The sequence below is a fragment of the Monodelphis domestica genome, chromosome 1 (assembly GCF_027887165.1).
Source record: "Monodelphis domestica isolate mMonDom1 chromosome 1, mMonDom1.pri, whole genome shotgun sequence".
Lineage (NCBI taxonomy): Eukaryota > Metazoa > Chordata > Mammalia > Didelphimorphia > Didelphidae > Monodelphis > Monodelphis domestica.
Genome location: NC_077227.1, coordinates 41,703,529 through 41,827,913, shown reverse-complemented (window position 1 = coordinate 41,827,913; position 124,385 = coordinate 41,703,529). Strand labels below are relative to the sequence as shown.

The following is a 124,385-nucleotide window of genomic DNA, read 5'->3' as shown; positions in this document are numbered from 1 at the left end:
AAGGCCTCATTTCTCAAATATATAGAGAATGGAATAAAATGTATAAGGATACAAAACATTCTCCAATCAATAAATGGTCAAAGGATATGAACAGGCAGTTCTCAGATGAATAAATTAAAACTATCCATAGTCGTGTGAAAAATTCTCCAAATCACTATTGATTGAAGAAATGCAAATTTAAAACAATTCTGAGATACCACCTTACATTTATCAGATTGACTAATAAGACCAAAATGAAAAATGATAAATGTTGGAGGGGAAGTGGGAAAATTGGAACACTAAAACACTGCTAGAAGAATGAGAACTGATACAACTAGTCTAGAGAGCAATCTGGAAGCATGTCCAAAGGGCCATAAAGCCATGCATACTCTTTTACCCAGCAATGCCCCTGTTGGTTTTATACCCCCAGAGAGAACTGAGATAGGGGTATAAAAATGGTACAAAAATATTTTAGCAGCTCTTTATATGGTGGCAAAAATTAGAAACTGAGGAGCTATCCATCAACTAGGGAATGGATGAACAAGTTGTGGTATGGTTGTAATGGAATACTGTCATAAGAAATGATGAACAGTATGAAAAACCTGGAAAGACTTCTATGGACTGATGCAAAGTGAAATAAGAAGAATCAAAAGAACAGTTTATGCAGCAAAAGAAACAGTGTATGATGATCAACTGTGAAGGACTAAACTATTATCAGCAAAACAAGTTCCCAAGATAACCATAAGGGACTCATGATGAAAAATGCCATCAACAGCCAAAGAAGGAGCCTGATTGCAGATCAAAGCATATCATCTTTCATTTTTTCTTTACGAGTTTTTTATTATATGTGTGATGTGTGGTTTCTGTCATGGCTTGGGGAATATGGACATTTGTATTGCATAAGATTAATGATGTAACCTATATCAGACCATTTACCACCTTGGGGAAAAGAAGCAGGAAGGGAGGGAGAAAATCTGAATCACAAAATGTCAGAGAACAATTGTAAAATTTTGTTCCTATGTATAATTGAAAAAAAAATAAAAGAAAGTTTTGTTTAAATTCATGTCCCAAAATGAACTCATCACTCTCCCTTCTAAACCTACCCTCTACCTTAACTGATTCCTTTCTGTTACAGGTACTTTATCTTTTGGCCACTGAAATATACAGAAGTTTACCCTTTCCCTCATTTTTCAGATCCAGTCAGTTGTCAAGTCTTGATAATTCTTCCACCAAAAAATCTCTTGCATCTGACTTTCCTCTGCTCACAAATCACATTATCACCGCCCTAGTCCAGACCCTCATCAGTTCTCCCCTGCACTACTATATCTGCTTCCTAAATGGCATCCATGCCTCCAATTTCTCCACTCTAATCCATTCTTCACCCAGCTGATAGAATAATCTTCTTAGGTACAGGTTTCACTATGTCCAATTCATGCTCATAAATCATCCAGTGGTTCTTTATTGCTGATAGCACAAAATGCACACACTTTCCCAGACATTTAAAGATTCCAATCTGGCTCCAATTTTCCTTTTCAGTCTACCATATTATTACCAACTGTTATATTAATTATTATTCTAACTCAATATGACAATCGCCCTGCATGCCTACATGCAGCCTGTTCTCACTTCCTGAAATGCATTTCTGCCTTTCAAAATCCTTCTTTTCCATCAGGCTCATATCTGGGGCCACTTTCTCCATGAAGCTTTTACTGATCCTTCTAAATTAAAGTATTCTCTTCCTACTCAAATTTTCCTAACATACTTTGTCTAGATATTTCCTTATTCTGCATCTCCTTAAGTTATCCTCATAATAATTTCGTCCTTCAGAAGATGATAACAATAACCAGAAGAGCTGTAATTCAGGACCTAAATAGGAACTATGGAAGGAAGTGACCGCTTCATCTTGAACTTTGTAACAAAGAAGAGAAATACCATACACTCCAGATTTCGAGAGAATAAATTTCTTTTTTGGTAACAGCAAAGTACTTAAACTTAAAAAAACTTTTATTGATATCTTTTTTTATATTGCCTTCATTTCTAAATATATCTTTCCCCCTCCCTTACCTAGGAAGCCAACCATTAGAATAAATAATTAAGAAGAGGGAGGGGAAAGCAGGATAGAGGAATTATCAATATATCAACCAAGTCTGACTATATATGAAATGTTCCATACCCATAGTACCTCACCTACACAATGAAGGAAAAGAAATGCATTTTTTTTTGTGTGTCTTCTTCAGAAACAAGTTTGGTTATTTTGACTAAATATATTTGTTTCATTTCTTTTTTTTTTTTAACTTACAGTGTTGTAGTCATATATATTGTTTCTCAAGTTTTACTTACATCCTTTTCATCAATTCAGATAAGTCTTTTCAGGCTTCTAAGAATGTCTCATATTCCTAATTTCTAACATTTCTTAATTTGTTTAGACATTCTTCAACTGATGGATATCTACTTCATTTCCAATTTTTTGCTACCACAAAAAGTGTTGCTATAAGTATTTTATGTATATGGAACTTTTTTTTGTCTTTCATATTGTAGGTATATATGTCTAGAGTGGGATATCTAAGTCAAAAGGTATGGATGTTTTTAGTTACTTTCTTAAAATAATTCCAAAGTGTTCTCTAGATAGCTGGATCAAATCACAACTCCACCAATGACATATTAGTGTGCTTTTTATGGTCTTTTCATCACAGTTGCCATCTTTTGTCATCTTTTCCAGTTTTCTGGGTATGAAGAGAAATCTCAGAGTTGTTTTGATTTTTACTTTTGTTAATATTGGTAATTTCAAACATTCTTTCATGCAATTGTTAATAATTTGTCATTCTTTTGAGAGCTGTTTGCTCACAACCTTTGATTATCTACTGGGGAATGACTCTTAATCATATTTTTGTGTTGATTCCCAATATTTCTTTGATTCAAGATCCTTTTCAGAGGTATCTGATGCAAATATTTTTTCCCAACACAGGCACATCACATATACACCTTCCCAAATTGCCTTACCTCCCTACTTAAAGGCCATGATCCCATCCCTGGTGGAGTTATCCATTCAGTTTTGTATCTCCACCCTGTGACTGTATGGTCTTGAGCAAGTGAGCAAACGTTAAGTCCAATAACCCACTGTATCTAACAAGCCCATGCTGTATAGAGCCCATCCAGTCGTTTGGTCTGACAAAATGCACATGGCCCTTGGCCTCCAGGTTTCTACCTTTTTCTGGGATAGTAAACAATAATTACTACTTCTGTTTCCAGAAGAGGAAGGACAATTGATTATTCTATGGACCACCACTCATGTGACTGCCCACACCAAAATCTCTTCCCTGGCCACTACTCCATTGTGTAAGATGTCTTCCCCTATTAAAAGACCAGCTATTTAAAGGTGGAGACTGTTTCACTTTGAAAAGAATCCTGCCCTTGGAATAAAAACTTGGAGGAGGAGCTGACCACTGAATGGATTGGCCTTGGCACCCAAGGTTATCCCCTCTCGCTTTTGGGGGGAAAGTTATAGATAGGAAACAGAAGAATCAGGAATGTGAGAGCCAAGCAATAAGAAAGAAGTGATCCAAGAGCTTTCAATGGAAGTAGGCAGCTGCAGAGAGACAAATTAGAGGAGGTTATCATAAGAAGTGAACTGATATTGTACTGCTGGGAGTAAGAGCTAGCCAAAGAAATTCCTCGGGGAAGACTCTTCCATTGATCCTTTCTCCAATGTATATACTTGTTTGTTTTTCATTTGTTGCCTTAAATTTATATTTTGTTTACCTATTATGAGGCTATATTAGCCAGATGAGTATATATGTGTGTGTATGTATATTTATGTGTGAGTGTATATGTATATATACATACATATGGCTAATATATCACTACAAATCAAGAAAAGAAAAGAAAGGGAGATAGAGTCTCACTTCTGGAGATGAAAGAAATTTTAAATAATTGAATTTGGCTGAGAGCTTGGAGCTGTTGGGATAAAGCAAGGGAATAATATTGAACTGTTCAAGACTGGTATATAAATTCAACATTAAGATTCAGAGAGTCCTAAAAGTAATCTTAAGCTGATAAAAGCAGTGGATTTTGAGAGAGCAAAGTATGGGCATTGTCCCTTTTCTCTCCATTCTCCTGTATTTGACTTTGAAAATAGCCACACCACTGACAGGATTGTCATAAGTCAGAAGGGAAACAAGTTTTCTGAGCATGCTATCTAATGGCTTAGTGAATGACTGAGAGCTCAACTGGTTTAGTGCAGCAGTGCCACCTGCTGTTTACATGTACTTCTGTCCTTGGCACTCGGGACAATAACTGGCATAATATTATTCATTTGTTCAGTCATGTCTGATTCTTCATGACTCTATGGACCATAATGTCCATGGATTTTCTTGGCAAAGACACTACAGTAGTTTGAAGTTTCCTCTTCTAGTGGATTAAGGCGAACAAAAGTTAAGTGACTTGCTCAGAATTCTACAGCTTGTTAAGTGTCTGAGGCTGGATTTGAACTAAGGTTTTCATGACTGCAAGCTCCTAAATCATCTAGCTGCCCCAAATGACATATAGTCAGTGTCTAAAACATGCTTTCTCCCATCCATTCATTCTCAATCAATAGCTATTTTTCTTATTCTAATTGCATTGATTTTGTTTATGCAAAAACTCTTCATTTTCACATAAAGGAAATTATTGCTCATTTATGCCCACTTTTGTCCCCCCCTTTTTTTTGGTTAAGAATTCTGGAATATCAAACTTTCAAAGATTTAGAAAAAAGTTAAGGAGAAACATATGGTCTACATTTTTTCACAGTAAGTAGTGCTAGAACAGGGGTTCTTAACCTTGGACTCAGCAGTTTTTAAAAGTCTTTTGATAGCTCTATTTCAATATAATTGACTTCTTTTGTATTTCTATGCATTTTATTTAGTGCATTTTAAAACACTATTCTGATAAGGAACCTATAAGCATCATAAAACTTCCAGTTCATGATACAAATAAATTAACAACCCTTTCTATAGAGAATAAAATTCTAATGGCACAAGGGGAGAAAAAAGCCAGTTATATTCAGAGATAGAACCATACATGCTCATTCTCTCTCATCTTAGGTTGTTTTAAAAGAGGAATGGTTCCCAGGACAAACATAGTGTCATTGCATCTTATCATCTGGAGAAACAGGTGGTATAAAAGGAATTGAAAGTCAATGCCAAGCTAAGCTATCCAGGTATAGTGAAGTAGAAGAAGAAAGGGAAAGGGATATTGGGCATGAGGTATGACAAATCTCTGAACTCTGAGAATCAAACTAGCTTAGAAACTGGGAAGGTTTGGCAGGTTAAGAGCTTCAGGTTGTTGTTTACAAATCAAGAAATTTTAGCATATAATTAAAGGTGAAAGTTCAGGCATCAAAGGCAAAGTTAACCTGGACCATTTCTGAGAATTAGAGCTTTTACTGGGAAGATGACTGAGTTACTTAAGGCCTAAGGTCCTGTGTTGAATTATTTTATTAGAAGCTCTTGTTTCTGGTCTGTAGCAGATCTGATTCCATCCGAATACACCACTGGCCATTAATTCCACTATGGTTTAATAATAATGACCCATAGGAAAGAGGTAATCATTCTGACTATTCCAGAAAAGGAAGAAAAGTGAGTGATAACATCCCCACTGAACAAAAAAGAAGCCTCCAGGGAGAAGGCTGAGGCAGCATTTCATTGGAAAGAGCTGTTCTTGGAGTCAGAGTATCTGAGATCAAATTCTACTTGTCAAGCACAATCAGTATGACTTCGGACAAGTCACATAACTGTCAGTTTTCACATCTATAAAATGAAGGGATTATACTAGGAGGCCTTATAGGTATCTTCCAAATCTAACTCTATGAGCCTTTAAACTATAATCTTCTGTACCTCCTAACACATTTCTGTGAATAGAAAGCTAAGAGGCTATAAGAGCAGATATGCAAATTCATCTAAACAATATGGAGGCTTGGTCTCACCAGATCAGCTCTGGGTAGGAAAGAAAGAAATGTTGCAAGAACTGACAAGACTCCAAAATGCAAAAAAGGAGTTTAAAAAATAATTGTGATGGTCATTTGTGCTAACTTAACCAGTTCTTTAAGAGAAGAATAGGAAAGTAGTCTAATGGGCAGAGAGCAAAGAAACAGTATAGGCTTTTTAGTTCTTTGGTGGAATAGACACCACTAAGAAAGATGACAAACCAATAGAAAATCATAATACCATGGGTTTAAGAAGTGGAAGAGAAGTTGTAGTTCAATTACTGCAACCCTCTTACTTTACAGTTGAAGAAACTGAGACTCAGTGAAGTGACATGAGAGTTCGTAAGGCATTGCCACCATATCACAAATCAATGGATCAATAGCAGCATGCTCATGCCCTTGCTAGTGTTTGCCAGTTTCCCCAGTAGACACGCAAGGGAATCATATCACACACACACACACACACACACACACACACAATGCCTAACAGAGGGAAAGGGAAAAGAAGGTATTTTTTGAAGAAAGTTATTATTAACAAGATAATTAGAGAGTCTCACCCCCCACTCCAAAATTCATTGCCTCCACAGTTGGACAAGCTCATAATCTACATCCTTCTACACCAGCATCAGTCCCTCAAGGCTCTCAGAGCAATTTTGCAACCACTGCTGGAAAAATCCCCCATCCTCAACCTGGTGTGTAATGGTAGAAATTTTAGGCTTCTGGGAGAGGTTATGAGCACTGTAATGGTTAAAAATGTGGCTACAGGATTTATGTAATATTGAACAATGGTCGCCAAGGAATTTACTTATGAAATTCCTAAAATGAAGCACTCAAGTCAGAATGAAGTTTATGGAGGTTTAATCACACTGGGAGTAGGGAAAAGAGAGGGAGAGAAGGAGAGAAGAGAAAAAGGGAAAGGGGCTACTCAACCTCTGACCAAGGCAGAGGGAGCTTTAGGCCCAAAGGGCCCAGGTGGAAAGAATCAGTCCTTAACTCATGTGAGTGATCTGAAGGAAAGCTGTCTGCGGGCGTCCTCCCTGTCCAAGCTCCTAACACCAACTCCCGTCTAGCTCTCTCCACAGGAAGTGAGCGAATTCCAGAGGCTGCTCCCTACCTCACTTCCTGTGTCTCACAAATGCCAATGGTTGGCTCTAGCTTGGCTTAGGACAGCCCAGGTGGGCAGTTAGTTATTTCTGATTTGTCATTGACTAGCACATGCCCGTATAGTGTGGGTGTGCACAATTTTTGGGTGCTAGACCAAGATGGAGACTTTTAAAATTCACAGGTGTGCCAAGATCACCCCATGGAGGGGGTAGGGAACAAGACTGTTTAGCTAGAGTCTCCTTTTCTCTATATGAAAAAGTTCAAAAAATGTTCAAAAATCAGTTCCAAATGCCAAATAATTCACATTCAGAGAATTCAGTGCCCATATTCAGTCACATTGATCTGACTAAAATATGATTGTTTTGGTGACAGCAAAAATTGTTTTGTAATTTTTTACCATTAATAAATTATTTTCAAAATATTATTTTATCCTTTATTTCGATTTTTGAATTTTATAATGTACACAAATATTTATATGACAGTACATGCATATAATTTACAAATAAGTGTGAAGATTGGATTTAGCTATCTCCTGATTACAACAATGAAGATACTTAGCTCTTCCTTTATTGTTGTAACATTTAAAAGAGTGGGAGACATAAACTGTAAGAGTTAAAATAGTGGAAGACTTAAATTGTTGTAGATAAAAGAGTGGGTGAGTAAATTGTGACCACAGAAAATATGTTTTCACTACAGTGTCTTGTTTTTAAATCAATATAAGGTGGTCGCCAGGGAAATATTCCCAATTATGAATATACCCAAGTCAACTGGGTTTTATAGAGAATTTAATTAATAATACAATGAGGAATTAAAGAAAGAGAGAAAGAGTAAGAAAGGAATAAGTATGAAGGGCCTTAAGCCAACATGGCTTAGACCTGAGTCTTAAGAGAAAGATCAGTCAGTTCTTAATCACTCACCATAAGATCTGTTTAAGCAAGGATTCAGATACCAGTTCAGCCAGCCATCCTTCTCCAGAGAGAGATTCTTCTGACTGTCCTCAAGAGACTGTCCCAAGAGCCTGCTTCCAGAGCTCTCCCCAACAGCCTCCTTAGAGCCTGTTTTTTCAGAGCCTCCTTAGACCACTCTCCTTCTAACAGCCTCCTTAGAGACTGTTTTTTCTTCAACAGATTTCTCATCTCCTTATATAGGGAATTTTCTCCTATGTCACCTCCCCTAAGTTCTTACATCTACCAATCACAGTAGACGTTTTTCAAAGGACAGACCATTCTTAGTCCACACCTAAGAAGGTGTGGATTTTTGAGTAATTCACACCAGGAAAGCTCTGAGTAAGTTTCTCAGCTCTTTGTTCCTTGTAAATTCACAAGTTGTCTGACCTTTATAGGTACTTAGCTTAAGGGCTTTTGTCTCATGATAAGTATGAGTTAAGTACTTTTTCATTGTTCAGTAAGGAGTTTACAACTTTATCTTCCCCTACAGTATGCTTAAGTATGTGTGGAATAAGGTCAGAGTTCTCACATTCCTGATCAAATACCTTCATTGTTTAAAATGGGGAATGGTCTTAACCAAATGTTCTAAGGTTGAGTCTGAGAATCTTTTAACATTCACAAGTCTGAGAAATTTTAAGGTTTACAATCCCCCCTGAATGATCATTGGGAGACTAGTCTCCCCATTGATCATTTAACATAATCATCTTGTAATCCTAAATGCACTTCTAACTATGGATATTTACAATATTCAATTTTCTAAGAGTAAATTAGAGTAGTAAGGGAGGAAATAGAAAAGAAAGAAAGCAAAACCAATGTTTTGCTAGGTGCATTGATAGAAAGCCAAATTAGGGGCAGTCCCTTTTGGCATAAATGTGTACAATTACAATAAATGTTCAATCAAAAGTTCAGTTCAATCAACCATATCCAAAGTTCATTCTTGATCTTCTTGATGTAGTATAGGTTTTCCAGCATCTTTTTTGCAACAATTCATTCTCTGGATTTAGGAGTTTCAAGCTTCTTTCTTAAAGATCTTTTATCGAACCAAATCAAAATCTTGGATTTTTATAAAAATACAATCTCAAACAAAAAATCAAAAATTCTTGGATTTTAAATTAAAATACAATCCCCCCTGAAGTAAGTGTTAAAAAACATCCAGTTCAGCTCAGGATGCAATGTTTAGTTATGGGGGTGTATGAGTCAATTATCAAAAGGAAAGAAAAATAACCAAAAAACATAAGGGAAAAAATTCAAAATAGGCCCTTTTATAGGTCCAATTTAAAGTAATTTCTATCCCACAAGTCTGTAGTACAGAATGCAGTAATATTTCACTTAGCCATTTGTAGCCAAGACTACAGGAAGTTGCCATAATATAAGAAGAAAAAAATTAGAATTCTATTTTGATAGGGAAGCGTCATTCCCTCGTCTGACTTTTTTGTCATTCTAAGGGATATAGGGAGCCAGCATAATAGTCAAACTTTGTACTTGTATGAGTACTTCACAAAGAGTGTAGATACAAGGAAGTCCTATGACTTAACATATGTCAATCTTCGCAACCTTGAGTCTCACATTATTATTTCCTGTGTGCTCTTTTTGGCACTTTTCAGGTTAAGTCTGTGCTACTTGTTTTTATCCCATTTTCTGGAATCATACATAAACATTAATCACAGTCCTATAATATTTTATCAATAAATGGCAGGTTCCCATAGTTTAAAGCTTTTGGGTATGCATTGATATTATAGCAAGAATATATATATTAACTTGTATTACTGCAGAAAAAATATTAATAATGTGTACCTTTAGTACAAGAAATGAGAAAAATCAAATATTCTGATCAAAAATAAAAGAAAAGTAATAATGCAAATTCAGGAAAAAAATCAGTAATTCAATGTGTCTCTGAAAAACAGTATCCACTTGTCAATGGATTATTATCTTCAATGCATGTGATAGGGTACAGTCAATCAGTCTCAACAGAAGATGCTCTCTTCACATGCGAGCAATGAATCCAAGAGTCCCTTACTCCAACCTTTATAGATGTTGGAGTAGTTAACAATATTTGGAATGGTCCTTCCCACGAAGGTTGAGTTGCTCCTGTACGCTTGAAATTCTTAATATACACTTTATCTCCTGGGTTCAGGTCAGGAAGAGAAAAGTCTAGTGGTCCAGCTTGTACTGCAGCTCCGGATTCATGAAGTTCATGTAGTTTGTGCTGTAACTCCTGTATATAGGAAGCAATAGCAGTATCTCCCCCTAATAGTGAGGTATGTGCAGGGGGAAAAGGTTTAGCTTATATAGGTGGATGTCCAAAAAGCATCTCAAATGGTGAGATGTGTAGGTCTCCTCTAGGCCTGCTTCTAAGATAAAATAGGGCCAGAGGGAGAATTTCAGGCCATTTTAAAATGTGTCTCAGTGCATAATTTTTCAATCATAGTCTTAAGTTCTTTGTTCATTCTTTCCTACTATTTGGAGTGGAGATAAAAAACTGAAAAAGGTTAATTAACATCAACAAAATCAATAGAGTCTAAGGAGAATCACCTTCATTATATTTGGGAAGTTCCTTGGGCACCCTCCTGAAGGGCACCTCTCTGAGGGTCATTAGCACCTCGAGTATTTTTTTGACGAGCACCATTTCTCATATATTGTTGTTGAGTATTATCACTTTCTTCATTTGGAGCATTGTCATTATTTTCCAAATTCCTATTTCTATAATTCTGGTTTCTAAAGTTCTTATTTCTATATTCATTATAGTTATTTCCATAATCATTATTATAATTTCTAAAATTTCTAAAATTCTGGTTTCTATGACCATTATCATCATTTCTATAGTTGTTATTTCTAAAATTGTTATTAAACTGCATATTTCTTCCAATCATCTTAAGAAAGGTTCTACATTCCATCATTTTGTGGCCCTTCTTCTCACAGAAGTGGCAAGTTACTGATTTATTTGTGAATTCCTGCAAAGGGGCTATAGTCTCTCCCTTATTTTTCAATTGTCTCTTTAAGATTTCAATTTCTTTCTTTAAATCTTCCACTGATGTATTGTCTTCCTCAGGTCTTTTTACACGTCCCTTATAAACATAGGTTGCTACTCTCCTCAATTCTTCAAGGTCCATAGAGTCCCAATTAGGACAGCTAGTTTTAAAGTAGTCTTTTACCACTGAACAACAATTCTCAATGAATTGCCTACGTATTTGCCTAATGTCTCTTTCTCTGGATAAATCAAGGTCCATATATGTATTTCCTACGTCAATAAGTCTGTCCATAAACTGGGAGGGTGTTTCATCAATATCTTGTCGGGTTCTTTCAAATTTTGACCATTTTTCAGGTCTATCAGAACAAGCTCTCATGGCTGTCAATAATGCTTCTCTAGCCTGGTTTAGTTTTGTGTGATCTAATTCAACATTGGGGTTCCAATGTGGATCTTCAGTTGGCCAATAACTTCCTTTTCTTCCTCATTTTTGATTAGCCAGAGAGACAAGATTATTTTTCTCTCTCTTTGTCAATAATGCTTCTAATAAATCCTCAACATCCAACCAAGTGGGGTCAAAAGTTCTGAATATGTTCTCTAATTTTTTTTATAATTAATATTGGTTCATCCTCAAATGATGGAAGATCTTCCTTCAATTTTTTTAAATCCTCAGGGCTAAAAGGTGTATAATGTTTTACAGATACCAAGTTTACATCCTTATTAAAAGTGGGAAATTAGCTATCTGAATCATTTGGTACTCCTGTTTCTAGGCTTCTCGTTGCATTTTTCAGTGGGGTAAGTATGAGAAATAGAAGAGTTGGGCACATTAAGGGAGAGGGTTTGTTGTTGTCCCATAGTGCCAGAAAAATCAGAGGTAGGGTATGAATTTAGGTTGGAATGTGAACTTAAAGTGGATTGTGTAAGGTGAGAAGGAGGAGCCAAGGAAGAAGTATGAAAAGATACAGAGGTGTTAGGATTAGAGGAATCAGTAAGGTGTGAAGTGGAGGTATTAGGATCAGAAGTATGGGTGGGGTGTGTACTTAGAGTTGAGGGTGTGGGGTCGGAAGCATGAGTAGTGGGAGGAGTGGGTGGGTTTTCTGAGGCTGGTGGGGCAGGGGGAGCTGTGTCCAGAGTTTCTGATAATGTTCTTAACTCTCTTTTAATGCTTCTCATAAAAGTTACGATCTCCCCATGATGTCCCTCCATAAGCTCCTCTATAAGCTCCTGCCGAGTATTTAGTTCTACAATTTGTTGGATATTAGAGGGAGCAATTTGTTGGTTTGACTGAGAAATGAGTTCTTCAAGGAAATACAATATTACAATTACAGCAATCAAAAATTCAAGGGAAAGTAGTATGCCGATTAAATTTTGCCATAAGTTCCATGGGATAAGCCCTTTCAGAGAGACAAGGAATTCTGTATTTATAAGATTGGTCATGGGGCTGATAAGCCAGCTGTTAAGTAAGTTGTAGACCAATGCTTATACTAAGAAAAGAACAAAGTATTTACTGAAATGCCAGTTGTTAACTAAGTTCTGAACTGTCTGTAACTCCATATTTCTAAAGTAAACACGTGGGAAGCAGGACAAAGTCAAAAGCTTTCCCATGTTTTTCTAGTCCTAATTTAGGCAGTTGCTAGCCAGGACCTTAGGGCCCTGTTGCTAAGATCTAAAACAGCTTAATTTAAGGAGAATCAAAAAGGTTTTTTACTCACCTGTTCTTGCAGCTGTATTTCTTCAAGCCAAGTTAAAAAAGAAAACAAAACTGACTGATAGAGCAAGTAATAAAGAGAGAAAGGAAAGAGATTTCACAGAAGCTTTTTGAGGGTTTTCTCACCACTTTCGTGGTTATATTGTGAAGATTAAATTATAATCCCCTGATTGTAACAATTAAGGTACTTATCTCTTCCTTTATTGGGAAGATTGAATTGTAATCCACAATCTATTTTTAGATTTTAATCCCCAAAAGGTGGTAACTCAGTATTTGAAGTAGATCAACCCATTTTAACCACAAAAAGGTGCAAACTAACTACTAAAGGTGTGAACAAACTATAAAAGTTGTGATCTAACCAAAAAAGGTATAATCTAACCAAAGGTGTGAACTAAAGAGTGGGCAGTCCTGGAGAGGAGTGTCTGCTGTGATTGGTAAATGTGAAATTTAGGGGAGGTGACACAAGAGAAAAAGAGGCCAGGAGCATGTATTGGAGAGTTGAAATAGACTGAACATCCTCTGACTCTGAGTTGGACTGGAGGATAAATCTCTTGAGCTTAGAGTGAAGAAGAGTCACTTGGAGGAGATACTAGAAGACAGACACTCAGATTTGGCTGTGGAGCTCGTGCAGGAGACTTCAGACTGCTTTTCTTTTAGACGGTCACCTTGGTGAGTGAAAGGCTGACTTAGTTTCCCTGCCTTTCTGGAGGTGTAAACCTCTAAGAAAGGCCCATTGTCTTGAGACTCTTTTCCCTGATTAGGGCCTTAGAATTTCTATCTGGCTCAGAGGAAGCTGGAGTTTTCTCCCTTTCTCCCTTGCTTAATATCTTCTCTCTATTGTAAATAAACTACCATAAATTACATTTTACTTTAATAATTCATTTTGGGATTTAGAAATTAAATCCCTGGAGACCACAAATTCAATATATTCAAGTCCAACCAGAAATTAAATTTAACAAAAGTTAATGTGCATATATTAAGGATACATACTCAAACATTTCTTACTGATGGGGTGTACAACCAGAGAAGTCTGGAGAATATTAGTCTGGACCATGGTTATCATGTGATCATAACATACAAGAGAAACAGCTAGTGATTAGAAAATTGTTTCCAAGTTTTATAAGGGTACAGATATGAGTTTTGAAAGGTGCTATGTTTATTTTGCTATTGTTCATCCTTTGTTTTTGAGGTGGACCAATGATATCATGAGGGTAAATATCTTGAGAGTAAATTGGATTAAAATGAGACAGAGTTTCACAATGTCATCAGTCTTTCTCTTTTAGAGTCATCCAAGTTCAGTGGCAGGACAAAAGTCTGAATGACTGGGATGGTCTGGGATGCAGTGGATGACCTTGATGACTTCGATGTCTGACCAAAAAAAAAAGTTTCAGTCATTGGAAAAATTGTTCTCATTTGCTCATTACACCAGGAAAGTCTTTATGTGCTTAAGTAGACATCCTCCAAACTCACAGGTTTGAGGTCTGTCAGTTATCCTTAACCTGCTTTACCCTGTCTGCCAAAACACTGTGCTGAGATGAGTCCACTACGTATGCTACAGCTTCTTGGAACTACAAATGAGAACTGGATGAAAGGTGGACACCAAAAGTGGTTGAGGAGCCCTGAAAAGGGCTCAGCAAAATCTCACACCAGAGGTGCTAGTTTTCTTAAACATACCAAACAGTAGTATTTAGATTTCTTTCAGCAACCCAGAATGGAGAAAATAGATACCTAGAAATGACCAAATATATTCTGCCCTGGGAGACATCATTACATTATGGGTCCTGGTGTTACCTTCTGGAAAATGAGATCCAGTTAATTTCTTCCAATGAGCAAGTCTTGGGACCAGGAATTTTGAAAACACAGACTTCATCCATAAATACATAATTCTTTAAACCCTTACCTTCCATCTTGGAGTCATTACTGTGTATTGGTTCAGATTTGAACCTAGGACCTCCCATCTCTAGGCCACCCAACTGCCCCCATAAATACACAATTCTGCATCAAAAAACCAGAATATCAAAACCTCAAAGTTGGAAGGGGCCTCAGAGGCCATCCAAGTTAATCCCTATTTGAACAAGAATAAAAATAGTGGCATCTCAATGAAATCAAGAGGAGTCTAGATGATCACTTTTGAGGGAATGTTGAAGAGTGGACTTCTCAGGTACAGAATCAATCAAACATAAGAATGTTCCTTTGTTGGTTCTCAAAATCCATTGCTTCTTTTTCTAGATATTTACTAACCTGGCTTTTTTGTACTTTAGGAGTGTAAAGATTAAAATTTAGGGGAGACGGGGAGACTGAGGCAGGTAGAAATTAGTTTCTCTCTGCAAGAAGTATTATATTTTTTAGAGGTTTATTGAAGATTAAGGATTAAAGAAAATACAGGATAAGAAACACGTGTCCAGGCCATAGAGTGGCCTAGACACAACCTCACCTACATTATGAAAAAAAGAACCACGCCTGCCCCAAAACGGAAGTCCAAGTGCCAAGAGCCAAGAGAGAGACCCTCAAAAGCCTTTGAATCAGCTTAAATACCTTCTCGATCTCTGCCCAGGTGAGATTACAAGGCATTCTGGGGAAGTGGAGCAAAGGCTCGTGGGGATTGTAGTCCTGTATTCGAGTCTATTTTTTACAGGAGATTGAGGTTTCTGGCTGATTTCTTCCTAACCAGGCTTAATTCTTCTTCCTGTAATCCCTAGTCTGAATCCAATAGGACTACTGAGCCATTTGGTCATGAGCATCACATCAGAAGTATAGGATATAACAAACCCACAATTCCTTATAGGACTCTCCCTATAGGGCTCCTTATAGGACATTCCTTATAGGACTTCAGTCTCTAACTGACCTCCTATACCTATATGGACCTCAGGGCCTTTCTGCTCCCTCATTGGCTCAATATTTTTTTCTGGAACAAGGATATTCTTTCTTTCTGGTTTCCATACACTCTTTTAACTTCATGGTATTATCAACCAAGGCTGCCAAATTTCTAGGTATGGGATGCCCTGTTTTAAAACAAACAAATAAAAGAAAACCTTTCTATGAACCATCCAAACAAGTCAAAAATAAAAAATGCGGGCTGTCTGAAGTAGCTCTTCTCACCACTAATAATAGACATCCTTCTTCCTCAAATGCCCCCTGGAAAGCTTCTGTTTGCAAATCAAAAAAGGGAAACAAATGCAGAAGCCACCAGCTTGGTGCTGTCCACCACCTCAGTACTGAATTAGTCAATTACTCTCATTTGTGTGACAAACTGTGACAATGATCCTGACAATCTAAAAAACAATCTAAGTACTGGATGAGGTGTTCAGGGAGGACTAGCAACTCTGGTGTGAGGACCTGCTGAATTCCTTATCTTCACCTCTACTCTCTTATTTTTACTTTTTTACTTTATCTGTAATGCTGTGTTAGTTATATACTCCTTTTTATTTTCATTCCTTTTCCCCTAGGTAAAAATATATTATTCAGTGATTAAGTGAAATGATACTGTGGTTATTTTTATCACCCTAGGAGGATTACTTTGAGATAATAGTTTAATCACAATTTTAAAAAATCTATTATTCTAAGAATTAAACTCTTTAAGATACTTTTCAAAGTTTGCAAGTTATTGAATGTGCTGAAAGGAATAAAGAAATGAAGGAATTCCATATGAACTGGAATGACCTCCAGGAATTGATGCAGAGCTAAAGGAACAGAACTAGAACATTGTACACAGAGATTGATACATTATGGCACAATCGATTGTGATGGACTTCTCTATTGGCAGCAATGCAATGACCTGGGACAATCCAGGAAACTTGTAAGAAAGAACATTATCCACATGCAGAGTATGAACTGTGGGAGCAGAAATGCATTAGAAAAATATATGTTCAATCATGTAGTGTGTAAAGGGTTAAATTATGGTTGAGACTGAAAAAAATCTAAATTTAAGTGGTCACCAAGGGAAATCCCAAGTAATAAAATACCCAAGTCAGCTGCCAAATTTTATGGTGATTTAATTACAACAGGAGGAAGAAAGTATTAGAGGGAGAGTATAAACCTTAAAATTTCTTAGACTTATAAATGTTGGAAATTTCCCCATTGGGAAATTTCATACTTGAAAAAATTTCCTACTAATAGTAAGAACTCTATTGGAATGTGAAACTCCTTGGCATAGGAGGATCATTCTCCTCCCTACTTAAGACTACTTTAGGACAGAAACCTTTTGCTAAACAATGGAAAGGGCTTTGACCTATGCTTAAGCATAGAACAGGAAGTTCTTTGAGTCATGATTGATTTTAGAATTGATACAATAGAGATACTTGGAATGACAGAACCAGATCTTGGAACTTACAATCTCCACCCTACTCAGAGTAACAGGATTTAGGAAGGGCTGCAGCAAAGATCAAGATTTAATTATTTGAGAATATGACCTTCAACAGACATGTGCAAAGGCCATAGACCTCTGGGCGGTCCTGGGTTAAGCTAGAGCCACCATTGGCACAGGGGAGACATCGACAGTGATTGGTAGATGTGAGAACTGAGGGGAGGGGACTTAGATGGTTTCCTTGAAGATAGCGGGGTCTGAGGAGAGAAGGAGGAGGTTTTGCTCTGAGAGGTTTTGCTCTGAAGGAGTCTGAGAGGAGAGAGGTCCTGGAGGGAGAGCTCCTGGAGAGATCTGAGAGGAGGGCTTGCTCTGAAGGAGGCTGGAGGTGGAGGCCCCTGAGACTGTTTCTCCATTTTAGTCACGTGAGTGATAGGGACTGATCTCTTTTCTTTGTCTCAGCCATCTAAGGGCTTGGGCCTTTGGCCCAGCCTAAGCAGAGGGGTCATTTAAGCCCTATTCCCTTCTCTTTCTCTCTCTCTCTCTCTCTCTCTCTCTCTAATACCTTTCTTCCTCCTGTTTGTAATTAAAAACTCCATAAAAGGTTGACTGCTGACTTGAGTTTTCATTTAGTAATTACATAGCTGAATTCCTTGGCGACCTTAAATTAATATATATCAGTCTTTTAAAGTGATTTCCATATCACAAGAGGGAGAGAGAGGGAGAGAAGGAAAGGAGAGCCAAAGCGGGAGTTTAAGGCCCTGGGAAGCCAAAGCAGAGAAAGGGGTCAGTCCTTATCACTCATGTGACTGGTCTGAAGGAAAGCTGTCTGCAGGGCTCTTCCAAGCTCAAGCGCCAGGATAGAACTGAACTCTAGTCATCTCCACAGGAAGTCCCGAGAACTCTAGAGGCTGTTCTCTATCTCATTTCCTGCATCTCACATGTGCCAATGGTGGCTCAAGTTTGACTTAGGATAGCCTAGAAGTCTGTCCTTTTTTTGCATATGTCTGTTGAAGGCCATTTTCTCAGATAATTAAATCTTTATGCAGACCTTCCTAATCTTGTTAAACTAAAAAGGGAGAAGAAATGTAGTTTCCAAGACCTGATTCTGTTATTCCAAGTATCTCTATTGTTATTGATCAGGAAATAGCTAAATCAGATCTTCTAAAGAATGGTCTGATTAGGGTGGAATAGTTTTGAAATTCATAAGTGCAATAGGAATGTGATTAGGACTTTGATGTAAAGAATCACTCTTCTACAAATACAAATAGCATAGAATTGTGTTTTGAACAATGATACATGTATAACCCAGTGGGACTGCTTGTTGGCTTTGGGAGGGGGGGAGGAGAGAGTAGGGGAGGGAAGATTATGAATCATGTAACCATGGAAGAATATTCTTTTTTTTCATGTACTTGCTATTTTATTTTATTTTATTTTTTTTGGTTACAATACTCACTTTATTTCCCTCCCTCCCCTCCACCCACCCTTCCCACAGCCGACATGCAATTTCATTGGGTATTACTTGTGTCTTTGATCAGAACCCATTTCAATGATGTTGTTTGCACTAGGATGTTCATTTAGAATCTACATCCCCAACCATATCCCTTCTACCTATGTAATCAAGCAATTGTTTTTCTTCTGTGTTTCTACTCCCACAGTTTTTCCTCTGAATGTGGATAGTGTTCTTTCTCATAGATCCCTCCAAGTTGTTCAGAATCACTGCATTACCACTAAAGGAGAAGTCCATTACATTCGATTGTACCACAATGTGTCAGTCTCTGTGTATAATGTTCTCCAGGTTCTGCTCCTCTCACTCTGCATCAATTCCTGGAGGTCATTCCAGTTCCCATGGAATTTCTCCACTTTATTATTCCTTTGAGTGCAAGAGTATTCCATCACCAACAGGTACCACAATTTGTGCAGTCATTCCCCCATTGAAGGGCATCCCCTCATTTTCCAATTTTTGGCCACCACAGAGAGTGCAGCTATGAATATTCTTGTACAAGTCTTTTTCCTTATTATCTCTTTGGGGTACAAGCCCAGCAGTGCTATGGCTGAATCAAAGGGCAGGCAGTCTTTTATTGCCCTTTGGGCATAGTTCCAAATTGCCCTCCAGAATGTTTGGATCAATTCACCACTCCTTCAGCAATGCATTAATATCCCAACTTTGCCACATCCCCTCCAGCATTCATTACTTTCCTTTGCTGTCATGTTAGCCAATCTGCTAGGTGTGAGGTGATACCTCAGAGTTGTTTTCATTTGCATCTCTCTGATTAGAAGAGATTTAGAACACTTTTTCATGTGCTTATTAATATTTTTTATTTCTTTAACTGAAAATTGCCTGTTCGTGTCCCTTGCCCATTTATCAATTGGAGAATGGCTTGATTTTTTGTACAATTGGTTTAGCTCTTTATAAATTTGAGTAATTAGACCTTTGTCAGAGGTTTTTGTAATGAAGATTGTTTCCCAATTTATTGCTTCCCTTCTAATTTTGGTTGCATTAGTTTTGTTTGTACAAAACCTTTTTAATTTGATGTAATCAAAATTATTGATTTTACATTTTGTAATTTTTTTCTAACTCTTGCTTGGTTTTAAAATCTTTCCTTTCCCAAAGATCTTACATGTATACTATTCTGTGTTCACCTAATTTACTTATAGTTTCCTTCTTTATATTCATCCCATTAGATTTTGAACTCATTTAGAGCAGGCACTGTCTTTTATCTTTCTTTATATCCCCAGGATTTAGCACACTGCCTAATGCTTTAAAAAGTTTATTGACTGATTGACTAGATTAAATTGAGAATTCTACTCTAAAATTATCCACCTAATACTTACACATTCTCACTTTAAACCAAAAAGTTAAACATCAGCAATGACAATAATTCAGCTACCTCACAAAATATTTACTTCTTTTAATAAAAAGTACTTTTTTGTTTTTTATTTCAAAAGGAAAAACAGTAGGAAATTTGTGATGGTGATTCAAACAAGAAAATTATTGTTTGAACTAAAAACTAACATAAATTTAGGCATGTACTGCCACCTCGTGGCAACATGCTATAGATATAATATGACCAATACTTCCAGGATTGGTTGAAGAAAAATACTAAGAAGGGAGAAGCTGAAAAACAAAAATAATCACAACAAAGACAAAGAGATTTCATTTTATCTCCAAGTAAGTACATTTTTAAGTTTCATTATCTCAAAAGGGTGCAACAAGGTGCAGAAACATTTCAATAAATTTGTGGACAACTTGAAAGGCACCTGAAAGAAATTACTTCCAGAATTTTATTCATTGTGACTGAATTTCAAAAACTTTATTTTGTCATTTGAGCAAGGAGGTCATTGTCTAATCTCTTTGAATTCCAGCAATTTAGAGGGCCTTCTAAAGTCATTGATAAGGCAGGAAGGATGTATAATAATCTATTATGTTGCTATTTGGGTTGAAAATTATTTTAAGTGGGGATAGCTAAGTAGCTCAGTGGATAGAGAACCAGACTGGGAATCAGGAAGACTTGGGCTCAAATTTGGACTCACACTTCCTAGCTATGTGATCCTGGGTAAGTCATAACTCCATTTGCCTAGCCCTTGACCTTCTATATTAGAATTGTTACCAGGACAGAAAGTAAGGGTTTAAAAAGAAAAGAAGAGAATTGAAAGGAGATCTGTCAGCCTTTGTGGTGAAAGGGCAGCAGCCCTGGGAACCAGATCTGAGAGAAACAGAGGCATTATTAAGTGCCAACTGTGCCAGATACTGAGATCAGTATTTTACATATATTATCTCATTGGTTTCTCACCAGGATCCTGTGAGGTGGTACCATTACAATTAGCATTGTATAGCTGAGGACACTAAGACAGCAGAGGTGAAATGACTGCCTCAGGGTCATATAGTAAGTATATGAAGCTGGATTTAAATGAAAATTTCCCTGATCCCAGGCCCGGTGCTCTATCTACTGTGCTATCTAGGGAAGAAAGAAATGAGAAGGGAGAAAAGAAGGAGGGAGAGTAAAAGATAGTAGAGGACAGCAATATTTCATAATGGTTATATTGATTCATGTTTGACATCTATATATTTAAATTCCTAAAATACAAGGAAACAGGGTTGATTAGTGGAGAGAATACAGCTCCTAGAGTTGGGAGAGAAGTATGGTAAAGTCTGTCTCCATCTGACCATAGGCAAATAGCCTAACCTTTATGAACCTCAGTTTCCCAAACTATAAAATGTAAATAATGATACCTATAGAACCTATTTCACAGGGTTGTTATAAGGCTCAAATAAGAAACTTATTATCTCATTGGCTTCTCACCACTGTAATACTTTATAAATTCAGTTATCATAATCAATGCCTTAATGTGATGTATGAGGCAGGCTGTGGCAAAGTGGACAGAATACTAGGCCCAGAGTCAGGAAGATGTGAGTTCAAAATTTCCCTCAGTCACTTATTATTTTTGTGAACCAACCAGGCAAGCCACTAATTCCCTCTTAGCCTCAGCTTTTTTATTTGAAAAATGGGAACAATGATAACATCTACCTTCCATCATTGTAGGGTGATTTAAATGAGAAAATATATGTAAAATGCTTTGCAACTCTAAAAACAATATATGAACATCAGCATTTATCATTTGGATTCCTGTTTGGGGGGTTCCTGAGACTGGAATAAGTTCCTTTGATCTTGTCTTGTCTTTAATAACTGGTCTGATCTGGGCAGATCAAATGTTTTTCTTTTAAACCTGGGAAGATTCAGAAAGAAGTTGGTGGCAACCTTTGCTCTGAAATTCCCTGAACCATAGACAGATTGAGCCTCAAAGGTCAAACCAATAAAAGATTGCTCAGTGAGTAGGCAGATGTAAGAAGCCTGAGATACAAGCTTCAGGCTTCAGAATGACATGTGATCATATCAGGTCAGGGAAATAACCCTGCAGCTTACATACCTGCTGCTCCAATCCTGTGACCCTGATATTATTACTCATTGTTTCTTCTATGAAATCATCTATGCCTCACATGACAATCTTTGGGATTTAAAAAAATAATCGTATTTATTATTTAATAGCACCAAATTCTCAAGGTTTTTTCCAATGAGATCGTTTTTACAAGGTGTTTTGCAGACCTTAAAATTATGCATAGGGGGCAGCTGGGTGGCTCAGTGGATTGAGAGCCAGGTCTAGAGACGGGAGGTCCTAGGTTCAAATCTGACCTCAGCCAAATCCTAGCTGTGTGACCTTGGGCAAGTCATTTGACCCCCATTGCCTAGCCCTTACCACTCTTCTGCCTTGGAACCAATACACAGTATTGACTCCAAGACGGAAGGTAAGGGTTTAAAAAAAATGCATAAATATTATCATTTATTTTGATTCCTATTTTATAGATTCCTAAAACTAGGATAAGTTTTTCTGATTTTATCCTATCTCCAGTGATTGATCTGAACTGTTCCAGAGCCAGGCATCTCCCTCTCCCTTTCAAACATTTTTGACCAGTCCTAATTACTAAACTGACCTACTTCCCTGAGTCAGTTCCTCTGGATCTCTGAGGTTCAGAACTCTGGAGTTTTAGAGTCCTTTATGGTATATCATGACAGAGTGATAGGGGTCTTGAAGTCCTGGGATATAACAGTCTTCATGGAGTCATACTGTACTCCTAGTGGCTTCTAAAGTGGTTACCATAGGTTTCCAACATCTCTGAAGCTTTCTCATGAAGTCCCTCTGTCTCTCTTTCTCCAGATAGAGACCCTTACTATCAATACCTGTCTCTGCCCTTTCTCTGATCATGCTGGTAGTCTGCTGGCTTGTCTGAAGTGTGACTAGGCTATTGCCTGAAATAGAAGTCTCAGAAAGGTAGTCAGCAAGTAGGAGATCAGGGTCCATGGGCACTGGTTGGGAAGATATCTGATGAGCTCATGAAGGAGATCATCAGAGACTTCAATATCAGTTCATAGTCTTCACTTCTTTCTTGAACCCCAGTCTTTCATCACCAGTTCCATGATAGATATATCTAACTGAATATCCATCCAGTATTTCAAACTCAATGTGTCCAAAACAAGATTCATTTTATACCCCATAAATCAGTATACCCACAATAGAATTCATTCTATTCTCCATAAATAGGAATACCTCTTTTGAATTTCCTTGGATTTATGTTGAAGGAAAAAATATTTGTTCAGTCACCCAAGTTCATGAACTTAGAATCATCCTTGACTCTTCCATCTTGTACACCTCTCCTTCCAGTCAGTTGCCAAGTGCCATATCAGGTCAAGGAAATAATCTCATAGTTTACATGCCTCCTGCTCCAATCCCGTGACATTGCTACTATTCATTGTTTCTGCTATGAAATGTCTAAGTCAGGAGTCAAAGATATTATCTGTGCCTCACCATGACAACCCTTGTTTTAAAAAAATAATTGTATTTATTAGTTCTACACTATCATTTGCATCTAAACACTTCCCACAGAAATATTCCTCAGTTAAATCTTTATCCTTCAACTAGCCTATTGTATTTGCCTTTGATTGTTATCCCTTCTTCAATTCTTTGTGTTTTCCAATTCATCCCTCCCATAGCCACCAGATTAATTTTCCTTACACACAAGTCTAGCTATATTATCCTCTGATGAAAAATCTTCAGTCATTCTACACCACCCTTAGGATAAAATACAAACTTCAGGTTGGCATTTAAAGCTGTCCACAATATAGTTTAATTTATCTTTCAAAATAGTTTATATAATATCCCTTCTTGCACTTTGTTAGCCAAATTAACCCACCAACTGTTCTTCTGAGTGGATGTTTGAACTCCAGCCTCTGTATCTTTTCCCAAAGCACCCCTTAGTCCTACAATGCTTTCTGTCTTGCCTTTGGTTCTTAGAATACTCAGCTTCCTTCAAGGTTCAGTTTAGGGGCCACCTCCCACACAAAGACTTTCATATTTTCATCAGATGTAAATATTCTTTCTCTTCATAATTTATCTTGTATTTATGGGGGGGAGAGAGAGACAGAGAGAGATAGAGAGACAGAGAGACAGAGAAATCCCTCAATAGAAGGGAAAGTAGGGACTGCTCCATTTTGTCTTTGTATTTTCAGTAGCATCTAGTGGCCGTTGGGGAGTTGGTGCTTAATAAAAGCTTGTTGAATTGATCTTGTTCCCTTTCAGTCTGTGTTCACATTTGAAGTATGAAAGCATGATGCATGTAGGATCAGTTTCCACTAACTAAAGGTACTTCAGAACCTATCTGGAGTCATTCACATGTAGGTTTCACCTTTCTATTCCAAGTGGTGGCCTTAGTTCTTGGCATTCAAGACTTTCCTGTGTCTTTTCTTTGCTCATGCTTTACAAAACAAGAAAGCATTCTATGGGGCATGGTGGGATAAGGTGGCTACATTGTGTAGCCCCAGTAGGATGATACCAAGTTTAGATCATCTTCATGTGGGAGTATTTCCTTGTATCTCTTAATCTCTATAATTCTGCAACATTCATTTTTTATTTATGTGTGACTATTCTATTTACATTGTTGTAACTACATTGTAGCTGCAAGGTTGTGACTACAATGTTGTTGTATATATTGTTTTCTTGTTTCAATCATTTCAAGTAGATAATTTCTTATAGCACAGTATTATTCTGTTACATTCATATACCACAATTTGATTGGTAATTTCCTAGTCAATGGGCATCTATCTTGTTTCCAATTCTTTGCTATCACAAAAAGCACTGCTATAAGTATTTCAGTGTATATAACATCACTCTTATCCATTACTTCTTTAGAGTGTAAGTCCAGTAATAGTCTCCAGTTCAAAGGATATATAAAATTTCATTGCTTTTTTGCATAATTCCAAATTGCTTTCCAAAATGATTGTACAGATTCATAGTTCCACCAACAATGAATTTGTGTTTCTATCCTATCTCAGCTTCTCATTGACTTTTGCCATCTTTTGTCATCTTTGCTAATTTACAGTGTAGAGTAAAACCTTCAGAGTTATTTTGATTTGCATTTCTCTTGTGATTTGAACCATTCTTCCATATGGTTAGTTCTTTTGAGAACTATTCATATCTTTTCATATTCATATTCATATATTTTGATTACTTTTTATGTGATTCTTTTCATATCTTTTTTATTGTATTAGTTGTGTAAAATCAGTTGCTAATGCAGTCATTTGGAAGTGACCCCATGTTTTAAGCCTGCTTTACTTTGGCTACATGTAGCTAGCCTACAGAGAAGGATGGTCCTGCAGGAAAAGACATTCCCCAAGTGCTTTAATCAGATCCCCTTAGCACTGACCCCATCTCCTCAGAATGAGTATCATTGTTGTCCAGGCATGTCCAATGCCTCCTGATCCCATGGACCATAATTATTTATGGTATTTTCTTGGCAAGAATACTGGAGTAAGTTTTTGTCATTTCCTTTTCTAGTGGATCCTGTGGGTCCTTTTTTCAGGCTATAAGAGGGTAAGTGACTTGCTTTGGAAGTGTCTGAGGTCATATTTGACCTCAGATCTCCCTGACTCTAGGCCTAGTACTCTATCCACTGAGCCACCTAGCTATACTCATAATTAGTACATGACAGCTTAGGATGTATAGGTGTTGAGGGAGGACTAGCACCAGAGGTGTTGAGTTTTTTCAGGGCTGCTCATCCACTTTTGGTGTCTACCTGTTACTCAACTCTCACCTATGACTCCAAGAAGCTGTAGCATGTGCAGCAGCCATACCCTGGTAAACTATCTCAGCAGATGGGCTAAACAAGGTTGAGGGCACAAACCTGTCAGTAAATTGGGGTTGGGGGGTGGTGTCTAACCCAAGCATGTGAAGACTTCCTCCCATGGAAAAAGCAAATGAGAACAATTTGTTTCAATGGCCATGAAGTGACTGAATCAAGAGCTATAGAACTCTTAGAGCTTGGTCAAGGTATCTCATGACATCAATAGTCATCCTGACTTTTGTCTTGCATTGAACTTCAAAAACTCTGGAAGAAAAGATGAGATTGATGACTTAGCAACTTTTTCTCACTTAAATCCAATTCATGCACAAGTCAAGACACTGGTCCTCTTCAAAAAAATGAAGGACAAACAATAGTAGCAACAACAACATGGCAGCAACTGCCATGAATGCTCAACTAATCTCATCTCATTTTGAAATGTGGGCCAATCAAAATAAAGAGAAAGAAGTTGAAACAGCACTAATCCCACTTTGTGATTGATACTGTTCAGCTGTTTAGGTTGTGTCTGACTCTGTGACCCCATTTGGGGTTTTCTTGAAGAGAATCCAGAGTGTTTTCCATTTCCTTCTCCAGTTCATTTTACAGATGAGCAAACTGAGGCAAACAGGGGTTAGTGACTTGTCCAGAGTCACACAGCTAGAAAGTGTCTGAGACTAGATTTGAACTCATGTCTTCCAGATCCAGGCACAGGGTGCTATCCACTGCCACCTAGCTGTCTAACCTTATGATTACATGTGCCAATCAAAATATTTTGCCCTTATAAGGAAATTACTCCTATCTATTTAAAAAAAAAAAAAGCAGTGCTTGATTTGAATCAGTCATGCTGCTTTCTTATGTTAATAAATTCCTTTTACCTTTCTCTTCTTCACTTTTGTCTCTTTAATCAGGACAAAGGTCAAAACATAGAATTTTCCCATTAGCATGATGCTTTTTATTTTAGCACAAGACATTTCCCTATCTCTAAAGTTTGATCTTAAGGGTCATTCAAAATACTGAAATGACAGCCTCCTGATCAGGGATGGACTAACAGTGATGACTGGTAGAAATAAATATGTTTAGAGTCTCAAAAAACTAATCAAAAACACTTTAAATTGAAAAGGAAAGGCAAAAGAGAAAATGGTTTATGTATATTCACCAAGCCAGGGAACAGAGAAAGCATCTACAATATAGAAGAATAGGAATGGCAAACCCAAGAAAGCAGTCAGTAATAAAATCCATGGCCTTTTGAGAGCCAGGCCTAGAGATGGGAGGTCCTGGGTTCAAATATGACCTCAGATACTTCCCTGCTGTGTGACCCTGAGCAAGTCACTTCATGCCCATTGCCTTGCCCTTAGCACTCTTCTGTCTTAGAACCAATATGCAGTATTGATTCCAAAACAGAAGGTAATGATTAAAAAAAAAATCTATGGCCTTGCCAGTTCTCAAAGTGTGGTCCAAGGACCCTTGGGTACCTGAGATGTAAAAACAATTTTCATAACAATGCTAGAATGTTATTTATCTATTAAAATACTCCTTTTTCCAACTTATATAAATATGTGTGAGGCCAGATTTTCTTCAATTAATTTTCTTCTTTCATCAACAAACTAAATACAAAAGCACTAGGAGAATCCAGTTGTCTTGTATTAAGCCAAACATTAAAGAGATTTGCAAAACTATGTAAAAACAATGACATTCTCACTAATTTAGCTTGGAAAATAGTTACTTTACATAAAAATACATTATTTATATTGACAGGCATTGTGTTTATTGTTTTTTAAAGAATAATTGTTTTAATATATTTGTTTTATTTGCCATCCTGAAACTCCTGAAAAAGAGGAATCATCTCTAATGCATGGCAAAAATAGGACTTTTTGGCAGCCAGGTAGTTCAGTGGATGAGAATTCTGAGCCTGGATTCAGGACACCTAGTCCTCACCTTAATAGATGTAATACACATTGACACAGCTCTTTGGAGGCCTCAACAATTTTTAAGAGTAGGAAATAGCTCAGTGGTTCAGTGGATTGAGAGCCAGGCCTAGAGACAGGAGGTCCTGGGTTCAATTGTGACCTCAGACACTGCCTAGCTGTGTGACCCTGGGTAAGTCACTTAACCCACATTGCCTAGCCCTTACCACTCTTATGCCTTGTGCACAGCATTGATTCTAAGGGAGACGGTGAAGGTTAAAAAAAAAAAGTATAAGGGGTCTTGAGACCAAAAGGTTTGAGAATCATTGTGTATCTACTGTGTTTAACAAGCAATATGAACCAGAGACCTCTATACCAAGAAAGGAACTTTTTTAACCTCAAGTATCATTGAAATGTTATTGGAGGAGAGCCAAAACTAGATTAGGGCTCTGAAAAGGTATAATTTCTTCAAAAGAAATAAGATAAATAAAAGAAGATGGTGGGAGAGGAGACAAAGTTCATTGTGTGGGGTGTTTAGAGTCACATATACAAAATAAAGGCAAGAATTTGTTATAAAAGTTTGAGGTGAAAGGAAATGCCTCCACAATTCCTACTGGGGTTCTGTCCCTTGCAATGTCCCTCTTATGATACTGGCATCCTGCCATGCTCTAATTCTTCCTCAGTTATCTAAGTATTGTTACAGCACAGAGCACTGTGTCCCAGCCAAATCAAGGTTTTTGGCCATGCCGGAGGGCAAGGTGACTGATTAGGGATAGAACAATGAGTGAACACATTAGGGATTAGGCTCCTTTGCCATTAGTCCACCAGTTTCTTTCCTTGTTAGGTTTCTTGGAGGCAGACCAGAGAGAAAGTTGCAATTACTTTATCTTTTATCCCTTTATCCCTTATTTTTGGAAAGACTTGAGTGGGAGGAAGGGAGTTTAGAGAAAGTGTTTTGCCCTCCATCTTTGTTGATCACCAGGACACATGCATATGTTGAAAGGAAATGTTTCCTTTGGGGCTTTTACCCTAATTAATAAAGCAAAACTAAGGACCACAAAAATTAGAGTTTATTAAGAATATGTCAGGATAGCACCACATTGTTTGGGCTGAAAACTAGAGATCAGCCTGGATTTCAGGGTGGGCCAGTTTTTTTTTTTAATAACATTTTCATAACGACATAGAAAAAAGTTTTATGGCTTCCCATCAGCAAAAGAGGTGGGCCAATGCAGCTCAGTTCCTACTCAAGGATGTGACGCTTTGCTCACAGGTGAGACGGGTGACTTGCCAAATGATAGCACTTCCCCCCAACACTGACCATCAGGACTGGAAACTCCATTTTAATACCTGGAAAGACAAAACACACCTCTGAGAGTTTGGGGCTGTCAGTTTCTACTTGTAATGTCATTTGGCTGCTCCTGTTTGACCCATTATTTCACTGAATTGAATGGAGTTCTGGTCTTTCCCAGGTGTGCAACTTACTACAGCAAGCCGATCACTCCTGGTTGCTGCTGGATACTGTTTTCATCTCATGTTGTGTACTAATATTTCTGATGACCTTGTGATGCTGAGGTCTGCTTCTGGGCTACATCCCTTCAGTGACCTGCTAACCAGCCATCCTAGCACCAGACTGAGAGGTTGCAGATTAGAGAATGCATTTCTCTGATAAGAGTGGTCAAAGAGGGGCAGCTGGGTAGCTTGGTATATAGAGTGCCAGGTCTAGAAATAGGAGGACCTAGATCAGATCTGACCTCGGATACTTCCTACCTGTGGGATCCTGGGCAAGTCACTTAACCCCCATTGACTAGCCCTTACCATTCTTCTGCTTTGGGACTGATACTTACATCCATTCTAAGATAGAAGGTAAGGACTTAGGAGTAGCTAGGTGACTCAGTGGAAAAAGAGCTGGGGCTGGTAATGGGCTTGGATTCAAATTTGACCTTCAGACACTTAATAGCTGTCACTTAACCCCAGTTGCATAGCCCTCACTTTTCTTCTGATGAAAGAGTGAAAGAATAGTGCCTCCAAGGTAATGTTAAGTTTATTGCCTTTCTTCCCAGGAGGCCCTTCATCATTATTCCTAGCTTCTATTTTAGATTTAGAAAGCCATTATTTCTCCCATTTGATTTTTGATTAATACTCCTTCAGAATGATTTAAAGGGCTTCCCATGCCAAAAATTGTTAATGGGCTATCTGGTTCTAAAGTCTCCTGGTTTTACTACCCCATAGATTCTCGTTTTTATCAAAGGGGCATGGTAAAGAAATAAAACTCCAGTAAAGATATTTGAAGCATTCCCTTCAGCCTCAAACTTCTATCACAAATGTTTGTCTCTATCATTTATATAGTAAACATAGGACTTTTGAGCTGTTCCACATGTACAGTACTCCTTAACCTTTCCTCCTTTGATCTAGCTTGTTTCCTTTGAATACTAGGAAAGGCTTCAGACAAAGGATTAGACTTTAGGTGGGATAGCTGGTAAAAATGCTCAGTGTGAGGAAAAACCAGGAAGCTTACATCACTGAATCAGTAGGTACAAATTGAAAAGGTAAGAAGGGGCCAGATTATAAAAAGCTGTGAAATCCAAACAAAGGATTTTATTTATATTGGATACTGGAGGCAGTAAGAAGACACTGGAGTTTGTTTGGTTGTGTGTGTGTGTGTGTGTGTGTGTGTGTGTGTGTGTGTGTGTGTGTGTATGAGAGAGAGAGAGAGAGAGAGAGAGAGAGAGAGAGAGAGAGAGAGAGAGAGAGAGAGAGAGAGAGAGAGAGAGAGCGCTCTACACACTTCAGGACTGACTGAAATAAAGAAAGACTTGAGGCAAGGAGATCACTTAGCAGGCTATTGCAATAGCCCAGGCATGAGATGATGAGGGCTTAAACTGTGGACCTCAAACATTAAAAATATAAGATTGTGCAGACAGCTAGATGGTTCACTGGATAGAGAGCCAGGCCTGTAGACAGGAGGGCCTGGGTTTAAATTTGACCTCAGGTACTTTCAAGATTTCTTGACCAGATAGTCAAAGGAAGAAAGAAAAATTCCAGATTTTCTCTTTTGATCCCTAAAGTCTCCAAATCTCCTCCTTTGAAGATTTGGTAGCTAATACACCTATAAGCTAATCCAGATATACAGAACAGATTGACCCAAATACCCAGTTCAGATTTCTGACTACTAAGAATCCTAAACTGGTTCTGTATAAAAGGAAGTACATTGTAACTTAGATTCAGGCCTTGTTTCTCTAGCAGAGTCTTGCCTTTACTGTCTTTTTTTCTCATTATGCTCTATCTTAAATCAACACTCAAATTGCTGTGATATTTTATGTGAACGCTTATGATTTTAACACGAAAATAAATTATTGTTTTCAACAAACCAAAGTTGATTTTACAAAGGTAGAAACTACAGGACTTGACAATTAATGGACAGGGGAGGTAAGTGAGAATAAAGAATTCAGTATGATACATAGGATGCAACTTAAGTGACTGGAAAGAAGGTGGCACCTCAATAGTAACGGAAAAGTTAGGGGGATAAAAGGGAGGGCTTGGGAAAAAAGACAATTCATTGTTGGACATGTTGAGTTTAAGATGTTTATGAAACATCCAGTTGAAGATGTCCAATAGGTGGTTGTAGATGCAAGACTAGAAACCATCAGAAAAGGATAAGTAAATTTGAGAATCATCAGCATAGAAATGATCATTGAATCTATGAGAACTGATGAGATTGTCAAGCAATAAAGTAAAAAGAGAAGTGAACAGTTTAAGCCAAATGATGAAGTTGGAAGCCAGGCATCAAAGAATTAATAATAAAGTAAGGGAAAAGTTGGTGAAGGGACTTATTGTAGACAGACTTCTCAAGGAGTTTAGTCACAAAAGAGAGGAGAGATTTAAGATGATAGCTTGTGAGAATGAACAGATCATGAGGGTTTTTTGAGGATGAAAGAGGTATGCTTGTAATCAATAGAGTAGCATTCAAGGAGCAAATGAAGAGTAGTGGAAAAGTAAGGATGATGGGGAGGGAGTGGCAATAATTTGCTAGAAAATATTGAGTTATTGACATGGGCACTGTACCCCCAGAAACCCAGGCCAACTATTATCAGGGAAACTCCGTTGCCCTTGCATCCTTGTGACTCTTAACCTAGAAACACCCAATCACCCCACCCAGGGTCCTGAGATGTTTACCCTCTTTTGTCCTCTAGATTTAAGGTGGACAAAGAAATGAATCTTTATGCCTCCAGGCAGACCCCAGTCAGATGACCACCCCACTCCACCAAATGCCTGAGGGACATTTTGGTCACGTCCACACCAGGACATAACATCTAAAGAGTATATAAACCCCAGAACTGATGTCGTCTGGGGGACAGCCTCTCCATCCATGCTGTCCCCATGGGGGAACAGTCTTTCCTTTCATGCTGTCCTCCCAGGAAACTGCTCCCCACCTTGCTGTTCCACCTTGCTATCCTCCTGGCCACTCTCAACATTACTTTCTAAATTAATAAATCTCTTTTTGTTTTTAAGCTAAGTTTTGGAGTCATTGCATGCTTGCAAAAGGTATCCTTCCCGAACCCAAAAGGGTATCCTTCCTGCCCATAACAGTATCACTTGTGCATGTAAAGGCATTTGCTTTGGAAAAGAGAAGGGCTACCACTTCATGTGAAATGAATCAAGGAAGACATTGGGGCAGAACGTATCTAAGGGATGTGATACAAGGAACAGGGAAGAAGAGGCTATTCTCTGAAAATGGTCTCAGTTTTTTCAGTGAAATATGGAAAAAATTTCACAGCTACAGAGGTTATTACCAAGAAGGGATCCATAGGAGAGTTGAGGAGGGATTAAAAGGTTTGGGGAAAGTGCTATAGTAAGTGGTGTAATGAATCAGATAGAGAGGTATAAAAAGATAGCCTTGCTGCAATTAGCACCAAGTTAAGATTTTGTAACACTGTTTTTTAACAATATTTTATTTTTTCCCAATTACAAATAAAAACAATTTTTAACAGTTGTCTTCTAAAATTCTCTCTGGAATTCCAAATTCTCTCCCTCTGTTTCCTCCTCCCTCCCCGAGGTGGTAAACAATTTTATATAGGTAATATATGTGCAATCAAAATTTTGTGACATAAATTTGTGATGGACCCAATCAGCAGAGATTCAGAAAGAAAATTTAAGGATTATAGGTTTCCAAAAGGAACACAACTCGTCCAAAAATCTGAACACCATAAAATAAGAAATTATACAACAAAACTTCCCAGAACTTTTTAACATGGGGGTGGGGGGAGGGAAGGGAGGAGAGGAAGAATACCAGTCAAAAGAATCCACAGTTTAGGAAAAAAAATCTTAAGGGGCAGCTAGGTGGCTCAGTGGATTGAGAGTCAGGCCCAGAGATGGGAAGTCCTTAGTTCAAATTTGACCTCAGGTGCTTCCTAACTGCATGACCCTGGGCAAGTCACTTAACTCTATTGCCTAGCCCTTACCACTCTTCTGCCTTGGAACCAATACACAGTATTGATTCCAAGATGGAAGGTAAGGGTTTTAAAAAAAAGTTCTAAGAGTGGTAAGGGTGAAGCAAAGAGGGTTAAATGTCTTACCCGGGATCACCCAGCTGGCAAGCATTTAAGGTCAAATTTGAACTCAGGACTTCCCATATCTAGGCCTGACTCTCAATCTACTGAGCTATCCAGCTGCCCACTGTATTTATTAATTTTAAGTTAATTTATTAATCAATTGTTCAAGACAATCTAAAATGGCCAATAGACTCCTTCCACAATCCACAAGGACACCAATGAGAGCAAACAGAGCAAAAAGAGAGCAATAGACCTGAACTCCTCTTGAGCAGGTCAATATATATCCCTCATAAGGTTACCCACTCAGTTCCTTTCCTCAACATTCCAAGACATCTCTTATTGGTAACTAGCCCACTGAGGAGGTGGATTTAAGAGTCACAAACTCATTCCTTAATCTTAGGAAGAGGTGGGTCAAAGGAGGGTACCAACAGATACCTTCCTCCTTGCCACAGAGGCTGGGTCAATCCAATGGAGAGTACACTGGCTTCCTTTATCTCTCCAGTGGGTCAAGTGGCTACTCAGCCCTGCCCTAAATCCTTATATCCTTAACAAAGATCTTAACAAAAAGGAGGTCCCAACCCAGTGTCATAGTTGGGAGGAGAAACTGAAATATAATAGATTAGATTGAAATGTAAATCAATATTTTTGTGGAACTAAATTACAGAGTAAGAGAGCACGGAAAAGAAGATAGAGGGGAATAATCTATGCAAAGGCTACCAGGAAAAAGAGAGCCTTAGAGGAGTAAGTGAGGAGGCAATAAGAAAAGAGGAAGTTTCATTTCAGTGGTGAGGTAGGGATAAATATTGTGGAAGGTATTCTTGAGATAATCTGTACTGGAATATGGGAGCTTTTCAATAGATATATTCTGCAGGGATTTGGTGCTAAGAGAGACCTCTCATCCTGCTTAAAAAAAAAAAAAGTAATCCGAGATTCTGGGGGCAACTAATTTTCAGAAGAGTAGAAGGGAACAGACCCAGAGAGGAGATTTTTAGCAAATGGGAAAAAGCTTATTTGGGCAAAGATTAGTAACAAACTACACAATCACAGGCATAAGAAAATCCCTATCATATGGCAAAATCCTATGTTTCATTTTGCAGGAATTGGTATTTTTTCTTTTTTTCCCCCCTAAAACCCTTACCTTCCTTCTTAGGATCAATACTGTGTATTGGTTCTAAGGCAGAAAAGTGGCAAGAGCTAGGCAATGGGGATTAAGTGACTTGCCCATGGTCATGCAATTAGGAAGTGTATGAGGTCAAATTTGAACCCAGGACCTCTGTCTCTGGGCCTGGCTTTCAATCCACTGAGCCACCCAGCTGACCCCAGGAATTAATATTTCTAAGGGTAGGGTATTATAGGAAAAAATGAACCAGAGACCAAGAGCTTTGTATCCCCAGGACTTAGTACAGTATGGCACAGGGGATTAATCAATATTTACTAACAGATTTACACGGCAATAATATACAACATGAACTGCTTAGCAGAGGAAATTTTTAAAAAATACCTTGGAAGCAGTATTTCTAAGAGGAGTACAGAGATTAAAGGAGGATTAAATAAGTATGAGAGCCATGAATCAAAGAATAAATGTCATGGGGGGTAGCTGGGTGGCTCAGTGGATTGAGAGTCAGGCCTAGAGATAGGAGGTCCTAGGTTCAAATCTGGACTCAGATGCTTCCTAACTGCATGGCCCTGGGCAAGTCACTTAACCCCTATTGCCTAGCCCTTACCACTCTTCTGCCTTGGAGCCAATGGCTCCAAGATGAAAGGTAAAGGTTAAAAAAAAAGAAAGAAAGAATAAATGTCTAGAATAGACAGAAAAGAAAAATAAATAATGAAGAGAATAAGAAAGAGAAATCTTCTTGGAGAAAGACTCTGAAAATACAAAATAAATTGAAAGAAGGCAAGGAAAAGGGGTTTTACTTAGCTAAGAGAGGGGAAAAGAGGGGAAGAATTAGATAAAAGAAAAGGAATTCATGAGTTAAGTAAAATGTCAAAACTAGGGGAAAGGGCAATAAATAGGAGGATAGAAGCTGGAGGGTAAAGGGAAGTGAGCCAATGGGAATATAATTGCTTCAAAGTACATTAAGCTCATTATTATTCAATATTGTACTAGAAACTATATCAATAAGACAAGAAAAAGAAGTTGAAGGAATAAGAATAGTCAATGAATGAGAAAACAAAACTTTCACTATTTGCAGATGATACTTAGATTTAATTAGATAGTTGGATTTTATTTAGATACTTGAGCTTATTTGGAGAACATCTAAAGAGTCCACTAAAAAATTAATCAAAATGATTAATGTCTATGAAGTTACTTTCTGGTATGGAGGGCTTGTTGTGCCCTCCTAGGGCAGCTCTCCAGCTTCTGACCCTCACCTGACACCCAGCTCTCACTTGTGACTCCCAGTAGCTGCTAGCATGTGGCAGCGGCCACACCCCGGGCAACGGCTTTGACAGGCCAGCTAAATTTTGTGAGGGTAGCCATCGGGTTGTCATCGACCCCTGGTGAACCAGGGCTTTGCTCACCCAGCATGTGAAGACTGCTTCAGCTGAACAGATGGAAGAAACCAATAAGAAGGTTCAGCGGCTGAGATGGTGACACAGCAAAGCACTGTGGAGTGCTTAGGGCGTGTTAGAGCACAAAAGACAACATGGCCATCCAATGCAGCTGAGGAAGTCTCTAGGTGTAACGACTTTTCATGCCACTGGACCCAGGCTTCCAAAGCCGAGAGAGTGGGACTGTCTCTGTGCATCGACTTTTCCACTTAAATCTCCTTCATGCACAAGTATCTTTGTGTACACTCATCTATCAGATGAAAACCCACAAAGGCAATCGTCATTCTCGGCTTCTGAGAGATTACTACCATGAAGTTACAGAGTATAAAATAAATCCACAAAACCACCAGCATTCGTGTGTCAACAAAGCCCACCATGGAATAAAATGGATAAATTTTACAACATAAATTTTAAAAGTTTTGCACAAATAAAAGCAATACAGCTAAAATTAAAAGAAAAGCATGAAACTGGGAAAATAATTCTTTGCAGCAAGTTTTTCTAATAAAGGTCTTATTTCTAAAATATGTAGAGAACTAAGCCAAATTGTTAAGAAAACAGCTATTCCTCAATTGATAAATGATCAAAGTTTATGAATAGGCTGTTTTCAAAGGAAGAAATCAAAGTCATATAAAAAATGCTCTAAATCAATAAAAGAGAAATGTAAATTAAAATAACTCTGAGGTACCACCTCATATCTATCAGATTAGCTAAAATGATCAAAAAGGAAAATGACAAGTGCCAGAAAGGATGGGGAAAGATAGGTGAATATGGAGCTATGAATTAGTACAACTATTCTGGAAAGCAATTTAGAACTATGCCTTTAAAAAGCTGTTAAACTGTGTTTTTTTTTTGACCCAGTCATATCATTAGTGAAGCTATACCCCAAAAAGATCAAAGAAAGAAGAAAAGGGCCTATATGTAAAAAAAAAAAAAGATTTATAACATCTCTTTTTGTAATAGCCACATATTAGAAATTGAGGGGAAAGGCTAAGCAGGTTATGGTATATAAATATCACAGAATCCTTTTGTTCTGTAAGAAATGATGGAGATGGTTTCCAAAAAAATTGGGAAGACTTGTGTGAACAAATGCAAAGTGAAGTGATCAAAACCAAGAGAAAAATCTCCTGTTCCTTCTCCTACCCAAAAACCAATTCCAGTCCCAAGGAAATCTCATCATTATAAAGAAACTCATTCTAGTCAAACTTACCCACAGGTACCAAATTTAATTACAGGCCTTTTTTCTCTAAGAGAAGGAACTGAAATAGGACACAATGGGGATGTGGTGACTCTAAGGCACAATATACTGTTTACTCCCCAAGAAATAAATGAATTCACACGAAATGTTCCCACATATGAACAAGATCCCTTTCTGGAAATGAAAAAGATGACAAACATATTTTTTTCAGTATAATCCGTCTTATAAAGATGTTGAAAACTTGCTACAGGCTTTTTTAACTGAACGTGAGAAAAATAAAATAATTTCTCATGTCAATAAAACCCGGGGGCGCAATGCAGCACACTGGCCATCTCAGGATCCCGAATGGGACTATAACAACTCTGAGGATTATTTACAACTACACCATTGTAGAGAGGCTATCCTCACGGCCATGAAGGAATGTGCAGACAGTACAGATAAGTGGATGGAACTGGAAAGAATTAAGCAAAATGAGGAAGAGACACCCTCCAGATTCATGGACAGAATAATTGAATTTGGGTGTCGATACCTGGATTTTGACCTTTCTAAAGAAAATGGCATAAGACAAATTAGAAGGCACTTTGTCAATAACTCTTGCAAAGTGATTAGGGGTTGTTTTAGAACACATTGCCCAAGATGGCCTCAGATGGACCTTGAAGAATTGCGAAAAACTGCTCTACATGTTTCAAAGAAAAGTAGGAAGAGACTAATGATTTCATGGAGAAATTTGAGAAACAATTTACATATTTAACAGATAGGATTGTTAAACTGGGAAAAGGGCATGATACCCAAACCAATGGCGCTTGCCCCTCTCCAAGAATCTAATTCTCAATCCATTACCTGACAATTCTGTGAGAAGAAGGGCCACAGAATGATAGAGTGTAAAACTTTATTCCAGGTAATCAGAAGGAGTATGCAGTTTAATAACAATGACAGAAATGATATTTATAGAAATAACTATAATAATGATCATGGAAACCATAACTTTAGGAATGATAACTATAGGAATAGATATTGGGAAAATGATAACTCAAACCAAATGACTCCACAACAACATAACTTAAGTGGTGCTTATCCAAAAAATACTCGGGGTGCTAGTGCCCCTCAAGGGGGTGCCCTTCAAGGAGGTGCCCAAGGAACTTCCCAAATACTATGAAGGTGTTGGGGGGGGGGGCTGAGGCACAGGAATCAGAGGATACAACCTTTGATTTTCCAGACCCTGATGTCCTACTACCTGTTGACCCTATCACTGTTCCCCCCATACTGATGAGCCCCATGTTACTTTAAAGGTGTATAGCACCTATTATGATTGTCTTTTGGATACTGGAGCTTCCAGGTCTGTATTAAAGAGTATACCTAATTTACATTGCTATTCCAGTGGCTCAGAGAATGTAATGGAAGTGTCAGGGATACCCCAAAGAGTTAAAAATCTTTCCCCTTGAATGGTGTCTGTAGGACCCCTAGAAGTACAACATTCTTTCCTTTTGATGTCTGACTCCCCTTTAAATTTCCTGGGGAGGGACCTTCTATGCAAACTCAGAGCCACAATAACTTGCTCCCCAGATGGTTCCTTATCATTGGAAGTACCTGAGGAATCTTTAAAATTATTCCCTGTACTTCTCTCACAGAGTCAGAAGGGGGAGAGAGCATACCTCCTTTGTAATACCTGAAGATATACCGGAGTCTCTTTGGGCCACATCTTCTGGTGTAGGCTTACTTAAGTCATCTGTTCCTGTGCAGAAAGAAACTAAATCTAGTCCACCTCCTTCCATTCCTCAGTATCCCCTCTCAAAAGAGGCAATTGAGGGTATTACCCCATAATAAACTCATTAATAGACCAGGGAATAATAATCCCTTGTAAATCTGAATACAATTTGCCCATCCTGCCCATTAAAAAAATAAAAATAGGGCCCGATGGCAAGCACCTCTATAGATTTGTATAGGATTTGAAGGCTGTGAACAATCATGTTATAAAGAGACACTCCATAGTTTCCAACATACATACATACAACATTTCTTCTATTCCTAGCACAGCTACATATTTACAGTAGTAGACTTGTGCTCAGCCTTCTTTTCCATACATATACATGAGAACTCCAGGCATATCTTTGCTTTCACCTGGAAGGGCTCTAGATTTACATGGCATCATCTGCCACAAGGGTTCATGGAAAGCCCAAGTTTATTTGCACAAATTTTGAGCCAAGACACATAATATAACATTTAAAAGCAGTAAATTAATCAAATACATAGATGATCTTACTCTTGGCTTCAACAGATGCAGAAGCATTTCAGGAAGATAGTAAACACCTTCTTTTGGAACTACACAAAAGAGGGCATAAGATCTCAAAGAATAAAGTTCAGTGATGTCTCCCTAAAGTAGGATATTTGGGGTTCATCCTGACTGCAGGTGCATGCTCTATTTCTCCCAAACGAATTGAAAATATTCAAAATTTATTGCTCCTACCACTAAGAAACAGTTGAGAGCAATTTTAGGAGCAACAGGGTTTTGTAAACAATGGATTCCTTGCCATGGGGAAATTACTAAACCCTTTATAGCACTATCAAGGAATTTGGTCTCTGAACCACTAAATTAGAGCCAGAACACCTGGAAGCTCTATCAGATCTAAAACCCTTGCTCTAGGCATCCCAGATTACAAGCCATTGTAAAAGTTAAATTGGTTTCTATTAATATAAATATTATATTTTATGAGGTTTATTAAAGATTATTAGAAATCAAGGATACAAAATAATCAACCACATGCCTAGGGCTGATTAGCCCATTCACATCTTACTCACTACATCTTGCCATCTCTGAGTAGAGGAAGAGAGAGAGAGAGCCTGAAGTAGGCATTACAGCCAGTTTAAATACAAATTGTGACCTCGCCCAGGTGGGGACTCAGGTGAGATTATAGGGAATTCTGGGAAGTACCAAGGACTTCTGGGGATTGAAGTCTGGGGTTCAAATCTCCATTTTACACCATTTATTTTGTATGTACATGAGCGAAGAGGGGTAGCTTCAGGTGTTTTAACTCAGACGTTGGGACCTTCTCAGCGCCCAATTGCTTATTATTCTGCCCAACTGGACCCAGTAGCATCAGGAGCACCACCATGTCTTAGAGGAGTAGCTGCTACAGCTTTACTAGTGACAAAAACTGTTGATCTAGTGTTAGGATGCCCATTAACAATTATGTTCCCACGTGAGGTAGAAGCATTGTTGCTAAGGCATAGAACACAGGCATTTTCTGATCAGAGAATTACAAGGTATGAAATAACCTTGTTAAATAGCGAAAACATTACCTTAAAATGCTGTACAACCCTTAACCCTGCCACCTTGCTTCCAGATTTACCAACTTCAGGAGAACCATTACACAATTGTGAAACATTAATGTCCATGGCAAAAAAGCCTCAAGATAATCTCTTGGACACTCCCTTAGACAATCCAGATTTGATCTTATTTACTGATGGTTCCTCTTTTATGAGGGATGGCATATGCTACACTGGAGCTGCTGTAGTCTCAGAATTTGCTACTGAATGGTCAGCTTCACTTCCCTCTAATATTAGCACTCAAGGAGTAGAACTCATAGCTCTGAAACATGCCTGTATAATTGCCAAGGATAAAAAGGCAACAATTTATATGGATTCTAGATATGCTTTTGGCATTTGTCACTCAGTCGGGATGCTATGGCTCCAGAGAGGATTTTTAACCTCAGCTGGAAAATCTATAGCTAATGCAGAAATTATTAATGAAGTTCTTTCTGCTCTCCAGTTGCCTGAAGCCCTAGCTGTAGTTCATTGCTCTGCCCATACAGGGGGCACTGAACTTGTCCCTAGGGGAAATGATCGAGCAGATGCCGCTGCAAAGCTAGCAGTCATAGAAGGGCCTGAATTACTTTTAACATTAACAACCACTGATGACTTAAATTTATCATTTTCCTATAATGAAAAGGAAGTGGAAAAATGGAAGCAAAAATTCAAAGCAAAAGAGATTAATGGAGTATGGGTATCATCTGAAGGAAAACCCCTGCTCCCTAGAAGTTTCTATCACCAAATTTGCCAATCTATTCATAAAAATGGTCACTTTGGTACCCAGGGAATCGTGGACTCTGTTAAGAGAGTATGGATATCCCCTGGCATAACTACTATAGCCTCTAAAGTGTGTACAGCCTGCTCAACCTGTCAAGCATATAACCAACACGTCTTTCATGGCAAAGCCTTTGGTGGGCATCTTTTGAGCACCTACAAGGATATTTCATAACAATGCCAAAGGCTGGACATTATAAATTTTGTCTAGTCATAGTAGATCAACTGACCAGATGGCCAGAAGCATTTCCTGCAGCCTGATCCATAGTGGCTTTTGTTGCTAAGGTGCTTTTGAAAGAGAATATTCCCCATTTTGGCCTGCCAGTATGTATTGATTCAGATAGAGGAAGTCATTTTTACTGATTTTGCCTAAATCAGATATATTCTTGCTTGGGGATAACTCCCAAATTTCATGTACCATATCATCCCCAGAGCTCAGGCCAAGTTGAAAGAATGAATAGAGAACTTTAAACTATGATTGGCAAATTATACACTGAGACACACTTAAAATGGCCTGAAATTCTTCCTCTGGCCGTATTTTATCTTAGAAGCAGGCCTAGAGGAGACCTACACATCTCACCATTTGAGATGCTTTTTTGACATCCACCTATACAGTCTAAGTCTTTCTCCCCTGCATATTCATCACTATTAGGGGGAGATACTACTATTGCTTCATACATACAGGATTTAAAGCACAAACTGCATGAACTCCATGAATCCAGAGCTGCAGAACAAGCCAGACCACTAGACTTTTCACTTCATGACCTGAACCTGGGAGACAAGGTATATATAAAGAACTTCCAGCATACTGGAGCAATTCAGCTTTCCTGGGTAGGACCATTCCAAATATTGCTAACTACTCCAACATCTATAAAGATTGGAGAGAAGGACTCTTGGATTCATTGCTCACATGTAAAGAGAGCATCTTCTGTTGAGACAGATTGACTGTATCCTCTCACATGCATTGGAGATAATAATTCATTGACAAGTGGATGCTGTTTTTCGAGAACACATTGAATTCATGATTTTTTCTCCCCTTATTTTTGTTATTATTGCTTTTCATTTATTTTGATTAGAATATTTTATTTTTTCCCTTTTTCTCATTTCTTGTACTAAAGGTACATATAATTAATATTATTTTTCTGCAATAAGTTATGTATATATATATATGTTACATATACATATATATGCATATATATATATATATATACTTGCTATAATATCAATGCATACCCATAAAATTATAAATTGTTGGACCCTGCCATTTATTGATAAAATGTTATGGGACTGTGATTAATGTTTGTGAGTGATTCTAGGAAATGAGATAAAAACAAGGAGCACAGATTTAACCTGAATAGTGCCAAAAAGAGCACACAGGTCAAAAAAGAAAGAAACCAATCCAGGTTGGATTGATGCACTTCTGAACCAATACAAAAGAACTTGAACCTCGTGTGAGACTTGAGATTTGTAAACCTTAAAATTTATTCGACTTATGAATGTTGGAAATTTCCCCATTGGGAAATTTCATACTGGAAAAAATTTCCTACTGATAGTAAGAACTCTATTGGAATGTGAAACCCCTTGGCATGGGAGGATCCTTCTCCTCCCTACTTAAGACTACTTTAGGACAGAAACCTTTTGCTAAACAATGGAAAGGGCTTTGACCTATACTTAAGCATAGAACAGGAAGTTCTTTGAGTCATGATTGATTTTAGAATTGATACAATAGAGATACTTGGAATGACAGAACCAGGTCTTGGAACTTACAATCTCCACCCTTCTCAGAATAACAGGATTTAGGAAGGGCTGCAGTATAGATCAAGATTTAATTATTTGAGAATATGACCTACAACAGACATGTGCAAAGGAAACAGACCTCTGGGCGGTCCTGGGTTAAGCTAGAGCCACCATTGGCACAGGGGAGACATCGACAGTGATTGGTAGATGTGAGAACTGAGGGGAGGGGACTTAGATTGTTGAATTAAAGATAGCGGGGTCTGAGGACAGAGGAGGAGTTTTTTGCTCTGAGAGGTTTTACTCTAAGGAGGTTTTGCTCTGAAGGAGTCTGGAGGTGGAGGCCCCTGAGACTGTTTCTCCATTTTGGTCACGTGAGTGATAGGGACTGATCTCTTTTCTTTGCCTCAGCTATCTAAGGGCTTGGGCCTTTGGCCCAGCCTAAGGAGAGGGGGTATTTAAGGCCTATTCCCTTCTCTCCCCTTTCTCTTTCTCTCTCTCTCTCTCTCTCTCTCTCTCTCTCTCTCTCTCTCTAATACCTTTCTTTCTCCTGTTTGTAATTAAAAACTCCAAAAGGTTGACTGCTGACTTGAGTTTTCATTTAGGAATTACATAGCTGAATTCCTTGGCGACCTTAAATTAATATATATCAGTCTTTTAAAGTGATTTTGATATCACAGATTGAGATGCTTGACATATCTTAAGTCATAGGACATCCTTTTATCTAAAATCCTTGTGAAATACTCAGACAAGTACTGAAGTTTGGCTATCATCCTGGCTCCCCATATCCTTGAAAATGACAAAAACATCAGACCAGGGAATGACACTTCCCTATCAAAATAAAATTCTAGTTCTTTTTCTTCTCATAGTATGGCAACTTCCTATAGTCTTGGCTGCAAATGGGCATCTGAAATATTACTGCATTCTGTCCTACATACTTCTGGGATAGAAATTTATTGAACCCTAATACAAGGGCCTATTATGAATTTAGTCCTGATTACTCAACATTTTATGTACATAGATTTTGATATTTTGATTCTGATTTTGAATTTTTTTCTTTCTACCAAAAGTTTAACTTTCTTCCATTTTTTCTTTGTTTTTTTTCCCCTCTCTTCTTTTGATAATTGACTCATACAACCCCATAACTCAATCATGCATCCTGAGCTGAACTGGATGTTTCTTAACACCCACTTCAGGTGGGGATTGTATTTTAATAAAAATTCAAGATTTTAAAATTTTTGTTCAAGAAAGATCTTCAAGGAAAGAAGCTTGCTAAGTCCTAAATCCAGAAAATGAACTGTTGCAGAAAGATGCCAGAAATCCTACACTACATCAAGAACATCCAGAATGACCTTTGGGTGTGGCTGATTGAACTGAAGTTTGATTGAACATTTATTTGAATGTATACTCTTATGCCAAACGGGGACTGCCCCCTAATTGGTTTTTGTCAATGTGCCCAGCAAAAATTGGTTTGCTGTATGTCTTCTTCTATTTCCCTCTCAACTATTGTAATTTCCTCTTAGAATGTGAAATTTTGTATGTAGCTGCAGTTAGAAGAATTTAGAGGTGCAGGATGATTATGTTTAGTGATCAGTTGGAGAGACTAGTCTCCCAATCATCATCGGGGGGATTGTGAATTTTAGATTTACTCCACCCTGCTTAGTCTAACAAAACAGGAATGTCTACACCTCTACTTAAGGATTAAGTATTGAGAAGGATGGCCTATGACAGACATGTGCTAGAAAATGGCAAATCAGAAACAACTCCTGGGCTGCCCTATGTCAAGCTTAAGCTACCACTGGTACATGTGAGACACAGGAAAGTGATGTAAAAATGGTCTATATATTTCACATCACTTCCTCTCAAGGCCTCTTTGTGAAGAGAAATGGCTGGCAGCAGCATGCTAAGCGTCTTGGCATCTTGGCATGGTGGCAGCTATTGTCCGGGTTAGGCAGTGAGCATCCTTGATACAATACTGGGGGAAGCTTAGTAACATAGTTCAGGTGAGGTGTCTTCTCTGAGCTCTCTCAGAATTTAGGCTGATTCCTTTCTCTTTTAACTTCCAAAACACTATCTTCTTAGGAAGTCCCTAATCTTCTGAGAAGACCTCGTGGTAGAGGTCTTTGAACTCCCCCTGGCACAGGCTAGGCTGGAGAAATCCTATACCCTTTCCCTCTCTCTTCTTCTTAATTCCTTCCCTCTATATTAATTAAACCACCATAAAATTTCCAAACTGACTTGGATATTTTATTTGGGATTTTCCTTGGTGACCAATTAAATTTAGATTAAGTCACAACACTAAAATTTCCCTTTACAGTCGCACAATGCAAAGGCTGCCAGATTTGGGGTGGGGAGGATCTACATTCAAGTCTGGCCTCAGATACTTCCTAGCCATGTGGTATTGGGTAAGTTACTTAAGCCTGATTGACTAGCCCTTACTACTCCTCTGTCTTAAAATTGGTACTAAGACAAAAGGTAAGAGTTTAAAAAAAAAGTTTTTATTATAATGACAAGGAAGATCAAACACAAACACAGTAGAGTAAAAGTAGCTAGAAACAAAACCTCAAAGAAAACTGTAAACTGGGCACAGGCCCAACAAGAATTCTTGAACAAACTCAAAAAGAATTTTCAAAACCAAATAATAGAGGACAGCAGGTGTCACCGTGGAGAGAGCCTCAGGCCTGGAGTGAGGAGGATTTGAGTTCAAATATGGTCTCAAATACTTGTTAGTTGGGCAAGTCATTTAACCTTGTTTGCCTAGCCCTTGCCTTTCTGTCTTAGAGTTGTTACTAAGAAATGTAATAACTAAACTCTGGTCCTTAATTTCCATAAAGTTTATTAGAATTTACTTGGATAGGAAAGGGCAGAGAGATAAAGAGAAGAAACCTATTCTATTTAGCTATGTGGATGCTCTCAACACGACTCCTTTGGCTACCTTTCCCTTGGCCAGTTCCTAATGAAAAGAGTACCCATACTTCTTTGTCTCAAACCTTTTTTCCCTCCCTCTCCCTTCCATGTCTACTTCAATCATGTCCAGTTCAAACTCAGTCACATAACTCATACTAGATGATGTAACTAGGATCATAGGAACACAGGTATGACCCCATGTGTGATCCTGGGAGAAGGTTCCCTTCACACAATCCCTCCTTTGATTCTTTGGGAGATTAGCATGTTAAATCTCCTCATTTGGGTTTTCTAGGAGATTAACATGTCAGGTCTCCCCAGTAAATCATTCCACATATGTAGCTTATATATTGAAAAAAAATTTACTAGAGATGTACAGAATATTGCACTTTACAAAGGGGGAATTACAACAAATTTAGGGATAAGCGGAAAAGAAAAGGAGAAAGAAAACAAAAACTGACAGTAGTAGTAGTAGCAGTCTCTCGGTAACTGAGGATGACGATTGTCTTTGTGCGTTTTCATCTATCATAGATGAGTGTGCACAAAGACACTTGTGTGTGAAGGAGATTTAAGTGGAAAAGTCAATGCACAGAGACAGTCCCAATCTCTCGGCGTTGGAAGCCTGGATCCAGTGGCACGAAAGGTCATTACACCTGGAGACTTCCTCAGCTGCACTGGATGTCCGTGTTGTCTTTTGTGCTCCAACACACCCTAAGCACTCCAGTAGGTGCTAGCACACAGTAGGTACTTAATAACTGCTTACTAATGACCTGATTAAAAAAGTGGCTCTGGCCACCACAGCCCTGGGCCGCTGACCTAAATCTACTCAAATGCTTCCTTCCTCATTGTATGCACAACTCCATGCTAAGTACTGGAAGAACAACCAAGTTAGCTAGGGCTCCTCCATGGGGCCTGCCATCTTACTGAGCAAAGGACACACACACCTATAACGCCAATCCTAAGTCAATGAGGAAGACATAAAGCAAGGAAGGCGTCACTGGGGAGGCAGATATTTACAGACAGAAGAGGTAGAGAGGACATAAAGAAATGAGGAAGATCAAAGAAGCAGGGGATGACCAAGGTCTACTGAAGTTTGGCTGAAGCTCCACAAAGGTGACAACAAATGACATGAACTGAACCAGGGAAGGCTGAGTTCACTGAAGAGAATCTGGTCACTGAGAGACAGATTCCCCTGGATGTAGCTGGCAGAACGAGGACAGGCTCTGCTCAAGTCAAATAATGGAAATAAGAGGAAGGAGAAGACACATTGACAAAAAGCCATTTGAGGGCACTCCCCTTAAGCATAAGAGTTTACATTCAGACTAAATGATAGGTTCAGCCCCCTTTACTTCAGTTCATTATATCCCAAAGTTCATTCTGGATCTCTTGATGTGGTGTGTAGTTTCTGTAGGCATCTTTATGGCACCTTCTCCAAAAAATCTACTTTCCTGATTCAGGGTGTTGGTGATTTTCTTTTCCTAAAATTGCTTTAAGAGATCTTAAACCTTGGATTTTAGGATAATTGTACAGCTAGAAAGTAAGTTTTTTTAAAGTTAAATAAGAGATGTGGAGGGGAAAATAAGAAATCAGAGTGATACAAAAAAAATTGAAAAGAGTCACTTAGGTTGAAAAATGACTTACAGAGAAAGACTGATGGAGTCTGTAGATAGATCAAAGCATTCCATTTTTTTACTATATTTTCTTCATGGGGTTTTTTCAATGTATCTTCTTCCATAATATGATGGATATGGAAATGTTTTGTATGATAGCATATGTAAAATCATTATCAATTTACCTACCATTTCAGGAAGGACATGGTGAGAGAGAAATAATTTGTAATTCAAAATGTTACAAAATGAATGCCAAAAATGTTTTTGCATGTAATTGGAGGGAAAATTGACATTACTGAAGAAAAAAATATTTTATTTTATTTTTTTAAACCCCTACCCTCTGTCTTAGAATCAATACTATGCATTGGTTCCTAGGCAGAAGAGTAGTAAGGGCTAGACAATGGGGGCTAAGTGACTTGCTCAGGGTCCCAAAGCTAGGAAGTGTCTGAGGCCAAATTGAACCCAGGACCTCCCACCTTTGGACCTGCCTCTCAATCCACTGAGCCACCTAACTACCTCCTAAAAATATTTTTTAATGAAGAGTCAACAGCTTCATAAAATAGGCACACATAAAAACAAAAACAACAAAAAACACTGTAGAAAATAATATCTTAATAACAGACTTGGCCAAATTATAAGAGGCATGAAAATCTATTAAAGAGAAGAACTTCATAAAAAGCATAATTGGCCAAAATGAAAAAAGAGGTACAGGAGATCATTGGAGAAAAGAAAGCCTTAAAAATTAGAATTGGGCAAGTAGAAGATATTCAAGAGACAATAACAAGAAAAGTCAAATGAATGAAAAAAAGAACATAAAATATGAAATATTTCATTGGAAAAACAATTGGCTTGGTAAATAAATCAAGGACAGATCATTTAAGAATTATTAGATTACCTGAAAGCTATAACCAACAAAAGAACCTAGACGTCTTATTTCAAGAAGTTATCAAAGAAACCTGCCCTAATATCCTACATCCAGAGGGTAAAATAGACATTGAAAGAATCCACCAATCACCTAAAAGAAATCCCAAAATGAAAAAGGAAAATGGTCTATATGTACAAAAATATTATATAATAAATTATATAAAATGTATATAAAAATATTATAGCATCTCTTTTTGTGGTGGCAAAGAATTGAGATGCCTGCCAATTGGAGAATGGTTGAACAAGTTGTGGTATGTGATTGTGATGGAATACTATTGTTTGGTAAGGAATGATGAGTAGGAACTTTTAAAAAACCTGGGAAGACTTAAATATGAACTAATGCAGACTGATCAGAAAGAGAACTGTTAACCTAGCACCACCTATAAATCACTTTGTGCCAAGGCAGCTTATTATCCCTTATAACTTCAGCCTCTATATTATTGTGCCAAGAGGAATAAAGAAATGGAGGGATTCCATGTGAACTGGAACGACCTCCAGGAATTGATGGAGATGTTGTACACAGAGACTGATACAATTGAATGTGATGGACTTCTCTATTGGCAGCAATGCAATGACCCAGGACAATCCAGAGGAACTTGTGAGAAAGAACGCTGTGAACATCCAGAGAAAGAACTGTGGGAGCAGAAATGCATGAGAAAAATATGTGCTTGATCACATAGTGTGATAGGGATGTGATTAGGGTTTTGATGTTAGAGTCACTCTACTACAAATACAAATAACATAGAAATATGTTTTGAACAATGATACATGTATAACCCAGTGGAACTGCTTGTCAGCTTTGGGAGAGGGGAGGAGAGAGCGGGGAGAGGGGTTATGAATTGTGTAACCATGGAAACATATTCTACATTTTAAAAAGAAATGGGAAAATAAATAACTTCAGCCTCTGAGAAACTCTGACATCTGTGTTTTATCCCTGAGAGCATACAAGTTGACCTAATCCCAGTTTTCCTTCTCCTTGCACCATTAAAAGTTGTCTTATCTCACTCCGAGATGTCAATGATTCCACTATCGTGGTTCACTCTCAATAACCTTAGGGTGCAACTGGATCCCATGAGTCCATAAAGCATTTCTCTAAGAAAGAGAGGGGGTGGTCTTGGTTGCACATATGTAAACCCTAATCATGTTGCCCTCATATCCACTGATGCTTATAACCAATTATATCATCAACCCCCAAGCTCAATTATTCTGTCCATGAATCTGGAGGGTGTCTCTTCCTCATTTTGCTTAATTCTTTCAAATTCTGTCCACTTATCTGTACTGTCTGCACACTCTCTCATTGCTGTTAAGATGGCCTCCCTATAACGTATAGTTCACATCACTTACCCTGTGCTGTTCTTTGTTCTGTTCATAAAAATGAAATACATCTTTAATTGTTGGTTTTTGGCTATCCAGCAATCATTAGACTTGCTTCATTGATAGGTTCATGTCCTGTTAAGAAACTATTATATTGTCAGGAGAAAACATGCTTCAGTCTATTTTTGTTGAATTTACTCCTGACAAGTCTAAATGCAGATCAAAGCATACTTTTTTCCCTTTTTTTCCAAAGGGGGGGGGGGTGTTCCTGGACTGTTTTCTTTTTCAAAATTCTTACCTTCTGTCTTAGAATTGATATTGAGCAACATAGCTAATATGGAAATGTTTTGTATTACTTCATACACATATCTATATCAAATTGCTTGTCTTCTCAAGGAGGGCAGCAGGCAAGAGAATCTGGAACTCTAAATTAAAAAAAATGTTTTACATGTTTTACATGTGATTGAGAAAAACTAAGAAATGTAAAAAAAAGAAATGAAACAGAATACTCAAATCTTGGAAATGCAGCTAAACTTGGGGGGGGAGGGTAATTACAGTGGTGGCATCATATCCCAACATACATTAACAAAATAGAGGATTAATGAGTGAATATGCACTTTTAAAATTAGAAAGCCAACAAATAAGCCTGAAATGAACACCAGAGAGATTAAAAATTAGTTGAGAAATAAATGGGAGACTGAAGTAACTATGGAAATGATAAACTTAAAAGTTAATTTCTTGGAAAAAATGAATAAAATGGATTTAAATGTTTACATAATATGATTAAATCTAAATGGCAGGAAATCATACCAACAAGATAACAAAAAGATGGCCATGTTTTTGAAAAGGATATGGAATATCTTAAAACTAAGGTAGCTTCTGTGGGAATCACACATGAAAAAGGAGTCTTCTATGCCACATTGATTTAAAAGGTTGTGATTAAGACTCTATTTCTGTCTTATATATTATCAAGTCTCTACAAGATTCAATAAGCAAAGTTGAATATGAACAATAATCCATGAAGTATATTTCACTGAATTACATCCGTTGGCAAAGAGTTTTCCCCACGCTTCCATGGCCAAGGTCCATGCCCCCATGGTTATCATCTAGGTAGATGAGTTCTGAAAAGTATGTTCCAATCGGTCGGCTCCTTCTCTCAGGAGGAAGCCTAATGTTTTCCCTATGACTTGAGCATTTTTACCTCCCACTTTCACCATGAGTATTGTCTCCTAAACATCTTGCCCCACCTTTTTATTTCCAATTGCCCAAACTATCTACATGCTGAAGGGAAAACACCACTAAGGTCAAAGAAAAGGCAATAACTACAAAGAACAGATATTTTATGGAAAACTACCAACTTTACAAAGGGAGAATGAGCTTTCAATTAGAAGCCCTCAAAACTTTCTATCTTGAACAAACCTCCCCAGGACCCAGAAATTAATAGCTATGCCTGTGACACCAGTCAGGGAGAAAAAAGTCTTTTATTGATCTGTATCCAGATTATCTGAAGAATCAAATATATAAAGCACTTTAAAAAGCCCTCTTTAGGGCTTTTAGGACAAGTGGATTGAGCATCAGCCCTGAAGTCAGGAGGACCTCAGATGCTTCCTAGCTGGGTGACCCTTACCCTTCTCTTAAGTTGTTGCTAAAACAGAAAATCAGGGTTAAGGGGGGGGGGGGCCTAAAGCACTATATAGAAATGTCAGCTACTGTTATTAGCTTTAGTCTGATGGCCCAAATGGTTAGAAAATTTTCTTGCCCTATTGTGTAAATCTCTCCTTTCTCAGGACTATTTTTGTGTTTAATTAGAAAATTTAAATTTGTTGGTTTTCTAATTTATGTGTAGGTGGACTGGAGTTCATTTTTACATTGATCTCTGATGTACATCTCAAATGATTTAAGCATTTAGCTATGAATTTCCTCTAAGTAGGGCTTTGGCTGCATCCTACAAAATGTGGTGTTGTCTCATTATCTTTAATGAAATTTTTTATTGTTTCTATGATTTTGTTCTTTGGACCTCTCAATTCTTCGGGATTGTTTTGAATTAATTTGTAATCTTTGGTCTAAAGATACTTTACTGAATAATTTTTATTGCACTACGGCTAATAAAAGATGGTATTAATATTTTTCATTTCTTTATGAGATTTTTATGACCTAAACAGTCAATTTTTGTGATGGGGTTAGCAATAATTAATGATAAAACCAAAACCCCCTAGACTATGCCTAAGTAGGGAATCCAGAGTTTGTATGAAAAGAAATGTTGAAATGGTTACATATCTTCCTTCCAGACCTTCTTTCTCTACTTTGTATAGTCCCTCATAGCCCAAAAGGGATCCAAGTTATTTCTATTCTAATTCATGTTTATGAAGGACCCCACTTCTCTTAAACAGAGCCTAGTCTTGGCCATGATCCTACCCACTATGACCTTCTAAAAAGGCATTCACTTTCTTTTACTTTGACTTCTATACCTTAGAAAAGTCTGTTTACAGTCACACAGTGGGATCTCTTAATAGGACAAGTTTACCCATAGCCTCTTCCTGCAGTGGACTCCCATCATTCCTTTTCCTTCACATTCCTGACCCAAGGTGTTTCATTTTAGGCTTTGAGACGACCCTTATATGATTTGAAACATGCTATAATAAAGAGTCTTGGGGCAGGTAGATGGTTCTATGGATAGAGAGCCAGGCCTAGAAATGGGAGGGAGGTCCTGGGTTCAAATATGACCTCGGACACTTCCAAGTTGTATGACCCTAGGTAAACCACTTAACTCTCACATTGCCTAGTCCTTGCCTCTCTTCTGCCTTGGAACTAATACTTAGTAATGATTCTAAGAAGGTAAAATTTTTTTAAAGGCTCTTTACATTTATACATTATCAGTCTGTCAGATTCTTTTGTGAAACTCCCTTTAAGCCCCAAGACAGTTAATAAAACCATTAGACAGTGATAGTAAAATCACTTTATTTAGTTTTTTTCAAAAAGTAACATTTTGCATATAAATTTCGACTTCAAGATTACAGCATATATTTACCAAAAGGCACATCCCCAAAGGAGGGACAGAATCAAAAGCCCACTGAGTGAGCACTGGGAAACAAGCTTCTTGGGGAGTTTAAGTGGATGTACTTTCTTTAAAATTTGAAAAAAACATTTCCTCCACAATGGCATCCCATTTCTAAGACCTAGCAGGTATAGGTTGAGCAAATGTGAACACACTACTACCACCTTGGGGTGACTTTTAGGTCTATAGTTTACTAGATGGAGGAGAGTCTCTGGGACCAAGAGTACATACAAATGGTCAAGGACACAAAACTTCCCACAACAGATACTTCAATCAGCAACAATAAAGCCAAGTGGATTGCCATGTTTATTTTGATCAATTTACCAAGAAACTTTACGGATATAGGAGGCATAGAGGATGCAAAATTGAATTGATAAAGCAAAGAATAAAAACAAATTTCCAATCACAATGCCACCACAAGTGCACAGCTCAGGAAACATCTTAAGAGTAAATGGTCCATTTCAGGTTTGGGCTTTCCCCTCTTGGCACAATGGATGCTCTCAGCTGGAGCACCTTCTACCACCACCTGCAAGAGTAGACAAATGGTCTTCTGGTCTGGCTTCTTTGTCCAACTGGAGACATCTTCAGAAGTTGCATTTACTGTTGCTTTGGGGAGAGCCAATTCCAGCCTCTTGAGAGGTCTGGGGAATGTCTCCCAGATCAATAGGTCACTTGTCAATTCAAAATCCTTCTCTCTGTGGCACTGCCCCTCTGTAGGCACCCTTAGCAGGATGATGGCCTCCCAGTGACAGTCTGGGAAGGGCAAACAAGATGACCACTTTAGCTTTCTGAGAGCAGGCAGTTACCAACTAGCCAGTAAAGACAGAAAAAGGAAGGGCTATCAAAGTGCACTAACCAATACTTCTTACTACACTGGGGTTTTTGATGAACAGGAGCAAGAATCATTGTGCTATGGAGTTACCAGAGCAGTCACAGGCTTGGCCTTGGAAAGAGGCAGAGGTGCTGGGGCATGGAGATGCACCCAAATCCAGTTCTAAGAACAAACCTTTTTTCATTTAGGATAAAAGTATGTAGTGGATGTCAAAGTCCAACCCATTCTCGGGTAGCTGCTGAACTAAGAACAAGCAAAACCCAATTCAGAGTCTTGAGCCAGCTTGCTACCAACACCCTGGGCAGAGAAAAAGTACGATCATCACCCAAAGGAGGGGAAATCAGGAACAGCAGTGCTTCAGTCTATAGGAGAGGATTAGTTTAATGACTTTAGAATCAGGCACAGCCTGTCCCTGAGCCTGTTGCTGCCGAATCTCCACACACCTAACATGTGGCAGCAGGAAATCTTCAGGAGTTTCTGGTCGGATGGCAAGATCTCTAGACCAACTGGCCACAAACTTTGCTGTTGGACAAAAGAATCCACTCACTTGGAAGGTCCTTTCCCAAAGAACCTCAATGGACTAAACGTCAATCACTTCTGTAAATCCTGGCTCTGGGCCCCAAAGGGGAGAATAACTGAGCCCCGGGACCCAGGTCTTTGTAGTTCTTCTTTATTGTACTTACCAGTCACCTGGGTCCCTTTGGTCTGAAAACACATTTTCCCCAGGGTATGATGTAAACATTTGCAGATTGCCACTTAGAAAAGCAGTAACTCTTTACATATTTTTGTGTTTAACATTCCAGTGCAGGCAGTGTCTTAGCATTAGTCTTTTCCCTATTCACAAGTACCTAGCTTATAAAAGAACACATAGAGGGAGCTTGAAAGAATTGTGGTTGAAGAAAACCCTCTGACTGCCAGGGAGCTGTGTCCAGCAGTCAGTGGATAAACCAGGCCGATCCCAGGAGAGCAGAGTAGACTGAGCAGTATTTCTATGAATTGATTTGCAGAGTCATTATAACCCTTGTCCCGATCATTGCCCCCACCCACCCACCCTCCCGACTGCCATGTCTTGGTACAGACGATTTTTCCAGCTCTTGCATCAGCCAGTGCTTGCTTTGTTTCCCATGGGGCTCTTCTCAGAGGGCTCTGGAGCCTCCTTGGAGAGGAGAGAAATTTCTCTCCCAGTCCTGGCATCTGGATATTTGAAAGCACAAGAGGAGTCCATGAATATGCTGGGGATGCTGCTGCCAAAGTAGATCTTGCTGTTTGCCGCAATGGCCTGGTACTTTTTAAGCTCCAGGTATTCCGGGGTTAGTTTGAGCTGCGTGGAGCAAACAAGATATATGCTGTTAGAAAAACATTAAGTGATGCATAACTGAAACTGTCCCCTCATTTTAGAAAACAATGACTCTCCCCTCTCTTTCCACCCCATTCCACTGAGTACTACTAGAACACAACTTTGAATCCATTCAGCAAAACTTGGCCCCCCTCCCTTTCCTATAGGAGAGGCCTTTGGTCTTACCTCCATCAACAAGCTAGGACGTCCCTGGAGATTCTTTCATGGAGGCACAAACTCTGCATGCTCAGGTTCTACTCTCACTCCTACTCCTTCTCAGTCTCATACCTCCAGTCCAATTCTTCCATTATCTAGCCCATTCCATTCTCAATTTAGCACCAAAACTCTATGACTGCAAAATCCACAAAGTTTCCCACATCCTCTGACTTTTCAACCAAATTTCCTTCTATCTACCTTTTTACTTTAACAGAAAATTGGCTCTCCTTTGAGAACAATATATCCTGTATAGGCCACTTCCTGGTGGCAACACCTCTGAGATAAATGGATTAAAAGGAGTGGGTATACTTTCTGTTCTCCACTACTACTACTTCCAGACTATAGGAATTCTTCACTCTTTTTGGCATTCTTCACTCTTTTTGGCAATCTGGTGAAGCCCTTCTCAGAATATGTTTGCTGCCTATACTAATAAGTGAACAAAAGAATAAATTTCAGATGTTAGTGAAAATAAAAATGAAAAATTTCCCCCTCATCCAAATTCATGGATCCTCTGACATCTATTTACAGCTGTGGATCGAAGGTTAAGAACCTCTTTTCCAAGTAGTATCTTTATCACCAACCCTCCAATGCCTTTACCTCCTTCAAGATCTATTCAAACCAACTGTATCACCCTCATCCATTTTTGTCACCAGTTGACATATTGAAGAAAATGTATCTGCCTTATTTTCTTTTGGAGTACACTATCCATTGTTACTGAGAACAGTCATCAGTTAATCCAGGAGGTGTTCAGTCTCTACAAACTTCTACCTGATCACATTTCCGAATCTGCTCTCTAGTTCCGAGGATCTTAGGATCAAAGGGACCATAAAGAACATCTAGGCCACCACCTCAACTCTACCTCCACCCAATCAGTTAAAAAGTCTTGTCTTTTCTCCCTCTATAACATCTCTCCCATCTGTCCCATTCTCTTCACTCACTGACACCACACTAGTTAAGGTCTTTAATACTTCTTATCTTAAATATCACAACAGTCTTCTCCTTGGTTTCCCAGTTTTCATCCTCTTCTCCTCTTACACACTTGCCAAAATCACCTTCCTTAAAACAAAGAACTGAGCAGGTCACTTCCTTTCCCCAGAAGCTTTAGGGTCTCCCTTTTGCCTCTAGGATAAAAGACAGACTCTCTTCTCTGAGGTCTCAGGCCCTTCAAACTTTAGCTCCAGATTTATTGGAACAGTTCTTCCTTTTTGTACACTCTCTATTAGTCAGACCCAGTCAGACCCAACCCAGAATGTGTTCCACCTGTGACTCCATCTTTGGGAATCTCTGAGTTTTCTTCTTCAAGGAAACTCGTCTCAGATACCATTTTCACAAGATGCTTTTCCTGGTTTCTCAGATGTTAGTGCTCTTCCCTACCATGCTCTCCATATAAGACAACTTTGCATTTCCTCAAGAGGATAATTTCCAGCAGAATTTAAACTTGAATGTAAAAAAATTCACTGATTTCTCAAATGATTTCCAGTATATTTCACTCTTTGGATATATAGATTCCTGCAGGTGTCTATCCCTTTAATATTTACTGCTACCCCTGTTCTCCACCTTCTACTAACCTATGATTTCTGAATAACATTCACCTTTTGTGACAATATTTCAGTCACATTCCTAAGCTGGACTTACTCTTTATTGCTCTAAGAGCTCTAATTCACTTTATTTTAACTAGGTTATGTGTCTTTGTGTGTAAACATTGAAAACTCTTCCTCCTGGATATTTTATGCTGAGAATTATTCAACTGATCTAATAGTCTCTCTCTTTCTCTGTCTCTCTCTCTCTCTCCCTCCCTCCCTCCTCCATTTTCAGTTTAACACCTTCTATAAAATCCATAAATCTCCTAGAAAATACATTTTTATTAACCCTATGTCTTCCCTCCAAATACCTACATTCTAAGTCCTTTCTTCTTCACTTGTAGTTCTGTTTACCAATCTCTTTATCCTCTGAAGCTCCTTAAGTTAAGCAATGAAATACACCTACTTAACATCTTCCATTTGTTGCCCAGTATCTACTTCATCATCCCTAGCAATGCCTTCTAAAATCCTGCTAGCATTATTATTTGTCCCTGTGGAAACCAGAAAAAATGGATAATAGTTATAAAGATCTGAAAAGAACTCTGAGGCAGGATTATACGATGTATTGAGTGCTAAACTTGGGAGTTAGAAAGACCTTGATTAGCATCCTCCATCAGACACTAAGTGATTGCATGATCCTATATAAATCACTTGAACTATACCTGCCTCAGTTTTTTCATCTATAAGACAGATAATAATAGCAACAACACTTCAAAGGGTTTGGGGGATCAAATGAGGTATATAAAGCACTTTCTAAAATGCTTTACTGTTTCCAAAATTAGATCATTTCCAAGATCCATTCCCTAGTCTAAGATCCTAAGTTCCTAATTCTCAAGCAGGCCCTCGACTAGGGCCCACATCATGTCTGTAAAAGAGAGCAGCTCTCCCACAGCTCAAGTGCCCTTGTTTCTTATGGACTAGCAGCTCTAGTAGGTGTCCTTGATCTGATCCTTGTTACCAACTCAGTTTCCCCAAACTGAATTCCTAATAGTCTATTACAAATAAAAATTAATCTGGAGGCTTATTACCATATTTATAAGTATTTATTAGTAAGGAGAGATTGATAAAGGTAGAAAAAGATAGAGAGATCTCAGCCTTTCTAACATTAGGGATAGATCTGATTCATTTAGCTTTATGGCTGACACTAATACTTGCCAGAGATGGCCAAATCAGATAAGGAAGTCAAGAGAGAATAAAACCCCCAAAACTATTCAGTTCAAAAGCAGAAGCAAAAAGGCCCCTCTCCTTCCCAAACTCATTTTTAAAATACTCTAGCTCGGGGGTCCCCAAACTTTTTACATAGGGGGCCAGTTCACTGTCCCTCAGACTGTTGGAGGTCTGGGCTATAAAAACCTAACCCTAACAGGGCAGCAGTATACATAGTGCAGAACCCCCTCCCCCAGATCACCACTCACCATGCTGATGTCTTCCATTGTGCAGCCACATAATCCTTTGCTCGGCGCCTCATTCTAAGGCGCCACACAAAGGATTATGTCACCGGAAGTAGTACTGTACGTGAGCATTGCCTTGCTTTGTGGTGCCGCCACATGCAGGGCTCCTCTCACTGACCACCAATGAAAGAGGTGCCCCTTCCAAAAGTGTAGTGGGGGTCAGACACATGGCCTCAGGGGGCTGTATGTGGCCCACGGGCCATAGTTTGGGGACCCCTGCTCTAGCTCCTCCCTCCATGGTGACACTGCACAGGTGCTGGCATGTAGAGGCTCGGGACACTCACAATGACACCAAAGGACACCAAGGAGATACCAGCTTCCGGCTGTCAAACTTACTCCTATGTGCTGCCATTAGGGTGTTCGGGTTCAAAGCCCCTAAATAATTTACTTCACACACTCCTTAAGACTGATCTAAGCACTTTCCTACTGTTAATGGTTGGATCTCTCCTAGAGAAGAAATTCTTACACCATTCAGATCGCATCAATGGATTATTTAACATTCTGGTGTTATATCCCCTTCCTTTCTTCAGCCCAGACCAACCAAGAGCTAACCTCTCCCTATTCCCTTGGATGCAGAGACTCCACAATCCCTAGATAGCAGATAAAACCACCTTCATCCAATCAAATCCTTACAACTGCCAAAAGACAGCAGAACTTCAGGCCAAATCCCACCTCTCTGCTTTCCCACACTCTTCCCATCTGGAATAACAAGAAAAGGTTTTGGGGAGCCAAAGCCAGTCACCTTGTTTGAAGTGGCATGTTTGTGTGCAGTGTAGTATTCCGCATCTGCTCTTGCCTTCTCTCGGGCCAGGAATGCAGCATCTAACAGGCAGAGCACAGTGAGAGAACACTAAGACACAAGTTTAGTAGCCGTCGCCCAGCTGGGGAAGATTTTAGATTCCTCCTGTTGGAGGGGAGGGAGAACAAGACACGTACCCCAGGATCTGAGAGCAGATAAGTAGTACAAGATGCAGATGACTGTAATTACAAATTTCGCAATAAAAGAAGCCTTAATGCTCTCATTTTAAATCTGCCTATTTCCCTACTGTTTTATTCATTTCTCCTTTGTCTCCATTTTCTCTCTCCACTCAGGCAATCCTAGCAACTACAATAAAATAAATTAATCCATTTAATAAAAAACCAAGTTACTCCTGCTCCCCCCCCCCCCCCCCCCCCCAGCTCTCAGAGGTTCCATTCCTGGCCTTAAGAAGAGATACATTTCTTTGCATGTTCAACAGCACTTGACCAAATGCCTGGCTCGATCAATGCCTATGAAAAGACTTGGTTCCCTTACATTCTGTCTAAGCCATCCCAACCATCTCCTACCAATCAGTTCTGGAAAAAAAGAATTACTCTTAAATCACCCAGGGGCAAGGATTAAGAGACAAAAGTAAGAGGATACAAGCAAAAAAGTATATGAATATTCGAAAAACATTTGCGACCTGAAAGAAGCTAACTTTTAAATCAAAAGAACTTTTACATCTATTAAGGACCAACATTTACTTCTCCAATTATGGTAGAAAATCTAAAGTTCAGGTTAAAAATCAAGTCACAAGAAACATACATTAATTTTTCCATGTTCTTTACATGCTCATAGGTAATCTTCATACTAAGTCTATATAAGAAACACACTGCAGCTAGCTCTTCAACCTTGTTTTCAGCAGGGCAAACTGAGGCTTGAGTCACATGGTTTATCCACAATCAAAGACCAGCAGTTGAGAACATAACCCAGATGTTTCCGTTGAGCTGCCCATAACTGGCCTACCTGGCACTGGTAACTAGGTGAGAAAAGATATGGTTTTAACCACCCACACTCCCTATCCCTTGAAATGACAAGAATTCTCCTTTTTCTGAGAAAGAAGACTAGCACATAAAATTGGGGCAGTCCTCATTTGAGAAAACACACCTTCAATTTCAGAAATACGCTTCTCAGTTTCCTTCTCCATCACCTTCTGCTGAAACCGGATTTTTGCCACCTGTGCAGTTTTCTCTGCCTCTACAATGAAGAACAAGGAAAAACATTCCTTTAAAAGCAGTATTTATAGCATATGTACACACACACACACACTTTCTCTCTCTCTCTCTCTCTGTACTACACAATCTAGCACTTGGATACTATATCATAACATGTCAATTTTATACCCACCACTAGACTATAAACCTCTCAGAGGCCGAGACTTTGCCAGCAGCAAGACTCCATCTGGGAATAAATGAGCTACTTAGTAGTTGCCAAAGTTATAAAAATGAAAATATAATTGCTACTTAATTGTTCTGAGGTGCCAAGACAAGAAAATAGGTCAAACAGACTTTGACCTTGAAGGGCTTATTAATCCCCAGGCAACAAGGTAAATGATAACCCAAATAACATAACTTTGTGACTAAGTGGGGAGGGAAAGAGGGATAGGGGAATGACCAAAGAAAGAAATGGTAAATTGAGAAGAACTGAGAGAACATAATCATGGGCAAAGGTCTGGAGCTGGACATGAGCAGTCACATAGAAGGGACAGCAGAGTCCGAGTCTGGCTGGGGAGGCTAAAAGTGATGAAACATGAGGTTTGAGCTGTGCTTGACAACTCTGTCTGGCATACAGCTTTGAAAGGAGGAAGTGCCACAGCAGGAAGAGGGTAAAAGCAGTTTTTGAGGAGCATTATTCTGGCAGCTGTATATATACTGAACTCCAACAAGGATGTAAGTGATGGTCATGAAGCTCATAGCCAATCAGTCTTTTCACAGGTGAAGTTGACCAACTTAAGCATTCAGTCTAAGCACAGCATCCAGACCAAAAGCACAACAAACTAATTACAATAAAAATTCAATCAGAATTTTTTATGAATTGTGAATATGGTGTTTCCTACGTGTCAGGCAATGTGCTAACGCACCTTTACAATTATCTCATTTGGGTGCTATTACCAATCAAAATTTAAAGTTGAGGAAACTGCCTTAAACATAGGTTAAATGGTTTGCCCAGGGTCACAGAGCTAGATTGGAACAATGATCCTCCTGATACAAGTCTGGGTACTCTGTGCATTATGGTGCCGCCTAGCTGCCCCAATATTTCCTAACTTCTACATTCATGGAAAGAATACTTAAGTTTCACTACTTCCATCTCCAAAGTGAATTACAAAAATGGAAAGAATTTCCCGAGTTTGCTAGTCTTATTTCCAGAAGACAATCTCCTGCTGTATAGGAAACTTTTTTTTTTCTCCATCAGAGCATTCAACATCTGATCAATCTACTCTCATCCAACGCTTACAGATTTGACATTTGATTATTAATGTAAATATGAAAAGAAACTCAACATCATAGATCTAGCCCTAAGTCTATTATTATATTTTAAGTTCTTGGAGAATTGGGGCTGTGTCAATTGTCATCTTACATCTCCAACACCTAGAGTGTTTTGCACAAAAGTGTTGAGTCTGCTGAAGTCAGGAGAACTGCTGACCTTGAAGCTGATGCTAGGCTTCTCATAAAAGGTGATACTTTCTTTGCCAACAACATTAAAGTACAAAGAATAATTATTCTTTTGAGAACAGTTTCTCCTAAGATTACCTCCTCAGGCTATCTTACTCACAGAAGACCTTTGAAGTTTCAAGGGTGAACAATTAAGAGCAGCTAATCAAAATTTCAAAGGGCAACAATAAATGAGACCTACAACCCAAAGCACCCTTGCTTCTACATGTTTCTCTCATCCTCTATCTCCTTTAGTAAGCCATAACTATATCTTTTCATATCTGTTCTATCTAATGATTACATTTTTTTTCTTCCCTGTTCTAAAAAAACAAACAAACAAACAAAAAATCCTTTAAGACATTCTCCAAGTTTCTCTCTAAAATCAAACAGAGAAGGCAATTTGGAATTATGTGCATACTCTTTGAACCAGCAATACCACTACTAGGTTTGTACCCCAGAGATAATAAGGAAAAATACTTGTACAAAAATATTCATAGCTGTGCTCTTTCCAAAAAATTGGAAAATCAAGGGATGCCCTCCAATTGGGAAATGGCTGAACAAATTGTGGTATCTGATGTGATGGGATACTATTGTGCTCAAAAGAATAATGAACTGGAGGATTTCTATATGAATGGGGAGAACCTCCATGAACTGATGCACAATGAAATGAGCAGAACCAGGAGAACATTGTACACAGAAAGTAAAACATTGTGGAACAATCCCATGTAATGAACTTTACTACTAATAGCAATGCAACAAGCAAGACACTCCTGAAGGACTTACTATGGGAATAGAAATACAAAAGAAAAACACATGACATTACTTATCACATGTATATATGGGTATGTTATTTGGGGTTTGGGTCTTTAAAAAATCACTCTATAGCAAAAATGAGTAATATGAAAATGGATTTCAAATGATAACATTTGTACAATCCAGTGGAATTGCTTGTCAGCACTGGGAGAGGGGAGGGAAAAGGGGAGGGAAAGAAAATGAATCATGTAAACATGGAAAAATATTTTAAAATAAAAAAAAATTTTAAATCAAAGAGAAAATAGAAGCTATATTAAGAGGCTTCTGGTTTTTATGTGGCCCTTCTGGTTATGTTTTCCTAGGGGATAGGGAAGCCTCATGGAAATCAGATTCTCCATTTTTTCAAGAACACTGAGAGTTTCATATTTTTTTTAAAAAGTTAAAAAAAAACTAAAATAGTTATTACAGAAAACTGGGTGCATATACAAAAACTACAAACAAACCTTCCATAAGAATGAGGGGAAAAAATCAACTTAAATATGCATACTAATGAAAATACAAAAGACTTTTGGCTTTGGAATAGAGTTAACATTTTATTTCTTTGCCCAATTATGTTTTGGTCAAGTATAAAGATAATTTTGCAACCTCTAAATGTAAAGCAATAGAAGGAGAAGGGAAGTGGGCCAGCAAAGTGCTAGATAGAAAGGAGAAGATACACAAACTGATGGGGACATGAAGAGTTTTACCCATGGCAACAAGGTCACTTCAGGGGGCAGCATTCATCTACAGAATGTACCTTAGGACTGAGTGTTTTGCATTGGTGAAGGAAACCAATGATTAGATATAGATTTCCCAATCTTTGACTACATTAGTTTTCTTTTTTTGACTCATAGGTGTTGGTTTTTGAAGTCCATGGGGAACTTACCACATATAATGCCCACTATAAACATCTTTAGAAACAAATAGAACAGTAGCCATTGACATCAGTATAGAGGAGGCTAGAGTTCAATATGACCTCATTTCATACCTGGTTTTGGGAACTGTAGGGCTGCTGTTGGGGGGGGGGGGTTCTAGGAGGCAGCTAGGCAACACATTGGAAAGGGTGATAGGCCTGAAGTCAGGAAGACAAGTTCAAATATGACCTCAGACACATGTTAGTTATGTGACCCTGGGCAAGTCATTTACCTCTGCCTGCCTGAGTTTCCTTAAATGTAGAATGAGGGTAACAACATTACCTACCTCACAGCGTTATCAAATGAGATTTTTGTAAAGCACTTGCAATAATGCCTGGCACACATGAGGTGTTTAATAAATGCTTGACCCCTTCCACTCTCCCCAGTATGACCGGGTCATCACCAAGTTTAGTATGGCATAAGCTATTTATCTGTTAGTAGTATAAATTCATTTAACATACATCTTTCCACAAGGTACATTCATGTCAAATGGGAAACAGGTACCTATGATAGCCTTCTTCCTTTCTGTTTCTGCTTCTTTCTCCACTACCTTTTGTTTCTGTGCAGCTATTAGGAGTTTGGTCTTCTCAGCTTCCCTGTGGAGTAGAAGATTTTTTAAATTAGGAAAGATTCAATTCAATAAACATTTCTGAACTAGCCACAATGTGCAAAGTACTATGCTGGATGCTGAGAATACCAAGCCAAAATACAAAGCAGCTCTTCAAGAAGTCTGATACAACAAATACTGAAAACAAGAAAATACAAGAATGTCTTCAGAGAAAATGAGGAGAGGCAATGGCAGGGGAATGGCAGAGGGGGAGAAACAGAGAAAGCTTTGCCCAGGAGGTGGCATCCCAAAGAACCTAGAAGGAAGTCAAGCATTTCTGAGTTGGAGAAGATGATGGAGGATTGGCAGGATGGGAGATGGCACTCACACCTAGAGGGCAAGTCTGTCTAAAATGCATAAAGGAGAAGAGAATAGGAAATAAGTTTTCAAAAGCAAATAAAAACCAAGAGATTTAAATGCCAGGCAGAATATTCACATGGCAGTTGAGAATGATTAAGAAGGGGTGGGGGATGGGGGGGACATCTAGAAGCAAGAAGCCCATTTACTTAGAAGCCTACTGCAGTAATCTAGATTAGAAGTGACGAGGGCCAAAGGTGTGAATGGCAAGACAAGTGAACAAGAGAGATGTTATTGTCCAAGCAGAGTCACTGAGCCTTGGCAACTGATTTACAGCAGCCAGAGGGCCCAGTAGAGAGAGCCTTGTCTTGAAGCTGGGAAGATAGAACATTCTACATTATTTATTGGGGTGAATCACTTAACACTTCTCAACCTCAGTTTCCTCACCTATAAAATGAGGAGAATGATTGTTCCCTGCCTCCCACAGCTGTTGTGAAGATAAACTGTACTTACAGTGCTTTGCAAACCTTAAAGTACTATGTAAATAAATGGTAGTTGTTGAGAAGAATGATTATATCACAGGGGCACTGAAGAACCTAAAGCATGAAAAGTTGTGTAAAGTTTTAAATCTGAGAGGCCAAAATGATGGTGATGTTCTCCAGAAGAATTAGGAAAGAAGGGAGGAGATTTAAGGGAGAAAAGAATGTATTTCTTTTGGATATATTGAGATTGAGATACCTATAGAACCAATTCAATTACAGATGTCTAGCAGGCAAGACAAAAGGCTTAAGAGAAAGCTAATTCCTGGATATAGAAGTCTAAAAGTCATTGAATAAAATTCACCTCGTCAAGCATGTACTATTTATGTGACAAAAGATTATGCTGAGCACTAGGGATACAAAGACTAAAACTAAACAGTCATTTGCCCTCAAAAAGCTTGTATTCTACAGAAAGAAAAAACATGAATAGATAAGTTACACAACATACATTCAGTATATAATGAAGTCATTCTGAGGGTGCAGGGAGGGAATCATCAACCAGGGAGATTAGAAAAGGTTTTCTACAGAAGGCAGCCCTCAAGCTGTACTTGGAAGGAAGAAGGCAATTCCTCAGCATACATGAGAATACAGAATACTTTGACAAATGAGAGACAGCATGTACAAAGACAGAGAGGGGAGAGATGGAATATCCCATGTGGAGAACAGCAAATAAGCCAGTATGACTGGAATATACAGTACATGATAGTAAGTGATGTGAGATCAGCCTGGAATGATAAATTAGGACCTGTCTGTGAGGGGCTCCAAAGGCCAAACAGAAGTAGGAGGAAGCAGTTGGGGCTTCTGAGCAGGAGAGTTTAAGTGACAGGGTCCTAAACCTTCATTTATTTTTTCTTTTCTTTTTTTATTATCATAAAATTGAACATGAACATTTCCTTACAAAATGTGAGAAAAGGATTTTATATACCACCATAAGTCTCTACTATGTATAACTTAATTTTTGAAGTATATTTTAAATTTCACTCATAGGATCATCATAAGCTCAAAGGAAAGGCTTTAGAGAAGCCATCAAGTCCAACACCTCCCTGCTCTCTCTACCCCATTCTGGACATCCCTCTGCTCTCTTCTGTGTATTTTCTAAATGTTTCACTGATGTTTTTCCATTCTTTTCTTATTTTTTGGAATTATTCCTACTGTTCCCATGACACTCCCCTCCCCCCAACAAAAGCACTTTCTTAAAACAAGCAGTCACATACAATAAGAGTTCAGACACTGGCTATGTCTAACAATGCATGTTACATACTGCACTCCTAATCTATATTGTCTCTCTTTTTGGGAAGTATGATTCCAGCAGTCTGGCAAACGTGATATACCAGTGATGGGATGGGAAGGCTTTGATAATCCAGACATTAGTGGACATTCTCTTTGCCAAATGCAGAGCAACTAATACTTTCTTGACATGCCACAGCGATCACTTCATTCTTCTCTTCTACATATGATCCTCACTAACAGTTTAATTACTGGGGTGGAAATGATGGGAAACTTTAAGAGGAAGTCAACACTGCATACCAGAGTTTGTGCTAGAAAAAGAATTCTATGCATGGTCCTGACATACACCCTAGGTTTTGAGAAAGCATTCTGCAAAGAGTTCAGAGAAAAGACAGGTAAGATTCTATGGGGAAAAAAAAGGTTTCAAGGGAAGTCAGAGAAATGAAGATTCTCAAGAACAAAATTCTGAAGACACAAAAAATGGGAACAAATTCCAAGGGAAGGAAGTTACAAAATTTGTCAGAAGACACCAATGTGGTTGCATCAGAAGACTTTAAAACAAACATGAAGTAGATGAAAAGCAAGGTCAAGGAACAGAAAATGAATATAAGAAAACAGCACAATCTTATAAAGGCCATGTAAGGGAGGCTAAAACTAAGACTGTTGACAGAAACTAAGGACCTCTAGAGGTTATGGATTTTTAAGAATGATATGAGAGGGCTATTCAAAGAGGAGACTGGACCTTTATTTGAAGTGGATGAGACAATTTGATGAGTGACAACACAGAGAAGACTGAGAGGCTCAGTAGTACATAACTTTTCCTGATGCCTCTGAGGGCAGAGACTGCCTTTTGCCTGATTTTGAATTCCCAGTGCTTAGCAAGGAATCTGGCCCATAACAGATATTTAATAAATGTTATCTCCTCAATTCTCATCTTGTTTGTCCTCTCTACAAAAGAGAATAAACTTTATAGCAGAAATGTAAGAACAAAACTGACTAACAGGGAGGTGATCCCAAGGTAAGAAAGAAGAGTGAGAGAACACTTTGCTGCATTTGATGAATTCAAGTCACAAGACAAGATGGGAGTGGTGGAGAAACCAGTAAGTGGAGCCCCTCTCCACAAAATTTCTCTAAAGAGATTTAAACAATGGACCTAGGTGACACAGAGTAAAGAGTGCTGGATCTGGAGTTAGAAAGACTTATCATCCCAAGTTCAAATCCAGCCTCAGATACTTCCGTATGATCTTGAGCAAGTCATTTAGCTGTATCTACCTCAGTTTCCTCATGAATTAAATGAGCTGGAGAAGAAATGGCAAACCACTCCATTATCTTTGCCAGGAAAATTCCAAATGGGGTCACAAAGAGCTGGATATGATTGAAAGAGAGACTGACCAATGACAAATGTATAGAGAAAGCCCACCTTTCTTTAAAAAAAAAAAGAAAAGAAAAGAAAATGTACCTGACTGAATCCTCATAGGAAAATCTAGAAAACATCAATTAAGTAATTTGTCAGCACAGTTTAGCAGATGACAGACAAGAGGGCAGCAGGAATCAGGGTTGGGCCAGGAGCTTTCTGTATGGAACACTCTAGTGCCCAGGCTGTACACTATGTCCTAAATCCATCTCAGGGTTCCACTGGACCCATACTGGGACACTGAGGTGAGGAGATGTGTGTACTGGCAGCTGTCACTAACTACCTACTTTCAGGTCACAGAACCAAGGCAGACTGAGAAGGGGATCTATGACTAGGGTGGAGGTCTCACTCAGTGTGCCAAAGAAGGAGGAAGTCTAAAAGACAAGCAGCAACAATGGTTCAGATCCCAGGTACAAAGCAGAATCTCATTTCCAATATCTAGCCTAATCTGCAGAAGAAAAACCAAGAGTAGGAATCCCAGACCAAACCCAGTTCACAAGCATAAGATGGATGAGGCATGGATAGATAGCAGTAGTTCTGAAAATATCTTGGGGTTTTAGACTAAAGTTCATTAGTTACCAATGTGATATGGTGGTTAAAAATGTGAAGTGATATTGCCTCCAAAATGGCACTGTGTCCAGAAATAGGGAAGTGCTAATCCCACAGTATGCTTTGTCAGACTTCATTTAGAGTAAGTATTGCATTAAATAAAAACACTGCTGAAATGTCCAGAAGAAGACAAGGATGACAGTTAGGTGAAGCAGCATACTGGACCTGGAGTCAGGAAGACTTGAGTTCAAATTCAACCTCAGATACTTAGCAGCTATGATCCTAAGTAAATCACTTAGTAGTTTCTCTGTCTGTGTCCTCATTTGTAAAATGGGGACAATATCCACATGTATAATCTGTATCCAATTGCTTACCATCTTAGAGAGGGAGGTGAGAAAGGAATGAGAAAAAATTTGGTACTTAAATTTTTTTTTAAATGTAAAAAACTCTTTTTACATGTAGTTAGAAAAATTAAATATAATTGAATAAAATAATATGGTAAATGGTCTTGAATTATATACAGATTAAAGAAAAATGGCATGTTTAGTCTAGAGAAGAGACGCGCGGAGGGTGGGGAGGGGGTGTCAGAAAACTGGAAACTAAGGAGATATCCATCAGTTGGAAATTGGCAAATTCTGATATATGTATATAATGGAATATTATTTTGCTTTGTGAAATAAAAAAATGTAATTAGGTGGCACAATGGATAGAGCAATGTGCCTAGAATCAAGAAAAACAAGTTCAAATCCAGGCTGAGACACTTAAAAATTGTGAAACCTTGGGCAAGACACTTAATCTACCTGCCTCAGTTTCCTCAACTGTAAAATGGAGAGAATAACAGCATCTACCTCACAAGGCTACTGTGAGAATCACATGAGATAATATTTGTGAAGCACTTAGCACAGTGTCTGGCACATACTAGGCACTTAATAAATGCTTATTTTCTTCCTTTCCAAGAGACACAAAGATTTATATGAACTGATGAAAATTTAAGAGAATTATTTTTAAATTTATTTATTTCTAAGTATTTTTCCATGTTTATATATGATTAAGATAATTATTTTTTAAAAGACAGCTGCAAACTGGAAAATAAGGGGATACCCTTTGATTGGGGAATGGCTGAACAAATTGTGGTATATGTTGGTGATGGAATACTATTTTGCTAAAAGGAATAATGAACTGAAGGAATTCCATTTGAAGTGGAACAACCTCCAGTAATTGATGCAGAGTGAGAGGAGCAGAACCAGGAGAACATTGTACACAGAGACAGATACATTGTGACACAATCAAATATGATGGATTTCTCTACTAGCAGCATTGGAATGATCCAGGACAATTCTGAGGGACTTTTGAGAAAGAACACTATCCACATTCTTTTTTTCCCCCTTTTAAACATTATTTTATTTGGTCATTTTCAAACATTATTCATTGGAAACAACGATCTTTCCCCCCCCCCCCCCCCATAGCCGATGCACGATTCCACTGGGTATCACATGTGTCCTTGATCCGAACCCATTTCCATGTTGTTGGTATTTGCATTAGAGTGTTCGTTTAGAGTCTCTCCTCAATCATATCTCCTCAACCCCTGTAGTCAAGCAGTTGCTTTTCCTCGGTGTTTTTATTCCCACCATTTGTCCTCTGCTTGTGGGTAGTGTTTTTTCTCCTAGATCCCTGCAGATTGTCCAGGGATATTGCATTGCCACTAATGGAGAAGTCCATTATATTCGATTGTACCACAGTGTATCGGTCTCTGTGTACAATGTTCTCCTGGCTCTGCTCCTCTCATTCTGCATCACTTCCTGGAGGTTGTTCCAGTCTCCATGGAATTCCTCCACTTTATTATTCCTTTGAGCACAATAGTATTCCATCACCAACATATACCACAATTTGTTCAGCCATTCCCCAATTGAAGGGCATCCCCTCATTTTCCAATTTATTGCCACCACAAAGAGTGCAGCTATGAATATTCTTGTACATGTCTTTTTCCTTATTATCTCTTTGGGGCACAAATCCAGTAGTGCTATGGCTGGATCAAAGGGCAGACAGTCTATTAGAGCCCTTTGGGCATAGTTCCAAATTACCCTCCAGAATGGTTGGATCAATTCACAACTCCACCAGCAATGCATTAGTGTCCCAACTTTGCCACATCCCCTCCAGCATTCATTACTTTCCTTTGCTGTCATGTTAGCCAATCTGCTAGGTGTGAGGTGATACCTCAGAGTTGTTTTCATTTGCATCTTTCTGATTAGAAAAGATTTAGAACACTTTTTCATGTGCTTATTAATATTTTTATTTCTTTAACTGAAAATTGCCTGTTCATGTCCCTAGCCCATTTATCAATTGGAGAATGGCTTGATTTTTTGTACAATTGGTTTAGCTCTTTATAAATTTGAGTAATTAGACCTCTGCCGGAGGTTTTTGTAATGAAGATTGTTTCCCAACTTATTGCTTCCCTTCTAATTTTGGATGCATTAGTTTTGTTTGTACAAAACCTTTTTAATTTGATGTAATCAAAATTATTGATTTCATATTTTGTGATATTTTTCTAGCTCTTGTTTGGTTTTAAAGTCTTTCCTTTCCCAAAGATCTGACAAGTTTCAATATTCATCTAATTTGTTTATAATTTCCTTCTTTATATTCAGGTCATTCACCCATTCTGAGTTTATCTTGGTGTAGAGTGTGAGATGTTGATCCAAACCTAATCTCTCCCATAATGTCTTCCAATTTTCCCAGCAGTTTTTATCAAATAGTGGATTTTTGTCCCAAAAGCTGGGATCTTTGGGCTTGTCATAGACTGTCTTGCTGAGGTCACTTACTCCGAGTCTATTCCACTGATCCTCCTTTCTGTCTCTTAGCCAAATTGTTTTGATGACCACTGCTTTATAATATAGTTTGAGATCTGGGACTGCAAGCCCTCCTTCCTTTGTATTTTTTTCATTATTTCCCTGGATATCCTTGATCCTTTGTTCTTCCAAATGAACTTTGTTCTGGTTTTTTCTAATTCAGTAAAAAAGTTTTTTGGAAGTTCAATGGGTACGGCACTAAATAATAGATAAGTTTGGGTAGGATTGTCATTTTTATATGTTAGTTCATCCTACCCATGAGCAGTTAATGTTTTTCCAGTTGCTCAAGTCTAGTTTTAGTTGTGTGGAGAGTGCTTTGTAGTTGTGTTCATATAGTTCCTGTGTTTGTCTCGGCAGATAGATTCCCAAGTATTTTATATTGTCTAGGGTGATTTTTAATGGAATTTCTCTTTCTAATTCTTGCTGCTGAGATGTGTTGGAAATATATAGAAATGCTGATGATTTATGTGGGTTTATTTTGTATCCTGCAACTTTGCTAAAGTTGTTGATTATTTTGACTAGCTTTTTTGTTGATTCTGTAGGATTCTTTAAGTAGACCATCATATCATCCGCAAAGAGTGATAGCTTGGTCTCCTTGTTGCCAATTTTAATACTTTCAATTTCTTTTTCTTCTCTAATTGCTACTGCTACTGTTTCTAGTACAATGTTAAATAATAGAGGTGATAATAGGCATCCTTGTTTCACTCCTGATCTTATTGGGAAGGCTTCTAGTTTATCCCCATTGCAGATGATGTTTGCTGATGGTTTTAGATAGATACTGTTTATTATTTTTAGGAAAGGCCCTTCTATTCCTATACTTTCTAGTGTTTTCAATAGGAATGGGTGTTGTATTTTATGAAAGGCTTTTTCTGCATCTATTGAAATAATTATGTGATTTTTGTTGGTTTGCTTGTTGATATGGTCAATTATGTGGATGGTTTTTTCTGATATTGAACTATCCTTGCATTCCTGGTATAAATCCTACTTGATCATAGTGAATGACCCTCCTGATCACTTGCTGGAGTCTTTTTGCTAGTATCCTGTTTAAGATTTTTGCGTCTATGTTCATTAGGGAGATTGGTCTTTGGTTTTCTTTCTCCATTTTTGACCTTCCTGACTTTAGAATCAGTACCATATTTGTGTCATAAAAGGAATTTGACAGAACTCCCTCTTTGCTTATTATGTCAAATAGTTTGTATAGTATTGGGATTAACTGTTCTTTGAATGTTTGATAGAATTCACTTGTGAATCCATTGGGCCCTGGGGATTTTTTCTTAGGGAGTTCTTTGATGGCCTGTTTGATTTCTTTTTCTGATATGGGATTATTTAAGAATTCTATTTCTTCTTCTGTTAGTCTAGGCAATTTATATTTTTGTAAATATTTGTCCATATCGCCTAGATTGGCATATTTATTGCCATATAATTGGGCAAAGTTGTTTTTAATGATTGCCTTAATTTCCTCTTCATTGGAAGTGAGTTCCCCCTTTTCATCTATGATACTGTTAATTTGCTTTTCTTCTTTCTTCACTATCCACATTCTGAAAAAGAACTGTGGGAGTAGAAACACAGAAGAAAAACAACTGCTTGATCACATGGATCGACGAGGATATGGTTGGGATTGTAGACTCATGTAACAACGCAAAACATCCCCAATTAATTAATTAAATAAACTTAATTTAAAAAATAATAAAAAAGAAAGCTGCCAGGTATCAATGGACAAAGTGTCAATATCAGGTCTAATATCTAGAAGGCCTGGGTTCAAATCTGGCCTCAGGTACTTCATATCTAGAAGGCCTGGGTTCAAATCTGACCTCAGGTACTTCCTATCTGTGTAACTCTGGGAAAGTCACTTAACTTCAATCCTAGCCTTTGCTATTCTTTTATCTCAGAATTGATACTAAGATAGAAAGTAAGGTTTTTTAAAAAATAAAAAGACTCTGAGGGCAGCTGGGTAGCTCAGTAGATTGAGAGCCAGGCCTAGAGACGGGAGGTCCTAGGTTCAAAACTTCCCAGCTATGTGACCCTGGGCAAGTCACTTAACCCCCATTGTCTAGCCCTTACCACTCTTCTGCTTTGGAACCAATACAAAGTATTGATTCCAAGACAGAAGGTATGGGTTTAAAAAATATTTTTTTAATAAAAAATAAAATGACTCAAGTGAGCAGAGCCAGAACAATTTATATTATTAATATCAATATTTTTAAGAAGAAAATTGTGAAGACTTTGATAAAGACCAACATGAGCAGAACAGAACCAAGAGAACAACTGCTACAAAAAACCCCCAGTAAAACAGAAAGAACTCTGGAAGCTATAAAAGTTCTCTATGAGACAGGACTGACAATGAAACAACCACCCCTCCTCCCAATAGTGAGAAAATGGTCCCCATTTGAGGTACAGAATGGACATATTTTGGGGGGTACATACAATGAGGAAAAGTTATCTCCTTTGACTATGCATATTTGTGACAGATTTTCTTTTTCATTTTTTAAAATATCCTATAGAGTAGAACATAAAAGGGAGAAAAAAAATAAGGTTCACTGCTTTAAAAATGAAATGTAATTAAAAAACTTTACAAAATAAAAGCAATTAAACTCAATGCTAAAGGGGGCATGGGAGAAAAAGAGATACGCTCATATCCATTCACTGCTTTAGGAATTGCAAACTTGTAAAAATCTTTTTTGGTGAAGTCTGGCAGTATATAGTAAAAATTACAAAACTAATTATAGTTTTTCAGATCCAATGATTCTATTGCTGTGAACATACCCTGAAAGTATTATCAAAAACTATACAAAAAATAGCTTCCTGTTGAAAGATTTTTCAGCAAAGAATTAGATTTAATTGCCCCCCAAAAGCAGAAAATCAACTTAAAAGATCACACGTGGGAATAGTTAAGTAAGTACTTTAATTTAATGGAATACTATAATTAAAACCAATAAGAATGAAGAATACAAAGTGTGGAAAAATAATGCAAAGTTTAAAAAAAAGCAGATTCAGAAGGATGGGATTCATATAAACTACAACGATTTAAGAGAAAAGAAAAATAAAAACAAATGGACAAATAATCCTAATGGAGACAGACTAAGTTAAGTATATTTTGTGTGTCCAAATTAATTTAAAAAAAATTTTTTTAAAGAAGACTCTCAACCAATCCATCAATAAGCAGTTAAATATTTACAAAATAGGCACTATGCTAGCCACTAGGAAAACAAAGAAAAAAGCAAAAAGTCTCTCAAGAAGTTTGCTTTCTAATGTTGGGAGACAAGATCTATAAATAAGAACAGGCAACACAAATACTGAATAGATTGGAAAGATCCTTAGAGAAGATGGAACTAGCAGCTGGTATGACCAAGAAAGGCCTCCTAGAGGAGATACTTGAGCAGAATCAGGAATCCAGAAATAGTAACAGCAGAAAGGCTGTAAGAGAAAGCATACTAGGTATAGTACATAGCCAAAGGCCCAGGGTCAGAGGAATGGAATGGTTGAGGAACTGCAAGTAGATCCTATATGACTGAGAAGTAAAATGCAGGAAGATTGGAAAGTTAAGGAGGGCCTAGGTGGCAAAGAATGTTAAATGCCAAACAAAGGACTTTTTTCTAATGCTGGGGGTAATAGGGAACCAAACAGATTTTACTGGGCAAGGAAGGGGTGGCATGACCAAACTTGTTCTTAAGAAAATCACTTTCAGGACTGAATGGAGAATGGGTTGGATGGAGGTCAGGGAAATGGAGAGGGAAAGAGGAAGGGGATTTGGGAGGGGGGTCTGGCTGGGAGAAGAATGAGGATCAAGAAAAGGCTATTAAGCTTCCTTACCGATACACACTGAATGCTCCTAGGGCACCGAAATTCAATCTGAACAACAGGACAGAAGAGGGGAACCCTCCTTCTGGACTCAAATCAAAAGGTACGCCCCCCAAAAGCCGGAATCCAAGAATACTCAGGGCTAAGGGGAAGGCAGAGCGAAGGTCCCAGGACCCCTCCCCCACAACCCAGAGGGCTGAGCCCCCAGCAGCAGCAGGAACCTCTAGCTTGGACAGCAGGGAGGAAGCCAGGGAGAGACAGGCCGTGGCTTGGTCCCTCCATAGGGCTCCAGTATCTCCCTTGCCTCGGGCACATCCAGACCAATCCAGTTGAACTAATCCCATCAGAACTTCTCAGAGTTTAGGGAGGGGGGCAAAGGCACTGCTGACAGCAGAGAAGCAGCTGGAGAGAACTGGAGAGAGCCTGGGCAGCCCAGCCTTCCAGGAGTCTTCAGAGCCTCAGTGCTTCATACCACATACAGCTCAACCCAATTGAACTCAATCCAATCAAAAGCCTCCAGAGGACAGGGAAGCTAACATTCCTCCCCTAGAGACTGTACCAAGAGATCTGACAAAGCTCCAAGAGGGGAGACTGACAGCCCTAAAAGCAAAACAAAATGAGAGGAGCAAGAGCACAGCCAAATACGGGGAGCAAAGAAGGGGTAAACTCGAGCAAACAACGGAAAAAGAAGAAAGAAATTACAATAGACAGCTTCTGCACAGGTAATGAGCAAAGAGCGAATGAAACAGAGGGGGAGGACCCAGCAAAGAAAAAATCAGAAATCCCAGCGAATTGGATTCAGGCTTTGGAAGAACTCAAAATGCAATTCAAAACACAATTGAGAGAGGCTGAAGACAATTGGGAAAAGAACTTAAAAACTAAGATAAGTCATCTGGAAACAGAAAATAGTGTCTTGAAAGCCAAAATCAACCTGCTGGAAAATGAGGCAAAGGAGATGAAAGATGAGGCAAAGCAGATGAAAGATGAGGTGAAGAAGATGAAAGATGACCTCCAAAGAAAATCCGACCAAAAGGAAAAGGACGACCAAAAAACTAAGGATGAAATCCAGTCTTTAAGAACCAGAATACAACTAGAATCATGTGACCTCACAAGGCAGCAGGACACTATAAAACAAAACCAAAAGAATGAAAAAATTGAGGAAAATATGAAGCATCTCACTCACAAAACAGAGGATTTAGAAAATAGTTCAAGGAGAGACAATTTAAGAATTATTGGCCTACCAGAAGACCATGACAAAAGAAAAAAGCCTGGACATTATATTACAGGAAATTATTAAAGAAAACTGCCCCGAAATCCTTGAACAAGAGGGAAAAGTGGAGATTGATAGAATCCACAGATCACTTCCTGTACTTAATCCCCAACTGACAACATCCTGGAATGTTATAGCCAAATTCAAGAACTGTAAGACCAAAGAAAAGATATTACAAGCTGCCAAGAAGAAGTCATTCAGATACCAAGGAACCACAGTGAGGATAACTCAGGATCTGGCTGCATCCACACTGAAAAAAAGAAAGGCATGGAATACGATATTCCGGAAAGCAAGGGAACTAGGTCTACAACCAAGAATCAACTGCCCAGCAAAACTGACTATATTCTTACAGGGGAAAGTATGGTCATTCAACAAAATAGAAGAATTTCAAGAATTTGTAAAGAAAAGACCAGACCTGAACAGAAAATTTGATGTCCAAGCACAGAACTCAAGAGAATCATCAAAAGGTAATTAAAAAAGAGGGGAAAAAAGAAAAACAAAAAAAATTTTTAAGAGACTCAATAAGTTAAAATGATATGTATCCCTATAAGAAAAGAGGTCATTGGTAACTCTTAAAAACTGTTGTTATTAGCTGGGCAGCAAAAAGATGTATACTTAGAGGGAATAGTAACAAACTGTATAGGATGAAAGGACAAGACATAAATAGGTATAAAGATATATGCATGCAAAAATACATACGCATGAGTATGCATATATATATATATATATAACTAGAGCTTAAAAATAGGTTAATATTAAAAGAAATGGGAAAAGAAACAAATGGGGGTAAATTTATATGTCATAAAGAAGCTCATGGTGGGAGGGGGGAGAACATCAATACACTGGAAGGGTAAAGAGGTCAGAGACAGGAAATACTCAACTTTTACGTGCTTTGAAAGTGACTCAGAGGGAAAAACAATCCAATCCATTGGGGGCAGAGAATAGATTTGCACCCTATAGGGGAGTAGAAGGGTAACAAACAGTCTGGTGGGGAGGGAAGCAGTACAAGAGAGGGAGGGAGCGGGGGGGTTAATTTTAGAAAGACTACAGGGAAAATAAGGGGGGGATAAATAGGGAGGGGGGTAGAAAGGGAAGTAAAATAAGGGTGGGAACAAGGGGGACTGTTCAAAAGCAAACATTGGTGTAGAAAGAAATAGTGAAAGAAGAAAAGGCAGGTAAAGGAGCAGAAATCAAAATGCTGGGAAATACACAGCTAGTAATCATAACTCTGAATGTGAATGGAATGAACTCACCCATAAAACGCAAGCTAATAGCAGAGTGGATTAGAGTCCAAAACCCTACCATATGCTGTCTACAAGAAACACATGCATGAGGAAGGTAGATACACATAGGGTGAAAGTAAGAGGGTGGAGCCAAATCTATTGGGCATCAACTGACAAAAAGAAGGAAAAAATGCAAAGGAAGGAGGACTTGCAGTCCCAGATCTCAAACTATACTATAAAGCAGCGGTTATCAAAACAATTTGGTACTGGCTAAGAGACAGAATGGACGATCACTGGAATAGACTTGGCGTAAATGATCTCAGCAAGACAGTCTATGACAAACTAAGACCCCAGCTTTTGGGACAAAAATCCATTATTTGATAAAAACAGCTGGGAAAATTAGAAGACAGTGTGGGAGAGATTAGGTTTGGATCAACATCTCACACCCTACACCAAGATGAATTCAGAATAGGTGAATGACTTGAACATAAAGAAGGAAACTATAAGTAAATTAGGTGAACACAGAATAGTATACTTGTTAGACCTTTGGGAAGGGAAAGATTTTAAAACCAAGCAAGACTTAGAAAGAGTCACAAAATGTAAAATAAATAATTTTGACTACATCAAATTAAAAAGTTTTTGTACAAACAAAAACAATGTAACTAAAATCAGAAGGGTAGCAACAAATTGGGAAACAATCTTCATAAAAACCTCTGACAAAGGTCTAATTACTCAAATTTATAAAGAACTAAATCAATTGTACAAAAAATCAAGCCATTCTCCAATTGATAAATGGGCAAGGGACATGAACAGGCAGTTCTCAGCCAAAGAAATCAAAACTATTAATAAGCACATGAAAAAGTGTTCTACATCTCTTCTAATCAGAGAGATGCAAATCAAAACAACTCTGAGGTATCACCTCACACCTAGCAGATTGGCTAACATGACAGCAAAGGAAAGTAATGAATGCTGGAGGGGATGTGGCAAAGTAGGGACACTAATTCATTGCTGGTGGAGTTGTGAATTGATCCAACCATTCTGGAGGGTAATTTGGAACTATGCCCAAAGGGCTCTAATAGACTGTCTGCCCTTTGATCCAGCCATAGCACTGCTGGTTTGTACCCCAAAGAGATAATAAGGAAAAAGACTTGCACAAGAATATTCATAGCTGCACTCTTTGTGGTGGCCAAAAATTGGAAAATGTGGGGAAGCCCTTCAATTGGGGAATGAATGAACAAATTGTGGTATATGTTGGTGATGGAATACTATTGTGCTCAAAGGAATAATAAAGTGGAGGAATTCCATGGAGACTGGAACAACCTCCAGGAAGTGATGCAGAGCGAAAGGAGCAGAACCAGGAGAACACTGTACATAGCGACTGATACACTGTGGTACAATCGAAGGTAATGGACTTCTCCATTAGTGGCAATGCAATGTCCCTGAACAATCTGCAGGGATCTAAAAAACACTATCCACAAGCAGAAGATAAACTGTGGGAGTAAAAATACCGATGACAAGCAACTGCCTGACTACAGGGGTGGAGGGGATATGACTGAGGAGAGACTCTAAACAAACACTCTAATGCAAATACCAACAACATGGAAATGGGTTTGAATCAAGAACACATGTGATAACCAGTGGAATTGCACGTGGGCTATGGGAGAGGTGGTGGGAGGAAGGGGAGGGAAGAAAAGAAAATGATCTTTGTTTCCAATGAATAATGTTTGGAAATGACCAAATAAAAATAAAAATAAATAAAAATAAATGGATAAAGAGGGGGAAAAAAAGAAAAGGCTATTAAAATTAGCAATCAAAAGATCATCAAAGAGTAACTAGGTGGTCAGTGCATTGAGAGGCAGGCCCAGACAGGAGGAAATGAAAGCATCAGTTGGGGATAGCTTTTTTCATGGAATTTAGCTGAGAAATAGAGAAAATATATAGTATGCTGGTTGCTAGGCATGGTAGTAAAAAGTATTTATAGGAAGAGATTGAGAGATTTCAGTATACTTATGGGCAGCAGGGAAGGACCCAGTACATGATAGGCAGAGTTTGAAAATTTAAGAAAGAATGGACAGCTGGGTAGCTCAGTGGATTGAGAGTCAGGCCTATAGTTGGGAGGTCCTGGGTTCAAATCTGGCCTCAGACACTTCCCAGGTATGTGACCCTGGGCAAGTCACTTCATCCCCATTGCCTAGCTCTTACCAGTCTCTTCTGCCTTGGAGCCAATACACAGTATTAATTCCAAGATGGAAGATAAGGGTTAAAAAAAAAAGGAATGGATTAAGGGTAGTTTCAGTCTGCTGAAGGAGATTAGATGTAGAGCAGAGGTTGTTAGGGTCCAAGTGGAAGACCATATAACAAGGTGTTTTAACATAAGGCCTGAACCAGAGTAAAATGTAATTCGGAAACATCTAACAAAATTAATAAAAATGTAATTAAACATAGATAACTTTGTGTGGTTTTCTAAATCAATTTGTGGCCAGCAGAGATCCTTAGGTATGGTTTAGTAGTCCTATTTCTATTTAAATGACATAATTAATACAGAGGGCATGACTTTAGAAAGCATAAGAGAAATCTGATCATCAGAGCCTGAAGTAAAGGAGAAAATGGGGGCAAGATGTCCATGTATTGTGAGATAAAGACAAGGCTCATGGAGGATGGCCTGAATGTTTTTTTCAAGTATAAGGCAAGATCCTCAGAAGAGGATGTGGGAAGTATAGGAAGGAAATGGTATAAAAAACTTGAGAAAAAAAATGTAGACTAGCTAGTGTGGTGAGTGTGATAGAGAATCAACCAGGAGGAGAAAGAAGAGGAGGAAGATTGCTTTCTATTCTGAGTGCCCCAGCTGAGATTAGTCAGCATAAATCTGATGCAGCCTCAGTGACAACAGTTTCAGCATTTCTTAACAGTTCTGGTCTGCAGTACATAAGGTAGAGCTACAGAGGTATTTGATAATGGGAATTATCCAGGATGTCAGGAAGGTTGATGATAGAAAAAGCTAAGATCACAAAATCTCATTCTTCAAGATCCAATAAATATCACCTCTTTCTGTCTTTCCTTATTCCATACCACCTTTCCACCCAATTACCTGTGAACTGTAAACCTTAAAATTTCTTAGACTTGTGAATGTTGGAAATTTCACCATTGGAAGGTTTCATGCTTGTAGGGAATTTCATACTGATAGTGGGAACTCTATTGGGATGTGAACCCCATTGGCAAGGGAGGTTCCTCCTCCTCCCTTCTTAAGATTACTTTAGGACAGAAACCCTTTGCTGAACAATGGAAAGGGCTGCAGCATAGATCAAAATTTAATTATTCCAATCTCCACCCTACTCAGGGTAACAGGATTTAGGAAGGGCTGCAGCAAAGGATCAAGATTTAATTATTTGAGAATATGGCCTTCAACAGACATGTGCAAAGCCACAGACCTCTGGGAGGTCCTGGGTTAAGCTAGAGCCACCATTGGCACAGGGAAGACATGGACAGTGATTGGTAGATGTGAGAACTGAGGGGAGGGAACTTGGATGGTTTCCTTAAAGATAGCGGGGTCTGAGGACTAGAGGTTGTTGTTGGTTGGAGAGGCTGTGCTCTGAGAAGCTTGCTCTGAAGGAAGCTGGAGGTGGAGGCCCCTGAGACTGTTTCTCCATTTTGGTCACGTGAGTGATAGGGACTGATCTCTTTTCTTTGCCCCAGCTATCTAAGGGCTTGGGCCTTTTGGCCCAGCCTAAACAGAAGGGGTATTTAAGCCCTATTCCCTTCTCTCCCCTTTCTCTCTCCCTCTCTCTCTCTCTATCTCTAATACCTTTCTTCCTCCTGTTTGTAATTAAACTCCATAAAAGGTTGACTGCTGACTTGAGTTTTCATTTAGGAATTACATAGCTGAATTCCTTGGCGACCTTAAGTTAATATATATCAGTCTTTTAAAGTGATTTCCTTGTCACAGAACTCTCCTCCTTTTGCTCCCTCAACAACATTTTGTATTTCTTCTGGGGTCTTTATGATATGCTACCTTGTACTCCAATTATTAGAGAATTTATCTTTTACAGATTCTGTGAGATGGGATTTAGTTAGTTTGGGCCTGTAGACTTAAACGCACTTAAAGAGATTAGGTGTTTCTTCACCTCTCTTAGGTTTCAATTCTTCCTATCCTATCTGCTTCCTGATGAACAGAAGCAAAATAGGAGAAAGGTAATTATGCTTTCTTTAGGTCATCTGTTAGCATGACACTTTCCCAGGCAGAAATGCTAGTCCTTTCTTATTCATCTTGACTGAACATTCAAGTTAACAATTCGCCAATTGTTAACAGTAAGTCAGATCAATTCAATGGCCAGCCACAATCCAGAGAATCTATGATGTAGCATTTAAGTTTATAAACTACTTTCCTTTTAAGTCATGCAAATATCAGAAACTATTTCACAGAAGATGAAACTGAAGCTATAAGATGTTACATGACTGATATAAGACCACACCCTAAATTAGTGTTGGAAATGGGATTTAATGAAAGGTCTGTTCTAATCACTCCGCCTTGCTCAATATTTATTAAGCATCTACTTTGTTACAAATATATCTACTATATGCTGAGAGATGATATATAAAAGAGCCCCTACCTTCAAGGTTCTTATAATCTACTAAAAGGAAATAGGACTTGTACAAAAATAAACATAACAAAAAAGAATCTGTTAAGAAGAAGGAACCTTGAGATCACCTCATTGTACAGAAGAATCTAAGCCCCAGGGAGGTTCAGTTTGTTTTAGGAGTGTTCTTTGCTGTGTATACTAGCTATATGGCCACTGACAAGTGACAACCTCACTAACCCTGTTTCCAAAACTGTAAAATGGAAATATTACTTGTACTACATGTCTCACAGGTTTATTGTGACAGAAATGCTTTGTAAACTTTAAAGAACTATATAAATTTTTAAAGCTATTGTTGCTAAGAATTATTATTATAGGTATTGTGACATCATGAATAGAGAGGCCAAGAAGCCTTGGGATCAGATTTGGCCTCCAAAACAGCACCTATAGACCATTGGCAAGTTACTTAACCCTCTCTAAAACTATACATTACATGGCTGAACAAGCTGCAGTATATGGTTGTAATGGAATACTACCACACCATAAGAAATGATAAACCTGGAAAGATTCATATGAACTGATGCAAAATTCTCCAGAACCAGGAGAATAGTGTAATACTGTATGATGATCAACTACAAAGGGCTGGATTATTATCAGCAGCAAAGTTCCATGATAACCCTCCTAAAGGACTCATGACGAACAGTGCTATAGCACTATCCACAGCCAAAAATGGACCTGTTGGAATCTGATCAAAGCAGTCATCTTTCACTTTATGTCCTATGTGAGTTTTTTATTGAATATGTGATATATCTTCAGTCACAACACATGGGGAATATGGATATATTGCATGAAAGCACTGATATAACCTGTATCAGGCTATATTTATGGCCTGATGTTGGGGGGTGGGGGTGGGGAGGAAGAAAGGAGAGAATCCAAACTGCAAAATGTCAGAAAACAATTGTCAAAAATTGTTTCTACGTGTAATTAAAAAAAAAATTCAATTTAAAAAAAGAAGAAACTACACAGTATAGCTGAGTCCCAACTATGGTCCTGACTGAATGGCTGCTCTTGTCTTTTCTCCATTCTCTCTTCACCCACCCCCTGTGAAAAAGTATGCTGAAATGCTGAATGAGCAGCATTAAGTATAAAGTGGAAAGAAAAGATGGAACCTGATTATAAGGAATCTTAATATCCAGATCAAGGACTTTAGCCACTGTTCTGTCAGTAATGGAAAACTTTTTGGGCAATACAAAGATATTTCTAGTGTAATATAGATCAGTCTGGCACCAAGGTGAGGACACCTCCAGGCAAATGATCATAAAGGCCTGAAGGATCAGTCTCTCTGGAGGGGCGCTAAGCTTGAAGTGCTCATTGTGCAGCAATAAAAATGGGGCCAAAGTAACCTCAACTCTTTTTCCCAGGTAGTACAAGACTAGCAAACCAAAGAGTGGCATATTATCTCAGGCTCAGCAAAGAACTGGACAATCTTGTTCATAATGTTCTGGTAAACAGGAAAGATATGAGCTAAATGATGGTAAACAAATTTTGGTAGCAATCAGTGCCAGGATGTGGCAGTTATGGATATGGGGGTTGAGAAGTTGAGAATGATCCTTCAATAGGAATAGGTAAGTTAGGAAGAGGGGAGGGCTTTCAGGGAAAGATAATTCAGTTTGGGGCATGCTGAGTTATCTATTATCCTCACTCCACACCCCTAAATCTCTAACCAAAGCCCGGGACACAAACCAGTCAGACTGCCTTCAGAAACAAGAACCTACTCAAGTTTGAGTTTCCCCTGGAAAGATCTAATGATCCTATTATCACTTTGAATGCACAAGTGCACACAATAGATACCCAAACTTTAGGTCAATCATGTGTCTACTATAATCAGCACAATGCAGGAATAAGGTTTGAGAACTTACATGAATGATAGATTCTTTTATATCAATGGATTTTATTGATGGCTTTGCTCAAGTTCCTAGTCTAGGCTTCCAACAATGGTTCTGGGCCAAGACCATATATCCATTCTCCTAAGAAGACCCTGGATTGCTACTTCAGTGTGCTCTTATGTGGTTCAAGTTGAAAGAATACAGGACAGTATATGTTTCAATTGGCTATTAAAAACAAAGACATAAGCCACATTCCAAAATGAAAAGAGAAAATACCTTATAAGAAAAACAGAAAACTAAAGCAACATTTCCCTAGTGACAAGATATTTTTGAAAGTGTCTTTAACACATATGAAACTAATAAAGTAAAAAAGGTACACATGCTCTGCTGCCCCCTCCCCAACTGTTGAAGACAGCTTAATGCTTAAATCTTATCTAGACTGCTGGCACTGATCTTCAGACAACTCTGTATAAAAACAATGTGATCTCATGAACATTACTCACATTAGTTCAAAATTTCTTCTTATGGCTTCTGGGATTTTGGGTTTTGTTACACGCACAGCCTATTAAGAAAAAAAGCCAGAGTAGATTTTTAAAATGTATCTAAATATAGCTTTAAATTGACAGCTTTGCAGCCTTGAATATGTTCATATTCAGTTCATGAATATGCCATAACTAATTCTGACACCTAGCAATAGGAAAAAGGAGAGTCCACTAGAAAACTATACAGACACACCCTACCAAGCACTGTTAATCGGTTTAACAAACGTGGAAAGTTAGGCAAAAGAACATTACCAGCAGCACTTAATTTCAAATGACAATGATCATACTGAAAAAGACAATAAGTGACATGGCAATAATAAGTAGTCAAAGAAGTAAATGCTACCAGCACTTTCAAGTACTAATGTCACCAACCACCCAATTTGTGCCTTGGAATCAAAGGAATTATATATATATATATATATACACACACACATATATATATATATATATATATGTAAAAGAATAATGTATTAATGACATTATTGCATAAATAACTTTGTCTGACCAACAAACATGAAGGATATACCTATTCAGCCAGGATAAAAGCAAGAAAGCTTTCTTCTATCTTAAATTAAGGTCAAGCAGTTGTGAGGGAGCATTAGTGAAAAACAAAGTTTCCTACTTTTGCTATAAAATAGTACAGATTTCTAATTAATTGACTTTCTTGCTACCTTAATAAAGTTTCAAAATACTACAGATAAAGACTGGACTTTGGTTGATATATAACTATTACTATTAGTCCAAAGAAATGCTGGTCATTTAATGCAAATATAAATATAAATATAAAGATTTGACAATGAACAAATGTACTTCCCTTTTCCCCAATCGGTACCATGGTTCACAGTTGTAAAGCTAAGTGACTGAAAGATAACCCATCTATGATGGTCTAGCAGTAGCAAGACATGTCACAAATAGGGTTACTTTTCCCTCCCTTGCCTTTCTTCCTCTGGACCTAGACTATGCCAGAATTCATCTGGGCTGTTTGAATGCTTAAGGTGGTTTGGAGAGCTGAATGTCACTAAGAGCTAGAGCAGCTGGGTGGCTCAGTGGATTGAGAGCCAGACCTAGAGATGAGAGGTCCTAAATTCAAATCTGGCTTCAGACACTTCCCAGCTGTGTGACCCTGGACAAGCCACTTAAACCCCATTGCCAAGCCCTGCCTGCCTTGGAGCCAATACACAGTACTGATTCTAAGACAGAAGGTAAGGATTAAAAAAAAAAAAAAAAAAAGAGCTGGAGAACCAGCAGAAATTGCCACATGCCCTGCCTATATGCCCCTGAATACCCCCAGCACTAATATCTGACCTCACTGACATAATCCAAGGATTCTCAAGGCTTTTACCAGATTCACCACTGTGCACTCATGGGATTCTGGGGCTTTCTCATGAACCATGCAGCTAAATTTTTATGACAGTTCCTTGCCACCATGGAGTATCTGGCTTTTCTATCTGTATCCCCAATGCTTACCACAGTGCTTGTTCACCCTTAATAAATGCCTTTTCATTGATCACTGATCATTTGTTATGATCTAACTTATAACGGCTAAGAACATCACCTCCTATACATTCTCCAGTTTTACACAGCGTGCAGACCATGTGACAAAACTTGTAGCCATTCTCCCCATTTCTTCTGAGCACAATGTCCTCAGATAAACAAAGATCAGTTTACCCAGAAACTATCACTTTTAGGGCTCTGACCTATCAAGTACTTGAAAGCAGAAAAGGTCTTTCATTGCTAAACCAATATAAAAATGAAGAAAGTTTCAATTCTCTTAAAGAGACAATTTTAGACCAAAGGACAAACTGTTAGTTTCTAAATGACACCCCCTTGCTTTAACCACCACAAAAAAACCATTAAATCTTTAGATGCTAATCAAATTCTAGTGCTTTTAAACAAACTGCAAAACATCCTACCATTCTGTTTCTATAGGAACTCCAGCTCTGGCTATCATATTTACTCTACTGGAGCCACAATTCCAAATTGTGTACTCCCTCCACTACTACTGAAACCTTATTATAACTTTTTAATTCAAATCTGTAAATTCATTGGTGTAACAAACTCCCAGTGAGGGAACTTAAAAAAAAAAAAGTTTCTGGCCTTTCCCCAGTCTCTCCAGCATTTAGCACAGAGCTGGCAGAAAGAAGGCACTTATTAAATTCTAATGTTTGTTACCTGACACTAAGACACCCTACCTCTTTCATGCCTTCTTATCTCCACCTAATTCTTATCTGAGTCATTCCAGAAATGATCCATGAAGGACCTCCCCAAGATACTAAAGGTCTTTTTCAGGTCTACTTTCTTGCCAACATTAACCTTTCTACTTGTACTTTTAATTCCAACCACTCTCTTTTGCTAATCTTCAATCTCGCCTTATCCAATGACTCCTCAGTTGCCTAAAAATATACCCAGGTCCCCTGTTTCTTAAAAAACAAACAAAAATACCTTGATTTAACCCTAGCAAAACCCACCAGCTACCATTCTATTTCTCTCCTCCCTTCTTTTTGCAGTAAAATTTCTAGAAAAAATGTCTATCACTGCTGCTACTTCCTCTCTTCTCATTCACTTCTCAAATGAAAGTTACCAATATCTCTTGATTTGTCATAATTATTTCAGTTCTTTTCCTTGACCTCTCTTAACCAGTTCACCAACCTCTCCTCTCTCAGGATCCTGCTATTCTCTTCATTCACATTGTACCCCCACCTCAAGCTCCCCTGCTGGATTTTCATCCCTGTCCGGCCTCCTCCCTGTAGGCCTTCTTTTCTCTATACTCTCTCCTGGTGAACTCATTAGCCCCTAAGGATTTCATTATCCCTATTCGGATGACTCACAGGATAGATGCAAATTCTTACTCTCTAGCCTGAACTTCAGTCTAATATCACCAAATACCAATTGGAAATTTCAATGTGGATATAATATAGGCATCTCAAATTCAATATGTCCAAAATGTCTCATTCTCTTTCCCCCAAAATTCAACTCTATACCTCATTTACCTCCCTCCCCCCCAGAATAGCACCCTCCTACTATTTACCCAGGTTCACAACCACAGTTATCTTGACTTTTCACCCTCCTCCACACCAATATGCAATACAGCTGCCAAGTCCTATCAATTCTACCTCCACAATATCACTCACATCCATCCCTTTCTAAATACTAGTAGAACCATCATCATCCTCATTCACAAATAATCACCTGCAGTAGTTCAGTATGGCAGTACTCCAATTTGTCTTTCCTGTATCATCTCTCTCTCTTCCAATTCACCTTTCACACAACTGTGGAAGTAATATTCATAAAGTCCATGTCTGATCATGTCATACTCCTGCTCAATAAACTCCAGTGGCTCCACATTGTCTCTAGGACCAAATACAATCTCCTCTGACTTGCACATAAAACCCTACACATTGGCACACTTTTATGCACTCTACAGTTTGGCGATGTCTAGCTATTTGCTGCCCCTCACAGATAACATTACAAATTCCCCACTTCTATATTCTGACACAGGTATCCCCCATGCCTGGCATGTCCTTTCCTCTCCACCACAACTTTTCTATTCCTTCTTACAAGCTCAGGCCCTCTCCCTGCAGGAGATCCTTCCTAATCCCCTCTGCTTCTTGTGCCCCCCCCCCCCAAGGTATATTTATGTAATACAACTATGAGTCAACAAGGCATAGTTCAGCACTGATTTGGAAGCAGGAAAAAGTGGGGATTAATCCCAATTCTGACAACAGCTAAGTAAGTAAATATGGACAGAAGTTCCTCAGCCTTTCTGAACTTCAGCATCCTGTAGTGGGGCACTTCCACTGAAAAAGCTGCTTGAAAGGAGAGAAGCAATCTAGCTCCAGAACTCATAACAGACAGAATAATGATCAAGAAAACCAACAAGAAACTAGTGATTTTTCCCACACACAACTGCCCCCAAAAGACAGCCAGAAGCACAAGGCCGATAGCAGAAGAAGGACCAACAATCAAAGCTTGTTGTTAGCAAATGGTAGCCTCCAGGCATACCCAATGATGGCCAAGGACATGTGCAGGACTCAGTATCCAGAGGTAACAAAAGAAGAGGGCTCCCCTAAAAAAATCTCAGTGTAGTCACAAAGCACTAGGGTGAGGACCATGGAAGTGCTAGAGAGTAGTGCAATGGGTAGCAACCAATATGCCACTTTAGTACTCAGAAAGAGAAGTCAGTCAATAAACATTTATTAAGCACTGACTAGTGCTGAGCACTGTGCTAAGTCCTGAAGATTCAAGAACCAATAGACATAAAGAGCTCATAATCTAATGGGGGAGAAAAGCCCAGATTCAGAGGTTTGTAGGTTCCTGAAAATATGTTCTGAAAAGTCAAAGAGTCCTGAAGATCCAGTACCCTGAACCTCAAAGTTCCAACGAGGAATCTAGTTCCTAGAGGCAGAAGTCAGTGCACAAACCCAGCAGAGCCAGCATTATACCCAAAGTACATTAGCAGGTGGAGCCTGTCCCATTTCAGAAACTAAAGCTAGAGAGAAGAGTTAAGTCAAAGAAAACACCAACCAGTATCGAAATCATTGTAAATCTAAAGAGAACACAAAAATGAAAGGATAACGATCACAGTAAGAACTGCAAGCAGATTTTCCACAATTAAATGACCAGGGCATGAGATTTTTCAACTATCAGTAATCTCCAGGATCTAGGAGGTATGGCACCTAAACAATAAGAACATGAAATACCTTCAGTGCATATTCTTTGGATACATGTAACTTTGTTTTTAGCATTACTGTTGGTTGCCAGGCTCCCTGCCTTTCACTTTTACTAAAAACCATTTTCCCCAATTAAAAACCAGGAGAAAGGGAAAAAACAACTCTCATAAATAAGCATAGTCAGGGAAAAGAAATCCACGCAGGGGCCACATCCAAAAATGTATGTCTCTTTCTTCATCTTGAGACCATCACTTCTTTGGAGTTATGGCTGGTCAGTGCACTGAGCAGAGTTCTTAAGTCTTTCTAAGTGTTTTTCTTTTGTGATACTGTTCTTGTATAAACTGTTCTTCTGGTTCTGCTCATTTTACTAAAGGTCAGTTCATACTACCCTGGCCTCTATGAAATCATCTTTCTTGTTGGTTCCTATGGAATAGTAATATTTCATTACATTCACATGCCACAATTTGTTCATCCATTCCTTAAGTGACAGGTACCCTTCTAGGTTTCCAGATCTCCCTCCTCTTTTATCTTTACTTCTAATTGATTAAGAAGTTTGTTTTGGCAGCAACAAGTTCCTTTCTGATATCATCCTACCTCCTAACCACCCCTCCTTATTTTCCTGTTGAATTTGTTCTCTCTCTACATGAAACGCCACCCTGCCACCACCACTCCAATTGTGTGTGCCCAAACTTGCTTTCCTCATTTCAGAGCAGTTAAGGTTCATCACAAGCCCAGTGCTCTCAACCCTTCCTACATGTTTCTTTCCCCTTATTTTCTCACTCACCCCAATCTGATGAGTAAAAGCACATTAACGCTTCAGCCCTCCCTCCTTCTTCCTCCTTTCTAACACTCATTCCAGAACAAACCCAGTTTCTTCCCAGAACCTTTATTGCTCTTATTTAACCCTCTACATACCCTTTGAGGACATGAAGCTTCTTTTCCCTCATTAAAACAGTCTCATTACATCATTACATAGCCCTTTCCAATTGCTCAAATATATTTTAATTATAATAGCTAGCATTTATATAGTGCTTTAAGGTTTGTGAAGTACTTTTCAAATATTATTTCATTTGATCTTTACAACAACCCTAGGAGACAGGTTGTTATCATCCCCATTTTACAAATAAGGAAACTGAGGCATACAGAGGTTAGATAATTTGACAGGGTTCACACAGCTTATGAGACTCTAAGGATGAATCTAAACTGAAGTCTTCCTAAATCTACATGCTATATGAGTTTGTAGTGGTCAGAGCTAAGTTAAAGATTTAGCCTCTTTTCTGAAGATGTTAACTGATGATCATTCTTGATGAGTCTTCTCTGGATAGTGGTTTTTACTAATTGTCCAAAAGGAGTTATCCAACACAGCAAAGGCATTAGAATGAAAAGTCCATGATATAAAACAGTGTTTAGGGCACAGATTCTTACCTTGGGTAGTGATGGAATGAGAATTTGGTTTTAAAAATATATATTTTGATAACTAGTTTCCTTTATAATCTATACATTTTATTTTTCACTTAACATTATTCTGATAATTTTTTGCAAGTGAAAATATTATCCTAATAATATGACAGAGATCTTGCACTAGGATGCCAAAGGAGTCCGTGAAACAAAACAAACAAACAAAAAAAAACCCTTTTTTTTTTTAATTTTTTTTGGTTTTGTTTTATATTTTTGTACTGGGGGAGCCTTCTGCCTGCCACCAGGCTCCTTGCATCTTCTTTGCAGCTGTCCCAGTTACTGACAATATTACTCTCCTTCCTAGTAAATTCCAGACTTAACGGTCACCTTTAGGATTGAATATAAAGTCTAATCTGTTGGGCATTAAAAACCATTCACAACCCAGTCCCAGCGTCCCTTTTCCAACCTCCCTGCTCCCCTTCACATCTGTTTTACCTTACCTGAGGCCCTCTACCTGTCGTTTCTGGGTCCTTGTCCTGGTGGTCCCCCTTGCCTGGAATGCATACCTTCTTCCCCTCTGCCTCTTAGAAATACTAATTTCCTTTAAGATTTAGTTCAAGTGCCACCTGATTTCTTTCTACCTCTAGCTACTAGTTTATTAAAATCAGCTGTTTTGTGTATACATGCTTTCTCCAAAATAGGCTGTAAACTCTTTGAGGGCAAGAACTTTTTTGTTTTTGACTAGGGGTCTTATAAATTTTTTTTTGTATTTTGATAACTGTATTTCAGTATAATTGGTTTCATTTGTGATGAATTTATGTATTTAAAAGCTAGGTGTCCATGACACACAAAATTTTAAGATTTTTGACCTAGAACATAAGTGCTTAATAAATGGTTATTGATTGAACCCTGTTTCCTTAAAAAAAAAAAAAAAGAATCTCTGATTTTGTAAGGTTGGCCAAAAAAACCTTTATACTGATTCTCATAATCCCTCCAATTCCCTCTTTCATCTTATCCTTCTTCTCTTTTCTCCCTGCCCCCCTCCTCTCTCCCTCACTCCTTCCCTCTCTCTCTTCCCTCCACCCCCCCCCCCCCCCCCGCCAAAAAAAAAAAAGAACATTACATTGTACTTCTTGGAGACAAGTCATTCTAATACCACCTATCAGTTTCTCATATTTCTCAAATTCAACATGTCCAAAACAAGACTCATTATCTGTTCCCTAAGCACCATCACATCCCATACCCTGCCCTATTCACAAAGCCCAAACCTTAATGTCATCCTTGACTGTCCCCTTCCTTTCTCCCTCACCCCACACATCCAATCATCAAATGTTGTCATTTCTACCTACCTAAAATCTCTCATCTAAGTCCCCCTCCTCTCTACTCACAGTTAGAACCCTCTTGACTAGGCCACTGAATAGTGTTCTATCTGGTCTCTTTTCTTCCCTTTCACCCCATGTCAGTACATCCTCCATGCAGCTGTCCATAAATCTGGGCATGTCACCTGCTTACTCCAGTTGAGATCTCTGCTTGGGCTATTACAATAGTCTCACAGGCCTCTCTTGCCTTTAATCTTTTTCTTTCTGCTAACATTCATCCTACACAACATAGCCAAACTAATTTCCCAATAATAACACAATTAATCCACTCAAAACACTTCCATATGAAAGCATGTCATTTGAGGATCAAGTAATAAAAAAACTAGAGATGTTCAGACAAGAGGAAACAGTGACAACAATCTTCAAATAACTAAAGCTAGACTGTTACGGTAAAATTAATTTGTTTTGTTTAGCCTCAAGAAGGCAGATTCTAGCTCAGCTTTAAGAATATAGTTCCTAACAAAGACAGCTTTCCAAAATGGTATGAACTGCCTTCTACAAACTTGTCTCAACCTTCTCTGCTAGATTATCTTCCACTGCTTCCTGGAACATACCTACTTATATCTATATGTCTATATGTAGATATATAGACATATAAATATATTGAGCCAGAATGCCTAGGACTCAAGGATAAAGAGGTGCAAGGGGTGCCTTAGAGAGCATCACACTCCCTTCACTTTATGATGGAAGAAGCTAAGCTATGCAGAAGTGAAGTCCCTCCTTCACAGTGACAAGGTGATGAGTAAGCAGTCCAATTGGTGTTTCAATCAGAGCTCTTCTGACATGAATCCTACCTTCTCTCCACAAGACAGAGATTTTCTAGCCTTCATGGTTCTACATAGACTGACCTATCCAGAATCCTCTTGCTCCAAGTCTTTCTAGTCCATCTGCATGCTCCTATTCACAAAGACTTATCTTAAATCCCACCTCCATAAAGTCCCCCACAACTGCTCCAGGTTAAAGCACCTCTCTCCAGTTTGAGCATTCACAGTAATGACAGTCTGTATGATGTTCTTGGTGTTTCAGGCCTTGTCAAATCATCTATTGTTGTTGAGACCTGTTATTTAACTTTTTATTGGAATTTATCTTTAGATCTTTATGTCATCTTTCCAACTAGAATATAAGCTTCCTGAAAGCAAAAACCTAGTACATTCCTTGGCTTATATATAGGACAGTCAATAAACATTTCATGTGGTTTTTGTTTAAAATAGTTTCTTGTGGAAATGACATTAAGCAACAATAAAAACAAACTGTACTTTTTAAGTAAATCCTACCATACAAACATCTGTAACATGATAGTGATTTCTCCCCATTCCACCCTATTCTTTTTTCCACTATTCATTTGTCTCCACATTTGTATACATCTCTTCATTTTACATAGTCATAATCCATGGGTGGATGTGAGTGTGCATTTGCTCAACTGGTCCCACTTCTTTTGCACAGACTTCATACAAATCTTTTGAAATTTTTTGAGATTGTTCATATTTATCATTTTTAATTGCACTGCATCAATATGTGTTCTAATTGTCAGACGGGTTGTAATATTATTAAATATCTTTAAACAGAGAGGTCTTTCTAATAATTAGGGTATATAGTCCCAATGAATGAGTATTACTTCAAGGCATATAATTGTTTTTATAAGTTCCAGATGCTGGACTGAACTGAAATTAATGGAACCCTCTAGGAAAGTAATGTGAGTACAGACTTGATTTAATATGATTCAGCTTGCTTATATTTTTTCTTTCAAAAGTCCTCGAAAGGGATAGATGGTAGTTAAAGTAAACAATAATAATTTTTAAATATAAAGCTATAAACACATTAATAGCTTTATTAGGGAGACCGAACATTTCATTACTACTCTTGAATTAAATTTGTTGAATAAAGGAGACAAATTAAGAATCTCAAATTCTTCAAAAATCTTCTCAAGAGGCTCTTTGGTATCAACAAGTTCCAGAGTTCAGTTTTGCAGTCATCGACACAGAGTCCAGAATCAGTACTTTGAGGAGTACAGAATGACCTCTGGGAGAGATCTTTGGGACCCCAATCCAGCAGTAGATGAGACAAGGACCCATCCTGTGTGGGAACTTAGTAGGACTAATAATATTTAAGAACAGAATGATATTGAACTTACTCTTCCCAGAAGCTGAGGTGGCATAGGGGAGAGGATGCCCCCCTGGAGGTTGGTAGAAATATTTGTACTTTGTTATTGCTATATCTTGGAATTAAATTAAATTTTATAAAAATAAAAAAATATTCCCAAGCACATCGGGCCTACCTGTATAGTGAGACCGGGGGCCATGATGTTCAGATCTTTCTGTAGGGCCTGCTTCAAGTTTTCATCTATCTGATCTATTTTTGGAAGCAAGAAAACAGCAGGTGTGGTAACACATAAAACATGCTATTCTACTCAAATTTAAACAAAAACGATTGTGATCAATCTTGGACTTTATAGTTATTGTCTTTTGTGAAGCTCAAAATTCTCCTTAAAAGAAGTAGTATTATGAAACAAAAGAGCATAGGATCATTGGATCCAGCTTCCAATCCTGGCTCTGCTAACTTAGTGATCAGTGATGGTGGGGAAGCCACTTACCTAACTCTCTAGACTTCAGCAGCTTCATCTGTGAAATGAGAGAGTGGGAAGAGATGGTTCTGGACCTAAATCTATGATTCTATGTTTATTATATCTCTTTTCCTGTGGTGCGAAAAGGGGCAGAGATGATCACATCAAGGAAGTTAAATAAACTGCTCAAAATTACTCAGTCATTGGAGAATGTAAGTCTTTCATCTATAAAATCATAAATTACACTAATATGAACACTATTACATAAAAATCTATATCAAGTTGATCTTTAGATTAATCTAATAACAATATTCTCTTTTACACAAGACATAATAACATATTATTTTCTACCACTCTCAGACTTATTTTGAGTCTGGATACAGGTGCATAGGAAAAATCTTTAAAAAGGCTCTCCAAAGAGTTACTCTTACAAAAAAGAATAATATGGAAATAGATTGAGTGATAATATATTTATAACCCAGTGGAATTTCTTGTACCCCCAGGAGGGAAGAGGGAAGGCAGAGAATATGAATCATGTAACCATGGAAAAATATTTTTAAACAAATAAAATAAAAATTATATATATATATATATATACACACACACACACACACACACACACACACACACACACACACACACATATTTTAAAGGCTCGCCAAAAGTTCAACCCATGTGTTATCTATTACCATTTTAGTGTGTTTCACCAATATTAGATTAACAAGTGACACAACCAACCTGGACAGACCAAATTTCCCCAACCTGTAAGTTCTAACCCACAGAGCCCTAACCAGTAGGTTATCAACTGATAGACCTCAATTCTCAATGATCTACTTGGTAGACAGACATCCTTCACTAATGGAAGGTTTTGCTACCAACTTTCTCCAGCCACAAAATGATTTGGAGGTTTCAGGAAAACGAGAAGTAAATCCTCACTTTAATGACCTAGTTTATCAAAAGAAAACATTCTACTCAACCTTCCAGAACATTCATATATTCAAATCAGAGACTGTAAAATAAGTAGCCCTGCTGACTCCCAGAGATCTGTTTTATTCAAAAGAGAGGTCAAACTATATAAGAATCTATAAGAAGATAAAATTTACCCAACCCCTAGTTAATTATACGAGTTTAAGAAAACAGCATCTGTTCTTAAAATTACTTTCTCTCAAAGCATTTAAATTCTAAACTTAAAATAAAGACTCTAAGCTCAAATCATGTTAACCATTTATGGCAATTTAACAGTAAAAAATACTTTAAAAGACAAAAACAGTTATTTTATCATAAGTGTAAGAAAAATGCTCTCAATAAAAGTTAATAAATTTTTACTTCAGAAGTATCTGTAAAATTAGCACAGCAGGTATTGTTCAAAATGAAGGAGGGGGAGGAGAGCACTCACCAAACAATTCAATGTAAACTTCCTGAAGAGTGTGGGCACTGCAAAACTGGTTCAATTCATGGTGTATTTTATTGAAGATTAAAGTCTTATCATAATCTGCAGTGTAGTTCCTCACGATATCAAATACTGAAAGAAAAGAACAGCGGACAATCTTCCAAAATAATACTCAGTGCCAAAGAAAAATCAAAGAACCTCATTGATTCTTTATGGATTCAATCAAGAATGCAGCTTCTACCTAAATCTGAGTTTTCAAACTTATAGGGCATACACCAAAACTCTTTGGGAGAACAAATCAATAGGCAAAATTAGGTCATTTTCAAGCATAATAGCTACATAAATACATACTTTTGGTTTTGCTTTGGTTTTTCTTTTTCTAAGAAAGCAAAATCAATAAAAACAAGAAACATGGAGACTTTGATGCAGAGAGGCAGTGGATGCATAGAGAAGGGGTATGTCTCAGAAAGATAAGATGGAGCAAATAGGGCCAGAGCCCATAATGCCCTTTGCTAGCATCAGATTTGGTGAATTATTGGCAGGAAGGACAAGGTAATTTTACTATTCTTCAGATCTCTCAGCCTGAAGATGGGAGCCTTCCAGAGGCTCCCTCTCTGGTCCCAAATCTCATTCCTTAATGAGGAAAAAGGTTTTGTAGGATCAGTTCAAACAGAGGTGATAGAGGGCTGAGACCCTTCTCAAACGTGCCACTCAGATGGGGGATGACAACTATAGCCTTTCCCCCATATCCTTAGTCCCAGAAGGTCTAAAAATTGAAGGATTTGCTTATCATCATGATAAGCATTCCTTTGCCTTTGGAAGATACTGTGATGTAATGGGGAAAGGTCTATATTTGGAGTTAAAGGACCTGAGTTTCTTTCTTTCTATTTTTTAAATTCTTACCATCTGTCTTGGAATTAATACTAAGTAGCACTTCCAAGCCAGAAGAGCAGTAAGACCTAGGCAATTGAGGTTAAGTGATTTGCCCAAGGTCACACAGCTAGGGAGTATCTGAGGCCAATTCTGAACCCAGGATCTTCCATCTCAAGACCTGGCTCTATATCCCCTGAGCCACCTAACTGCCCTAAGATCTGAGTTTCAATCCAGCTCTGTCTGTTTCTTATCTGTGTGACCTTGAACAAGGTCTTTTTATTTTTTTTATTTATGCTTAACTTCTAAGGGACTCAATTTCCTATAAATGAGGTTGAAACAGATGACTTTGATAATCTATTCCACCTTTAAAACTATGATTCTATAATCCTTAAACCCTGAGTACTATAAATAAGATGGTTTCTATCCCCTATACCTACTCTTCTTGGATTTGCAAATAATTAAGGGGAAAGGTTAGATTTGGGTAAGATTATAATGTCCTCAAAATAAATTTCATGAAATCATCTCTAACAGTATCACACATACCTTAAGATTAGTAACAACATTCCTAAATATCAATTATTTATACTTTGATTCTGACAATAGCAATAATAGAAGGGAAGAGCACAATACCTGCAAAAGGAGCCAACATATTAACAACTTCAATTCGGTCAATATAGATCATGACCCCACCACTATGGGAAAAAAAGGGAAATGAAAAGTGAATAACTATAAGATACCTGGCTGTTAGGAAAGTTGTGCAAACCATTTGGCTCAAATATATTCCATACATTGAATTGTGTCAGCAAGATGAAAAAATAATTTTTTAAACATTCAGTCCTTTACATCTTAAGATGACCTTATCAGCAGTGAGGATATATTTGCATTGCTCTATCCTCCTTCATTTTGGTTTTTCTTGTGATTAAAGTACATACAGTCAATTCTCATCATTTAAAGTAATGATGTTCTATAAAGTCATAAATTATATATATATATAAATTTCCCCATCGGGGAATTCTTAATTGGAACAAATTCCCTACTGAGAGATTTCAAGATTTACACAATGAATCCTGAATTAAGAATACTGAACCTGTAGTCCTTAGGGAAATACAAGGTTAGGTTCTTGCAAGCTTCTGATCACAACATTTACTTTATTTTTTTAAACCCTTACCTTCTGTTTTAGAATTAATACTATGTATTGGTTCTAAAGCAGAAGAGTGGTAAGGGCTAGGCAATGGGGGTTAAGTCACACAACTAGGAAATGTCTGAGGTCAGATTTGAACCTAGGACCTCTCATCTCTAGGCCTGGCTATTAATCCACTGAGCCACCCAGCTGCCCCCACAACATTTACTTTAGCAGTTTCTAAAATTCATCTACAGATCAGTGAATTTCCTCTTCTTTTTTCTAGATACACTCATATTATTGGAGTTAACATTGAATTAAAATCCAGCAGCACTCACAGTTATCTAACACATGTATTTACTCTGAAAGACATATCACAGACTTCTTGGGCTTAGGAACATGCTAGATAGTACTTCATCACAACCCTTGGGAACCATTTTAAACAGCAAAATCATCAAAACATAAAAATACAAAAAACATGGCATTAAATAAATGGCAAAAAGGATGATTGTTTATAGTATGAGCTGAAACAAGAAAGCAAGTGTGTCACCTTGTTCAGCTAGAAATATGTACATTAGGCAATTCTGATTTTTTACCATGCTGCACGTGTCAACAAATGGCCACGAAAGTACCAGGAATATTGATTTTGGGATTATAAATTTTGGCCAGAAGGTGAATTCACAAATACAAATCTTTGAATAATGAAGATTGACAGTAAGTATCCCTCTCTAAGGTGACTAGAAAGATAGGTAATGTAGTCTATAATTAGGAAACTATCCCTCATGAAAAGTAAGACTCGTTTAACATGGTTAATTGAGATAATCAACTTTAATTCTATTGAAAATCAATAGAAATAAGTGACCCTTCCAAGAAATTATTCAAATAAACTCTTAAAAAAATCCATTAAAAATACAGAAAATATGACTAATCGGGGGGAGAGGGTAGGGGGCAGCTAGATGGTTCAGTGGTTTGAGAGTCAGATAGAAGGTCCTGGGTTTAAATCTGGTCTCAGACATTTCCTAGCTGGGTGACCCAGTCACTTAACCCCCAATTACCTAAAAAGGAAAATATGAGTAACACAAGAAACAAAAAGGGTCTACAATCTTCACAGACAATTATTTCCCTTTACAGATCCAAAAACTTTCTAGGTGCCTAATTGTACTTATTAATCTACTTGAATTTAGTGTCTGAGGTTTTATAGATTATATTCTTTTCTTAGCACAATTCAATATGCTGATTTAATTCTACACATACTTTGGGCCCAGAATTGTTTTTCCCTCCTTTGCATCCTTATGGTATATTAATACATAAAAGTGCCCCTTCAAATTGTTTGTACATTTAACAAAGTTCTACTGTGTTATTGAAATTTTCTCAGGAATTCTCTTTAGTTCAATGGTATTTGAGACCAGATGTTAATGATGTTAAGGGAATTATGTAAAGGTTCTGTTTACACACAAGTCTCCGCTGGAATACCAAGTTCAAATATATCTCTAAGCTTGTCACAAGTGTATTTGAAAGTATTCTAAGCAATCCCCAGATGTGTGAAGAGGAATCTCCTCTATAACAAATGACAACTAAAAGTAGGCACAGGGAAAGCTTACCTTGTTCCACAGGGTACATTTTTAACTTCATCAGTTTGTAGTGTTGTCTAGAGAGGGGAAAAAATCAATAGTCAAAATATATGAATGTGATCCCCAAAGAAATACATGCTCCAAAATCAAGCTTTGCAGGGTACAAAGCACAGTTCCTGAGATAAAAGGGGAAGAAAGGGCTCCTTTACCATGTCATTTGCCAATGTATGCTGGGGGCTTATTAAGATAATCCCCAGGTTAGCATCAGTTATGATTTTGTGGGCCACCGTCATTCTCAAAAGATCTCTCTTCAGTTTTACTGGGATTCTAAGGTGGAACATCAGCAAAAAGAACGCTTTGCCCTCAGTAATCACAGATCTTCCCAAGTACTGATTTAAAATCATCATGGCAGCAATCTGAATAGCATCAAGGAAGAGCTGACAGGGAATAGATGCTAAGAAGATAACCACAACATCTCAAGAAAAACCAGTGCTCCCTCTGGCTCCAACTAAGAATGTGTGGCTATGTGGCTCACCTATAGGGACAGTACGCTAGGCCAAGGAACACAGATACATCTGTGGCATTGGGTATCTGAACCCTTAGATTCTTACTCTGTGTGAAAGGAGGGTACACTAACTTTCCAAACTTCTTTTATACTAACTTCTTGAATTCCACATTGCAGCTAAATCGGACAACTAGTTGCTATTCTCTCTAGCTTTCAGAATCCTTTCTTCCATTAAAGGTCAGTTCAGATTTCTTCTCCTCCATGAAGCCTTCTTTGACTCCTCTAGTTGTTAGTGCTTTCTCCCTCAATTTTTCTTGTACTATAATTATTTGTGTAAATGTTGTATCTCTTAGTACAATATTAGCTCTGTCTAGGCAAGGATTGTTTAGTTTCTATTTTTTGAAAGCAAGACAATCTGGCATTAATGCCTGTACACCATAGGCACTTAATGTTTGCTGACTTGAACTGAACTATAAAGAAACTCCTGAGTAACTTAAATGGTTAACTAAGTATTCTCCCTTTATCTACATTCCTATAACATTGATCTAATTTTAGTAATTTCTCATTTAGTCATTTCTCAATAGATTTATTGTCATCCCAGACAATAAAGTTGTCCCCTTCAAGGGAAATTATCAATGGGGCCCCTTGATCATTCCATCTTCTCTAAAGTAACTAGGCCAGTAGCAGATCTCAACTGTACTATAAAACAATAATCATCAAAATAGTCTGGTACTGGCTAAGAAATAGAAATGATAAATAAATCAATATTAAATACACAACATAGAGGGATTCTGTAAATAACCTTAGCAACCGAGTGTTTGATAAACCCAAAGATTCCAGCTTTTGGAATAAGAACTCGCTGCTTAACAAAAACTGGTGGGAAAATTGGAAAACAGCATGGCAGAAACTCAGACCAATATCTCATGTCTTATACTAAGATAAGGTTAAAATGGGTGTATGATTTATATATAAAGAGTGATACTATAAGTAAATTAGGAGAACATAGAACAGTTTACCTAGAAGATCTATGGAGAAGGGAAGAATTTATGGCCAAATAAGAGATAGCTTAAGATATAAAATGAATCATTTTGATTATGTTAAAATAAAAAGCTTTTGTACAAATAAAACCAGTCACCAAGATTAGAAAGGAAACAACAAACTGGGGAAAATGTACTCTAAAAAAAAATCTAATTTCTCAAATATATAGAGAATTAAGTTAAATTTATAAGAATACAAGCCATTCCCTAATTGAGAAATGATCAAGGGATATGAACAAACAATTTCAGATGAAGAAATCAAAGCTATCAATAACCATATAAAAACATTCTAAATCATTCTTGATTAGAGAAATGAAAACAACTCTGAGGTACCATATCACACCTAACAGATTGGCCAATAGGACAGTAAAGGAAATTGATAAATGTTGGAGGGGATATGGTGAAATTGGGTCACTAACGCATTGCTGGTGGAGTTGTGAACTGACTGACTCACTTCTGGAGGGTAATTTGGAATAAAACCTAAAGGGTCATAAAATTGGGCATACTCTTTGATCCTGTAATAATACCACAATGGGGTCTTGAAATAGAATAAGGTAAACTGAGAGAAACTATTACTTCTTGAAATAGAGAATGTAAACTGAGGGGAAACTGTTTCTTCTTCTTGCAATGACTGCTGTCCTCTGGCTTGTGACTAGAGAGCTGCTACAGGAACCTGAAACTGCTTACTTGAAATGGAAGGAGAAATGAGAAATGCTAAGGGATGCTGCCCACACAGAGATGCTGGTACACAAGGGAACTGCTCTGGGGTTTGCCTACTGATCCCTACTGATCAATCTATTTCCTAACCTCCTTTCTCCCTCACCCTCTCCCTTAACCACCCTCTTCTGGAAACCTTTGGCTTCCTCCCTCCCCCCTGAGTGGACTATAAAATACTCTAATTTTCTTTCTCAGATAAGGGGTTTATTGTGATAACAGGATGGGAAACTGAGGTAAGAGGGTTGAGGATTTCCCTAAACTACAAGGAGAATTTTAGGAGAGTTTGAGGAAGTAGTCCAGTCACAAACTGTGACTCTAAGACAGTTAGGGAGATGGAGGATAACAGCTTTTCAAAATCTTCTTCAAAAAATCAGCAAGGTCTCTCAGCTTACTTAACCCCAGAGAGAAACAAAGTTCAAAATCTCTCCTTCAGCCTGGCTTGTCTCCTTTCTCAGCCTCAACCCCAGAGGAAAAAAAAAGTTCAAAGTCTCTCCTTCAGCCTGGCTTTTCTCCAACTCTTGATCAGTCAAATCTCCAAGAGAACAGAGGTTTTCCCTTGATCAGTCAGCCCCACAAGGGTCTTTCAGCCAGCTTCCAACCTCCAGAGAGAGTGACTCCAAGTCAAGTCCCCTCCCCCTGGTCAGCTCAACTGCCAACTCCTGGGAACATTCCGTTATGGAAACTCCTTGATTGACAGGCAGGTTAGATCCCCAGTTTCTTGCATCTTGGTTTACAAATTCTCTCTCTCTCCATGCCTCTACCACAATCTCCCCTTTTATTAGAAAAAAAATGCAACTTGTAAGAAGAAACAGTTTCCTCCCAGTTTGCAAGAAGAAACAGTTTCCTCCCAGTTTACATTCTCTATTTCAAGAAGTAACAGTTTCCCCTCAGTTTACCTATTCTATTTCAAGTGGCACCCTTAGTCTGACTGTACTCAACAATCCCACAGGCATTCTCGATTAGGGACATCTTCATTCCTCTCACTTCAGTTTCCCATCCTATTATTCCAATAAACCCCTTGACTTGAAAAAGAAAGGAAAAGAGTATCTTTATAGTTCACTCAGAGGAGGAGGAAAAAGCCAAAGGCTTCAAGAAGAACTGGGTGGAGAGGGTTGGAGAAGGGAGGGAGTGAAGGTGGGGAGGAGGTTAAAAAGATATACTGATCCATCAGCCATCAGTAGGGATCAGTAGGCAAACCCCAGAGTAATCCCCAGTATCTATCTAGAGCATTCCCCAGAGCAGTTCCCCTGTGTGGAGCAGTCATTGCAATAAGAAACAGTTTCCCTCAGTTTACCTTTCTCCATTTCAATAAGAAATAATATAACTCAGTTTACCTATTCTATTTCAGTCTGTATCCCAAAGAGATAATGAAAAGGGAAAAGAGCCTACTTGTACAAAAATATTTATAGCAGCTCTTCTTATAGTGGCAAAGAATTTGCAATTGAGAGGATGGCCATCATCTGGGGAATGGCTGAAGTAATTTAATTTCTCTCTCTCTCTCAAGGGCTTTAAAAGAATGCATGCCCTTTGATCCAGCAATACCACTACTGAGTTTATATCTCAAAAACATAAAAAAAAAAAGCTGGGCAAGGACCTGTTTATACAAAAATAGTTATAGCTGCACTCTTTGTGGTAGCAAATAAAAACTGGAAAATGAGGGAATATCCCTTGATTGAGGAACAACTGAACAAATTCTGGTACATGATGGTGATGGAATATTATTGTGCTATAAGGCATGATGAATTGATGGATTTCTAAAAGAACTGGAAAGACCAACATGAATTGATAAGAGAGTGAACCAGGAGAACATGATACAAAGAGACTATAACACTGTCGGACGATCAAATGTGATTGACTTTGCTACTAAAAGCAATGGAATGGGGGGCAGCTGGGTGGCTCAGTGGATTGAGAACCAGGCCCAGAGATGGGAGGTCGTGGGTTCAAACCCTGCCTCAGCCACTTCTTAGCAAGTCACTTGACCCCCCCATTGCCTAGCCCTTACCACTCTTCTGCCTTAGAACCAATACATAGTATTAATTCTAAGACAGGTCTTAGAAGGTACGGGTTTAAAAAAAAAACAATGAATAAATAAACAAAATAAAAGCAATGCAATGATCCAGGACAATTCTAGAGAAAGAACTGTGGGAGTAGAAATCCAGAAGTAAACATGTGATTTATCACTATTTATATGGGTAAGTGATTTAGGATTTTGGTTTTAAATGATTATTCTTTTATAAAAATGAATGATATGGAAATGGGTTCAAGTGATTATATGAATAACCCAGTGGAATTGCTTGTCAACTCTGGGAAGGGGGAGGAATAATGGGAGAGAGAAAACATGAATCATGTAAACATGGAAAAAAAATGTTAATTAAAAAAAGATAAAAATTAAATAAATTAAATTCACTCCAATGGCTCTTTATATCAACTCCAGGATGGAATACAAATCCTATTTCACATTCAAAATCCATTACATCCTGGTCTCCTACCACCTTTCCAGTTTTCTTACACCTTACCCACTACCAAACACTATGCATTCCAATGACACTCCCCTCCTTGCTATTCTTCAAACAAGATACTCCAGACACCCAACACCAAGCACTTTCATTGACTATCTGCCTCCCATGCCTGGAATGCTTTCCCTCCTCAGCTCTGCTTCCTGGATTCCCTGGCTTCTTTTATGTCCCAGGTAGAATTCAACTTTCTATAGGAAATCTTTTCTGATATCCTAAAATTCCCGTGCCTTGCCTATATTGATTATCTCTCATTTATCCTGACTTTAGCTTGCTTGCGCATAGTTGCTTCCATGTTGTTGTGAACTCCTCAAGGATCGGATCTGTCTCTCACCTTTATTTATATACCAAGTGCTTAGCACAGTGCCTGGCATATAGCAGGTACTTAAGTGGGCTCATTGATAGACTGGAAAAGGACTGATGATCAATTAAGTATGCTGAAAGAGAAGTTTCTCTTCTTCAGGGACAGGTTGGATTAGAAAGCATCAGATTTACTCTGACTGATATCCTGTGATTCTGAACATGAAATGTATCACATTCAAGGGCTCAGGGTAAAGAACAGAGTAGTATATGACCAAAAGCAATTGTCCAATAGATGAATGAGTAAAGGATATGAACAAACAACTCAAAAGACTGCAAACTATTAACCATATGAATGAATGCTACAAATCAATCATTTACTATTTCCTTTATTAGGAAGTGAAGTTTCACCTCACACCTTGAAAAAGAGCAAAGAGAAATGACGGCACTAGTCCATGTTGAAGCAGTTGTAGAAAGATAGGCATACCAAAATATTGTTGGTGGAACTATAAAGCAGTATAACCATTTTGGAAAGCAAATTTGAATTAAGCAAATAAAGTTACTAAAATGTCCTTACCCTTTGACCAGAAATTCCAGGGAAGCCAGTGATAAGAAGTTCCTATATACAATAACATATTTATAGTAGCCCTTTTTTTGTGATAGCTAAGAACTGGAAATAAAGTGCCCAATTATTGGGGAATGATTAAACAAACTGTTATACATCAAGGTAATGGAATGTTATGTTATTGTTGCTTTAAGAAATTATAAACTTGATAAATATAACTAAACATGAAAAGATCTACATGAGTGAAGCAAAGTCAAGAACACAATATATGTGACTACAACAATGTAAACAGAAACACACACCAAAAAAACTCTCAATGTTGCAAAATTATGAAGAATAAACATGGCTCAAAAGAAGAGAGTTGAGAATATATTCTCATATCCTATCCCTTTGCAAAGATGAGAGGTCCACAATTATTGGACATTGCATGCATTTTCAGACTTTTTCAATGTACTAATCAGTTCTACTGAATTCTTCCTCTTCTATCTTTTTTTTTTTGTCCTAAAAAAAAACTATTTATTATATAGGATGACTCTCTGGGGAAAGGAGGCCGGATGAAATTTTGGAGATACAAAAAAAGGGCATCAACAGAAACCTATTTAATAAAGTATGAGGTATATTAGTGATAATGAAAGGGTATTTTAAGAAAATATTACAGCTATTTGCAGTCTTGCAGATCAGTTGGGAAGCAGTAACTGAGATGGAAAGAGAAGAAGGCCTAGATTTGGGTAACAGCTATGGAAAGAGGATAAGTCTAAGAAAAATTGTATGATAGAGACACTTGAGGTACATAGAGGCAAAGGAAGAAGAATAAAAATTAATCTCAAGGTTCCAAGTATGGAAAGATAAAGGTATTATTGAAAATAATATGCAAACTATCAATAATCACATGAAAAAGTATTCTAAATCCCTCCCAATTAGAGAAATGCAAATCAAAACAACTCTAAGTGCCTACCTCACACCTAGCAGATTGGCCAATATGACAGTAAAGGAAAATAATAAATGTTGTAGGTGATGTGGCAAAACTGTGACACTAATGCATTATTGGTAGAGTTGTAAATTGATCCAACCATTCTGGAAGGCAATTTGGAATTATGCACAAAGCACTTGCCCTTTGATCCAACAATACTACTAGGTTTGTACCCCAACGAGATTTTTTTTTTTTAAAACCCTTACCTTCCGTCTTGGAGTCAATACTGTGTATTGGCTCCAAGGCAGAAGAGTGGTAAGGGCTAGGCAATGGGGGTCAAGTGACTTGCCCAGGGTCACACAGCTGGGAAGTGTCTGAGGCCAGATTTGAACCTAGGACCTCCCTAGATTTTTTTTAATGTACAAAAATATTTATAGCTGCATTCTTTGTGGTGGCAAAAAATTGGAAACTACAGGGGTGTACCTCAATTGGGGAATGGCTGAACAAATTGTGGTATATGGTGGTGATGGAATTGTGCAAAAAGGAACAATAAACTGCTTGATTTCTATAAAAACTGGGAAGACTTCCATCAACTGATGCAGAGGGAAATGAGCAAAACCAGGAGAACATTGTACACAGTAACTGAAACATTATGGGACAATCAACTGTAATCAACTTTGCTACTAATAACAATGTAGTGAAGTACAACCTCACACCTAGCAGATTGGCTAACATGACAGCAAAGGAAAGTAATGAATGTTGGAGGGGATATAGCAAAATTGGGACATTAATGCATTGCTGGTGGAGTGGTGAATTGATCCAACCATTCTGGATGGCAATTTGGAACTATGCCCAAAGGGCGATAAAAGACTGTCTGCCCTTTGATTCATCCATAGTGCTGCTGGGTTTGTACCCCCAAAAGAGATAATAAGGAAAAAGACTTGTACAAAAGTATTCATAGCTGCGCTTTTTGTGGTGGCCAAAAATTGGAAAATGAGGGGATGCCCTTTGACTGAGGAATGGCTGAACAAATTGTGGTATCTGTTGGTGATGGAATACTTTTGTGCTAAAAGGAATAATGAACTAAAGGAATTCCATGTGAACTGGAATGACCTCCAGGAATTGATGCAGATTAAAAGGAGGAGAACCAGGAGAACATTATACACAGAGACAGATACACTGTGGTATAATCAAATGTAATAGACTTCTCTACTAGCAGCAATGCAATGATCCAGGACAATTCTGAGGGACTTATGAGAAAGATGCTATCCACATCCAGAGGAAGAACTGTGGGAATAGAAACACAGAAGACAGACAACTGCTTGATCACATGGGTTGATGGGGATATGATTGGGGATATAGACTCTAAATGATCACCCTGGTGCAAATATCAATAATATGGCAATAGGTCTTGATCAATGACACATGTAAAATCCAGTGGAATTGAGCATCGGGTATGGGAGGGGTTGGAGGGAAGGGAGGGAAAGAACATGAATCTTGTAACCATGGGAAAATATTCCAAATCAATTAATTAAATAAAATTTAAAAAAAAAGCTGAGCTCACGAGAAGTACCACCACCACAAGAACTTTCCTGATAGTGATCTTTACCACCTTCAAAATTACCTTATATTTACTTTGTATATATTTTGTCTTTATCTGTTTATGTGCTATTTCTCAGACAGAAGACTTTCATTTTTTTGTCTGTGTATCCCTCAGTACCTAGTAATGGTGCCTAGCACATAGCAGACATGTAATAAATGCTTGTTGATAAGATTAATAAACCTGGTTTGCATCTCAAACACCTACAAGGTAAGGGCTTTATCAACTGAATACTTTCTGGTTTAGAGGCTCACCGAAATAAAATCAGAGAATTTTATAGTAAAACAGGACTTTTTAAATATTTAAATTGCTTTAGTACTTTTAAATAATCCAGTTTAATTTCATTTTACAAATTACAAAATGTACATTTCTAGTTACAGAAAATGGAAATTAGGATACCTAAGACAATAGTTCAATGCCCAGAATCCAGGCTTCCTGACTTTTTCCTTTGCCACAATACTTCCCTGATAATATCTCAATTCAACAATTATTTATTTCATGTTTTATATGTGTTCAGAAGCTTTGGTTACTTAATACAAGTATAGTATCCCTCCTCTCAAGGTTTAGATAATTTGTTGGTAATGCAAGATGTGGTAATTGTAAACCTTAAAATTTCTTAGACTTATAAATGTTGGAAATTTCACCATTGGGAAATTTCATACTTGGAAAATTTCATACTGATAGTAGGAACTCTATTGGAATGTGAATCCCATTGACAAGGGAGGTTCCTCCTCCTCCCTTCTTAAGATTACTTTAGGACAGAAACCTTTTGCTGAACAATGGAAAGGGCTGCAGCATAGATCAAAATTTAATTATTCCAATCTCCACCCTACTCAGGGTAACAGGATTTAGGAAGGGCTGCAGCATAGATCAAAATTTAATTATTCCAATCTCCACCCTACTCAGGGTAACAGTATTTAGGAAGGGCTGTAGCAAAGGATCAAGATTTAATTATTTGAGAATATGACCTTCAACAGACATGTGCAAAGCCACAGACCTCTGGGCGGTCCTGGGTTAAGCTAGAGCCACCATTGGCAAAGGGAAGACATGGACAGTGATTGGTAGATGTGAGAACTGAGGGGAGGGAACTTGGATGGTTTCCTTAAAGATAGCGGGGTCTGAGGACTAGAGGTTGTTGTTGGTTGGAGAGGTTGTGCTCTGAGAAGCTTGCTCTGAAGGAAGCTGGAGGTGGAGGCCCCTGAGACTGTTTCTCCATTTTGGTCACGTGAGTGATAGGGACTGATCTCTTTTCTTTGCCTCAGCTATCTAAGGGCTTGGGCCTTTTGGCCCAGCCTAAACAGAAGGGGTATTTAAGCCCTATTCCCTTCTCTCCCCTTTCTCTCTCCCTCTCTCTCTCTATCTCTAATACCTTTCTTCCTCCTGTTTGTAATTAAACTCCATAAAAGGTTGACTGCTGACTTGAGTTTTCATTTAGGAATTACATAGCTGAATTCCTTGGCGACCTTAAATTAATATATATCAGTCTTTTAAAGTGATTTCCTTGTCACATAATAGAGACCAACACAAGAAACTACATAATACATTTCGGAATGAAATGTCATTAAATGCCAACATTGGTGTCAGTGTAACCACAAAGTCAATTTATGCTGGTAAATTATCCCAAAAAAAAAGTTTCATAAAAGAAAGAAGATCTGAACTATACCTGGATAGACAAGAACGATGTGGGATATGGAGAGACACTTAACATCTAAAGCTCAGAAGCCTTTGGCCAGTCTCTCCTCTTTCACTTGTTTCACATGAAGATCTGGACCTTTCTCTTTGCCAGAGCAAACCCTCTACATGCACAAATCCCATTTCATCCCATCTTCTCTAAATGACTGCTCCCTTTTTCATCCCCACTCTCTTACTTATCCATCTTACTTATCTGGCCTCCTGGCTGCTTCTCTAATGTCTAAAAAACACATACATATCTCCTCCATCCTCAAAAAACCATCACATGATCTATCCATCCCCACTACCTATTTCCCATCTTTCTCCTGCCTTTTGTAGCTCAACACTTTTCTAAAGCTGTCTAGAACAGGTGCTTCCACTTGTTTCCTTTCACTCTTGTAACTGTAGTCTGGCTTCATCATTCAACTTAAACTGTTCTCCCCAAAATTATAGTGATCTTTTCTCAATCCACATACTTCTTAACCTTTCTGCAGCTTTTAACACTGTCAATTACCTTCATCTCCTTGATACTCCTCTCTTAGTTTTTATAACACTCTATCCTGGTTTCCTTTCTACCTATCTTGAACACTCCTCAGTCTCCTTTGCTGGATCTTCAGTTAGATCACAACCAATAACCATGGTTGTCCCATAGGGTTCTGTCCTGAGTCCTCTTCTCTTTTCCCTATATACTGTTTCACTTGATTTCATCAGCCCCCATGGATTCAATTATAATATCTATGTTAATGATTCTCAAATCTACTTATCCAACCCTAAGTTTTCTCCTCAGCTTCACATTCGAATCTCCAACTGCCTACTGGGTAGCTCAAGCTAAATACCCCATAGACCTATTAAATTTTGATATATCCAAACTGAAAACCTCCCCTCTTCTTAACCTCCTTATTTCTGTTAAGGATACCAGAATCCTCTCAAATCACTCAGGATCAAAACCTAAGTGCCAACCTCAAATCCTCCCTCCTTCCATATCAAATCTGTGGTCAAATCTTGACAGTTTTAGCTTTGAACATCTCTTGCATGCATCCCCTTTTCTTGTCTGACACTACATTACCGTACTTCTTATCACCTCACATTTGGATTACTCTAATTGTCTATCTTTACAGGTTGCATGTCACAAGTCTCTCCCCACTTCAGTCTATTCTCCATTTAGCTGTCAAATTAATCTTCCTAAAGCACAGGACTAACCATGTAACTCCTATACTCAATAAACTTCAAAAGAGGTCTATTAACTCCAGGATCAAATAAGTCTTATCTCATGTCTCTGTCTCCCTCCCCCTCCCCCTTATCCACTATTGACTTCCCTGGTTTCCTTTAAATCCTATCTAAGTTCTTACCTTCTACAGGAGAGGGTTTCCTGATCCCTTTTTTAAACCTTATCTTTTGTCTTAGAATTAATACTAAGAATCAGTTCCAAGAGTGCTAAGGACTAGGCAATTAGGGATAAGTGACTTGCCCATGGTCACACAATTAGGAAGTGTTTGAGGTCAGATTTGAAACTATGCCTTCCATCTCTAGGCCAAGCTCTCTATTACTGAGCCACCTACCAATCCCTCCTGATGACTCTTAATTCCAGTACCTTCCCTCTGAGATTATCTCTAATTTATGCTGTCTATTATATATTTATATAAGATTGTATACAGACTGTCTTCCCCCATTAGACTGTGTACTCCTTGATCTTGAAAGGAGATTGTTCTTCTTTGTATCCCTAGCACTTAACACAGGGTCTGGCATACAGTAGGCACTTACTAAGTTTTTTTTACTAAGAGGAGCAAATTTCATATTAACAATGCATAATTTCCATAAAATCCAAGATTTAAAAATTTTTTGAGAAATTTCAGGAAAAAAACTCACTAAGTCCTTAAATCAAGAAAGTGAACTATTTGAAGAAAGTGCCATAAAGAAACCTACATTGCATAAGAAGATCCAGAATGAACTTTGGAATGTAATTGATTGAATTGAAGGGGGTTTAAAATCAATTATTCTGAATGTTAACTCTTATGCTAAAGGGGATTGCCCCCAATTGGCTTTTTGCCTAGTAAACACTGGTTTTGCTCTCTCTCTCCTATTTCCCTCTTATCTCCAACTATCACAGTTTCCTCTTAGAAAGTACAATATTGTATACATTTTTAGCTAGAAGATTTTTAGAGGATAGTTATGCTAAATGATTCATTAGGGGTACTAGTCTTCCAAAGAATCACAGGGGGATTGGGAAGATAGGATTAACACTAACCTTCTCTATTTTTAGCTAATTAAATCAAGAACTTAAAGTACCCCTACTTACCATTAAGTATGAGAATTCACAATTCATTTACTAGAGTGACAACTCCAAAGGCTACTCCTCCCCCCTCCCGGGCAGTGCTAGGCAAATAGAAAGACTGCCATTGGTTTCTGGGAAGGAGGAGTGACAGGAAATGATGTGGAAAAAAGGGGTATAAAAAGAGACCAATATGGTCTAGCATGAATTCCTTTCTTAGCTTCTGGAGAGATTGGTTCTGGAGGTTGCTTTCCTGGCTTGAAAGAGACTTTTCCCCTGGATCCTATGTTAGCTTACTGTGTGAGTGTAACTCTGGCTGAAGACACCACTGGACTTCTGACTGAATCCACATGGGGACAAGAGACTTGGGGAAGCCCATGCAGGGCTGAGCCTCACTTCACCAGAGAAGGGCTGATAGGCTTGTTAAAATCTATCTCTAGCTACATATTTCTACTTTCACTCTTTCCATTTCTTTGTAAATAAAGCTGCTAAAAGTCATTTTGACTTAAGCTATAATATTTTAAATTAGGCTACCACAATATTACTTTATAATTCTCATATTTAGTCAAAGCCCTAAATTTTTAACTCTTACAACAGACATTCAATATTTCTTGCACATAAGAATGAACAGATTTCTAAAGTCCTGTGCCTAAATGTGGATGTCCAGTGTTTGCTCTTCCTAAAGACTCTCCTGAACAGTCATATACCATGATGATAATAAGGTATTGAAGGCATTTGTCAAAAGACAGAAAAAAGCACCATCATGAAGAAAAGCAGCAATAAATAGGGCTCCTAAAGAAACTGGCTTGCCTTGAAAGGAAGATGCCAAATGAGCTATTAATATAAACAAAATTCTCCAAACTCAAGAGAACTAGATAGATACTTGCATTATAAATTCTTGATTAGTTGAAAACCTAATGTTAGGGATTAAATATTGGACCTCATTTCCTAAACCCTAAAAATAAGTAACAAAATGATAGCAGTTTATAAATACTGCATGCCACGGCAGTTCATTCCTCTCTACCTTTACCTGCTGGCCAGGCTCTCAATTCAATCAAGGTAAAACAGTGGTTTGGGCTGAACATCCAGTGGATCTGCTGGCAAATGTCACTCTTCTGCTCACTATGAAAGGTGTTCAGGACCCACCTTCTAAGTTTTTAAGCTATCAGATGTGAATGATTGAAGAGCACTCAGCATTAGCTTACAGATATTTTACATAAGATTTCTGCTCAAAAAGGACTCAAGATGAGGAAAAGTTGCAGCAAACACAAGAGATTATAGATTACATTGTAGATCAAGAAGTATACATACCACTCTTTTTTAAAATCAAATAATGATTCTAGCAAATGCCTGAATAAGAGAACATTTTTAAAAGGCCATCACTGTTTTTGTCACGGTATTTCTGCTGAAATAGTATTTAAGTTGTCTAAATGTTTTGAACTTTAAATTTACAAAAAATAAAAATCAAACAGCTAGCTTCTCTCTCTTTTTCAAAATCCTTACCTTCTTAAAATCAGTACTAAGTATCTGTGTTCCAAAGCAGAAGAGAAGTAAAGGCTAGGCAACTGGAGTTAAGTGACTTGCCCAGGGTCACACAGCTAGGAAGTATTTGAGGCTAGATTTGAACCCAGAATATCCCAGCTCTCTATCCCCTGAGGCACCTTGTTACTCCTGCTTTTCTTGAATATAAAAATTTATGATTGTACCATCTAGCCACACACTATGGGGTCAATCCCTTTCCTGACTACTATGCCAAGGCACCTGAATAAGAAATGCTTAACAAGTTATCTATTAAGTACCTAATAAGCACCATTGCTCAGCAATGGAGATACAAAATAAAATTAGGACTTGCTTTCCAGGGGGGTCTCCATTTTATTGGATGCATTCACAAAATGCTTAAAGATACTGTCAAAATAAATGTTCTTATAGTAACTCTAAATATAATTCTGCTTGACAGAAAATGGGCCAAAAAAGAGTTAAGCTAGATCTTACTGTGTATGAGAATACAGGTTCTCTACTAACAGTATATACAAAATCAATATAAGGTTTTTCTACTGGGAATGACAATGACTATTCAAAGAATAAGACTTCATGTAGACAGTGGCATCTGAGTTAGCTTAGGGATGAGATGAAGCAAGGAGGAGGTACATTTCAGAAATGGAGGATGGCTAGTATAAAGGTGTAGAGCAAAGGAATGAGTGTCACATAAAAGGAATACTAAGAAAATCTGCTTTGGTGAGCTTGTAAAGAAGTATGCATAATAAGGGTAAAAAGGAGATTATACAGGACTGCAAACCCCCCAAAAAATAATTTATTTTTTGATCCTAGCAGGAATAGGGAACCACAAGAGGTTATTAAGTGTCAGTTAGAACTACACTTTATGAAACCCTGACCATACTTTAATTGATAGTCAAGATGAAGAGAAATAAGTCTTTAGAAAAAAGAAAATCTCAAGGCTACCCTGGAGAATTCCTAAATTTTAAACTGCCTGCCCAAATGACAACTTATATAGAAAAACAAGAGCAATTTAAATGAATGATTTTTCCAAATTTTAAATTAATTAAAAATAATTCTACTTATTTAGGAAAGGAGAAAAAATCCCCATCTCTTTGGCTTCACAATACTCCTCTCACACCTACCTGCCCAATTTTGGACTTCTCTAGGAATCACTCACCTGTACAGATCTGTAGGTGGTAATAAAAGGCAACATAATATGATATCCTGGTCCACTGGGACTAGTAAGTAAAGCTCCTCCCCTGAAAAGAAGATGTTTCAATTTATCAAGGTTATTAAAAAAAAAGAATAAAATTATCTTCCCAACCTATAATTTTGAATAAAAAAGTTCCGACAGCAACTCATAGAATTAAAGAATGTAGTAGTTAGAAAGGGTACAAGGGCCTTAGAGGTCATCTAGTCCAACCTGTATCTGAAACAGACTTTAATGCCTTCAACAACATTGCTGAAAAGTATGAAACCTATGCTTAAAACATCTAAATGAAAGGGAAATAATTTATCTCCCTTGGGGGCAGCCACTTCTATTTGGGGGAGAATTTTATTTAGGAACTAATGCTGACATCAATTTGAAATGTACTTTTCAGCAACTTTGTGTATTGTTCCTAGTTCTACTCTTAGGGGACACAGCAAAACAGGGCAAATCCCTCTTCCACATGACAGGCTTTCACACACTTTTAACAAAGGTCATGCTCCACCTACCCCACCTCCTCCCTTCTCTAAGCTAAATATCTCTAGTTCCTTCAAGCAATCTTCATATGGCACAATCTTTAATCCATCCATGATCCTGGATACTTGCCTTTGGAAACACTCCCATTTGACAATGCTTTTCCTTAAACTCTAGTATCTGGAACCAAACAACATTCCAGAAATGCACAGCAGGATTATGACAAATCTCATTTTGGACACTATGCCTCCATGAATGCAGCAGTAGTTTTTTTGACTGTGAAATCATAGTTGATGAATTTTGAGCTTGTAGTCTACTTGATGAATGAGGTCTTATTTTCACACTGACTGTTGTCTAGCCATACCTTTACCATTCTATACTTGTTGAAGTTAGTTCTTAAAGTCAAGGAGAACTTTTCATTTATCCCCTCTGAATATATTTTACTATATTTGGCCTATCACTTTAGTCAATATCTTTGGGTTCCTCTTATCCAGTGTATTCGTCAACTTTCTCAGCTTTGTCTCAAAAGCAAATATGCTGAATAATCATCTTTATCTTAATCAAGCTATTAATAAAAAGGTTAAGCAGTACAGAGTAAAGTATACGTAGCTGGGGCATTCTACTGCAGACCTCTTTGCAAGATGACACTGAACCATTAATAACCAGGTTTGGGGGTCCAAGAATTCCAACCACCTAATTGTACTATGATCCAATCTACTCCTTGCCCTCTCCCCCATAAGCCTGAAGATCCCTTCAGGAAAAGTTCTTTGAACAAAAAAGAGAATTATCTAAATTGCATCTATTAAAAAGGTACAGAGGCAAAAAAGACTTATTTAAATCCCAGAATGCTCACAAAGGAAATTGAGAAATTATATCTTGAAACTTGAAAAAAAGTCATTTTCTTTTTTTTTTTAAACCCTTACCTTCTGCCTTGGAATCAATACTGTGTATTGGCTCCAAGGCAGAAGAGTGGTAAGGGCTAGGCAATGGGGGTCAAGTGACTTGCCCAGGGTCACACAGCTGGGAAGTGTCTGAGGTCAGATTTGAACCTAGGACCTCCCATCTCTAGGTCTGGCTCTCAATCCACTGAGCTATCCAGATGCCCCCAAAAAAGTCATTTTCAACAAATTTCACTTCCCTTCATTTCAACATTAAAACATTTATTATATCCAAGTCTATTTTACCAGGCATACTTAATAGAACTGATTCTCTAAGAACCAGTTTTTCATTGTCAAAAGATCCATAATTTCATTGGTGAGCATTCCTCATGTTGCAAAGCAACACTCATAATGACACCTTTTAGGCCTCAGAAGTTGCTGGCTAGGCTGGCCATCAGACAGCATACATAATTTGTTACTCGGCTGGTCAATTCAACATCTTTCTGACTTGGCAGGGTCTACCAGAACTTAGGACTGCCCAGACACACTTTTTTTTTTTAAACCCTTACTTTCTGTTGTAGTAACAACTCTAAGACAGAAGGGTATAGGCTAAACAAAAGGAGTTAAATGTCTTGCCAGGGTCAAACTACTAGGAAGGAAATGAGGCCAGATTTACCCCTAAGTCCTACTAAGTCCTGGTGCTCTATCCACTGGGACACCTAGCTACTGGCATAGTCTTAAAGAATCCATCTCCATGCTACTGTGGAATTTATTGGAGACCCCCCCCCCAAATATAATATGTTGAAAATGCAAACAGGTTCTATGATAATTACATGAATAATGAAATCATGACAATTTCTATGGGGAAACACCTATAATCTGATAAGCCTATATCTTGGATAGAACCCTTGGTCATCTTTAATTACAAAAAGAATCCTGTTCCTGAGTACTAATCACTACACTATGCCAAGTTACCCCTAGTAGTGAACAACCAATAAAAACACTCAAAACCAAGCTGATTTTAAAGTCTATCTCCATCAGAAAGCTGTTTCCAACTCAAAAGAGTTAGGAGTAAAAATACACTGAAATTGGGAGTGGTAAATATTCTTTTAATGAACTTTCTGCCCAATGCCTCCATTAACTGGTCTCCCTTTAACTAAAAAATCTCTGTCTATGAGAAGTAGATCCAGCCACTAACATTCAAGAAAAACAATTTCCCACTTGCTTTACCCTTTACCCTATAGGCACTAAGTTCCTGAAAAAGAAAAAAAGTTGATTGTACTCCAAACACATTGATCTGCATCACATCCTTCATATGTATAATGAGCTATAGCTACTATCTGTAGTGTTCAGATTCAAGGGAACTTTGGGAGGAAAAGGGTTGTTGGGAATATAACAAATAAGAGTACCAAGCTCCACACATGGTCAATGCTGCTAAAGACCAAGGGTAGGCCTTTGGTCTCCACAGTGTATTTGATCACATTAGTCATAAGCACTGTCAGCAGTAATACCCCCCCCTCCCCAATATCACGTGCTTCACAAAGGCTACTTGATGATAATCAATCCAATTCCAGGTTTAGAAGCTATTACTGTAGTAAGGAGAATTTCAGATTCCAAATTCCCAGGTATCATAGTAGTCTTTGTTGGAAACCTTGGCTAGATGTACACACTGGCCTGTTGGGTTCCCATGGCCTGGCACTCACCTGTAGTACACAGCAAGGTGTCCCTCCTCGATCCTGTGGATGGAGGCGTAGAGGAGAACCACCACCAGCCCTGCAGCTGCAGCCCCCAGAGCCCCGGCTTGAGTCATATTCATCCTGGCTCTTCCTATATGAGGAGCGAACCAATAGTCCTGATCCCCCTTTCCCCAGATAGAGCAGTCCCCTTTCATACCAATGATACCTCAGTCTCCTCTTCTTTCCCTCCCATTTGCACCCAGAAAGAAATGATCCCTTCTCTGACCCACCCATCTCCTAAACCCCACCACAATTCCACCCTTCTCTTAGTTCTAGTGATCCCGTCTTCCCCAACAGCTACCCCACAAAAACTCGTTTTAACTTTTTCATCAAGCTCACCAGTCCATATCCCCCCCCCAGTTTCCCTCCTCAATGACCCTCTTTTTCTCATCCCTCTCAATTACATTATCTCCTGACAAATACCCTCTTTCCTTCAATGAATAGCAATCTTCCAGACACCCCCTTCCTTCCTCATCAATAATCCCTCTTTTCCAGAATCTCCTTTTCAATGATTTTCATTCCCTTTTCCTCAAGGATACAACTTCCTCCTTCAGTGAGCTTCAATCTGCTCAGATATTTCTCATCTACTTTTCCTCCCCAGTTATCTCTCCTTTTCAGTGGCAAACCTCACCTTTAAAGTGACTTCCGACCGCCCTCTCTTTTTTTTTAAACCCTTGTCCTCTGTCTTTAAGTGACTTGCCCAAGGTGCACATAGCTAGGAAGTATTTGAGGCCATATTTGAACCTACATTCTCCTAGCTCCAGGTTACCCAGTTGCCCCAAAAAAGGCCCCTCTCTTACTCCTTCCTTCCCCTTCAATGACAATCTCCCTAATAAAAGGTCATGTCACTCAGTGATACTGTCTCTGCCTCAGAAAGTTTCTCAGAATATTGCAATGATGACTAACATTTATGTAGGGTTCTAAGACATACATCTTCACAATGTGATTTCACTTGATCCTCACAACAATGCTTATAGATAGGTATTCTTTCCCCTATTTAACAGATGAAGACAGTCTCTGGGAGGTTCTGTGAATTGTTTATGGTCACAGTATCAGAGTGGGATCTGAACAAGACAAACTCTTCTGACTCCAAGTCTAGCGACTAAACTATCAATGGAATTTCTTCCCAATCTGAGTATCCACTTCTTCATAAATCCTGCTTCTTGGTGACTCTTCCTTTCCTCTCAGTGACCAACTCTGTTCTCCCTCCCCTCAATGCCTTCCTTTCCACCTAAGGAATCACTCCCTCTGGACTCCACATTCCCTAAGTGACACAAACACCTCCTTCCTTCGGGGATCTCTCTCCTTCCCCTTCCCCCCAGTGATAATCCTCCCACTAGCGCCTGGCCTCCTCCTAGGTAACCAGCTCCCGGGGACGGTTCCTCCCCCTCTAGGCTACCCTGCACAAGATTATGCAGAATTCTGTGACAGAAAAGCTGGTTTCCAATTCAGATTCTACTTACTACCTATATGGCATGAAGACAAGTCACAACTCAGGCTCTCTCTGTTAACAAGGATTAGGGGGAGGACCCTCCCCACCCCGCGCGTCCGGGGCAGGGGTTCTCACAAGACTCACCATTCACTGTTGGTCACTCTCCCATTCGCCCACAGTGGCTCCCAGGTTCCCTAGTCCTCTCCCTCACACCTCCCTCCCTCTGCCACTCCCCAGGTGACTTTCCCCCCCAGAACTTACAGGGAAGCTTCCTCGAAGAAGCTCCCCGGCCTCGGGGACGCTTCTCCTCTTCCAAGATGCCCCTGGCCGTCCCAGCCCCTTAGAGGACTCTAGCCCAGAGTACAGAGTCGGAAGCCCCGAGTCCGGCAGCTCTGGGATTAGGCTCCCTCCGGTCGAGAGGGAGTAGAACTAAAAGAACCCCGCACCGGCTCTCTCCCCGGAGGAAGCTCCTACCCGGGCTAACATGGCCTCAGCTACCGCCGCTCTCGGTCCTCGGGGCCGCCCCAGGGGGTCTGCAGCCCCGCCCCCGCCCCGACGGCTTGTGACGGCCGCGCCACTCAGTGACACCCCTCTCTCCCTCAAGCACACCCCCCTTAAGGAGGGAGGAGACCAAGCTAGCTGCAGCAGCCCTCCTCACCCAAAGTCTTACCGAGCGGCTGCGCATCTCTCCCCGCCTAGCTCGCCGCCCACCTCTCCGGGCACCACCGGTCGCCCACAACCGCCGGCGGGCCCACAGTCCGGCTCTTCTGCGCAGGCGCTCGGGCATACACATGCGCAGTGCCATACTAGATGTTCGGACGGGGAAGACGGCGAACGAACAGGGACAAATCTAGTCTCTCGCTTCGTACACATGTGGTTTGGGCCTGACTCCCCCTAGCGGGGATGTGAAGATTCGAAGCCTAGACCCACGTGGCACAGGCGTGGGCAGCTGGGAGCGGGCGGGGCTCTCCAACGAAGGGTGGGGCCAGGATTCTCGGACCATGACGGTTCTGGGAACTGAGTCAATTTCTGCTGCTTGGCTTTCTCTTTCACTCGGGGGCTGCGGGCTTCTGCAAGCAATTGAATGGCAGCTCCCTAGCTTTGCCTGGCACAGTCCACCCACTCTCCCTGCTGCCCTGTCAATCAAAAAAATATTGAGATCCTAACATCGGCCATGCACGAGGCCCCACGCATGCAGTCATCTATACATACATCTAGGCACAGACATGCCACACATAAATGTGTGCATACATGACGTTGCTCCTATATAGCCTAGCTATATATATATATATATATATATATATATATATATATATATATATAATTCTATCACTTTGTCCGACCTTGATTATCAAAATATCTTTTTTATTTTCAGAGTCGTGGAAAGCATAGAAAAGCTAATTGATGCTCACAGACATGTAGCCTGTATGCCTGAGACAGGACGAGGAACTCAGGTCTTCTGGATCCCAAGATCAGCTTCCTCTCCCTCTCAACATCCCTTCCCTCCTACTCTTCTCTTTGTCTCTCCCTGTCTCTCTCTTCTCTCACTATCTCCTCTCCTTATTGCACTCGGGAATGATAGGAATGAATCAATCAGACAAAGAATCTCCACTGTGTGCAAAGAGCCATTGGGGACACATAACCAGAGGGAGTAAGAATGGGAGGAGCATAAACATGAGGCTAGAAAGTTCACTTGGAGCCAAATTATAGGTGCCCTTAAATTTGAGGATCAGTAGTTTATAAAGAAGGCAAAAAGGGGTTGCAGAAGAGTTTTGAGCACAGTGGAGAAAATTGCATGTGAACTTGTATGTCACAGGTGCATAGATATACAGATGAAAGAGAACTTTGAGACCCTTATGTTCAACTCCTCATTTTCCCTCACCAGGAAAATAACTGAGTCCTTTATAACTTTGTGGTGGGTTCAAATGAGATAATATAAGTACAGCACTGAAAGCTTTAAAGGGATACAGGTCAGTTGTCATTAGGAATAACTAGATCAGGTTAGGGTTGGAAAGATTACCTAGATAACAGCCTCTAACATCAAATGCAGAGAGGAAAAAGGGCAAGAAGATCAATTAGGAGGCCATTTTAATAGACTAGAAGAGACTTTCAAACAAGATTATAGTGGAAAGGGGTTTAGGCTTTTAAAAATTGCTCTATAATGTAATGGACTTCTCCATTGGTGGTGGTGTAATGTCCCGGAACAATCTGCAGGGATCTAGGGAAAAAAACACTATTCATAAGCAAAGGATAAACTATGGGAGTGGAAACACCGAGGAAAAGCAACTGCCTGACTACAGCGGTTGAGGGGACATGACAGAGGAGAGACTCTAAACGAAACTCTAATGCAAATATTGACAACATAGAAATGGGTTCGAATCAAGAGCACATGTGACACCCAGTGGAATCACTGGGTCGGCTATGGGGGGTGGGGGGGAGGAAAAGAAAATGATCTTTGTCTTTAATGAATAATGCATGGAAATGATCAAATAAAATATTATTTTAAAAAATTGCTCTATAGCAAAAATGAATAATATAGAAATAAGTATCAAGTGACAACATTTGTACAACCCAGTAGAATTGCTTGCTGGCTCTGGGATGGAGGAGGGAAGAGGGAAGGGAAAGAGAATGAATCATGTAAACATGGAAAAAATATTTAAAAATTAAAATAAAAAAAGAAATTTCTCTGATAAAAGTCTCATTTCCCAAATATATAAAGAACTAAGTCAAATTCATAAGAAACCAAATCATTCTCCAACTGACAAATGTTCAAAGGTTATGAATAGGTAGTTTTCAGAGGAAGAAATCAAAGCTATCAATAATCATATGAAAAATGTTCTAAATCCTTCTTGATTAGAGAAATGCAAATCAAAATAACTCTGAAAGAACCCCTCACACCTATCAGATTGGCCATTATGACAGTAAAGAAAAGTAATAAATGTTGAAGTGAAGCATAATGCATCAGTGGTGGAGTTGTAAACTGATCCAACCATTCTGGAGAGCAATTTGGAATTATGCCCAAAAAGCTATAAAAGAATGCATGCCCTTTGATCCACTAATACCACTACTAGGTCTGTATCCCAAAGAGATTTTTTCTTAAATGGGAAAGGACCTATTTGTACAAAAATATTTATAGCTGCTCTTTTTGTGGTGGGAACGAATTGGAAATTAAAGTGATGTTTCTCAATTGGGGAGTGGTTGAACAAATTGTGTTATAAAATGGTGATGGCATACTATTGTGCTATAAGGAGTGATGAACAGGGTGATTTCAGAAAGATCTGGAAAGACTTGTGTGAAATGATGCAGAGTGAAATAAGTAGAACCAGGAGAACACTATATATAGTAATTCCAATATTGTAGAACAATTGAATGTGATAGACTTTGCTACTAACTAATACAATGATTCAGGACAATTCTGAGGTATTTATGAAAAAGAATATGATTCCCACCTGATGTAGAATGCCCCTATGGGGCTGAACCTCACTTCACTGGAGAAGTGCTAGTAGGCTTGTTAAAACCTGTCTCTTAAGCTACTTTTTTCCATTTTCACTATTTCTACCTCTTTGTAAATAAAGCTACTAAAAGTCATTTTTTACTTAAGTTATAATATCTTTAAATCGGCAACCACAGTATTACTTTAGAACTTTCATACTAGCATAAAAACCTAAAATTTATATTCTTACACTATCTACCTCAAGAGAAGCAACTGTTGGAATATAAATGCAGATGAAAACATATGATTTATCATTTGTTTATTTGGGTATATGTTTTGAGGTTTGGGTTTTATAAGATTATTTGCACATAAAATTTAATAATATGGAAAAAATTTTAAACCCTTTACCTTCCTTCTTAGAATCAATACTATTTATTAGTTCCAAGGCAGAAGAGTGGTAAAGGATAGGTAAAAGGGGTCAAGTGACTTGCCCAGGGTCACAGAGCAGGGAAGTGTCTGAGGCCAGATTTGAACCTAGGACCTCCTGTTTCTAGGCCTGGCTCTCAATTGACACTAAGCCACCCAGATTCCCCCATACGGAAATTTTTTAAAAAAGAGATTTGGATTTCTGTCTACATAGAGGTAATGGTAGTTGGGCACTAGCCACAGGCTGAAGTTGAGTACAAGATAGGCTTTTCTTAGGCACAACCTATAAACTAATCCTAGTCATAGATCTCGACCTATTTCTGACCACTGACTCACAGACTTGGCAATACACTGATCCCTTAATCTTGCTGATAACTGAGCTCTCACTTCAGCCACAGCCACTGAATAGAAGCCTAGAACCTGAATTAGCTTTAAAAGCATCTAGAAATTTATACTGAATCTCAACTACAGTCTCTTAATCCCCACAAAACTGATCCCTAACTCAGAGTCAATTCCCTTCACTAGAGGGATCCCCCTCTTCGGCTACAGAATCACTTGGAAATTTGACCCTACAATTATATTCTTTCTAATCTCACCCACAGATTGAGCTCTAAATACAACCTGAGACTGAGCCCTAATTCTGACCTTCAATACCATCCTAACCCCTCATTCACAGTCTGAGCCTGTGAAGATGGAATTAACTCTCTCTGCCCACTTTTAGATTTAATCACCAGAAGCATATATACTCCACTTAAGTATGGGGAGATCTGTGACCCAAATGTGCAATAGTGGGTGAGGAATCAGAATTGACTGACTGCCCCCTGGGCAGTCCTAAGCTAAGCTAAAAGCTGTAATTGGTTCACAAAGTAGAAGGAAGGCACAGTGAGTGACGAAAGGAAGGGTCTTTAAAAGTGGCAAGAACTACCTGTGACCAAGACTTTCACCTTTAACTTGGCCCTGGAGGAGCTCCAGCTTGAGACCTTGGATTGCTCTTCTGTTTTCCCTTAGAACTACCACATGGGTGAGTAAAAAAGGCTGACTCCCTTTCCTGGCTTTTCTGGAACTACTAGCCTCCAGAGAGGCCCCTCATCTTGGAGGAGACCTCGTGGCTAAAACCCTTTTTAAATTTATGTCTGGGCCCCCTTTGATGGGGCCCCTGAAGCCCTGCCTGGTTTGGATCAGGCCAGAATAAATATCTACTCTCTTTCATTTCCATCTATTTTATAAATAAATTGCTATAAAATCATTCTGACTCGAGTAACAATTTCTGGCTACCACATTTTTATATATTTTTCCAACCTTTAATTTTTAACCCTTACAAGTCCCAACCCTGCAACAGAATGATTTGACCCTCTTGGGTCAATTGGATAATTTGAGGCCCTGCACAGCCTAGAAAGGATGTTGAATTCAGCCAGGAGGACAGCATAGATGGAAAGCTGCCTCCCAGAGGACTTCACTTCTAGGGTATTTATACTCCTTACAACAGGCAATATGTGCCTTAAGGAGGTTATGTAGTCAGGTGGGGGGGGGGGTTGGTCATCTGATGACAGTCAGACTGAAGACATAGGGGGTGACCCTCATAGTTTAGGGGGAAAATAGATGTCGTAGATACAACCCCATGGTATCAAAGCATAGCCTGGAGGTATATCTCTATGTCCATCTCAAAACCTAAAGAACAATCCAAGGAGGATAATTCTCTCAAGGGACTTTCCCTTTGATGTAGTAGCCTCTTATCAGGAATTTTTGATATTTTAGGGTTAGTAGTCACAAAGATGTAAGGAAGGCAAGAGAATTCTTCTGCTTACAATTTGGCCTGAAATACTTCTATAATTTTGGGGTACAATGTCTTATGCCATTCCCCACCCCACCAATTGTCTAAGGGGAAAGGGGCGATGGTCTCAGTCTTCTGTAGCTTCTTCATAGCTAGAAATGGTTGTAGAGCTGCCCCTATGTGAAGAGTGAATCAAACTTTGTCTATCAATCAACTACTTTTAAATTAATTAATCAAAAACTTAAGCATCCTTACTTAACACTAAATAAGAGAATTCATGAGTCATTTACTAGGATAAGTTCACACCTCCAAAGACTACTGCCACCCACCTTGGGCAGTGTTTAGGCAAATTGAAAGACTGCATTTGATTCCCATAAAGTGGAGAAGGGACAAGAAATGATGTGGGGAAAGTATTATAAAAAGTTCGAACTTCCTGCCCAAGGGACTTTGCCTTTTGGGCTGGCTTCTCCTTTGAACTTGTTCTCCTTTGGAAGTCTTTGGAGATTCTACAGTTAGTAAGCTTGCCTGAAGGATGAGATTCTTTCCTTGGATCCTGCATCATCTTGCTGGGTGAGTAGCTGGCCTTCCTTTCCTGGATTCTGGAGAGATTGGTTCCAGAGAGGCCTTCCTTTCTTGGAGGAGGCTGCATTGGTGGAACCCTTGCTAAAGATACCACCAAAATTCCTGG

The 124,385-nt window shown here is 38.5% G+C and overlaps 1 protein-coding gene across 5 annotated transcripts; it reads right to left on the bottom strand.

Moving 5' to 3' along the window:
* Positions 1-52,341: 52,341 nt before the first annotated feature.
* Positions 52,342-118,874, bottom strand: ERLIN1 (ER lipid raft associated 1). 5 transcript variants are annotated; one of them, XM_056797673.1, is made up of 12 exons: positions 118,738-118,874; positions 116,603-116,726; positions 113,518-113,599; positions 98,787-98,833; positions 96,696-96,757; positions 95,199-95,324; positions 93,518-93,591; positions 83,757-83,815; positions 63,531-63,622; positions 59,777-59,866; positions 58,613-58,692; positions 52,342-54,608 (listed from the first exon to the last, which is right to left on the bottom strand). In XM_056797673.1, exons 2-12 carry the CDS (start codon positions 116,713-116,715, stop codon positions 54,387-54,389), a joined length of 1,047 nt encoding a protein of 348 aa, XP_056653651.1. In that variant the 5' UTR covers positions 116,716-116,726; positions 118,738-118,874; the 3' UTR covers positions 52,342-54,386. The 5 variants fall into 5 exon arrangements, with proteins under 5 accessions (XP_056653651.1, XP_056653646.1, XP_016283884.2 ...); XM_056797668.1 differs by lacking the exon at positions 118,738-118,874 and adding an exon at positions 118,329-118,580; XM_016428398.2 differs by lacking the exon at positions 116,603-116,726 and having other exon boundaries at positions 118,738-118,854.
* Positions 118,875-124,385: the final 5,511 nt, after the last annotated feature.

What these genes read in the sequence shown, in the direction of transcription:
- ERLIN1 (XM_056797673.1), bottom strand. Translation starts at nt 116,715, where the DNA reads ATGAATATGACTCAAGCCGGGGCTCTGGGGGCTGCAGCTGCAGGGCTG. An exon ending in AATGTACCCTGTGGAACAAG is followed by an intron (nt 96,758 to 98,786) that starts GTAAGCTTTCCC and finishes TTTTTCCCATAG; the next exon opens with TGGTGGGGTCATGATCTATA. An exon ending in AAGGAAGAAGGCTATCATAG is followed by an intron (nt 59,867 to 63,530) that starts GTACCTGTTTCC and finishes TCTTCATTGTAG; the next exon opens with AGGCAGAGAAAACTGCACAG.